Raw genomic sequence first — 137,005 nt, forward strand, 5'->3', positions numbered from 1 at the left:
GTTTTATTCCCTTTAGCCCATAAATAGCCTAAGGTCTTTCTCCCCTAACCCCCTCCTCACCTCCCCGAAAAAAAAATACCTCAAAACAACCCACCTTTTCTTTTAATCCAGACGGGAAATCCCTTAATCAACAATCAATCAACTTGCCCAAGGCTAGTCCAATTTAAAACCCTCCCTCAATCCTCCTAAAGTCTAGGACTTCCTTTTAAACCAATCTGTAGTTTGCTCTCTCTATATGTATATATATTTATTTGCATGTTGCCCCTCTACTAGATTGTGAGTTCCAGGAGAATGGAAATTGTCTTTTGTCTGATTACCCACCTGCCTGGCTCATAGTAGAAGCTTATTAAAGGTTTATTAATTGAGAAGCTGATCTTGAAACAATTTATGAAATAGTCTCTCTATTTACTGTTCCACCAGATGCCCTCAATTTTAAATAAAATAAAATAAAATTTAGACTTAGAATGTAGAATGGAATGAATTGTTTGGATATAGTCAATGAGGAATATTTGTTAAAAGAATTGTTGGGGGGGGGTTTCCTAATGAATGTAAAAATATTTATCAAGCGTTTGCTATGGGTCAGGTTCTGATAAAGATACAAATTCAAAAAACAAATCATACCCAAACATTAAAAAATAATAATAATAATTATAATGTTATTGTCTGACTTCACAACCCCATTTGGAGTTTTCTCGGCAAAGATGCTGGAATGGTTTGCCATTTCCCTCTCCAGTTCATTTTAAGTGACTTGCCCAGAGTCACACAGCTAGTAAATGTCTGAGACCAGAGTTGAAAACTCAGGAAAATGAGTCCTCCTGACTTCATTTTTGGAATTCTGTGCACTGAACCACCTAGCTATTCCTTATATTCTAATAGGGGAGGCTAAACAAAAAAAGTGGGAGCCTGTGGTCTTAAAAAAAAAATAGAAAGATATGGAAGTAGGGGAAAGGTTGCAAAGGCCATCTGCTAAGGACATAGAAGAGAAGGCTACCGGGTGGCCAGGTAAAATAAAGGGAAACATGGCCTAAGTTTTTCCTAAAATATGATCCAAAAGAAACAAGTCAAAAGTCAGAGGAGCTGCTCTTCCCTACTGTCCTCCCCATGGGGACAAACCAGGGAGTAGAAGGTAGAGAATATCAATTGTTAAAAACTTAAGAAAAAGAAAAAACTTAAAAGGAAAAAAAACACTTACATAGACCCTGCTACATACTCTATCTAGTATTTCTTTCCTTTTCTTCACTTCCATACTTTGTGAAAAAGTTATCTACATTTGCCTTTACTTCCTTACTACCCGGTCAACTTCTTAAAAAATAGCTTCTGCATTCACCACTCTCCTGACATTCAGTCAGAGATTCATCAGTGGATTCATCAGAGATTCATCATATTGTCCAAATGTTACAGCTAAGGCCCAAAGAAACAAGGTGACTTATCCTAACTCACATAAGGAACAATCCAATGCTTCTACTATACCACAACTCAGTCAGCCACCAAACATTTATTAAATACCTACTTCGAAGTACCACGCAGAGTACTAAGTGACTAGGGAAACAAAAAGAAGTAAAAGACTCTGCCCTTAGGGAACTCACAATCTAATAAGGGAGATCAGACTTCCTGTAGAAGGTGGGATTTTGGCTGGGACTTTTAAAAATCCAATACACTGCATATATTGAATTTAACATGTATTTCTAGCATGTTTATATTGGACTATTTGCCATCAAGGGGAAGGCGTGAGGGAAGGAGGGGAAAATTGGAACACAGGGTTTTACAAGGGCTAATGTTGAAGAATTGTCCACGCATATGTTTTAAAAATACATGTTGATGAAAGAAGAGACTATTCCAACTGCTATCTCAAATGTCACCCATACTAATGAGGGAAAGGAAAGGTGGAAACCCCATTTCTCGGCGGATAGATAACTCCATGTGGCGCAGTGTCCCCTGTAAAATGAATTTACAGGCCCGAAAACCTAGATTGATAAATAAAAGGTTTATTGTAGGAATTTGGAAGTAAAGTTCAGTTAGAAAGACACCAGGGCCAAAGGTGGCCGCTAGGCGGGCAGGAACCCCTACATGGCTGGAAGGATACCATGTGTTGGCTGGGAGGGCTCCTGCAATGAGGTCGTTCTGGCTCACCTCTTTTATACCCAAAAGATGATGGGCGTTACCCCTAAATTCTCGGCGGGCTTTTCAGTTAGCTCAGATCAGGTGAGGGCTGGGGGAAGCTGAGCTGAGGGTGGGGACTGGACCTGGATATTCAAAGGGTGCCTTTGACCGGGATTTGTGAATCAAGGTCAGTCATGGGTTGGGCAATTAGAAAGGAATCTTAAAGCGATCCCAGCCCTCATCAATAATATCCTAAATGACAATTTCTTTAGCTTTTCACTGCCTTCATTTTTTTACCCTTTCTGTACCATTTGATTCTGTAGACTTTCCTTCCTTCTTAGAATGTTCCCCTCTGGGCTTCATCCCACTTCTCTTCCTTTTTTTTTGACTATTACTTTTTATTTCTTCTCATTATTTTCTCCTAACCCTCTACTAAATGTTGTTATCCTCCAGAGTTCTGTTTTCAACCTCCTTCTCTTCTTGCTCTGTATTTTTTCCACTTCCCCATCCTATTTGTTCTTTACAACTATCTACTCTAGTCAAACAACTTTCAAATTTATAGGTCTGGCCTGATTCTTCTAAGAGGTAGCGGTTTGTTTGTTTTTTATTTTTATTTTTATTTTTAAAGCTTTTTATTTTCAAAACAGAAGAATGAATACTTTTTCAACATTGACCCTTGCATAGCTTTGTGTTTCAGATTTTCCCCTCCTTGCCCCCACTCCCTCCCCTAGATGGCAAGCAATCCAATATATGTTATATATGTTAAAATATATGTTAAATCCAATATGTGTATTTGCTGCACAAGAAAAATCAGATCAAAAAGGAAAGTCAATGAGTAAGAAAACAAAATGCAAGGGAACAGCAACAATAAGAATGAGAATGTTATGTTGTGATCCACACTCAGTTCCCACAATCTTCTCTCTGGGTATAGACGACTCTCTTCATCACAAGATCATTGGAACTAGCATCAGGTATCTCATTGTTGGAAAGAACCACGTCCATCAGAATTGATCATCATATAATATTGCTATTGCCATGTATAATCATCTCCTGGTTCTACTTACTTCACTTAGCATCAGTTTCTGTAAATCTCTCCAGGCCTCTCTGAAATATTCTATAACATTCATATACTATAACTTATTCAGCCATTCTCCAAATAATGGGCATCCACTCAGTTTCCAGTTTCTAGCCACTACAAAAAGGACTGCCACAAACATTTTTTCACTTACACGTGCCTTTCTTTCCTTTAAGATCTCTTTGGGATATAGGCCCAATAGAAACGCTGCTGAGTCAAAGAGTATGAACAGTTTGATAACTTTTTGAACATAGTTCCAAATTGCTCTCCAGAATGGCTGGATGTATTCACAACTCCACCAACAATGCATCAGTGTCCCAGTTTTCCCACATCCCCTCCAATATTCGTCATCTTTTCCTGTCATCTTAGCCAGTCTGAGAGATGTGTAGTAATATAAGAGGTAGTTTCTTAAAAGGTAGCTCCAAGTGTCTCTTGGACATCTCCAGTTGCATTTCCTACTTGAAAATCAAAGTTAACCCATCAATGAACTCATCACCTCCCCCACCCCAAATTTGTTTCACCTCTTAATTTACATTAATAGTTTCATTCTGGTCAGAACTATAGAATATAATTAGACATCTCAGTTCTTAGCTTTGGCCTAGAATATTGTCCACAATATTGTTTCTAAATGGTTTCCTAAAGAAAATGGCTAACTACTCCAGTGTCCTTGCCAAGAAAACCCCAAATAGGGTCACAAGGAGTCAAACATTGAGTGAAATGACTGAACAATGAACTGAAGCAAAAACTTCTAATCTCAATTCTTTACAATTTATTCTACATATTCATATCTAATAAATCTTCAAACATAAGTATGTTCTTGTCTCCCCTGCTGCTCATAAGCCACATAGCCTACTGAATAAAGTTCACCTTCTTGACCCTCACATTGAACTTCAGTTTATATTTTCAGACTTAAATTTCAGTCTTCCTCCTTTAACCATTCTAGGTTCTAACCAAGGTAAACTATTTGACTCTCTTCAAAAACTGTTTCTGCACTATCCCACTTCCTTGCCCTATATAAACTAATGGCACTCTTTTGCCTACCTTCATCTTGAATATGGGTCTGCCTGTCCAATTACTACCCATCTTTCAAGCTTCATTCAAATGCCATTCCTTTCATAAAGCCTTTCCAGACAACACATATATGCTTTGCTGAAGAAAAGGATTTGATGATAACCAAGAGGTACAGGAAATCTGGTTTTCGGGTAGAGTATTAAGCAGAGGAATTGGTATGAGGATGGGGATACATCATTTATCCAAAAATCACATCAAGCATTCACCAATCTGTAACCAATCCAGAAACTCAATCAGCAAATGTCTTCTTTCCCTGAACACTTTATAACTGCCTCATGACATTTATCTCATATATCCTATTGTAGTTATTTATATATGTCTTATTGCCCTTATCACACCCCAAGTTCCAAGGTAGGAACTAAGTTTCATCTCATTTGTCTTTGGGTATCCCATGATGCTCAATAAATATTTGTTGAATGAAGGAATAATTTAGGATTGTATATGATTTCATTGATATTAGAAACTCCTTAATGAAGAACATAGCAATACAGAACACTTTTTCTGCAACTTGTATAAAAAGATTCCTAGAGCACTGAGGGATTTAGGGACTAGTTGATATTATAGAGAGTGTAAATTAAACTTGGGCCTTCCAAGCTCTGAGGCCAGCTTGTTAATATATCATACTGTCTCTCAAGGTTTTTTGTAATTATAAACATGAATTGTTACTCTATGTAGTATGGGTATCAGAATATATAAGGAGGTCTGATTGTGTCTAGTTTTTGTAGCTTTTCTATCTCTTCTCTCATTTTTTTTCTGTTCCTTGTTTCTTAGATGCTCTGAGCTGTGAAATCAGAAAACCAATCTAGTTTGACTTTACGGCTACATTGAGTTAATGGATCTTAAACGAAGTCCAGGACCCAGAAGAATAAAATAAATTAGCTTTTAACTTATTTCCTTGTTCTTATCTGTACTCTGGATAGGTGTGTCTACCCTACATGACCTTTGATTAAGTAGAATCATACCCCATTCTCATCTTTGTTTTATAGTCAGTTCTTCCATGTCTCCTAGATACCATCCAGTTTTTCTTTATCCTCTCTCAGCATATTTGAATCCATCTTATCTGTCTCAAGGTCCACAAGAGTGAGAAGAATTTCCAGTCCTGGATTGACCTTCTATAATAGGAGTTCATATCAAACTCTTACCACACCTCTAGCAGATAACTCATTGAGGATTGAAGTAGGGACCAGTGGAAGTGGAAAAGAGGGAGAATGATATAACATTCAGTCCTCCCAACTACAGGAGAATTTGTTGGGATGTAAGGTAATTGGGCAAAAATTTGAGAGGAAAAGTTGAAATTCCTAGTCCTATCCTTTCAGAAGCACAAGCCTACAAATCAGTAGTCTTTTTGTATATAGTTGTTTCTTGGTCCTGGCCAATCCCTTAAACTCTGGAATTGTTTGGAATATATCTAAACCTGATGGAACTCAACCTGCAGCCCCAGCCCCAATATTCTTATCACTTAAGCTCTCTCATGAATCTCATTAGAAAAAAGGGCCTTTTATCTTTTCCCATATATATCTTAATCCATTCATAGTGACTTTTCTGAGTTTGTCCAAAGACGTACAAAATCTCCTCGGAGATCATCCAACTTTCCTGCTCTGCCCAATTCTGCTTTGTTGTTGTTTTGTAGGATTTTTTACTTTCCTTTAAGTAAAATCCTAGCCTCATTCTGGCAGGTTGCCCCTTCTCCCTTAAGGAGGAAGCCTGCAAGGTGCCCTTACTCCAAAAAAAGTGTCCTTGCTTCATTTGGAGATCTCATTTTGAGTAATTAGATGGGGCTAAGTACTGATTAAGATTATTAAGCAGGAAAGTGAATCTATTCAATCATATAATCCCTTCTTTGTGGAAGTTTTGGATAACCCCACGTTACTGTTTCCAAATCAGAAAGCCAAGTTAAGATGTCAAACTCCCCAAAGTTAAATTTCCTCTATAAATCTGCCCATGGCCTATGCTATCTTTGCTGAATCCCTTTTGGATTAGTTGTCCATAGCATCCTGCCTTGTGGTGTCTTTCCTCCCATTCCTCTTCCAGGCCTCATGATGTCTTTCTCACTCTTTTAGAGTACTAAACTTCTGTATGGATTTAGCCTGCCAGTCAATGGTGTACTCCCACCTCATGGAGTATTATTCCCTCTTTCCTGGTTGTGAGTTCTACTGGGAGACTTGTCTTTTCCATTGTTAATTGTTAAAACCACTTTCCTTGCTAACTATATGCTCTCCCAAATCTATTTCATATTTACCACTCCTGGTGTCTATTTTACCTCTTCATTTTGTCTGTTATCTTTTTAATAATAAATAAATAAATCTGCCTTTTGACACTGAAAAAGGCTTTTGTGAATTCCTCATGTGTGAACTGCTATGAATCCTAGAATTTGGTATCAGTTGTCCCAGCCTCATCAGTTTGAGCTTGAATTCTTTCAGAGACGACACCCAAACCCATGCCCCAGTACTCCAACATCTTTGGCTTACACCAAGAAACCTATTCTACTGGAGGTAGGATGGCTTGGGTGGCTTAGGAAACACTTTCTCAAAGAGTTGGTGGATTTCAGGGACTCCTAGGAAAGACCAGTCAATTCATAATTCAAAGTCTTTTCTTTTCACTTAGGGATTGGGAAAGGTGAACCAGAAAGAGAACTATGAAGACTGAATATAAATCAAAGTATCATAGTTTTTTTACTTTTTATTTGTTTATTTGTTTTTCATTGTTTTTTCCCTTTTGGTCTGATTTTTCTTGTACAACATAACAAATATGGAAATATGTTTAAAAGAACTGCACATATTTAACCTATATCAGATTATTTGCTATCTTGGGGAAGGGGTAGGTTAGGAAGGAAAGGAGAAAAATTTGGAACACAAAAACCTAGAAAAACAAGTGTTGAAAACTATCTTATTTGGAAAACACATTATTGAATTTTTTTTTCCCTGAGGCATTTGGGGTTAAGTGACTTGCCCAAGATCATTCAGCTAGGAAGTGTTAAGTGTCTGAGGCCAGATTTGAACTCAGGTCCTCCTGACTTCAGAGCTGGTGCTCTATCTACTGCGCCACTTAGTTGCCCCAATTATTGAAAAAATTTTTTAAAAAGGACAACAGCCTAGAGTGATAAGTAAGTAGATTGGAAACAATCTGGAAAGCAAGCTAATATATGCAAAGATTAAGGAGAAGTCAAAGACAGCTATTGAAGCTATCAAAAAACAGAAAAACAGAAGTCATGTAGTAGGGCAAACAGTAATGCCAAAGGTACACCAATATTGTATATCCAATCACAGCTTTTTCAAGAATAATCAATGAGAGCAAGAGTTATTTGGGCTTAAGGCTTTAAACTGTAAACCCCAGTGTTTCAGTAATCAAAATTTACATTCCTCTGGGCAGGGCACATACAAGTAAGGGTATGATACCCTATGTGCCAGAGGGAAGGGAAGGGCATGAAGAAAGAAAAGAAAAGTTTGTTGTCAAATTGGCCAGTTGCAATTGAGTCCCTAGTGGGGCAGCTCCTACTCCTACTCACAAAGGTTGCTGTTTGTCCTTCAATGACATTAGGGAGGTGATGCCATGATATGCAAGTGAGTTGGATTTAAGTGAAGGAGGATTATGGTAAAGTCACCAGTATCAATCACTTTCTCCTCCAGAGTCATCTGAGTCCAGTGACAAGATATAGATCAGGATATGGTCCTCTTCCAGAACAAAGGACAAACAACCACAATAACAGGTAATAGTAATGTATAAAATTTTACCCTAATTCAGGCCTTCTTTACTTCTCACTTAGAATATGGCAAAAGCCTTCTAACTGGTCTCCCTGCTTCAAGTATCTCTCCAATCCATTTCTTCTGCCATACTACTACTAAATAGATTTTCCTTAAGCTTAGATCAGACTATATTACTCTAGTATCAATCATTACAATTCAGTGGCTCCCCATTGCCTCTAGAATCAAATACAAATTCTTCTGTTTGATTTGTAAATTCCTTTACAACTATCTTTCCAGTTTCATTATATATTATTTCATTTTTCCCAGTCTATGATCCAGTCAGAAAATGGCTTTTTCTCTTTCTCCCAGCTTTATCCCAGACCTTGAATTAAGGAAGACTATAATTCTGTCCTGCCACACATATTATGTATAAAGACCTAGTCTAGGGCCACTTAACTCTTTTATTCAGGATTCCCTGCCTCCCTAGGGCCTTGATCTCCCCAGTGGTGAGTATCTACAGTGGTCTATTATATCTAGCTGGCCTCCTTTCACACCATTATTCTTGTCTCTGATAACACTTTTCTCTATCACCCTTCACCTCCTCATTTTGCATTGCTGTCTTGTTCAGAAATCAAATCAATATTGCCATTGCTACTACAAAGGGATCCCTTCACCTTGCCTGTGATATCTGAAACCAAAGTACCCCTACCTGGTTATCTTATGTAATATTACTTTTTCCTTATTAAAATATAAGTAGCAGGTGTTTTCATTTTTTGTGTTTGTATCTCAGCTCTTAAGCACAGTGCATGGAAAAATGTATATATGTTCAATAAATGTGTTTTCATTCATTCTAAAACTATGTTACAAATAATTTGCCAGATCTTCACTGGAACAGAGTTTCTAAATCAAGTAATGACAACTAACATTTATTAAGCAATACTATGTGCCAGGCATTTACTGCACTGTAGGAATACAAATCAAAGCAGAAAAAAAGACAGATCCTGTCCTCAAGAAGCTTACATTCTAATGAGGGAAGATACCACATAAAAGGAAGCTAAAAAGCTAGGGGTGAGAGCAGGTAGTAGTGTGAAGGTACACACCTAAAGCATGATAAAAAGAGGCCAGAGTGAAGCCTGGAGAGGTGTGGGTTGGGCATCTTTCTTAAAATGGAAGGAATTGGTTTATCTGAGGGAGAGGTTGTGAGATATTAGTATTTCCAGTGGGTTAAGATTGTGGATGGAATTAGCTTCAAGGGTGAAGAGGTTTTTTTTTACATGATAGAGAAAGATCTGACAGTCAGGAATACAGCCTAAAGCTTCCTGATCTAAAGAAACTAGATGCATTATACTTTTAACATATTTAACATGTATTGTACTACTTGCCATCTAGGAGAAGGGGAGTGGGGGGCGAAAAGGAGGGGAAAAGTTGGAACAGGTTTTTCAAGGGTCAGTGTTGAAAAATTACCTATGCATATGTCTTGTAAATAAAAAAGCTATAATAAAAAACGAATAAAGAAATAAAGGAAGAAACTCGATGTGTGAACTAGATTTTAACAACCATAACAGTTAACATATAATATCTTATTTGAAATCTCTTATGAACCTCATAACAACTCCATAAAGTAGGTGCCATTATTGTTATTCTCATTTTAGAGATGAAGAAACTAAGTTTGAGAGAGGCTAAATGACTTGCCCAGAATAATTTATCTAATAAATGTCTGAGGAGAAATTTAAACTCAGGTCTTCCTGATTCCAAGTCTACTCATCATGCCATCTACTATGCCATCTACAAATTTTTTGTTTGTTTTTGAAATCATCTATAAACATTCATTTAGCTGTTGGAACTCTGAACCCAAGAGCTGCATACATTGACCAGCAAGTTAATCCACAACTAGAGACATAACTATGTCGACATTTTCTCTGTTACTGAAATCCTGGAAAGCAAAAACAAATCTAAAGGGAAAGATAGTTTGTAAGCTTTCTTGAAAGAGGTAAATAAAGAATTGTTGGAACTTAATTCCAATGGGTACCTATTAACAAGAAGAAACATCATTTGATAGGACACTTGATTATTTTACCTTGTACTGTTCAGATGAAAATTCATAAGGGGTCCACCACTAGGATAATTGTAACTTTTACATCAACATTTGTTGCAGAGAGTAGAGTTGCAAAGAATTTAAGATCCTGCTCTACCCCCAAAATTAATTCAAACTCTGCCTTGATGTTCAATGATTTTAATACAAATATCAAATATAGACAGGGAGGTTGGCTCTTCCTATATATCATAAGTCTTCTATAGATATATAGCTACATATATACATAGATATATATATATGTTCATACTTTTATATATGTATAAACACATATTTATTTATAAATAAATATATATGTATATATATAAAATGAACATATGATTCAGGATTAAGAAATAGAAGAAGCCAAAAGTTTATGGATTACTCAGAAGTCATAACCTGTTTATCATTAATAAATTTTTTTCAAGAAGAGAATCAGGACCCAGAACATCCTTGAAATAGCATACATTGAACAAAAGTTTAATTTCAAATTTCATAATTCTTATCTTCACAGAAAGGAAGAACTTGCTAAAGAAGACATTTCATAATCAATTATTCGTGTTCAACTAGATCACTGGGCCATTTATACAGAAAATTTATGCAAAATTGTTTTAAAAAGAATAAGGTGGGGGCAACTAGGTGACAAAGTGGATAGAGCACCAGCCCTGAATTCAGGAGGATCCGAGTTCAAATCTGATTTCAGACACTTAACACTTCCTACCTGTGTGACCCTGGGCAAGTCACTTAACCCCAGGCTCAGAAAAAAGGGGGGAAAAAAAAGAATAAGGTGAAAGCAAAACATGGTGTGAAATCTTAGCAAGTCTAACTGGACAAATTTAAAGAGACTTTTTATTCTGAAATTGAGAAATGAATAAAAGCAAAGGTGTTGATTCTGATTATATTAAGTTCTTAGAGAAGTTTAAAGGATACCAGATAATGACCACAGCAAGGCCAAAAGAAGAACAACAAAAAAACATTTCAAACAGAAAACAGTCGATCTTCTTGTCAATCATAGTGGCTGCTGCTTATACAACCATGTCCAACTCTTCATGACCCCTTTTGGGGTTTTCTTGGTGAAGATACTAGAGTGGTTTGCTATTTCCTTCTCCAGCTCATTTTATAGATGAAAAAACTGAGGCAGACAGGGTTAAGAAATCACACAGCTAGTAAAATGTCTAAGGACAGACTTCAGAGCTGTATCCATTGAGCCATCTAGCTGATGTAATTATCCCAAAATAACATAGGTTTAGTATTACAAGCTTATTTGATAGCAAAATGACAGAATGACAGATGATAGATAGGATCCTTTCACAAAATAGCAAAAAAAACATTAAGAGGGAAAACAAGTTTGAAGCTTGATATGAGATCCAAAAAAACAAAGTCTCCTTGACAACAATTATAAACGAAACTAGAAGGACATAATTGTGAAATGAAACAGATCTTTTAACGTTTCCATAGCAATCTGTTACCATGATTGGCCACATGTGCAAGCAAAAATAACATATGAGCAAAGTCAGGAAAAGGGCCTGGATCTGGCCAAATGCATATGGAGAAAATCTGTATGTAGTGATGCAAAATTTTAAAGACCTTCAGGAATTAATTTTCAAGATAATCTAAAAACGAGGGAAATTCCAAGAGAATGAAAAGATCAGGGACAGTTTTAGTATAAAAAGGCAAAAGTGAAAACATCAGCAACTATGAAACCATATGTCCAGTTGTTTGCAACAGATATTACAGTTTCATGTCTATTAATTCTTTATGAGAATCATCTGTGCGCATGTAGGTATACTTGATAAAACTTTAACTAAGGGACAGGTTTTCTTAGGCAAATAGACTGTCTCTTGTTGGATACATAGTGAATCAACAATGCAACATGGTAACCCCCCCAAAAAAATGTTACTGTAAAATGAATTGCAAGAGGGGCAGGACGCAGCACACAGTAATAGTTGTGTTGTATAGTTGGTCAGCTAGTCAGATCCTATTTATCTGATGTTTTGTCTCTTTTTTAATAATAGCTTTTTATTTTCAAAACACTTGCAAAGACAGCATTCAACACTTATTCCAGCAAAACCCATGTTCTAAACTTTTCTCTCTCCCCTGTCCCCATCATCCTCTCTCAGACAGCAAGCAATCCAACATAGGTCAAACAGGCAATTCCTCCATATCACCACATCTACCATGCTGCATGAGAAAAATCAGACCAAAAAGAAAAAAAGAGAGCATACAAAAACCAAGCAAACAACAACAAAAAAGGTGAAAATACTATGTTGTGGTCCACATTCAGTCCCCATAGTTCTCTCTCTGGATGTAGATGGCTCTCTTCATCACAGATCTATTGAAAGTGATCTGAATCACCTCATTTGATATATTGTCTTTAATTTTGGGTGTCACAGTTTTAAAAGGATATTGACTAGATGACGAGTATCCAGAAGTATTCAACCAGGATGGTGAGGGAGCATCAAGATCATACCATATGAGGGTCCATGAAGCAATGAGGGACTTTTAGCACTGAAAGAAAAGACTTGAGAGAACATGATAACTTTCCTCAAGAATTTGAAGGCCTATCATATGAAAGATAGATTAGATTTGTCCTATTTAGCCCCAGAGGAGGGAAGTAAGCAATTTGTAGAAACTGCAAAGAGGAAAAGGAGCTCTATGAAAGGAGAGGATTCTTTTCTTTTCCTCAATAATATTTTATTTTTCCAAACACATATAAAGATAGTTTTCAATATTCATTTTTGTAAGACTTAATGTTCCAAATTTTTCTCCCTTCCTCTCCCACCTTCCCTCTCCCCAAGACAGCAAGCAATCTGATAGTTAAATGTATGCAATTCTTTTAAATATATTTCCATAATTGTCATGCTGTATTTTTTTAAAAATCAGACCAAAAGGGAAAAATCCTGAGAAAGAAAGAAGAAAAAAAAAAAAAAAAGAGCAAAACAAACAAAAAAGATGAAAATACAATCCTTTGATCACTTTCAGTTTCCATAGTTCTATTTCTGGATGTGGATGCCGTTTTCCATCTGAAATCTATTGGAATTGTCTTGAATCATTGCATTATTGAGAAGAGCCAAGATAAGGGGAGAATTTTTAACAAAGCTAGATCATGGATTCTTCCTCCCTGAGGTTCTTCAAGTAAAGGGTAGATAGATACTTTGAGGGCATGTTATAGAGAAGATTCTTCTTCAATTTAGAAGACTAAATGACTTGTAAAATTCTTTCCAGTTTTAAGATCTTACAATTCTGTGATAATTAACTGAGTGGTATAGAGAATGTAAGCTCCTAATTTGTTTGTTGATTCCACAACAGAAATTTTTTTAAAACAAATCTTTTTTTTTTTTTTTAAGACAATCAAGGTTAAGTGGTTAAGTGACTTGTTCAAGGTCACACAGCTATTAAGTATCTGACACTGCATTTGAACTCAGATGCTCCTGACTCCATGGCTGATGCTCTGTTCACTGTGCCACCTAGCTGCCCCTTCATAATAGAATTTGGGAACCTTCAGACAAAAATGGTGATTCATACAGAAGCAAGCAGCCTAACACCCCCATATACTTACTGATCCCAGCAAAAACCTAAAAGGAGCATCAGAACAAATCATTTAGAAAGTCAAAGAGAAATTATTTTAAGTGAATTCATCCAATTTAGAAATGCATAAAGAAGTGAGTCAGAATATCATAGGCAATAGGAAAGTGGGCCTTCCAGAAAAGCTAGCACCAGTACAAAGCAAACAAGGCAGAAACTTCCCAGTGTGACTAGAAATTGTCCACTGAGATTTGTAGTCTGCAATGCTCTTTATACAGGAGCAGCAAAAGCAAAGTCTCCCATGAGAGTATACCAAAAATATAGGACATTCAAAGCATTGGAAGCAAAAGGGAGTGGCAATAACCAGTGGAACTGAGGCATTCCAGGTCCAGAAGCTCCAAAGTCTCTTCCACTCTGTTCAGAGATGCTATGGAGGACTCAAGGATCCAGTGGTTGGAAGGATTCATTTTTTTTCCCTTTTGGGTTTTCTTTTGCAGAGCAAGTTATAGTTTGCCCCTTGGAATTCTGAATTTCCAAATTTCTTTTCATCTATGGTTAAAGCTGCCAAGTCTTATGTGATCCTTAATGTGATTTCTTGGTACTTAAAATGCTTCTTTTTGACTGTTAATAGTTTTCTTTGAATAAGGGAGCTATACTAGATGACTTGTAAGCTCCTTCTCCCTCTAAATTTATGTTCTCCTATGTCTGAGAATAAAGAAACTTCATTATCTCAGGAGAGTCAGAATCACAGAATTACAGAGCCAAAGAATAATAGAAAAAACACATGATAGGCATAAATAAAGTGTGTCATATTACCAATGATGACTTGTTCATATAAGGAGAAAAGGAGCTAACTGACATGGAAAGTGCTGGACTTGGAATCAAGAAGACCTGAGTTCAAATCCTGCTTCAAATCCTTACAGGCTATATGTTCCTGAATAAGTTGCTTGTCCTCTCAGTTTCAGTTTTCTCATCTGTAAAATAGGGAAATAATAGCACTTAATTCACAAGGTTGTTATGAGGATCAAATGAGATAACATACATAAAGTGCTTTGCCAGCCTTAAATTACTACATAAGTGCAAGCAATGATGATAATGATGATGAGCAATTCATATAAGGTCTCTAAATCTTAGTTTTCCCATTTGTAAAATTAGGCTCCTAACACCTATAGTACTTATCTCACAGGGTTTCCATGAGGAATAAATAAGTAATAAATATCAACTATTATTATGAAAGAAATTATCAAGGAAATGTATGGACTGGAAGAGGAAGGTCAGTCATGTTGTGAAATTAAGAGATAATAGATAAAGAGCTTTAATCTTGCAAGGAATACTAAAAGGCCAGGAGGAAGATATCCAGGGCATTAGATTGGTTCTCCATGAAGAAATTATGGAAAGGCATTGAAACAAATTGCATAATGTGGGCAGGTGCAGATAAATTGCAATGCACATTGCATGAAGAAGCACAATAGTATGAGATCTCTGTTCCAGGGAAATATAAAAATGTAAATCCACACAAGAATGGATTTCAATGACAAGGAAAATTTGCTTAGAGAAGGAACATGCTCGCTCCCCAACTCTGCTGGATAAGTGAGGCAATGCTGTAGCATTGTTATGAGAAAAGAGAGAGTACTCACCATTTGAAAGGCACATCAAGTTTTGTAAAGTCCTTTCCTCATAGCAAACCTGCAAGATTGGTATTGCAAAGGTTATTATTCCTACCTTACAGAAGAGACACAATGAATAAGTGACTTGTACATGGTCACATAGTAAGTGTCTGAATGAAGATTCAGTTCCAGATCTCCTGGTTCCCCAAGTCCAATATTCATGAAAACATAGATTTAGAACTGGAAGGGACCTTACAGGTCATCGAGTCCAACCCTCACAGATATTGCAAATAGATTTGGTACTGTGAGAGTTACTGGGATCAGAAAGAACTCCTTATTGTTGCTGTTTTGTCATTTTCACTTGTGTCTTACTCTTTGTGATTCTTTTGATGTTTTCTTGGCAAAGATATCGGTGTAATTTGCCATTTCCTTCTCCAGCTCATTTTACAGATGGAACTGATACAAACAAGGTTTGACTTGTCCGATCACATAGCTAGTAAATGTCTGAGGCCAGATTCAAATTCAGTTCTTCCTGACTCTAGGCTCAGCACTTTATCCACTAAGCCACCCAACCATCCAAAAAAGAATGCCTAAATGTTATTTCTTTGGTTTTCCTTGAGTCTGTAATTTAAAAGTTCTGGGTGGTATTCATACTAACTTCTTTTTTTTTTTTTATTAATAGTTTTTATTTACCAGATATATGCATGGGTAATTTTACAACATTGACAATTGCCGAACCTTTTGTTTTAATTTTTCCCCTCCTTCCCCCCTCCCCCTGTCCATGGCAGGTTGACTAATACATGTCAAAAATGTTAAAGTCATACTAACTTCTATATAAGCATTCAAAGTTCAAGAATCTACTCTCTGTTCTTTGTCCTTTGTTCTCAAAGAAGACCATGACATCAGGGAGATGATGCCATGACATGCAAGTGCATTGGATGTAAATAAAGGAAGGCTGTGCAAGATCACCTGCCTCACTTTCTCCTCTAAAGCCATCTGGGCCCAATGGCCAGAAATATGGATTGGAAAGATTAGAGATGTTGCTGGATGCAGTGGGAGACCTTGGCCTTTTTAAGCTAAGATCTTTAATAGGTCTCAATTTGCCTAATAATGCCAATCAATGATTAAGACTAGATAAGAAAGGAAACAGAGAATGGCCTCTTCTACCTAGTCAATAAATAAATAAATAAATAAATCTGAGAGGGGAAGATTCTTAGGTCTTCCCAACTGCAGGTTTGGCACTCTATCCACTGTGTACACAGCCGCACAAGAAAGAATTCTTAAGTGCTGCAATTTCTTTGGCTCTTCTTGAGTTTGTAATTAAAAGGTTCTGGATAGTATCCATAGTAATTTCTACCACAGGCAAAGTTCAAGAATCTAGATAATCTAACTTTGATCTACTATTGGCTCAATTAAATCTCTTAAAAAATGTGGCAAACTTTTCATTCCACCCAATAAGAAATGGAGAAAACCAAAAAACCAAAAAAAATCAGACCAATAAATGCCAACTCTGGCCAAGGTAAATTAATTTTTTTTTTATTTTTTTTTACAAAGGTGGAAGCCTTAGGAGCTAGTTCAGGAGAGGGAAAAACAGAGCAGATCCCATGAATTGGAGGCTTCTTTCCCTCCTTGGGCAAGGCCAAATTCTATAGCACTGAGAATGTTTGTTTCAGCATCCATGTTAATGAAATTGCTCTTTTTTGTTCTTTTTGTTCTTCAGCCTTCTGCTGAACAACTATAAGATCATAGGAGCATTAGAGATTGTAAATAGCCACTTGGATCATCCCCTTGCTGCCAGTCTAAATTGGTGTAGGGAAAAGAATACAAAATTTAGAGTCAGAGAACCTAGGTTCCAATTACAATTCTACTACAATCCTTAATTCTCATTGACCAACAGTTACTGATCAATGCAGGTCAACACCCACTTTGCAACTTTTGTTATTAGAAAGTTTCTTTAAAACAGAGAGAGGTTAGCTAACTTGCTCAGGATCTCATAGTAAATATCAGCAGAACTTGAACCCAGGTCTTCTTGGTTCTGAGGAAAGCTCTCTATCTACTGCTTCCTTAGGAGCATGCTAAGAATATGGCCCTTATCATGGATTAAGCTGAGAAGGAAGAAAGCTAATCCTTTCAGTTTTTCTGACCCGGAATTTCAGAGGCAATGAAGTGAGAGGCAACAGGATGTAGGGAATAGAAAATCAGTTTCCAAATGAGAAAGGCTTGGGTTTGACTTTTGCCTCTTACTGAGTGTGAGGACCTGGGAAAAATTACTAACCCTGCTCAAAGCAACTCTTCTAAGAACATAAATTGCAAAGAAGATAACAACTTCCATGTCCAAGAGCTCCTAATATCTATGAAATCATAGGTTCATTTCTTAACCTTTTTCCCATCAGTGGTATAAGGTAAAGAGCATTGGACTGGGAGTTAAGAGAACCTAGATTTTAGTCTTGGCTTTACCTTTGTAGCTGAGTGATCTCAGAAAACTCATTTCATCCCTTTCTTCTGATGTGATGCAGTCCTTGGGAATAATGTAGAAGAAAACTCAATAGTTGTAGTAACCCCAATACTTTTTATGTATTGGGCCACCTGTCCTTTGGGCATAGCTAAAAATGTAGCTATTGGGAGTAATGTGGCACAGCCTTGGAGAATGTGTCTGGAAAAAAAGGGAGTTGAACTGATGTCTTTATTACACTAAGCTATCCTTCAAGGATTGTCATGCAAAAGTCTGGATTGCTATCATGCACCTGGACTCAAACAATGAGCACTTGTTTCATGCAAGAAGAAAAGGGGTCATTGTTAACCCCCATTACCAAACTTCCCACTATTTAGTGAACCTCAATTCCATGATGTCATTTACCCTGCTCTGTTCTTTGTTTTGTACTCTCTAAATCTCTATAAAATTACCTGCTTGCTTTTTGATCTTTGCTATTTTCCTCTTTTGAAATTTAGCCTGCTTTAACTGTCATTACAATTATAATAAAAATTTGCCTCATGACTAGGAAATTATCTAAACCTCCAAACTCTTTTTTTTAAAGCCTTTTATTTTTGAAACAAATGCACGAATAACTTTTCAAAATTGATCCTTACATAGCCTTGTGTTCCAAATTTTCCCCTTCTTCCCCACATCTCCTCCCCTAGATGGCAAGCAATCCAATATATGTTATACATATTAAAATATATGTTACATTCAATATATGTAAACATAGTTATACAATTATCTTGCTACATAAGAAAAATCAGATCAAAAAGGAAAGAAAATGAGTGCAAGTGAACAACAACAAAAAGAGTGAGAATGTTATGTCATGATCCACACTCAGTTCCCACATTCCTCTCTCTGGATGTAGATGGCTCTCTTCATCATTGAACACTTGTAATTGGTCTGAATCATCTCATTGTTGATGAGAGCCACTATTGGGCATAATTCGAGATTGCTCTCCAGAATGGCTGGATGTATTCACAACTCCACCAACAATGCATCAGTGTCCCAATTTTCCCACATCCCCTCCAACATTCGTCTTTATCCTTTCCTGTCATCTTAGCCAATCTGAGAGGTGTGTAGTAGTATCTCAGAGTTCTCTTAATTTGCATTTCTCTGATCAATAGTGATTTGGAACACTCTTTCATATGAATGGAAATGGTTTGATCATTTGAAAATTGTCTGTTCATATCTTTTGACCATTTATTGATTGGAGAATGGCTTGAATTCTTATAAATTTGAGTCAATTCTCTATAGGTTTTAGAAATGAAAGCCTCCAATTCTTTTGCTAACCCTGCATCACTGGTCCAGAATACTAACATTCTGGAGTCTCTCTGAACTTCAAAGCTTCCACTTCAAAAGGGGTAATTCCATGACTAATATACCAGGAATTCAACTCCTGGATCAGAAACTGAGTAACTGAATATCAGATGATCTGAGAATCAGAACTGAGAATCAAAAAATAAGATGAAACTCAGCATTTCTAAAGCTGGGCCTATTGGAAGTTTCTTGATATATTTGTGCCTCAGAAGTTTCCTGCAATATTGGCATACTAAACCCAGAACTTTCCTCTTCTGCCAGATAATCAACTCAGACAGATTCATATCAACTCTTAGTTCTGAAAAAAACCTAAGAATGACCTGATAAGACCACCATGTGATTTAATATCACCCCCTATGTTTTTTGTCTTTATAACCCCTACTGCCTATGCCCACCCTGAACTCAGTTCTGTGTTCCCATGTATAAATGGGCCTTGTTAGGAAGAATAAACCTATGAATATACAACCTGCTTGTCTTTCTTAGACTAAAGTCTGAAAAAAAAAAAAAAAAGGTTGACAGATGAAGCTCAGAAATTGTCCTGTCTTTTTTTTTTTTTTTAATATGAGAAAAAAAAAAGAAAGGAAAAAGAAAATATGAGAAATTTCTACTGAAGGAATATTTAATTTGTAAAGAAAAAAATTTTCTTACTATTTATTTACTACATTTATTACTAGTTATTGTTTTTTATTGCTATTTTACTAAATTACTATTACTTTTGAACTAATGATTATTATAATAAAACTTTTATCTAGGTAGACTATATTTGTAAGTATAGAATAGACATTACAATATAGAGAGAAATATAGCGATATATATATATATATATATATATATATATATATATATATATATATGGTAGGGTCCTAAAAAATGTATGCGAATATATTGGATTTAACACATTTAAACATACTTAACATGTACTGGACTACCTGCCATTTAGGGGAGGGAGTGGGAAGAAGGAAGGGAAAATTTGGAACAGAAGGTTTTGCAAGGGTCAATGTTGAAAAATTACCCATGCATATGTTTTGTAAATAAAAAAGCTTTAATAAAATAAAAGAAAGAAAGAAAAAGAAAAAAGAAAATGCATGTGAAGAAACGGCAAATCATTCCAGTATCTTTGCCAAGAAAACCCCAAAGGGGGTCACAAAGAGTCAGACATGACCGAAAACAACTGAATAGCAATATCAGATGCTTGACAATGTACTTCAAAGCTTTTTAAACTGTTAATAATGAGCCTACACAGGGTTATGTAACTGAATGTAAAGGTTGTGAAAAATTTAGCAACTATAAAAGGTATCAAATATTCCATCAAGATTTAATTCTTTACATAAAAATAAGTAATTCATTCAACTTATTAGTATACAAATTTGCTTTCAACTTTAATAAATGGTAAAATAATATGTACATCAGAGAATTATTTTAAAATAAATTTGTTTATGATTTATTATCAGTAAATGTTTGATTCGTATACCCATTTTATATACCTATATGACCAGTATAGGTCATAATACAGTATAAAAACTTCTCAAGTGAAGAAGGATCTCAAGTAGAAAAAGTTGAAGAAACCCTAGTGATGTGGTCTTCAATATTGGGTATGGTTAGCAGAGAGAAAATGAAGAATTGATAAAAATTAATTCCTGAGGCAGGCAGAGAGAAGGCACTGATAGAGATCTGTTTAGTTCCATGGTTTTACCCTTTGGGGAGGTTGTCTAATCAGAAATTCAAGTTATATCATACCCCTGAGGTCCACCCTTTATAGGAGTCTTGGGCAGACTTACCTTGCCATAGCCTGTCAGAAAACCTGGAGGTTAAATTTTCTCTATAAAATCTACTTATGGGGCATGGCTTCTTGGCTGCCATCCTTTGGGTCAGTCCACCATGGCACTCTGTCTCATGGTGTCTTTCTCTTTATCCATCCCTCCAAGCCATGTGGTATCTCCTAATCCCAACATGCCTTATGGTATCTCTTCTGACCCCACTACTCCTCCTTGTAGGTAACTCTTTTAGGGTACTAAGTCTCTTTCATGATTTAGTCTGCCTGCTAAGGGCATGCCCCAATTTCATGGAGTGCTCCCTTTTTACTAGTTAATTATGAGTTCCACCAAGGAACTTGTCTTTTATATGTTCTCCCAATCTATTTCACATTTATCATTCCTGCCATCTATTGTATCCCTTCATTTTGTCTATAACCTTTTTCCCTAAATAAATCTATCTTTTGCCATACCATAGAGAATGACGATTGTGGATTTTTCATATGACCGAATCCCAACTTTTGGTGCCCACCATCATCTGGTGTCTACAGCATCCACATCACTAATATATTTGGGTTTGTTCGGGCTGGTCTTGATCATATGGCACACAGGGAGAAATCTAACCCCCTAAATGTTTAACTCCAACTTGATCTGACTTTCCATATCTCATCCACTAGTTTGAACCCTCCAATTCCCTGCATTTGGAGATGATACTTTTCTGACCTCTAGGTTTCTAGTCAGGTTGGAGGGCTGTGTTCATTTCCACTCATATTCCTATCAACCCTAGAACCTAGAAAAGTTTTTCTAATTCTTCAGAACTCCTTTATTCCCCTTTCTGCAGGAATACAGAGATAAAGTTTCTCTTGTGTTCACTTACTTCTGTGTCCTCTCTTACTTTCTTCTGATACTGAGACAAACATACAAACAAATAAACAAAAAAAAACCTTCAGTGCATCCTTTGTTTATTATCTAAGGTCCAAGTAAAGACTTTTCCTGTTTTTTTATTGTCCCCTTTCTGATTCAGCACTCTGTTAATGTTTTCAGAGATAGCCAGACAAGAAACCCTGTTGAGGAAAGTTTCAGAGTTGTTTTTCCCAAAGATCCAAGTGCAAAGACCTTTAATTAATTTCTCCAATTCTAATGGGTAAAGAACAAAGGTCACAGCTCTAGAACACCCTTATCTCTAAGATTGTCTTCCACTTTTTGTTCATTTGAATCTGTCAATAAAACTGACTGTGTGAGTGGATTGTTGATTTACAGAATCCTGGAACCTAAGATTTGGAAGGGCTCTCAGAAGTCATCCAACCCAATCTGTAATCAAAAAAGAAATCCTTTCCCTTATATCCATGGAAAATAAGTATCTACTTAAAGACCCCCTTCAGTGTTCAACAAGGAACTACATGTCTGGAAGCCCATTCCACTCATGGACAGCTCTAATATTTAGAAAACTTTCCCTTATATCAATCTAAAGTCTGCCTCTCTGGAAACTTTCACTCACTCCTAGCTATGCCTGCTATATTCAAACCAAATCATTTGAATCCTCCTTCCACATGAAAGATACTTAGGGTCAGTTTATGGCCTCTCTACTTTCCATTCATTCACTGATGAGATCAGGATAGCAATTCCTAGTTTAAAATAAACATGACAAATTCACCATGGCCATTTTCTTTGGCAAAAGGTAGGTTCGTTTAGGAGAAGTTACAGACAAATCAAGAGGCAAAACAGGTACCAGGAGTGATAAATATGAAATAGATTTGGGAGAGAAATAGGGTTACCAAGGAAAAGAGTTTAGAAAAATCCATTAAAGGAATATGACATGAGTGGGAGTAGGCTAATGACGCAAATCCATAGAAGAGTTTAGCAGACTAACCAGAGTTAGCTATAGTAAAGAAAAAGATACTATTAAAGGGAAGGCACAATGAGGGGGAAAGAAAGTACTGATGAGGTAATAGGGAACCTCATTAGGATTAAGTGAGGTTTAGTGGCAGGATTAGGGTACAGGAAGTCACATGGAGCTCCCCTGAAACCCCCTTAGGATTCGGGGCAAGGATACGAAGTCAAATCAGGTCTAGTGGCAGCGAGAGTGGCAGCGAGAGTCCCCTGTAAATGAATTTACAGGCCCGAAAACCTAGATGGGTAAAAGATGTTTATTGCCAGGTTTGGAAGCAAGGTTAAGGTCTGGTTAGTAAAAGGCATTAGATAGAGGAAGATATACGGCGAAAGCGGCGGGGACAGAGAATCTCTGATGCAAGCATCTTAGCTGGCATCTTTCAAATCTCTGAACCCAAGATGATTCTAGCTTTGATGTTTTTATCTGCTTGAAGAAGTAATGGGCAGAGGTCAGGTTAATTCCTTGAAGGCCAGATTTTTGGCGGACTTTATCCAAGCCAGCTCAGATCCAGTGGAGGGCTGGGTACAAGCCCAAACTAGTTCTGACCAGATCTTGTATCAAAGGGGGCTGAAAACCCAAACCAATTGGGGGCTGGGTACAGCCCAAACTGGATCAGATACAGATCTTTTCCCTTAGGAATATCTTGTCCCAAAAGTAGATCAGACAAGGAATCTTAAAGGGGCTACGCCCGCTACAGTACCTTATGGGCTTAGTCCTGAAAAGGATTTAGCAAAGTTCTTCCTGTGGGCACATCTTTTATAGGGGAAATACAATCTTGGGGTATCTCAGTGTTGGAGGGGAAGTTAGTTCCGAAAGAGGGATCAAGAAGAAACCAAATAGAAGTAACCTGGCAGACCAGATCCCAACCTATCTAAAGATGGGCTAATCATTATCTCAAAAGGATATTCATTCTAGGTGATCCCGTCTCCCTAAAAATTGGGAAGGTGAAGCTAAACTGATCTCAATCAGAGCCTTATTCCTGCTAGCCTCGGGGATCAATTCCTCTGCTAACCACACCTAACACTGAAGTCTATTATCAACTACATCACTTTAGTCCTCAAATCATGGGTTAAATAACTTATCTGGGGTCATACAGTTAAGATGTGTCTGAGGCCAGATATGAACTCAAGTTCTCCTGATTCCAGAACCAGTGCTCTACTTAGCTCCCTTGAATCACAGACCTTTGGGGGGAAATGTTTTGTACCAATCGTTCTTCCTCTTAAGGAATATAAGTATAAGTATATATATATATATATGTGTGTGTGTGTGTGTGTGTGTGTGTGTGTGTGTGTGAATATATATATATATAAGTATAAGTATAAGCAAAAGCCAGAACTTTTCTTGTTACAATAATTAAGGCTGGAAAAGTAATTTGAGAGTAGGCCATGAAGGTTTTGCCAAAGAGAAGAATTTGTCCTTGATCCAGAGATGATAGAAAACCTTTGTAGTTTATTAAATGGGGAAATAACAGGGTCAGAGCTATACTTTAGGCACTAGCAATAAGAGATACTGGGATAAGTTTCTTGTAGAGAGTGGAATTTTTAGCAAAAACCTGGAGAAATCCAGGGAGGCTAAGAGGTCTCCTGGGAAAGAGCATCATTACAAGAATGGGGAACAGGGATGGAAACGTACTGTGTCTTGTGCAAGGAACAGCAAGGAGGCTGATGTGAAGACTTGATACAGGTCAATTCACCAACCCACTAACTCACTCACAGAGCAGGAGTGGGGTGATGAAGGCCTGCAATAAGGTGGTGGCAATGTCAGAAAGGAGAATGAGGCACATACTAGAGGTGATATAAAGTTAGAACATACAGGACTTGCCAAGGAATTCTCTGTTCTAATCAAACTTGCCTGCTAACTGTTCTCTAAACACCACATCCTAACACCCATTTTTGTTTTTGCACAAGGGTGGAATTCATACTCCCTCATCTCTACCCCTTAGAATTTCTAGCTTTTTCCAAAGCTAAACTCAGGACATATCTTCTGTAGGAAATTACATGGTAATTTCAATTAAAAAAAAAAAAAAATTTCTGAGCACATGTTGTATTCCTTCAGCATAAGGTAGGTTCTTTGAGTACAGAGATCCTTAAGATCATAGATTTAAAGCTAAAAGAAACCTTGGGGGTCAGCTAATCCAATCCCTTCATTTTACAGAAGAGGAAAACAAAGTTTTTAGAGGTCACCTCACCTCTCTGAAGTCCCACTGATAGTAAATCGCAGTCAGGATTCTAACTCATGTCTGACTCCAAAATCATCTTTCCAACTTCACCTCATCTTTGTATTCTCATCTAGTACAGTGCTTTACACATATTAGGCACTTAATAAGTAAATGTTTCGTATTAAACTTGTTGAATTTTCCCATAAAAACATTATTTTCATAGTACCCCATTACCTTCTTTAGGTTTTGGAGGGAGGTTTTCTCCTGTAAAATTAATCAAATTCCTAATTTGAAGGACTTGAAGAAGTAAAATTTAAAAAATTAAAGAGTAAACCAACCAACCAAGGTTAAAACAGGTTGGAAATATATAAAACAAAACTTTCATTTTAGTTTTGTCAAGTTGAATTAAAAAATGAAGCAACATGCCTGTTAAAGCTAAATATAAGCTTTAATATAAATTGTACTTTCAGTCAGGAAAGAAATAAAATTTTCATTCTAAATGTAAAAGGATGATAATCCATTACAGGAAACTGCTATATTGTGTAGGAATACAGGGTTAAGATGTGCTTTCAACTTCATATTCTAACAGGAAGAATCCCACTGCAACCACAATTCCCCTAAGTAGCAATAGCAGAAGTAACTTGTGGTTAGCCAAGAGTATTTTCCATTAGGAAGTTCTGGGGCTTTCATCCTAGTCATAGAGCAGTAATTGCTTTGTCATCTCATGAGTGTCCTCATTAATCCCCTTAGTTTTTGGAACTCAGCCAGCTCACACAGATTGCCTCTTTTCTAAAACCTATATAGCAGCTTAGATATGTCTTGGAGTTAGCATGAACCACTAAATGATCTTAATATCTTATTTTGTTAGTACCCTTACTATTTACTAAGATTTTCTTTTCCACAGGAAATCTAAACTGGACTCTACTTTGTCCTGATGCTGTGATAATCAAACTGAAATGCATTTTATCAAAGGCAAGAAAGGCAGTAAAGAAAGGCAAGGGTTTACTTATGTATGAGAGTGTAACCTTAATGTAAAGAACACTTTTTTTTAAAAGTCTAAATCTTTTATTATTATTATTATTATTATAGCTTTTTATTTACAAGCTATGTGCATGGGTAATTTTTCAGCATTAACAACTGCAAAACCTTTTGTTACAATTTTTCCCCTCCCTCCCTCCACCCCCTCCCCCAGATAGCAGGTAGACCAATAAATGTTAAATATGTTAAAGTATGTTAAAGTATCTGTTAAATACAATATATGTATACATGTGCATACAGTTAAATTGCTGCACAAAAAGAATCGGACTTTGAAATAGTCTACAATTAACCTGTGAGGGAAATCAAGAACACAGGCAGACAAAAATAGAGGGATTGGGAATACTCATCTCCCAGAGTTCTTTCCCTGGGTGTAGCTAGTTCAGTTCATTATTGCTCTATTGGAACTGATCTGGTTCAGCTAATTGTTGAAGAGGGCCATGTCCATCAGAATTGATCATCATATAATATTGTTGTTGAAATATATAATGATCTCCTGGTCCTGCTCATTTCATTCATCAGTTTGTTGAGGGATTTCCAGGCTTTATGATGTGTGAGACAAGGGGCGGGTGAAGTAAAAGAATTTACTCAATTAAAAGTAAAAATAAAAGTTTATTTTAAATCATCAAGAGATCTCGAGTGGACCAGAACTCTCGGATGGAATTAGAGTTCTGTCTGTTCTGCCCATTCTGCCCACCCTCCTATAGTCAGAGTACATAGTTATATAATTTGAGACAATACAGAGGTTTTGGATTTGAATAGACTTCAGCAAGGCTATAGAAAGTTTGATTAGTGATAGTTCAAATTATATAGAGCTTAAGTGGTGGTACTTAACATTAATTCAGTTCTATTGAGAGTTAAGTAGGGGTACTTAGCTTTAGTTCAGCTCTATAGAAAACTTGGGTAGTGTCAGCTGAACTCTATGGAAAGGTAAATTAGTGGTACTTAACAGAGGTGTGATCAGGCTGACTTCTGGGTCAGGATAACATTGAAAGTTTCCCTAGTCTAGTTTTTGTGAGTCTCTTCAGGACTTTCTGAAATCATCCTGCTGGTCGTTTCTTACAATAATATTCCATAACATTCATATATCATAATTTATTTAGCTATTCTCCACGATGGGCATCCATGCAGTTTCCAGTTTCTGGCCACTACAAAAAGGGCTGCCACAAACATTTTGGCACATACAGGTCCCTTTCTCCTCAGTATTTCTTTGAGATATATATCTCAGAGTTGTTTTAATTTACATTTCTCTGATCAATAGTAATTTGGAACACTCATTTGAGAGGAAAGTTTCGATTTCATCATCCGAGAATTGTCTGTTCATATCCTTTGACCATTTATCAATTGGAGAATGGTTTGATTTCTTATAAATTAGAGACAATTCTCGCTATATTTTGGAAATGAGGCCTTTATCAGAACCTTTGACCGTAAAAATGTTTTCCCAATTTATTACTTCCCTCATGTGAAGAAATATATATAAATGAAAGTCTTCAATATATGGAGCCTGATTCCCCATTTGTAAACATACAGTACATAATCTTACTTTTTTTTAACATCATTAGTTTCTGAGAAGAATGAAAACAAAACTAAGTCCCTTGAGTGAGAAAGTATTTGTAAAAGAGAACTGGCCAGTACCCCATTACACAACTGGATCACATTACATTGGTCAGTCCCACAATATTCATTAATCCCAAAGTTGAATGTAAATCTCTGAAGTGAGAACTGCTCTGTGATACTATAGGTCTATGATCTGTAGCAAATGCTTTAATGATTGGATGAAGAATGAAGCATTCAATCAATTATAAAACAATAGCATTTCAAAGTAAGAAAGGGCTTCAAAGACCATCAAATTCAATCTGAATTTGACCAAGATTTTCCTCTATAATTTGCCAAACAAACACTGCAACAAATGTAGTAAATTCAAAACGGTTGAGGATTGGGATTAAAACAAACCAAAAAAAAAAAAAAAAATTGAATTTAGTCATTAGAAAATCATTGGTACTATAAAATGTTTTGTATAAATAGAATGTAAAGATAAAAGCTAGAGTGCAAGGAAATATGGAGAGAGTGAGTGTAACCAAAAAAATGCAGGCCTTGCACAATTTGGGACTAAAAGCTTGGGGATTTTGTAACTTTCATATAACAATCAATAACCCTTCTTGCTAACATAAATTCAAAGCAAAATTTGCCTAAAATTGGAAAGGTTCTTAAATACCATTAGTTTATAACCACTTTCATTTTACAGATAAGGAAATTGGTCAAGGAGAACAAATGTTCTCCTGACTATAATTCAACAATTTTTTCCATTTGTAACAAACTTCCTTTATAACTTAGCTCTCTATTTTAGCAAGAATCATCCAACCTTTTAATTTCTGAATGAATGTGAGAAGTAAAATAATATTGGAAATATGAAGTTCTCTCTGGTACTAACTAGATAATAAATTCTACTTGACTGAGAACACTGTCTTCAAAATTCAAACCAATAACAAAAAAAGACCAATAAAAGATGTTAAAACTTCAACTCCATAGTACAAACAGTTGAAATTCAGGAAATTCTATTTCACAAAGAAATCAAGGAAAATGTAGCACTAATTCAAAGTCTACCAAAATTATACCAAATCTCAAAATTGCAAGGTACATCAAAGATCATTTCAACCACTAGTTTTGTTTTTTTTTCAGTCTGTGGGCTATTAGCTTTCTGAGGACCAGAGTCATTACAAAAGTCCTGAAAATTCTTAATCCAACAAGCATTTTATTTTGTAGACTGAATGAATGTCTTTTGTATGTATTTGCTGTTTTTTCTTCTCCAGAAATACACAGATGTTACTGGGATGAACAAAGGACTCTATTCCAAAGCATTTTTTAATTCATAGTTGTTTTTGTCATTATGTATTTAATGAATCACACATATAAATATTATAGCTAGTACGTGGGGGTCTAGAAAATGTTTATATTTTTAAAAAGGAGTTCTTTAAAAAAAAAAAAAAGTTCATTCCTTTTCTGGTTCTGCTTCTTACTCTCTGGACTTTGCCATTCTCAGCTGTTTATTCAACCTGGAAGTTCTCTCTGGTCCTACAGCCTTCTTATTCTGGAACATCCCTTCAGCTTTGTGGTCCCTGTCTCCCACTGATGAATTCCATCCAGAAGGTCCTGGAAGGCACACGCCAGCCATCCTTTATTTCTTTCCTAGTTCTTCTTGTGACTCTCTGGACTTCATCATCATGCCTTAGTAGACACCTTTACCTTCCATTTTCTTATATGTTGTCTTCCCCTGTTAGAATATAAACTCTTTGAGGTCAGGGACTGTTTTGTTTTGCTTGTATTTTTATATTCTGAGCACTTAGAACAATGCTTGGCATCTAATAAAGTGATTAATAAATGTTGTTGACGACTTCAAAAGGCTGCCTAAATAGTAATCTCCCCTAAAACACAGTCCTACTAAGGGATCATATAATCCTTATTTGAAAGTCTGTACTGAAGCAAACTGAGGCAGCTTTCCACTTCTGAACCATTCTAATCAGGAGAGATTGACTCCCAACCAGGAGTCAGCTCTAGTTCAGGTTTTAGTTCTCAGTGTTTTGCCAAAAAAAAGAACATTTCTTTCCCGTGAAATCCACACATGCTGCCCAGGATTCCTGGAATTTCAATTAAGGACTCCAGATAATCCAGCAGAATGGTTCCAACCCTATAGCTCATCAAAACAGCTGTCAGACTGGAGCTAAGGAAAGGATACTTTGTTCTTAAATTAAAATGTCAGATAATCCAAATTTGACTCATGCATACTCATTTCTCTTCCCCACAATTCCCTTAAGACTCCTGTGTTTTTGTCCTTCACAAAGCATAGACTTCTATAAAGAATGGGGCTTTAGCCTAGTTTTCCCTCTGGTTTCTGAGTCCAACCCAAGCTGTGTAGTTTGTAGCCCAGGATGTCTTCCTTTTGTTAAAACGTGAGATGGAGTAGTAGAGTCTGATTTGGAGTCCTGAGAAGCTTGGGTTTGGGTTCTGGCTGTGCTACATTTAAAGGTTGTGTGACCATGAGAAAGGCATAGGATCGGAGATTTAGAGTTTTTTTTCAGAGTTCAGTCTAAGAAAGACAAAACACTCAGACTGTACCCATGGATGTACTCCTTCTAAGTAGGCAGACATGTATACATGGGAACACAATTAGAACTGAGCTAAGGGCTAATTGTACACTATTTCAAAGTCTGATTCTTTTTGTACAGCAAAACAACTGTTTGGACATGTATACATGTATTGTATTTAATTTATACTTTAACATATTTAACATGTATTGGTCAACCTGCCATCTGGGGAGGGGAAGGAGGGGAAAAATTAGAACAAAAGGTTTGGCAATTGTCAATGTTGTAAAATTATCCATGCAAATATCTGGGAAATAAAAACTATTAAAATTAAAAAAAAAAAAAAAAAGAACTGAGCTAAGGGAGGGCATAGGCAGCATGAGTTATATCACAGGGGCTGAAGGTATTATTGTATATAGTGGTCTTATCCAGTCATCCCCAGGTTGTTTTTCAAAACAGGGAATTGATATGAATCCATCTGAGTTGGTTATCTGACATAACAGGGGAATTTCTGGGTTCAGCAAGACAATAATACCCCAGGAAACTTCTAATGTACAAATACTGCAAGAAATTTCAGTTATCTCCAGTTAAGGAATCCTGACGTTTATCTCTTGATTGGTTGTGTTTGATTCCCAGGTCAGTCTGATCTCTTCTGAATAGTAGGGGAGCTGGAGAAAATCAAGGTGATTAGTAAAGTCATTAACCATTTATGAGCATATATGAATATCCTTTCCTTAGAAAGAATGGATGCTGAGAGAGGGCAAACAACTCTCCCAGGATTACACATGTGTGGTTCAGAAATTAGGGAGGGGTCACCATTTAATAAAAAAGCCTGAGAGATCTCTAGAAGTAAAGCAAAGTTTATTATACAGTCTCCCGAAAAGGGCATTCCACCTGTCCAGCAGGCTATTGAAGGGAGGAAGCACCTTCTGGGTCAGGGTTAACACTTTTAATAACTAACACAAACACCCCCTCCCACCACTGACCATCATCCTCATTGGCTGAGGGTCTCACATTCTAAACATGGGAACTACCCAAGAAATTGAACTTGACCAATAAGTACATAGTTGCCCATATTTTATTGAAATAGGAAAAAAATGATGTCATGGGAGGATAACAGAAAGTGGGTTTAGGTATGCCCTTGACTCAATCTTCAAAGTCCTTCAGGCCTACTCAAATTCTGAAGTAGATGAAGCCTTACTCGATTTTTACAACTGTCTTGAAAAACCCCACCTCATCTCATTCACACAGTAAGTAAGTGAATAAAGAAGTTTTTAAAATTAAATTCATTTTTGGTTTTTGGCCTGTGTTTTCTTTTGCAACATGGCTGATAAAAGGAAATGGGGCAGATATGTTACCAAATATAGAATGTGGCATCTAAGTCAGGAAGACTCATCTTCTTGACTTTTAAGCAGGCCTCAAACACTAGCAGCATGATCTCAGACAAGTCATTTAGCCCTGTTTACCTCTGTTCCTCATGTGTCACATGAGCTGGAGGAGGAAATGACAAACTACACCAGTATCTTTGCCAAGAAAACTCCAAATGGGGTCACAAAGAGTTGGACGTGATTGAAATGAATGAACAGCAAAATAGGGATTGTGTTTTGCATGACTTCATGTGTATAATCTAAATCAAATTGATTACCTTCTTCATTTAAAGAAGGGAGAAAGAAGGGAGAAAGGAAGGAGAAGATTTGGAGCTCAAAATTTTTAAAACTGAATGCTAAAATTTTTACATGTAATTAAAAATATCTAATTAAATAAATTAAATTAAATTAGTTCCAATCAGTGAAAATCTATTTTCTCTTCTTACTTAGCCACTTCTCCTATTGAAAAAGAAAGAAATGCAAAATCTTTGTAACAAATAACACATAATCAAACAAACAAATAAGAAATCTTATATTGGTCATGTCCAAAAATATATATATATATCTCAATCTGTCCAAGCCCATCACTTCTTTCAGGTTAGTAGCATGTTTTATTTGAATAGGGGTGTTCCTTACTTTAAATCCAACATTTTCTCCACTGTATTTCCCAATTCACCTAATATCTCTGAGCTTCACTTTATATAGCAAGATGGATAGATTTGAAAGATTCAGAAGCCCTCAGTTTGAATCACTTACTAATTAGACAGTTCAACCCTCTGAGTTTCAGTTTCTTCATCTGTAAAAATGAGAATAATAATAATTAATAATAATAATTAACACCTACCATACAGGGTATTGCTAAATCTCAAATGAGTTATAGTATACAGAGAGCTTTGCAAACCTTAAACTACATGTCAGCTATTATTATTATTACTCATTTGTATTATCATTACTTATTTATAATTTAAATAAGTTTTTATTTATATTAATATTTATATGTATATATTTGTATTAATATTTATTTATAAGATAAGGTTAATGAGGCTTTGTTTCCCTCATTGAGTTGTTGGGAGATTTGAAAGAGGCTTCATTAGAGACTTCACATATTATATAAATGCAAGATATCATTAATGCTGCCATCATTCTTCTATCTATATCCATACCCCAGCCTGGAAGAGAATAAGAAGGAGGGGTTTTTCCCTGATCTCCATTCTCATGTATCCAAATGACTATTGGACATCTTAAATAAGATATCTTATATATAAACAACAAGTATTTTTAAAATAACACATGTGCCAGACACTGTTCTAGTTATCAAAGTACAAAGACAAAACTTAAACTTCTTCATAAGCATGAGGAACCTGTGTTAGGGATACCAATTAAAAAGATGCTGCAAAAATCTAGTCAAGAATGATGAGAAAATGAACTATGGCGGCAGTTGTGTAAGTTGGAAGAAAAGGTCAGATATGAGAGATGTTGTGATAGAAATATAAGATCTGACAAATGATTGGATATATGAGGCAAGAGGGCAGAGTCCAAAATAGTACCCAGATTATGAATTTGAGACACTAGATTGATTGTGCCTTAGACAGAAGAAAGCAGGTTATAGGAAGAGAGATAATTTTGGACACGTTGTATCTCCAGGACCTCTAGTTTAAAATCTTCAATAAGTATTAATAATGTGAGACTAACGCTCAGAGAGAACAGCCTAGATATATAGATCTGGGAGACATCTTTATAATAATAATAATAGTTAAAGACTATCAAGTGAGTTTATTTAGAGGAAGAAGAGAAGGGGGTCCAAGAGTACTCTCAGGTAGGAGGCTTAAGGTGGATGCTTCGTCAGTAATGAGAGCAAAAAAGGGAGCAGTCATATACATAGGAAGTCAACAATGAGAAAGGAGTGTTGAAAAAATCCAGAGATGAAAAAAGGGATGCCCAACATGTAGCAGAAAGGTGAGAAGGATTGAGACTAAGGAAAGATACAAGAGGTCATGAGGATCTAAACCACTGTAACCTATATATAAATAGAAAAGTACAAGAAAGAGAGATGCAATAGAAGTAAAAAAAAACAAAAATTGTCAATTAATTAGATGCATGAGATGTGGGAAAAGTTAAGGTGAAATTAAGAACCTGGGTGACTGGAAGGATGATGCTCTAAGTGCAAAAATAAGAAAGTGAAGAATAGGAGTGAGTTTTGGGAAAAGAGAATTTTTCTGTATTGCATGTGTTGAATTTGAGATGCCTCTAGGAAAGGTAGTACAAAATGTCCATTAGGCAATTGATGATGTGGACTAGATATCAGGAGAAAAACTAGGGAGATAAATACCCACACACATACACACACACTTTTAAAATTGATATCTTTTGTTTCTTTACATTACCAAAATTATTCCCATTCTCTCTCTCTCTTCCTCCCAAAAAGCCATTCCACAAAACAAATAATATTGAATAGATCTATAGATAGATAAATCTATTTGCATAGAAATGATAATTAAACCACTAGAAATATTGAAGTCAACAGAAGGGGTATTGGATGGAGGTTTGGTTTCTACAGAATTAAGAAAATGTAATTGGAGAGGTGCAGAGAAATGAAACTTAAATTAGAAAAACGAGGTTAAAGCCTAGGAAATGGAGTCTGGGAGCTAGAACAAGGAAACAAAACTAATAAAAGGAAAATGTAATCAAAGTTAGGGGATTCCAGACTTGAAAATGGAGGGAGAATGTACTCAGGGGTAGGGATTTAAAATAAGAAAACATACTGAAACACATTGTAGGGACTTAGAATAAGAGATACAGTGTAATATATAATTAGAGATGAGGATATGGATGGAGAGATATGGTCAGAGGGGACAAACTCAAGTCAGGGAATTAAACTTGATAGGCCATAACCTTTGTAGTACTCAGCCAGTGGGGAATCAGGGGAAGGACTGAACTTCATCCAAATAAGATGAATGCCAAGGAAAGGTATAATGATGTGATCAGGGGTGGAAATTCACACTTATGTAGGGGGATAAAAACCTTTCAGTCTTTATTTAGTCAACAATTATTTGAAGGACTTGATTTTCGGGTCCCTCAAATTAAATAAAACATTAAAAAAAATACAAAACAAAACATATCTATTGATCCTGAATGTTCCTATTCTATAGAATATCCATATCTGCAATTGTATAATTAAAGACTTTTAACTTCATTCCAGTTCAATGAAATTATTTCTCACAACCAAATAAGAAGTTGTAAGTGGAGAAATAGGTCTGAAGTTCTTTCTCTCCTATCTTCACCTTTGAAAATATCAGACTTACTTCAACTAGTTCAGGTTCTTTCTTCTGCATGAAGCCTTTCTTGATCTCCTCCTCTCAGGTGCTAGAACCACCTGACTTCTGCTCCCTTTTTAAATGAAATTTCTTCCCATCTACTATGTATCTATTTTGCATTTACTTGTACCTAGACAGGCTATTTCTCCAAAATAATATAAATTCCTTGAGGGGGAAGGACTGTTTCAGTCTTCATGTTGATTGACTGGATGGTTGTTAGGTATAGAAAGGAGTTCTTGAACACTGTCTGAGATCATCTAGTCAGATTTCCTCATTTTGCAGGTGAAGAAACAGAGACCCAGAGAGGTAAAGTGATTTGTTTAATGTCACAGACATTAAACAAGAAATGGAGAGAACTTCCCAATTGCCAAATTCAGTAACTTTTTCTCAATCCTTATTCTCCTTAATTTATTTGTAGCTTTGTTTTGCTTAGGGCCATAACTGATAATTATGTCACCTTGTTTAAGTGGTGGAAAGTTGTTCTCAATAGATTCAGTTGGGGATGCCATTGGGGTGAAATAGAACTGTAAACATTGGTCTTGGATTAGATCAAAACCACTTGTATCTAGAGGAAAGCCCAGTATTGAAACTTCTATCATTTATTTCCAAGTCCTGGGTCTATTCCATTATACCATGATGTACCTCTGTGGCAATTTACCCATGATTGATTTCTGGAATTAACTTAATCTTATTTAACCTTACCACAATATTATTTTATTTGGAAGCATTTATTTTTAAGTGGAATAACCATAGTTTCTTCTCCATAATAATTTCTGACATTTAAATAGTACCTGAAAGCTTGTAAAACACCTTATAAAAGTCTTATTTAAGTCTCATAATAACTCTATGAAGTAGGTACCATAGGTATTATTATCCCCATTTTATAAATAAAAAACTGAGAATTTAAATTGTAATGGAAATTTTAAAAAATTTTCTTTTATTGTTTTTGTACAAATAAAACCAATGCATACAAGATTAGAAGGGAAGCAGTAAAGTGGGAAAATTTTTTTACATGCAAGGGTTCTGATAAAGGCCTCATTTCTAAAATATATGGAGCATTGACTCAAATTTATAAGAAAATAACTCATTCTCTGATTGATAAATGGTCAAAGTATATGATCAGATAATTTTCAAATGAAGAAATTAAAACCATTTCTACTCATGAAAAAAAGCTTTAAATCACTATTGATTAGAGAAATGCAAATTAGGATAACTCTTAGATATCACTATACACTTCTCAGATTGGCTGACAAGAAAAGATAATGATGAATTTCGGAGAGATGTGGGAAAACTAAACTGGGACACTAATATATTTTTGTGAACTGATCTAACCATTCTGGAGAGTAATATGGAATTGTATCCAAAGGGCTATCGAACAGTACATACCCTTTGATCCAGCAGTGTCTCTAATGGGCCTGTATCCCAAAGAGATCATAAAAAAAGGAAAAAGACCCACATGTGTAAAAATGTTTGAGGCAGTCCTTTTTGTACTAGCAAGAAACTGGAAACTGAGTGGATGCCCACCCGTTGGAGAATGGCTGAATAAGTTATGGGATATGAATGTTATGGAATATTATTGTTCTCTAAAAAACGATCAGCAGGATAATTTCAGAGAAGCCTAGAGAAACTTACATGAACTGATACTAAGTGAAGTGAATAGAACTAAGAGAACATTATACACAGCAACAACAATATTATATAATGATCAATTTTGATGGATGGGCCTCTTTTTAATGATGAAGTGATTCAAGTTAGTTCCAATGGTCTTGTATTGGAGAGAGCCATCTGCACCCAGAGACAGGACTGTGGGAAACTGAATGAGGATCACACAACATAGTATTTTCACTTTTTTTGTTGTTTGCTTACATTTTGTTTTCTTTCTCAATTTTTCCCTTTTTGATTTTTTTTGTGCAGTATGATAATTGTAAAAATATGTGGAGAAGAATTACACATGTTTAACAAATATTGGATCACTTGTTGTCTAGCAGAGGGAGTGCAGGGAAGGGAAGGAGGAAAAAAAATTGGAACACAAGGTTTTGCAAAGATGAATGTTGAAAATGTTGAAAACTATCTATGCATATGTTTTGAAAATAAAAAGCTTTATATAAAAAATAAATTTCTTTTATTAATTTTTATTATTTGGGGCTCAAGGTCATTCCTCCAACACCTTTTGGTTAACTGAAAGTCTGTCTTCTGGTAACAACCTGTCCGGACCAAAACCTGTCCCAAGAAAATTTACTTAAGATCTTGAACATTCTTTAGATAAGATGCTAGAGGAAGAATTTCAAATGTTCCTAACTATTTGGAGACATGTAAATATCTTCTCCCTCAAGCAGCTTATTTGTGAATCCTCTAAATGTAGTTTAATCTGTCACCAGATTTTGTTTCCTTATTGCCTTTTTAAGGTAATTTTGTTTACATATGAGATTATGGCTCTACTTACTTTGTTCAGTTTTTATAACATTTAAGAAAGCAAGGAATTATAAATCTATATTTGCTTTAATTTTTATGGGCTAAGAGTATAATCTAAATGCACACTATTATAAAAAAATTATTTCTGTTACTCTGACATAATTGTCTATTAAGAGGCTTTGTTAGAATTCTAATGATTGTTCAAATTTACTGTTTTCTCTGAGACTTGAACCTATGCTTAAGCATAACAAAACCTAGATTTTCACCTCTATGATTTCTGTGTTGTGGTAAGTATATTTCAATAACAGTTGTCTACCCCATGAATTCAGAGAGGAGATATTTCTTTCATAAACTATGGTCTTTCTGATCCTCAGTCTAGCATATCATCATGAGGCATGATGAGGTCTTCACTATTAAATGTAGCTAATAGAGGAATTGATTTCTGGGGCAAGAAAGCAAAAGGTCCTGGTAGAGATCAGTTTAGTTCCATGGTCCCACCCTCTGGAGGGGTGATCCAGTATGAAATCTAAGTTATGTCTTGGATTTAACTCTTGAGACCCACTCTCTGTACCGGTCTCCAGCAGTCTCACCTTGCCATGCCCTGTCAGAAATTCCCTGAAGTTAAATTTTCCCTGTAAAATATACTTATGGGCTATCCCATAACTGCTGCCTTCCTTTGGGTCAGTCCACCATGGCATTCTGCCCCCCTTTACCCCCTCCTCGCTGCCATGTGGTATCGCCCCTAATGTCACGCTGCTTTCCAATCCCATTTCTCCTTACAGCTAACTAACTCTTTTAGGGTGCTGGGTCCCTTTTAGGATTTAGCCTGACAGTTAAGGGCATCCCCAGCCTCATGGGGTGCTCCCTTTCTACTGGGTAATTGTGATTTCCACTGAGGAACTTGTCTTTCACATGCTTTCCCATTTTATTTCGTATTTACCACTTCTGGTAACTACTCTATATCTTCATTTTGTCTGCAACCTCTTCCCTAACTACCTTTTTCCAAAGAGAATGGCCATTGTGAATTCTTCACATGACCAAACCCCAGCTTTTGGTGCCTTGCCATCATCTGGTGACAAACCCCACATCATCGATTACATCACTGCACACTGTCTCATATCTAATTTTAGAGAACTATTGGGGAACCTCATGCCAACCCTCCTTTTCTTCATGGCTTCTGGCCTCCACTTCCTTCCAAACAGCAAAAACAATAGTCTCCCACTTTATACAATCCCAACTTTTGGGTAAGAGGGGGTATGCAGTGGGGCCTGCTGTACTGCTAAACTAGCGATGCCTGGTGTAGTAGCATTGCCCCCAATCTTTTCCTATAGTTTTTAACCCAGTTTCCTTCAAACTGTGATTCCTGAAAGAAAACAAAATCTCTTTTAAGAATCAAAGATATCTTCTCTCAATCCCAAGGGCCCAAATTAGTAATTTTGCATAGGTCACATAATACTAACATCTAATCTAGCCCAAATAGGAATTATTCAGAAAGTTCTGATAAGCAAAATACCACAGATAGTTCACAGTTTTAATTATACTAATAAGAGGCAGCTAGGTAGCACAGCAGTGGGTAGAGCGCCAGCCTTGAATTCAGGAGGACCTGAGTTCAAATCTGGTCTCAGCTGCTCAAGACCTCCTAGCTGTGTGACCCCTGGCAAGTCACTTAACCCCAACCTCAGGTGAAAAAAAAATTATACTAATTTAGAGGTTTTGCAATTCCCTAAGACTAAAGCCATTTAATATTAATTTTAACTGTTTTCTTGTCCAGTTAGTATGCATCCCTTTCATTTTGTCTGGCAGCTCAAGAATGTGGTCACCAAATCATTTGCCCCAGGTCTCTTGAGATAGCAGAGGCAATAGAGTTTAATATATATATATATATATATATATATACAAAATTCAAAAAACTCAAGTGTTTACCCAGCCGAGTGCCTCAGAGCAAAGGCGGTGACTCTGGGTTCCTGCATTGAGATAACCTTCCACCTCTGGAATTTGGTTCTGCCTCCAAGATCCCCAGCCAACTATTAAGATTTAAGCAGCCCTAAACATAAGGCTTTTAGCCTCTGCAAGTCTCCTTAAGTCCCTCTCAACACTCTGGTACTGAAGAACTAAAATAATAAAATAAACAAAATAATCTTGAGAAAAGGGACAAAAGGGAAAGCAGAAAAAAAAATTAATATTTAATAATAAATAAAATAAAACTCATAAAAGCTCCTTTAGTCTCAGGTTCCTATGGTCAAGAAATGCTGCAAAGTAGTCGCTAAAGTGACCCTCTAAAGATGTGTTTCTTCCTTGAAATTATTGCTTCAATTTGTTCAGTACATTCCCATAGTTTCACAGAGTCCTTAGTGCTCCTAGAGGGTAGGGAAGGAAATAGTGTCAGAACTAGGAATTCAGCCCAAGGGAAAAACTTCTTTCCTTAATGGTAGACCTGATGCCTTTTGCCTTTCACCTTCTTTCATATAGAACCTTTCATTAAGGACTGCTAATTTTACTTCAAAATGTTTCTCTTATCTACCCCTTCTTTTTATTGCCACCACACCAACTTAGACTCTCTGCCTTAGTGGAAATAAAAGAACTCTGAACTTGGAACCAGAAGATTTGGATCCTGGATGGAATCTTATCATTCCCATTCAACCAAAATTATTCTTTATAAGGATGATAATGGGCTCTTTATTTTGAAACTTTATTTTTACTCACATTGGATTTTGCTAAATTCAGTGGCCTTTTCTCAGTTCTCACCCTTTCTGACCTTTTTGTAGCTATGTGGAGCATGGATTAGAGAGGAGAGACATGCCGTAGAGAAATCAGTTTGTAAACTATTGAAATAATCCAGGCAGGGGCAAGTAGATGGTGCAGCCTTGGAATCAGAAGGACCCATGTTCAAATCTAACCTCAGACTTCATATTTACTTAAACTTAATATTTACTAGCTAGGCAAGTCACTTAACCCCAATTGCCTTGCCAAAAAAAAACCCCAAACAAAACAAATAGTCCAGGTAAGGAATGATGAGGGCCTAAACAAAGGTGGCTTTGATAAAAGTAAAGAGAAGGGGATAGATAAGGGAATGTTGAGGACACAGAATCAAAAGATGGGGCAACTGAATGGTAATAGGTGTGTATTATGTGTGTGTATAACAGTAAAGAGTTAAGTCTGACTCACAAGCTGCCAACTGGGATGCCCTCAGTGTTATCTTTCTCCACTGGGTAAACATGATTATTGCCTTCTCTCAATCTGATTTACATTATCATTATTTGCATCCCTTAAAAGACTTCAAATTCCTCAACCCAAAGTCCTGTCTTGTTTATCTAGTATATCTTTCATTATACTGGGTACTTTGTCTTATATGCAATAGAAACTGAATAAATATTTATTGACTTGAATGGAATTGACTTAAACAAAGCACACTGAATTGGAGTCCTCCATCGCAGGGAAATAAATGACCAAAGAGGGCCATTGTTTGTGCTAGATGTTAGCAGACCTGGGTCTTGCTTTTCTAATTCTCTTTTGCAACTATTCTAGAAGAAATTCATATTATAAGAAGTAGAGTTCATCAGGCATTTGCTGAGTGTCTACTACAGACTCAGCACTATCCTAAGACCTTAGAACAACAATGATAAGAAATTTCAGTCCTTCAGAGATATGTGATCTTGCCTGTTCAGGAAATTCCTACATTGACTCTTTCTTGACTTTATCTCAAGAAGTGTTAACTTAGTGAAGAGATTTTTCCAAATTTAGTAGGCTAGGTCTCAGATAATGGACAAGCCAGTCCTATGATCCATCCATCAAATGACTCAAGTATTTCCAGCTTAATAGGTAGGACGTGACAGATTTTGTTGATATAACCCTGAAGAATTTAGGTTCCCCTCCACAGCATCAGAACAGGACTTTTGTGAAGAATGTTGTTATTGTAAAAATAGCAGTTATGGTCATTATTGTTCCTCTAGAAATATCTATAAGTGTCTCATCATGGCATGGAGGTGGTCTTGGCTTGTCAAAGTCTTTATTAGTGGAACATTAGCTAAGATCAGAGATGCACATTTTCAAGAGGCTGACCACCAGCCCACCATAGTGATGCTAGCTGGGTAGCTAGGGGGGGCATTAGCAGAAAAAACTTGAATTATTATATACAATCTGGAAGCCTAGCTACTCCCTGAGGCAAGCAGGAATGAGCACTGATAGGATTATAAATGGACCTTTTGATTTTCATTAGGCTTTTAAGTAAATGAACTTTACTACAGTTCTATCTCAGGTAAAGGTACCTGGTAGAATTCTTATTCAAATACCTTCAATTAACAAAACCATCCTAACCCCACAGTTACTGTATCCATTTAGAAAGCCAAGATATGATGATGTCAAATCCCCAAGGTTATATTTACTCTATAAAAGATCTGCTCATCATACCCTTTGATCCAGCATTGCTGCTATTGGGCTTATGTCCCAAAGAAATACTAAAGAGTGGAAAGGGACCCGTATGTGCCAAAATGTTTGTGGCAGCTCTTTTCGTCATGGCTAGAAACTGGAAGATGACTGGATGTCCATCAATTGGAGAATGGTTGGGTAAATTGTGGTATATGAATGTTATGGAATATTATTGCTCTGTAAAAAATGACCAGCAGGACGAATACAGAGAGGCTTGGAGAGACTTACATCAACTGAGGCTGAGTGAAATGAGCAGAACCAGAAGATCACTGTACACTTCAATGTTGTATGAGGATGTATTCTGATGGAAGTGGAAATCTTCAACATAAAGAAGATCCAACTCACTTCCAGTTGATCAATGATGGACAGAAACAACTACACCCAGAGAAGGAACACTGGGAAGTGAATGTAAATTGTTAGCACTACTGTCTATCTACCCAGGTTACTTATACCTTCGGAATCTAATACTTAACATGCAACAAGAAAATTGGATTTACACACATGTATTGTACTTAGGTTATATTGTAACAAACACATGTAATATGTATGGAATTGCCTGTCATCTAGGGGAGGGAGTAGAGGGACGGAGGGGATAATTTGGAAAAATGATTACAAGGGATAATGTTATAAAAAAAAATTGCTCATGCATATATAATATATATATGTCAAAACATTTTATAATAAAGTGACTTTGTTTTCAATTAAAAAAAATCTGCTCATATTGTAGATCCCCATTTTAGAATTAGTTTACCAGTCAATGGTACAATCCTCCCCTCCCCCACACACACACTGCCTCCTTTCTGAGGTTAAAGTGATTCCTTAAGGATTTAGACTGCTTCTAGCAGCATAAAAAAAAAAAAAAAAAAAAAAAAAAAATTTGCCCCTTATTTTGGAGGATGCCTAAACCTAAATTCTTTTGAGACAACTTATAATAACACTGGTCTGTAACCCCAATATACTTTTGGGTAACAGCCTGTGTACCACATCATCTCTGGCCAAACCCCATCATTTTGGTGACATGGTATGGGAAAGAGTCCAATTGTACCCAGTAACTTCAACAACAGTGTTTCACAAAGACAATCTCTAAAGGACTGAAAATTTATATAATCTGCTTAAAGGGAGGATCCTTTGAAGTATTATAATACTCTACAAGCAATGATTCCTACCCTCAGAAAGTTTAATTGAATGTCTAGTTGAAGAAACAAGGCATAGTTATTAGAAATAAAAATGTGCCAGTCACTCAGCCAGTCTGTTGGAGATACAAGGACAAAAACATAACAGTCCTGCCTCAAACAATTTTCATTTATTCTGGGGAGAAATATGTATACAGATAAGTACAAAAAAATTTGAATAGGTAGAGTATCATATATAAAAACAGGTAGACCATTAAATAAACAGAAAAAAAAAAATTGAGCATGGGGAGAGAGTGGGGAAAGATCTCTCTTAGAACGTGATAACAGTTGTCTGGAAGAAAGGGTTTAAAGACAGAGCACATGTAAAGGTGCCAAAAGTAAAAAAGGAAGCAAAGTAGGAAAGTTAAGGCAAAGTGAGTTGCTAGCAATAAATACTACAGAAGTTGGGTGAAGAAATCATATGCCTTGTTGAAAACTCCACAGAGAAGAGGATTTGCGTTTTGGATTTGGAAAAATGAAAAAGGCATTTTACGTTTTGAAGAAGCACAATCACTGGAATGTTCAATGAGAACTTCACCCTATTCTGAGGTGAGTTATGAGAGATTAAATAGGTTGGAGCAGATTGTAGTAGTACTTGAAAGGTAGTCTCCAATCCAAACTTTATTTTGAAGGCAATGAGAAAGCACTACAAATTTCCAGGCTAAAGAGTGAATATGAAATTTCTCTTATGTGTAGGGTGGGATGTTAGGGAATGGGGTCTCATAGGATGTTAGGGAATGGTTAGTCTCATAGAAGAATGCAAAATGGACTGGGAGTGAGATAAACTAAGACACATAAAAGCTAGTTAGGAAACTATTACAAGTTTCCTCAGTCCCCTGTGGCTTTCTTTCATTAATGAGTTTCTCCCAGAACCTCTATTTTGGAGAATGAGAGCCAAACTTCATTCCTTTCCTAACTTTGATTTTGACTCTCAAGACTTTACCACCATGACCCCATATTCCCTACAATTTCCTTATATATTGTCTTTCCTAACTAGAATGTAAGCTCCTTGAGGGAAGGAACTATATTTCTTTCTTTCTTTTTTTTTTTTTTTTTTTTTTTTTTTTTGCTTATATTTGTATTCCCATAACTCAGCATATATGTGCTTAATAAATGCTGGTTGACCATAATACAGGTGTGAGGTAATGAGATTCTCTCTCTACAAGGTTAATGGGCAGTGGGAATGGAAAGAGATGAAAAAACATTTCTAAATAGAAACAAAATACTTGATATGGGGGGGATAATAGAAAGGTATCAAAAAAGTCTTTGTTCACTCACTTTCATCTCTTGAACATGTAATCCTATTTCGAGTTTTTCTTGGCAAAGATACTATAGTAATTTCCCTTTTCTTCCTCTAGCTAATTTTACAGATAAAGAAACAGAGGTAGAGAGTCTAAAGCCAGATTTGAACTCACACAAATGACTGAGTCTGCCTTCAGGCTCAGCACTCTACCTAGATGGCTTATTAATGTTTTTAGAATTTTTATCATCTGTTGTAAGTATACAAAAGCACCTTGAAAGTAGTTCATTGCAATCTGGTTTCAGTTAAATATTATCATTTCACTAGTAATCATGACTCTGACAGAAGCTTTTCACCTGAGGTTTAAGCTTATTTAATGCAAGAGTTTACTGGGAATTAAGAAACACTTGGGGGGAAGGACAAAGAGGGCAGAAGAGAAAGAATCTATAACTTTTGGAATGGGATCAGAGGCTGGAAAATATTTATTCTGATGTCCCAATTTAATATCAGATGTCCCAATAAAGAAGCTGGGTAGAAATCTTCAATTTTATTGTTCTGGTTAAAAAGAAACAAAAAATACTACCAACAAAAACCAAGCAGCAATCTCATATACCAAGCAGCTCATTATTTCATCTGAATAATATATTCATCTATTACTATTATAAAATGTGTTAAATATATAGTGCAGGGGAATTCAGGAAGACCCAAATTCAAATCTGGTCTCAAACACTTCCTAGTTATCTGACCTTGGAGAAGTCAATTAACTTCCATTTGCCTCAGTTTCCTTTGCTAAATGGGAAGAGTAATAGCATCTACTTCCCAGAATTGTTGTGAAGATCAAGTGAAGTAATTTTTAAAGCACTTACCACAGTTCCTGGCATCTAATAGTGCCAAATAAATGTTAGCTATTATTAGCTTCTTTCTCTATTAAAACAAGTTTTTATATTTGTGGAAATCATTTTTCACTACCAAAAATTACATTTGTTTAACTCTTCTATAATAAAGGTACTGATTTCCTGTTGAAGTTGGTTCATGACAAATCCCTCTTTAAAGTCAACAAGTAGCCAGGAAGTATAATTGTTTTCTTTTCCTGATGTGGTTTTTCCATTAAGATTCTTAATGAAAGTGTTTTTCATGTCATGAGGTGAATACCTAGTTTTTCCAGAAAGTTCAATTGTAAATCTAAAAAAACAGATATTGAGAAATATGTTATATCATCTAACTTGATAGGCTTTGGAAAGATCTTTGATACTTTTCCAGTAATTGTTAGGTTATGACTTATAAAACTTTTGGTCACTTAAAAAAGCCCACAAATTTCATGCAGCTTCTTTAACTTCATACAACTCTTCTTCAAAATGTTCATCTTTCATCATCTGCCTTAAGGATTCACTTCTCTTTGACTTTAGCATGATTCTTGGAAATTCTTTGTTCAGGTAAATAAAACCTTTATTATTTTGATCCATCACTTTGACAAAAATTTATTAAATTCAATGGTAGTTAAGAAAGCCTTTCTTTTTTGCCTTAAATTTGTTTATTATGAGAACAAGAGATTAGAAAGAGGGAAGGAGGGAGAAAAAGAGAAGAGGGTGGGGTAAGAGAGAGGGAAGGGAGAGAAAGAGAGAGGGAGGGAGAAAAAGAGACGCAGAGAGAGGGAAGAGAGAGAGAGAAAGAGAGAGAGAGAGAGAGAGAGAGAGGCAGGCAAAAGGGGGCAAGAGAAAGAGAGGCAGGGGGAAAGAGAAAAAGAGGGGGTAAAGAAAGGGAGGGAGGGAAGAGAATTTGAACTAGGAGTCCATCAATTTTTTCTCTGGAGGTGGGCAGCCTGTTTTATGAGTCCTCTGGAATTGTGGCTAATTAATGTGTTAGAGTTGTTTGTTTTTACAATATTGTAATTGTATACATTGTTTTCCTGGTTTCACTGTACTTCGCATTAGTTCATACAAGTCTTCCTGGGTTTTTCTGAAACCAATCCTTTTAAGCATTTCTTATAGCACAATAATATTCCATCTCCTTCATATGGCATAACTTGTGATACTACTTCCCATTTGATGGGCACCAAATGTTTTCAATTCTCTATCATCTTCATTCCAAATTCCTAGTGGTTTTGATACAAGTTTTCACTATGTAAAACACATATAAGTGACAACAGGTTGGGATATTGTATAGTACAGTATGACATAAGAGGAAATCCCTGATGTATGTTAAGCAAAAACAGCATCAATTCAATGTTCTTTTTGTTATCTCCAAAGTCATGACTTTGGACAGAAAAGTCATGACTAAATCTTTGTCTACTACAGTAGAATGAATCAGAACAAGTGAAGATTCAAAGAATAATAGTCATCTCCAAGGTGCAAAGCTCCTACATTCCAGCCTTCACCTCCAACCTGGCAATCAAGCTCCCACTCTAAGACTGTGTACTTTTCATTGGTGAGATTCAAATTATCTTGCTCAGACCCAGACCCAATATGTCACATCCTGGACATCTACATGCCATGCTATTTTGTATCTATATCCCTTTTCTAACTAACTCCAAATCTCAAAATAAATCAAAACAACATTACTATTCCTAGAAAGAACATATCAATAAATTCCCTATGATTCTATTTGACTTCTCTGTATAAAACACTCCCCTAATTTGAGCTGTTTTTCAATGTTAAAATGTAAGCTGGTTTGCTTGCTTGTACTCATATTCCCAATGTTTAGTGCAAAGTCTAGCACATAGTAAATGCTTCTTTCTTCTTCCTTTCATTCATTTATTCTCAAGCCTTACATAACATGTAAAAAATAGTTCATATTCTTAACTCCTGAAATAAATTTTAATGTCTGTGACTTTTAAAAGGTAACTGCACATAGTTAACTAAAAATCACTTAAATAGATGCCATGCTTTTGTGAAATACTAAGAAATTAAGTGATAACATTTACAAAGTACAAAACCTTGATTAAAAAGAATTAGAGATGTTTATCAAATGATACTCAGCATACAATTGAGAAAAGTTAGTTGAGTCACTGAGTTTTATGTAACCATTGAGATTCATTGCATGACTGAACATATATGAATTATGTCCCTGTCATGAATGTAGCACATAAACTAAGACTTCACATGGCTTGGAAAAACAAGCCAACTACTGAACTCAACTATCCTCACCCACTTCTCCACTTCTCCATCCCTGCCCTCAACTATTAACCTATTATTACAACCTAATAATCTCTATCAAAATTCACATCCCTCAATGTTTCTGCTTAAATTTTTAAAATCCATGATTCACCAAGAAATTTCCCTGACATAATATATGTCCAAAAGAGTTACTTGCCTTTATCTCCAGCAGATTTGCTACACTGTAAGAGATGAGTGATATTGATGTCTGCAGTAGAAAGAGCTCTGACTTTCCAGTCTAAATCAAAAGAACTGAGTTCAATGAAACCCTACCTCTAACAACACTACCTGTATATTCTTGAGACCCTCAGTTTCCTCAGTGAAATTGAATCAGATGACATCTAAAGAGCTTTTCAGTCCTAATTCTATATGTTAACAGCACCCAACAATGCAAATATCTGTTAACTTCAATTTGTCCTTTGAGGAAGACTAAGGTTATTTCAGGGATAACCTGCTATATAGAAGCCTAAGTTGTTTTGAGGTCTGAAGTTAAGGTTTGCTCCTGGAGGCATAAGGCATAGACAGTAGGGATGGAAGGAAGCCCACATTTTTTTATACACAGGCAATGTGTGGATCTATTACACATAATATCTACTTATTACGAGGGAGTTTTGTGGAGGGCTTAGGGAAAGTCAATGCAAAATGACAGAGATTTTCTTTCAAAGAAAAATGTGTTAGGGTGAAAAGACCAAGTATGAGTTGCATAATTCAAATATGGGAAAAAATATTCTTCAATCATGGTTCTATGATTCAAGTAAATTTACCTTCCCAGGAAGCTTAAGAATCAAAATGATAGCTCAGTTCCCCACACCCTCCCCTGGAGGAGAAGAGAACAGCATGCAAAATTTTATACAAAACGGAAGTTCCTCTTAAGATTTATTACAAGATGAAAGGAAGTGTTTGACAACACAGTTAAGATAGTATGCTGTTAAAATAACTAGGTTACAGCCTCTGAGCAGGTCCATTGAAAAGGCAATTGGGAGGGATAGGAATTTGAATTTGGACATTACTATGAACAGTTTAACTGTAAATTTATTACAAAAAAAGAGATATACTAGTTATGAAGGAGTATTTATTACCAGAAAGGAAAGGGACACACCCTGTCCTGAAGCTCAGGAAGGGCCTCTTTAAACTCATTAATAGATTATCCTCAACTTAGGATTCAGCTGACACTGACACTCTTCACCACAGTCCTTGAACAACTCCACTCCTCACTCTGATCCCTGCCACAAACACATAGCTCCTTTACTTCTACCTGATCCCTGATTCTTTTATATGGAAGTACAATGGTTTTTATGATATAGAAGAGGTAGAAGCAACATTCAGTCCTGAATTCCCAAATGAAGGTTAACCAAGGGAAGACTTCACAAAAGACCACAAGAGAACTATAAACCAAAATAATCCAAATTATCATTTCACATTAACTGCTATAAAAATAAGGCTCCCAACTCCCAAAGTACTCCTTTTAGCTAAGACCATTCCAAAGGCAGGAACTTGTTAAATTTGTCATCTGTTGAGAAGTTAGGTGGTTATAAATCCATTGTCAATCCATGGACAAGCCGTGAACAATGGATAAGCTGCTGTCATGTTTCTGACCATATACTTTTCATAAAACACTAAAAACAGATCTTGGATTCTTGCCAGATAAGAAGATATTTTCTTGGAAGGAAAATGTTATTTACTATAAAAAGATATAGCTAGACAGAAGAATATTGGCTATACCTTAATCCAGCCAGCAGGTGATTCAGAAATCTATGAAACTATAAAAATTAGTTCCCCCACCCCTACCATTTCCTGATAGACTTCAGAGGAAAGCCAGCTTTCCTGAATCTGAATCTAAAGAGCCAATCCTTGGCACCTAGCAGAAAGGTATAATAACCACAAGAATATTGGGCACTGAGAATAATGAGCTTTAGACATTTGCCCCACCAGAATCTGAGGGGACTAACTCAAACTACCACCACCCTTAAGGAGATTCAGCATGCAAAAGAAAATAGGGCAGGAGATTTGAGAATGCTAGCTGACTTAGGAAGGATATGCATCCCTTATATGAATGTTGTACTTAATAGGCAATGAAGAACTTCATGTTGGATACATGCACAGAGATTGTGATATAATGACACTGACTTTTCCCTAATCCCTCACCCATAAGTCTGACCAAACAAAAAGAGACCACGTAGTAGGTCTTAATACTCCTAAAAGCTCAAATTTTGCTCAGATCCATGATCAGTCTGGCCTTGGGCTTTTAAAGAGATTCAGTTCTGCTTGATCCATCTAATGCTCCTTCAGTCCTCAGACAAACTGTGAGAGGTTGGGAACTTTGATGTTGATATCCCCAATATTGATGTTCCGAGGAATCTCAGGGAGATTAATATTCTTCACTGCAGACACAGCTCGAGCAGGGGCTGCTGAAAGGCCACCCTAGTAGGAGAGAAGAGATACAAACATGAGACAAATGGATTATATCATCATAGGTTCTTGAGTGCTTGTTTAATGCCAAGACAAATAAATGTTGTTGGTCAATGCTAAACAAATGGTAGAGCTAAGGATTGATGATGAAACTGAAGCCCAAAGAGTCTAACTGAAGTGACTGAAATCACAGAAGTATTAAGTGGTAGGGTCAGAATTCAAACCCCAATTTTTGATTTCAAATCCAAAACTCTTCCCATAGCACCATCATACCTCCCATTTATGATTTTCTCTATCTCATCCTTCAAGTATAACAAGCAATTCTTCATTTAATAGTCTCAAAGATCAGTTTAGGACACTAAATTTTGCATTTTATTTGATTTAGTTTCTCCATGCTTTAAGGCCAAGACAGATGTGTTATTATATTAGGAGAAAGATTACATACTTTCTTCTAGGCCAGATATCTTAGCAACTAGACTTTCACAGAAAACTAAGTCACAGAAAAACCTTTTTTGGAAGGAAAATGAAACTATTGCTTTATTTTCAGTCATTTGCCAACAGGATTGCAAGAAACAGGAAAGCGTTGGCTTTTGGAAACTTCACGTGGTTATAATGTGGGAACCAATGACACGCATGTGAAGTTGGAGAGCCCCAAAGTACAATATAACTGGCAGGACTTGTAATGAAAAGCAGATGAAGGCAGCTGGTAGCCAAAAATTCCCCATCATCTACAATAGACGTGGGAGAGGAGGAAAGAGGAGATCAAGAGGACAAGGAAAGAAGCTGTCAAAGATGTTTCTCAAGATCTTCTTTTTCTAACTATCCTGTATATGAACATAGAGTCTACCCTCACCTAGCAAGTCTGATTTCCATCAGCTAGAAAACCCCTTGATCCTGATTCATTTGGTATTTCTAGCAGCACGCTAACTAATACTCCTAAAGAAGCCACTGCCACTATGACAGTAATCTAGAAAGACTTCCACATCATAAAACTTCCAGGCCTTGTGGAAAAGGGAATTTCTTGTAGCTCAGCCAAAATAGAGTAATTTAATTGCTTCAGGATAATAGGAAAAGTTGAAAGGAAATTTATTATTTTAGTTTCAAACATTAACATTAACCCAGGGGCAGCTAGATGCTATAGTGGATGGAGCAACAGCCCTGAAGTCAGGAGGACCTGTGTTCAAATCCATCTCAGACACTTAACATTTTTTAGTTATATGACCCTGGGCAGGGCACTTAACTAATCCCAATTGCCTCAGGGATAGAGGGGGAAAAATCCATTAACCCAAATCTAGTTTCTTACAAGAAATTTTCTGTTTCAGAAAAAGAAGCAATTCTGATTTCTCAATGCCATTTAGCAAAGCAGCAGAAGTAGCCAACTAACTACCCAGGCAGGAGACAGTATGTACCAGACAGGTCAAACCACTGCCCTAATCCTGACCACCTTTTCCTTTTGTCCCCAGTGGAAGCAATCCAAGACACTGCTCAAGAGTTCCAGAAATAAAAAAAAACAGGTCCCTTCAAACCCCAGTCCTGCTTCCAGTCTAATCCACAACCACTCAGGGGTGCAACCCCAGTGGAAAAAATCCAACTATTCTAAAAGAAGCAATGCCAGCTATCACTGAAGGTCAGATAAGCCCAAGTGTTTTCCAGACAATGTCTTGCTCCCAGTCCCTACTATGGAGATGTCAATGGTCTTCTGCCCTTTAGGAGCTCTAGCTACTAATGACCCAGAAAAATTCTCCCCATCCAACTCCTGAGCACTTTTAAATACCTCAACAGCAGAAAGAATTATGGTTTTACCACTGAACATGGCTCAAAAACTAAAAAGAGGCACTACCATCTGCCTTGTCACTCTACCCAAAGGGGCACTGAACCTTTCACTGGACCTCTAGCTGAAGCCCACTATGTATGCTGGGGTTTCTGGAGACCAGGAATTCCATTTCTTTTCCATTTGTATCCTCAGCACTTAGGACAACAATTGTACAGTTAACAATGAATAAATACTTGTCCATTCATCAGTGGAACTGTTTTAACTCTAAGTGTATGCTCCGTTAGAGACAGAAGATATGCAAACCAGAAAATTTGGCCAGCATCTGAGAAGCTGATAGAGGACTCCTTCAGATACCCTGTGGCTTGGAACAATGACACAAGGAACCAAAGCATGGATAAAACACCAATAGTTGGGGCTGGCACTTTCCTTGACATTGGCTTTCCCACCCATACTACAAGTATGCAAAGCCTGCCATTTCCAGTTTCACTCCTATCTTTTTAGTGTGTAGGTTTGGCCACTGGTATAAGTAGTTTAGGAAGCAGCTAGATGACTCAATGGGCCTGGAGCCAGGAAGACCTGAATTGAAATCTGACCTCAAAAACTTAACCCGGTTTATCTTAATCCAATGGAGAAGGAAATAGCAAACCATTCCAGTATCTTTACCAAGAAAACTCCATAGACAATACTTGTGTGCTATGGTCCACATGATCATGAAGACACATGGATATGTATAAACAAGTGAACAACAAATAAGTAGCTTACCGGAGTTATTGTATACTGCTTTATGATTAAAGAATGCTTTGTATACATTATATCCCATAAAGCCTTATAAAATCTTATGAGGAAAATAACATAAGCTATCCATTTTATAAATTAGGAAACTGAGGCTCAGGGAAGCTAAGTGACTTTGGAAATAAATCTTTGTCACAAAACTAGGAAATTGCCCCAAATGTCTACATAGACTCATACAATGTATAGCTAATAAACAAAATTAACTAACCACTTTAATGAAGGGGGCAAATTTGGGCTTTTCAGGGTTGAATAACTGAGAATTAATAGGATAAGTCAGGTAAATGGAATTAAAAAGAACAGAACACATAAAAGAGGTACAGAGTGACACTAGAAATTATGAACATGTTCATGTAAGGAAATCCAGGAATTAGAAAAGGAAATAATGTTAGCAAGAATGATAATTTTATTTTATTTTATTTTTTATTTTATTTTTTTAGCCTTCTTACCTTTTAATTTTATTGATTACATAATACTTTAGTCTCTTTAGTCTTTATGGCTCCATTAGACACCCATATATATGTAAAACAATTTTTAAAATCACATTACCATATATTTTTTAAAAGTACTAAATAAATGAATAGCCATGCTCCTGCCAAAGAAGTGAACAGATGAAGGTCAGAATAATTGTGGTGCAGTTAGTACGACAAGAATGATAATTTTAACAAGAAAAGGAGCTATACTATGGTAGGATCACCTAGCCAAGAAGAAATAGACAAATTTGCAAAACAGATCATAAATCTGGCATGGAGACAGGATATAACAGTAATGAAGGACTACTGAAACCCACCTAACTGCTAGAACCCTGTTTCAAAAACAAGGCATCTGAAAAATTCCTGTCTTGCTTTAGTGAGAATTTCATTCTTCAAAAAATAGGAATTGCTATTCTGGACCTGATTCTGAAAAATATTAATGAACTGGTTGCCACAGTAGAAATAAGAACCCATGATGAAATTGAAATTATATCCACTCATATGAAAGAGTGTTCCAAATCACTACTGATCAGAGAAATGCAAATTAAGACAACTCTGAGATACCACTACACACCTGGCAGATTGGCTAAGATGACAGGATCAAATAATGATGAATGTTGGAGGGGATGTGGGAAAACTGGGACACTGATGCATTGTTGGTGGAGTTGTGAAAGAATCCAACCATTCTGGAGAGCAATCTGGAATTATGCCCAAAAAGTTATCAAAATATGCATACCCTTTGACCCAGCCATACTACTACTGGGCTTATATCCCAAGGAAATACTAAAGAAGGGAAAGGGACCTGTATGTGCCAAAATGTTTGTGGCAGCCCTTTTCATAGTGGCTAGAAGCTGGAAGATGAATGGATATCCATCAATTGGAGAATGGTTGGGTAAATTATGGTATATGAAGGTTATGGAATATTATTGTTCTGTAAGAAATGACCAGCAGGAGGAATACAGAGAGGCTTGGAGAGACTTACATCAACTGATGCTGAGTGAAATGAATAGAACCAGAAGATCGCTGTACATTTCAATGCTGTATGAAGATGTATTCTGATGGAAGTGGATATCTTCAACATAAAGAAGATCCAACTCACTTCAGTTGATCAATGATGGACAGAAACAACTACACCCAGAGAAGGAACACTGGGAAGTGAATGTAAATTGTTCGCACTACTGTCTATCTACCCAGGTTACTTATACCTTCAGAATCTAATACTTAATGTGCAACAAGAAAATGGTATTTACACACATATATTGTATCTAGGTTATATTGTAACATATGTAAAATGTATGGGATTGCCTGTCATCTAGGGGAGGGAGTAGAGGGAGGGAGGGGATAATTTGGAAAAATGAATACAAGAGATAATATTATTTAAAAAAAAATTTACTCATGCATATATACTGTCAAAAAATTATAAATAAATAAAATTAAAAAAAAAAAAAGAAATAAGAACCCAGAAAGGAAATTATCATTTCATATTAGAATTTATGGGAAAAAAAGAGGGAAGATGGGTCTGACAAGTACCCTAGATATATATACTGAAAGGTGACTTCAGAGAATAGGACCCTAAGGCCAAAAATTCTACAGGGGTCAAAGAGAGAGAGAATATTTTAAGAATTAAATTCTGAAAGTAAAACATACAATCTTAATAAGGAAGAAAAAAGAAATTATCTAAAGAGACTGACATGAATGAAGAAAGAACTTAATATTATAGATTACTAAAATACAGATGAATAGCAGCAAGAGCTAATAAATGAAAATGAATACAAAAGCAACCAATTAACAAGCATTTATTAAGCACTTCCTCTATATCAGGCAGAGTACCAGGTACTGGGGACACACACACACACACACACACACACACACACACACACACACACACACAAGAATTCCAGCTAAAACCAAACTCTCAAGGAGTTTGTATTCAATAAGGAAAAGAATCGTTCTGAAAGAACCAGGGCAGTAAAGCTTTTTCAAAATGAGCAGAGGGTAAGGCTGATACTATTGATTTTTTGATTTGTCTTGAGGAGTAATCTCCTCTCCCAATATTTATTTATTTGTGGGGTATTCACTTTTTTGAGTTCCATTCTCTTCCCCTAATCCTCCAACCCATTGAAAAGTCAATACATATGAAATCATGTAAAATACATTTCCATATTAGCTATGTGTTCTACATGTTGCCAAAGAAAAAAGAAAAAGCAATATGAATATCCAGTTCTTTCTCTTGTAGTAGATGGCATTTTTCATCATGAGTTCTTTGTCATGGATCATTGTCTTGATCACAGTAGACTGAGATAATCCTAAGATAATTGCTTTTATTGTGTACAGTGTTCTCTTGATTCTGCTCATTTCACTTTGCATTAGTTCATGTCCTCCCAGGTTTCTCTTAAATCCTCCTTCATCATTTCTTATAACACAATAGTATTTCATCACAATCATGTACCACAACTTGTTTAGTCATCTTCTAATTGATGAGTAAACCCTTAATTTCTAATTCCTTGCCAATTTCTTTTCTTCTAATTTTGGCTGCATTGGTTTTGTTTGTGCAAAACTTTTTAATTTCATCTAATCAAAATTATCCATTTTACTTCCCATGAGACTATCTTTTATTTGGTCATAATTCCTTCTTTATCCAATAATCTGACAAGTAAAACTTTTCATGTGCCCTAAATTGCTTATATCATCCTGTAAACCTAAATCATGTACCCATTTTATCTCATAATGTGAGATGTTGATCTGCTTTATTTCTTCCAGAATGCTTTCCAGTTTTCCTAGCAGTTTTTGTCAAATAGTTTGAGTTTTTGCCCCAAAAGCTTGATCTTTGGGTTTATCAAACACTGAATGAATATGCTTATTTATTTCTGTGTATTATGTACCTAATCTAGTCCACTGATCCACTATTCCAATTCTTAGTATCAAACTGTTTTGATTTATAAACTTTGAAATCTGATGGGGATAAACATTAATGATTACAAAAGAGTTTTCTTTCTTTTCTTTTTTTTTTTTTAAAGCTATGTTAAAAGGCAAAAGAAGGCAGCTAGATGGCACAACTAATATAGTGCTAAGCCTGAAGCCATGAAAATTCATCTTTCTGAATTCAAATGTGGCCCCAAGCACTGACTAGCTATATGACTCTGGGCAACTTTATTAACCCTGTTTTCCTTTATATCCTCAACTGACAAATGAGCAGAGAACTAAACAGAGAGAGAGAGAAAAAAAAAATTTAAAAAAAGAAAGATGGCTGCTAGGAAAATGGGGAGAATGAGATAATAGCTTCCACAAAGAAAGAACTATTCGAATCTAATTTTGCTTTTATTTTTCCCTAGCAAGAAAAATGATCTTCAGACTAGGAAGAATCCCCCAAAAAAAGGTTTAACTGGGAGTTATTTTTTATCCAAGGAGAATGTGGAAAGAAAAGAGAGTAAGCTCTGAGCCTCTTTCAATAAATAAAAGAACAAAAATTGTTCAAAGACCTAGAGTTCCTGCCTAAATTCTCTCTTCAGATTCTTTACCTGCCACTTTGCTACCCTAGAGAAATATCAACCCTCAGGCTTCCTCCTCAATTCCCCAATCCTTTCACCTTCTAGGGCCCTTTTTTTGTGTTGTTCTCCTCCAACAGAATAGAACCCTGTATTTATATTCTCACACTTCACACAGAGCCTGGCATACATTACTAAAAGGACTTACCAAATGCTCTATCTATCAATACTGAAAGGGGCCTCAGAGGCCACCTACTCCAACCCCCTTTTTGCATATGAGAAGACCTAAAGGTCAAGTGACTTCCCTATGATGATACAGGTAGTGTCACAAAAAAGACATGAACCCACTACCTCTGAGCCAGGGCCAGAGTTATTCCCTCTGACATCTGTCTCCTCACATGCCACCATTACAAGAAACGATAGCTGTGACTGCTGAGCTGTTTTCAGTGACCTTTGATAGATCACAGAGAACAGAAGAGGTACTACAGAACTGAGAGGAGCAATTTAAAGTTAAATTTCCAAAGAAGAGAAAAAGACAGTGTTTCAATGATAAGCCATGAGCTGGACTTTAATTCCTGGCAAAACTCAGTACCATAGGATTACTTTGGTATCTTACAGTACAGATGAAAACTGGGTTTTTGAGAATTCTACCAACAAGGCTACCAGGCTGAAAAGACTTAGACTACAGTCCAGTCCCAGTGATGGACTGCATGGAGGTTACTTCCAGGTATCAACCAACCCTGCTATGTTTATAGAGGTAAATCAGCAATTTGGCTGCAAGGGGATTCATTTTTCAGCCAGAGAGACTCTTGAAAATGGTCTACTAAATTGGTAGGGGGATTACAATCTGCATCTGTGAAAGTAGTATCCAAACAAAAAAAAAAAATCATATTGATAACATAATGATGTATCAAAAGGAAAATCTGCAAATTTAGATAGGAAAGTGATGACTGGTAAGAGTCACCATGGCTTCACCAAGAACAGGCCATGTAAAATTAACCTCATTTCCTTTTATGAAAGGCTATTATGGGTTCATTAGGAAAATAATTTTAACATGATATTTGATAGTCTCACATTTTTTCTGGACAAAATAGATGCAAGCTAAATGATAATTAAGTGTGTCTGGTAGTGGCTGAATGACTGGATTCAAAGGATAGTTGTAAATGGACTGCTGCTAAGGTGGAAGGAGATCTCTGGTGGGGTACCACAATAATCTGTCCATGACAGTGCTGTAAAATACTTTTATTACTGATTTGAATAGTTCTATAGGCTATATATATGTATATGTATATATATGTATGTATATATATAAACATATGTATGTATGTATGTATAATACATAGCCCAGAAAGTTTTGGGCTTACAAGGATAATTTTCAAATTGGGAGTTTCTCATTAAAATTTCTATTTAATTTATACACCTATCCAAGATTTCCCTGGAACATCAGAATTGGGCTTGTAGCTAGTTCTTTACAAAAAAGTATCTTGCCTTTATGGGGTAAATATCTATGCAAGTACCCAGACTAACAAGACACAATAAATTTCACTTGATTAAAAAAATTCAAAGCACAAAGGATTCACCTCCAAACCTCCGCCTCTAGTCAAAGCAACTTTCTGTCTTTCCTTAGGATTTGCCCCAGGATTTAAGTCTTCTTAAAAAGGATAAGCCCTGAGGATTGTTGGAGAGATGACCCTTCTCCTTCTAATAACCTCCTCTGTCCTTGCTAATACTCAGAGGAGAAGAAAGAGGACTATAAAAAGATATATAAAAAGAAGCTAGTCTTTTGTGTATACATATTTATGTACATATGTGTGTGTGCATATATACATATAAATTGTTTTCATGGTTAGAAAAAGTTTACATTTTAAAAAATCTTATAATAGAGATACTAAATAAAATTCTAAACTTGGTTCAAAAACAACTTCACCAGTCTAAGATATGCAAAGTGTGATGAAATGATTTCTATGGAAAAAAATTTAAGGGTTCTGTTGAATTGTAAGCTCAATAGCAATACAAAACTAATGCAACTTTAGGTTGCTTTAAGAGAGGGATAGTGGAGAAGGGAGACAATAGTCCCATCTGAATCAATCAGATGACCTTGGAAGTATCATATGTAATTCTGTGTGCCACATTTTAATAAGGTCACTGCAAACCCTGCACATCATCAGAAGGCAGAGAGGACTCCACACCATACTTCCCAAGGGTAAAGAAGAGGACATTTTAGGGTCACATGATGATTCTCTTTAAGCATATGAAGGGCTACCATGGAGAAGAGTTTTCACTTAAGCTCATAGCACAGAATTAGGCATGAGAAGGAAGCTGCAGAGAGACAGATTTGACAAAGGGGAGAAAAAAAAAACAATTCAAACCATTCCCAAATGGTATGGATTGCCTAAAGAGATAGGCCTAGCATGCTCCATGACTGGACATTTTTAAGCAGACAATGGATGACCACAATCAAGGTTGTGATGTAAAAGGAATTCTTCAAGTACAGATTAAATTGGACAGACTCTGAATTTCTTTCCAACTCTGAGATTCAATGATCTGAGTGAGGCAAGACTTCAATCGAGGGCACCTTCTTCTTTTGGTGCTTTTCCTACCACACCTTGCCCATACCCATGGAAGAAGAAAAGGACAGTAGTAGGAAGGCAAAGTGAAATAACAAATCTACATATCCCTTCTGCTGGCTGTCTTTTAACAAAACTATGTTCAACTCCATGGAAATGGAATCTCAGGGGTTTACTCACCTCTGATTTCTCCAATTTGTTTTGAGCTTCAATCTGAGCCACAATTTCATTCATGTTTGTTTCCAGCACCATACCACCCATCACTACCTCTTGCAGGATGTAATGTACCTAAAAGAGAGTCAAAGATAAGAATTAGAGCTCCTGGGTCTGAGCTGAGCACCTCCAAAAAGAAAAAGGAGGGAGTTTCCTGCAAATTGAGTGAATACAACAACAAGATTGTGATGATTGGTTGTGATCATCTTGTTGCTGTGTACAACATTCTCTTGGTTCTACTTATTTCACTCAGCATCAGTTCATATAAGTCTCTCCAGGCCTCTCTGAAATCACCCTGCTGATTATTTCTTATAGAATAATAACATTCCATTTCATTCATATACCATAATTTATTCAGTCATTCTCCAACTGATGGACATCCACTCATTTTCCATTTCTTTGCTACTACAAAAAGAGCTGCTACAAACATTTTTGCATATGTGGGTCCTTTTCTCTTTTTTATGATCATAAAGAGTTTTCAATATTTATTTCTGTAAGATTTTGAGTTTCAAGTTTTTTCTCCCTCCCTCTTTTTCTTTTTCTTTCCTCCCTCCCAAGCAATCTCCAGCAATCAACTGATATGTTATATGTGAGCAATCATTTTAAACAAAATTAGAACAAAAGAGAAAACCACAAAAAAGAAAAAGCAAACAAAAATAAAGGTGAAAATAGTATGCTTCAATCTGCATTCAGTCTTCACAGTTCTTTCTTTGGATGCGGATGACACTTTTTATCCCAGGTCTATTGGAACTGTCTTGGATCATTATATTGCTAAGAGGAGCTAAGTCTATCATAATTGACTGATTGTATGATGATTTAAAAAAAATTTTTTTTAAATCAGCTCAAAGGGGGGAAAAATGAGAAAAAAAAATATACAGTGTTCTCTTGGTTCTGATTACTTTAGTCAGTATCAGTTCATGTAATCTTTTCAGGCTTTTCTGAAATCAGCCTGCTAATCATTTCTTATACAACAATAATATTTCATTACATTCAAAAACTTGTCATGTGATGATCAACTGTGATGAAGTTGGCTCTTTTCAACAATAAGGTGATTTAGCCAATTTTAATAGACTTGTGATGAAGAGAAACATCTGCATCCAGAGAGAAGACATAGGGAGTGAATGTGGAGCACAACATAGTATTTTACCCTTTTTGTTATTTGCTTGCTTGGTTTTTTTTTCTCATTTTTCCCTCCTTTGAGCTGATTTTTCTTGTGTAGCATGACAAATCTGGAAATATGTTTTAGAAGAACTGCATATGTTTAACCTATATTGTATTATTTGCTATTTAGGGGAAGGGGGAAATGGGGAAGAAAAGAGAAAAATTTGGAACACAAGATTTTACAAGGGTCAATGTTGAAAATTATCTTTGCATGTATTTTGAAAAATAAAAAGCAACTATTAAAAAAGTAGAAAAAAGGGGGCAGCTAGGTGGCGCAGTGGATAGAGCACCAGCCTTGGATTCAGGAGGACCCGAGTTCAAATCTATCTCAGACATTTAATACTTCCTAGCTGTGTGACTGGGCAAGTCACTTAACCCCAGCCTCAGGAAAAAAAAAAAAAAAGTAGAAAAAAGAAAACAATCTTTACATGTAATTAGAAAAAAAAAAAAAATACTAGTAAGAAAAAAAAAAAAAAAAAACCAAATATCATTTCGTTTTATCCTCATTGCAATCCTGGGGGAATAGATGCTATTATCATCACCATTTTGCAGATGAGGAAACTAAAACAGAGAGCAGTTAAGTGACTTGGTCCAGGATTATATAACTAGTCAGGTCCTGAAGCTACATTTGAACTCAAATCTTCCTGGTTTAAGGTATAGTACTCTAACTACTATACTACTTAGCTCTGTATGTGTTTGTGACATGCATACATGTGGATACATACATATGGAAAATAGAAATGTGTGTGTGTATATATACACAAACATATACATATATATGTATGTGCATGCTTGTTGATGTGTACGCACTTATGGTCTTGTAGGTATATATATATGTATGTGTATGTATGTATACATGTAAATATTTATGTAGAACACATGCTATAACAAACAATAAACTGGGCAAGAATGAATAAAGAATAAATGAAGCTGGGATCACATCTGGATAATTGGAATATGCTTTCAAAGGTCCTGCCTACTTGCTGTAGCAAATGCCTATCTTTATAACCAATATTCTCCTGGTCATTTTATATAGCATAGAACACCAGGATATATATAATTAGAAAAAGAGACGAACCTGTCACATACTGGATATATTGGGTAGATTCTCTATGGAAGATTTATACAAACACATACACAAGAATTATACAAAGTAGGATTTGTAAAGGAATTTGCACTAAATCTGCACTAAAATTTATGATTCAACCAAACTCAACCTGCCCTCTTGCCTCTACAAAAGGCTTACGTAAACAAGCCATGTCCTTTTCCTTGCTCCCTTAAGCAACGATATAGAAACAACCAAGTGGCTGCCTCTACTCCTTTGGCCCTAGCACCTGGCTCTGAGCCATTATCCCTAAGGACATATCAATGTCATCTGCCCCCTCCTGGAAATTGTCTTCCTCTACTTCAGTACTCTCAATCTACTATCTTTTCTTCAGTTTCTTAGGGATTAGAAAGGTCAAGGATCAGGAGTTACTGTTATGCCACAAGAAATAGTATACCACAGTTATCTGGATCACAAATCACTCCTTTCTGAATATGTCTATTTTGTGCTGCTACATGGCCTGCAGGTCCATGCCTTTCACATAAGACATGGGGGAATGCAATGACTCAAGAGAGTATTTTGAAGTCTTCCCATATCTTGAATAAGCATCTTCCCCAACTCCAATCCAACTTGACCTGGGAACTGTATTGTCTATTTGTATCTTTGGTCAGAAGGAGGATTGAACATAGTCACTCTCCATTGCTACTGCTAAACCATTCAAGTACTAATATCCCTCAATGACATCTCTTCTTTTAAGGGATATTTAATCTTCAAAATTTATCATCATTACCATTAACTCCTACGCTCTCTGGATACAAGTATACGCCTCACAAAATGGAGTAGATTTCTAATCTACATTCTTGATCCCACAGCTCTCTTACCTCCTTCAGGATCTTGTTGCAATAGTCATCAACTTCCTCTGATGTGTTAATTTGTTCAAAACTATTGTGCAATGAACTCCAGTCAACCACAAAACCAAACATATATTTAGAATTATTTACACTGCAGCACAATTTTCTATACAAAGTGTATCCAAGGTTTTTTCTGGTCTTCTCTATTTGTTCATTTATGACTTTATTTGTATTTCAATTTCTCTCTCTACAGTGGCTCCTACAAATCCCTCAGGCCTTCAAAACTATTAAAAAAGTCCTTTCTTTGACCTTTCTCTCCTCCTTTCTTATTTATTAGTAAACTTCTTGAAAAAGTTTCCTAAATCAATTTCCATTCCGAGGATTGATGAGAAATCAATACATAAATCATTATTAAACTCTTTATGTGTCAGGCTCTGGGGATACAAATACAATACAAAAAAGAAAGACAGTTTCTACCCTCAAAAACTTATATTACACTAAAAGAAAACAACATGTTCACAGGTGAATAAATGTAGGTTATAAACAAAATAAGTATACAGATATTTGGCAGAGAAATGATAGTACTAATGATGGGGGGAACCCTGAAACTGTCCTCTGACTTTGGAGGAGAAGCAATGGGTGAACTCTTGAAACTCTCCTTGAATTCTTGAGAAACTTTTTGGGAGAGACACACTTCAGGAAATCAAGATAAAGTAGCTTCATTCTGTTATCTTGATGGGACTAGCTGCACCCTCTAGTGAGTTGAAAATTAGTCCAGGACCACTTCTACTTAGCTTGAACTTAAGTGGTCTCATTCTACTGGAAATCTAGGCCTGGGGGCAGTGATCTCAGTCAATTGATCCCTTATAAAAAAGGTAATATCAAACTCATAATTTGCAGAGGCCCAATGCAGGACCATGCCTTGTCAAGGAACCTCTCTCAACTTGGCATAGCTGCCTTCCAGGACTCCTACCTGCTGTGAAGACATTCTCTTCTCAGTGTCAAGACCTGTTTATCTCTGCCAGGATTTCTCTGCTAGGACCTTTGTCTCTCTGCCAGGACTGACTTCTCAGTGCCAATATAAAACTTCCCTTTAGCCAGTCAAACTTTTCGGGCTCGTGAATTCTTTCATGTTGAACCTGCATCGACCAGAAGGGGATTCTCACAACTCAACCTGTATTGCCATTAACTGCATCATTTGGTTCTCTAATCGCATCCTAACAAGTGAGGAAACAGAAAAAAAGCTTTTTGAAGGAGGTAGTACTTGAGCTGAGCTAAGAGCATCTCTAGGATGAGAGATAAGAGATTTCAAACAATAAAAACAATGCCTCAAACAGAGTAAAAGCCCTCAGTAATCTTGTTCACTGGCTCCTTGCGGCATAGAGGTGGCAGACTATGAAGTGTGAAATGACCCATAAGTATTGTCAGTATATGCATTTGTTTTCTGTTGTATCTCTGTATTAGAATGGAGAGAAAGAAAGAGAGAGAGAGAGAGAGAAAGAGAAAGCGAGTATGTGTGAGTAGTGACAGCAATATTTTATATTTTTTTAAAAGCATCAATAAAATATTTTTAAAAGATATCTATATCTGACACCACTGCTTCTTTATTACCTACTCTCTCCATCAACTTTTTTCCAACAATCATTTGCAATCATCACTTCACTGAAACTACTCTCTCTCTATGATCAAAATGACTTCATAATCCCAAAATTCAAAAGCCTTTTTCTTTTTCTTCATCATACTCATTGATTATTATCTACTTCTATCTTTTCCTTCCCATGTCTTTAGAAACACACTGTTTAAATATAATTTCCTATTGTAGAAACCATGTTGTCTTTCTCCTAAAAAACTGTGTTTTCAAAGCTTCAACCCTTTACCATATATATTCTACAAACCTGCCTGGTATAATGGACTATAACTCCCATGGTCTTTCTTGTAATCTTTATCACACATAGTCTGCCATTCTCACTGGCACATGGCTAACAAGAAATTATGTATTTTGGCCAATTGCGTGTTGCCAGTCAGTACAGCTCACAACTTTGACAAATTGCCCTGGCCATAATGGCCAAGAGAAGAACTTAATTGGGCTAGGGCTGCTGCTTGGTAGAAACCAACCTTTGCTCACTCACATTTGACCATAAATTTATTGCTGATTCTTTTATTTGATGTTGAAGAATGTGATTATGTACACAGTTTCTTTTCTTTCTCTGAAATATTTCACTGTCTCTTATCACATTCTCTTCTCTTTCTCATATCTTCTGTTCCTCAACAAAAGCAAGGATTTCAATTGTCTATATAAGAAAGGCCATCATATACTCTGTATAAGTAACCTCTCTTTTCTGAAAGCAGAGAAATGTGACAAGAAGACCAACTACTCTATCAATTTTGCCCCGCTGTTGTTTTGACTATTGGCCATCCTTTTTCATTCTTGGAATTTTAAAACAATTTCAGGGATATGTCACTTAGTCCTGCTGATACTATGATCTCTAATTTGTTGATCTGATTTAAACTATGCAAAACAATGACCACAGTTTGATCTAATACATCCAACTTTTCCCAAAAGAAATCTGAAAATACAAATCTCCTTAACTTCTCATTCAGTAAAGACCAAGGAACTCTATTTATGTATCTGTTTTTACCACTTCAGTAGATTTTAAGTTTCTTGAAGGCAAGGACTGTTCTCTTCTTTCACTACATTCTTACTGTAATATTAGGACAGTACCTTTTTTGCATTTTTGTTGTTGAATCAATTTTCAGTTAATCCAACTCTTCATGACCACAACTGGAGTTTTCTTGGCAAAGATACTAGAGTGGTTTGCAATTTTCTTCTTCAGATGATTGTATAAGTTGAGGAATTGAGGCAAACAGAGTTAAATCATTTGCCCAGGCTAGGAAGTATCTGAGGTGAAATTTGAATTCAGGTCATCCTGATTCTAAACCTGGTGTTCCATACATTGCATTGCCTAGCTGCCCAATATTTAATATAAATTTGTTGAACTCATTCATTCATTCAGCAAATGTATATTAATCACCTATTACATGCAAGAAACTATAGAGAATACAAATATGAATGCTAAATGATCTCTGCCATGACGGGGATCATTTTCTGACTATTTAAAGGGGGAAAGATGACATGGAGATAAACAACTATAAAACAAAGCTGTCATATAAAACTGTCATAAAAAATAAATAAATTCTAAGGAGGGAGAAATCACTTTGGAAAAAAATATTTAGGGAGGGAATACGAATTTGTGGATCAGGTGGCATATAGTTTGATCTTGAAAATATATAGAACTTCAAATGAAGAAGTTGAGACAATCTGGTCAAGGCATGTAAGGGATAACAATTAAGGACAATAGCAGAAAAAATGGCAGAAGGCATTTCATGAATACAGGGAGAAGAACATATCAGAGTGACTGAATTTGAATTGGGAAAATTACATCACAAAAAGATCTAGAAAACAGATTTCTTTGAGATTAGTGATTTTGCAACACAAATATTTTGAGCACTTAAATTTAACATAAAGTGACAATCCCTAATTAGACAATTTACTAACTTAAAATTTCAAATGGCAGAAATTCATTTAGAAATTTGTTCTTAACTGAGTTTAGACAAAAATGTTATTAATTTAAAACTGAGAAAGTCCAATGGTAACTTGGTCTAATAGTGATCTTAATCAGAAAGATTTATATCTAAGTGCAAAAATTATTCTTCCAACCTCCATAAACTAATAAGCTCTTATGACAATAATAAAGAAAAAAGTACCCTGAATGACTAAGCCTATTCTAGCACAAGTATGACACTAGAAGAAAAACAGAGAAAGAAAAGAAACTGTGTACATAATCACATTCTTCAACATCAAATAAAAGAATCAGCAATAAATTTATGGTCAAATGTAAGTGAGCAAAGGTTGGTTTCTACCAAGCAGCAGCCCCAGCCCAATTAAGTTCTTCTCTTGGCCATTATGGCCAGGGCAACTTGTCAAAGTTGTCAGCTGTACTGACTGGCAACACGCAATTGAAAGACTTATTCCTACCTGAAATATTTCACTGTCTCTTATCACATTCTCTTCTCTTTCTCATATCTTCTATTCTATTGCTCAACAAAAGCAAGGATTTCAATTGTCTATACAAGAAAGGCCATCATATACTCTGTGTAAGTAACCTCTCTTTTCTGAAAGCAGAGAAATGTGACAAGAAGACCAACTACTCTATCAATTTTGCCCTGCTGTTGTTGGTTTTTTTTTTTCCTGAGTCACTATTTGAACATTTCCCACAGCAACACAGTTTCATGGGAAGAATATAGATTTAAAAGTGTGTATCCTCGTTCCAACACTTTTACTTTTAGTACTCACTTTAAAAGAAAGAACAAGTATGACATACAATAACACTGAAATCTTCTCATCAGTTTTATAATATTCACAGGATATTCTTTTAGAATTTAGGGTGTCAAATACCTAAAAATGATAATCTATCATTTGTGTTTAAAATTCTCATCCTGAGGAAGGAAAACGTTTTTGAAATGGTTGCTACAAACAATGACTGGCATATTGGTGCTTTAGAAAAACTTATTGTTAAAAAAAAAAAAAAAAAAAATGTAAAAAGGGGGCAGCTAGGTGGCACAGTGGATAGAGCTCCAGCCTTGAATTCAGGAGGACCTGAGTTCAAATCTGATCTCAGACATTTAGCACTTCCTACCTGTGTGACCCTGGGCAAGTCACTTACCTCCAGCCTCAGTTTAAAAAAAAAAAAAAGAAAAAAGAAAAGATATTGTTGGCTATAACAAGACATTTCCATTAAGCATGCTGAATTGATATTATGCTCCCATATTAAAACTAATCAATGACTAGATGATGAATAGGCAGATTTCAGAAAAACCTGGAAAGATTTAAACTGATGCAAAGTGAAGTGAGCAGAAGCAAGAAATCATCTTACACAGAAACAGCAATACTGTATGAGGATTAACTGTGAATGACTTAGCTATTTTCACAATACAATGATCTAAAATAATTCCAAAGGATTCATGATGAAATATGCTCTCCACCTCCAGAGAAAGGACTGATGAAATCTAAATCTGAATGAAGGTTATTATTTTTCACTTTCTGTGTTTTTTTTTCCATGTTTTTCTTCCCTTTGGGTCTATCTTCTTTCATAATATGACTAATATAGTAACATGCTTTGCATGATTGAAAATTTATAACTCATCAAATTGCTTACCATCTTAAAGAAGAGGGAGGTAAGGGTAGGGTTTTTTAAATGAATGTTAAAAATTGTCTTTCCATGTAACAAGAGAAAAAAATAAAATATTTTTAAAAACCTAATCAATTGAAGGACAAAGAAAAGCAAGTATAAGAATATAGAAACTCTGCTCTAGATCTAAGGAAGGAGATGGAAAGGTGCCCAGATCAACCACACCTCTTTATCAGAAGGCTGATAGGTTGTAGATTTGGCTTTCTTTCCTACTTCTGGAACCTAGGTGAGGTCCTAAATATTTTCTAGAGCAAAATAAAACTACTATAACAAAAAAGTAATAAACATATCCCAAGTGAAGTTAAACCCACACCGTAGAGGAATGTCTATTCCCTAACTTTCCATCCTTGCTCCAACTTCAATAACAGAAACAGTGAAACCAACTCAAAAGAATTAAGTAAGGGAAGTACAAATCCAGGTATTTTTATTGATGCAGTAAACATAGCATCACCCAGTTTATGGGCATATTATGTTCTAAAAGTTAATGTATAACTCAATGGCTTAGAAATTTGAATACATTTTCCCTTAAATACCATGTTTAAAATAGTAAATAGATCTCTAGATCAGCCTACAAATTTATTTAACTCATAACATAATTTAAATATAGAATTAATGGTTATTACTTCATATGCACTTAACAATTATTTTATAACCATATGGGAAATTCTAAGTTTCAACATGAGACATCATAAACACATCCCATGGGGCAGCTAGGTGGCGCAGTGGATAGAGCACCAGCCTTGAATTCAGGAGGACCCGAGTTCAAATCTGGTCTCAGACACTTAACACTTCCTAGCTGTGTGATCCTGGGCAAGTCACTTAACCCCAGCCTCAAAAATAAATAAATAATTAATTAAATGAACACATCCCATGCAGCATCAATAAGGACTCCCAAGACAGGGAATGGGTTTGAAAGGAGGAAAAAAAAAAATACTATGAAGTTTCACTATGTCAATCATTACAGAATGCTCTAAATTAAGAAACAAAGGGCATTAGAAATAATTCAGAATTTTGGCAAAGTTGCAGGATACAAAATAAATCCACATAAATCCTCAGCATTTTTATACATTACCAACACAATCCAACAGCAAGAGATACAAAGAGAAATTCCATTCAAAATAACGGTCAATAGTATAAAATATTTGGGAATATATCTACCAAAGGAGAGTCAGGAATTACATGAGCAAAATTACAAAACACTTGCCACAAAAATAAAGTCAGATTTAAATAACTGGAAAGACATTCAGTGCTCTTGGATAGGCCAAGCAAATATAATTAAGATGACAATACTCCCTAAACTAATCTATTTATTTAGTGCTATACCAATCAGACTTCCAAGAAACTATTTTAATAACCTAGAAAAAATAACAACAGAATTCATATGGAACAACAAAAGGTCAAGAATTTCAAGGGAAGTAATGAAAAAAAAATTAAGTGAAGGTGGTCTAGCTGTACCTGATCTAGAACTGTATTATAAAGCAACAGTCACCAAAACCATTTGGTATTGGCTAAGAAATAGACTAGTTGATCAGTGGCATAGGTTAGGTTAACAGGGCAAGATAGTGAATAAAAATAGCAATCTAGTGTTTGACAAACCCAAAGATCCCAAATTTTGGGATAAGAATTCATTATTTGACAAAAACTGCTGGGAAAACTGGAAATTAGTATGGCAGAGACTAGGCATGGACCCACATTTTTTTTTAAATTTAATTTTTATTTTATTTTATAATTATAACTTTTTTTTTGACAGTACATACGCATGGGTAATTTTTTATAACATTATCCCTTGCACTTACTTCTGTTCAGATTTTTTCCCTTCCTCCCCCAACCCCCTCCCCCAGATGGCAGGCAGTCTTATACATGTTAAATATATTACAATATATTCTAAATACAAATTGGAGGAACAGGGGATGGTTTACCTCTCAGACTTGTGGAGGAGGAAGGAGTTTGTGTCCAAGGGAGAACTAGAGACCATTATTGATCACAAAATAGAAAATTTTGATTACACCAAATTAAAAAGTTTCTGCACAAACAAAACTAATGCAAACAAGATTAGAAGGGAAGTAACAAATTGAGAAAACATTTTTACAGTTAAAGGTTCTGATAAAGGCCTCATCTCCAAAATATACAGAGAATTGACTTTAATTTATAAGAAATCAAGCCATTCTCAATTGATAAATGGTCAAAGGATATGAACAGACAATTTTCAGATGATGAAATTAAAACTATTTCCATTCATATGAAAGAGTGTTCCAAATCACTACTGATCAGAGAAATGCAAATTAAGACAACGCTGAGATATCATTACACACCTGGCAGATTGGCTAAGATGACAGGAACAAATAATGATGAATGTTGGAGGGGCTGTGGGAAAACTGGGACACTGATGCATTGTTGGTGGAGTTGTGAAAGAATCCAACCATTCTGGAGAGCAATCTGGAATTATGCCCAAAAAGTTATCAAAATGTGCATACCCTTTAACCCAGCCATACTACTACTGGGCTTATATCCCAAGGAAATACTAAAGAAGGGAAAGGGACCTGTATGTGCCAAAATGTTTGTGGCAGCCCTTTTCATAGTGGCTAGAAGCTGGAAGATGAATGGATGTCCATCAATTGGAGAATGGTTGGGTAAATTGTGGTATATGAAGGTTATGGAATATTATTGTTCTGTAAGAAATGACCAACAGGAGAAATACAGACAGGCTTGGAGAGACTTACATCAACTGATGCTAAGTGAAACGAGCAGAACCAGAAGATCATTATACACTCCAACAATGATACTGTACGAGGATGTATTCTGATGGAAGTGGATATCTTCAACATAGAGAAGAGCTAATCCAATTCCAATTGATCAATGATGGACAGAATCAGCTACATCCAGAAAAGGAACGCTGGGAAATGAGTGTAAACTGTTATTTTTACCTTCTGAATCCAATTCTTCCTGTGCAACAAGAAATTCGGTTCTACACACATATATTGTATCTAGAATATACTGTAATATATTTAACATGTATAAGACTGCCTGCCATCTGGGGGAGGGGGTTGGGGGAGGAATGGAAAAAATCTGAACAGAAGTAAGTGCAAGGGATAATGTTGTAAAAAATTACCCATGCATATGTACTGTCAAAAAAAAAAAGTTATAATTATAAAATAAAATAAAAATTAAATTTAAAAAAAAGAGAAAAAAAGAAACAAAGGGCAGTTATTTTCAAACATAAGGCTATGACTACCCCTGCCTCTACCTTTTATGTGTGGACATTTATTGAGTATAGTGTTCTACTAGGAACTTCGAAGTAATAGATAACATTTCACATAGCACTATGTTCTAAATCAAATGTGTCAAACTTGTTGATGGAAAGCCATGAGATTAAAATGTAATTCAGAAATGTTTAACAAAATAAATAAAAATATAATATAATTATAGATAATGTTAATTTTTGGTTTTCTAAGCCAAAATGTGGTCTAAATGGAATGTCTTTCTATTTGAGTTTGATATCACTTTTTAAATTAACTGGCAGAAAGCTGGATTCCTGAGAGAGTGGTCTTAAATATAATAAAGTATCATTTTCATGTTATTTAATAAAGTAAATGATAAAAACTGTAATACCAATTAAAACTGCAACATGCTAGTTAACTATGTTTACTAAATCAAGAGAACTACAATATTACAGCATATAAACTTCAAAAAAGCCAGCGATAAAAGGTAACTGTGGGTTTCTTTCTATCATTCAGCACTGACTCCAGTGATATATGACAAAACTAAAACATAAAGCATTTAACATTTTAAAAAGGAATCTTTACCAAGGAGCCTATTTTCCTGATTCCTTTATGGTTTTTAATAGGTTTTAATGGTCAAATGACATATTTATAATGGACTTAGCCCAAAGCTTTAGTACAAAGAAGATGCTTAAGAAATGCTTATTTCTTTCCCTTCCTCTTTCCCCTTTGGCTTCTTCCTTTTCCTTTTCCCCTTTTAAAAATTCCAAGTAACTGCCTTCTGGGAGGACAGTTAATGTTCTATGCTTGAATTTGTGTTAAATTTCAGTTCCTCTGGAAAGCTCTGCCATTCTGGAAAAAGCTTTAGAGGGCACTCAAAGCAGAATCAGGAGAAGGGCTTACAGTGCTAATCAACAAAAACTAGTGTTGTCTCCAGAGAGAGAAGAGTTATCATAATTACCTAAATTCCTTAATTAGTAATTCCTATATTTTCACAGAAGACCAATTATATATTTTTAATATGAAGTGAAAAAAGGAAAGGACACAGAAATATTATATGATCCTCCCAGAGCCCCTTGGACCCCTTCCTACTCTATAATCTATCCAAGCAAGAATTACTTTTTTTTATAGAGCATTTTATAGCTTTCTTTCTGTCTTTTCTCTATGTTATTACATTTTTTGGGGGGGAATAAAATGAGCATCAACAATATACAACAAGCTGGGGAGTGAGAAGGGGGATATCCCACACAAGAAGTTAGAAGAGAAGGGGACCACGAAAGACTACTATAGACGTGTAATTTGAGCAGAGTTTTAGAAGGGAAAAAAAGAATCAGACACAGTAGTGGAGTGAGAATATACTCAGCAAGAGGGATAGATAGTGTAAAGGTACAGAGATAGGATTTGGAGCTTCATTTGTTAAAAAAACATGAAGAAAGTTATTTTGGCTGGGAATGATGTAGCATTTACATGGCATGCATGGAAAATGAAGAGGAAACTGGTTTGATTGGCACAGAGATTGTGCTTGAGAATTATAAATGATATACTGAAATGATTGTTAGGTCCAGATTATGGAGGACTCTAAACACGGGCAGAATTGAATCTTGATACAAAAGGTATTGGAAGGCACTACCAGAATTTAGCCCAAGAAGGATACAATTACAGGGAATTCAGTTTGGCAACAGTGTTCCACATGGTTTAGAGAAAAGAAAGATGGAAGGAAGATGTTGCAGTAATCTACAAATGAAGTGTCTAAATTACAATTATATGATAGAAGAACAAGTGAAAAAAAAATATATCAGTATAATTTGGTTAATTTTAACAAAGAAGACACAAAAAGAGTAAACATCAAATATTATTCAAGGGTTTCTAAGAAAAAGACAGTATATCCCTGACAGTTATAGGAATATTAGGAAAAGGAAATGGTTTTTCAAGATATCTTTATTTAATCTTTTTTTCAATTTCCTTAGCTCTAAAACAGAGTAGTATTATCACTTCACCTCTGAAGGCTGTAAAGAACTACTTTAAAATGATTATAAAACTACTGATGAGTAGAATATGCTGTGGAAATAGGAAATATTCTGAAGATCCATAGGGAAGCTAGGTACCCAGTGGATAAAACGTTAGCCCTGGAGTTAGGAGGATCTAGACACAGAAGAGTAGCCTCAGACACTTATTAGCTGTGTGATTCTGAGTACATCACTTAACTGGTTGCCTCAGTTTCCTTATTTGTAAAATGAATTGGAGAAGGAAAATGCAAACCTCTCTAGGATCTTTGCCAAGAAAACCCCAAACAAGGTCATGGAGAATTAGACAAAACTGAAATGACTCAAGAAGAAATACAGATCCATGTTGAGAAGTGATGCTTCAAAAACTATTCATTACAACAAAAGGAGGGTCATAATGGGAGTAAAGGGAAGAGGTAGAAGGAAGAGCAAGAGGAGTTTTCATACACCCACCCACAAAATTGAAATACTTAAAAGTCCCAAGTAGTCAGTGTCAATGGATAGCAAAGACTTTCCACTATTTTCAATGAGTCATTTAGAATTAACTAACAATTGTGAGTCTTTTTGCCTTTCAACAGAGATAAGGCCCCACCAAGTTTTATGAGTACTCATTTTCCTATCTAAGATGTAAATAAAGCATATACATCATTTGATCCCAGTTCTACAAGATATATAAAAATAGAGAGTCTAGCTATGTATTCTCAGGTTCATTAAAGTATCCCAGGTAGGACTGTAAACTGATTAATCTTTTTAAATGGGTTCTGTGAGCCTTGTTATACACACTTTCCATTGCAAGCAACTCAGGAAAGTGCAATTAGGTAACCAAGGTTCTCTATATTAGGCTACAGATAAATAGGCAACTCATATATTAATTTACTTTAAAAATATATATTTTTTATTTTTTGTTATTTATATAACCAATAAAATATATATATATATATGATATCTAATATATATTAACATCCTAGCAACTGAAGGAGTACTGTTTAAAAACCATGAATCTTCCTTATATACAGCTTGCTTTTTAAAGTCCATATATTTATTTTTATTTAAAATCTATATTTTGCATGTTAGTTCCAAAGCTGTTCTGTGTTTTCTTTTATACTTCCTTCTGTTCTATCCTCTGATCTCATCATTCACTTTTTCCCCTTTCTTCTTCAATAGAAACCGGGGTTCAGACCTTTAGCCTTAGAGCAGCAGGCACTAGAACTTACTATATCCTCCAAATAATCTTGTAATGTAGGTCCCATAAATATTATCATCTCCATTTTATAATTCCAGAAACTAAAGCTCAGAGATGTTACTTATCTTGCCCCTGACCATACTTCCAGTAAGTGTCTGAGGTGGAATGCTAACCAAGTTAGAATGATAATAAATTAAAATAAAACAAATAAAGTAATTTTGGGTTTCAGGAAATGGAACACTTGTTAGTAATAAAATCAAGACCATTCTATTTCTATATATAGATGAGGTGAACTAGGGGAGTGGGAATTTAGATGAATTGGGTAAACTAAGGAACTAAGAAATTAAGATTATTTGGGAGAACATTAGTATGTATACCTAAAGATGCCTTGCAATGAGGGTAGGGGTTGAGGTGAAGAAAAAGACTGTAAGCCTGATGTAGGTACTCCTCTCTAACAACTCAAAACATAATCCTCAGATACCTTAAAGTTGATGGTCTTTGGGAGGTGCGCTGGGGCAAAATAACTCATCACCATAGTCAATCTGATGAAGTCTTTCCTAACTTACCTAGGAAGTTTCTCAGATGACAAAGTCCATCCCTAGATCTATATGAGAAGATTTTCCAGGTTAGCAGGACTTTCAACCCTATAGCAGGTATAATAAAAGGTTAAAGCCTTGCCCCAAACGTTTTTATCTAAATAAATAGCTCTTTAAGAATTAATTTATTCACATAATTTCAACTATCACTTTTAAAAAAATATTCCCAAATATGTATGTTATCTTAACCTATTAAGCATCTCTAACTTTTCCTCCTGAATGTCTTACCTTCATCTCAAATTTAGCATGTCTAGAGTCAAACACATTAAAAATAACATTAATGAAATCACAAATATAAGAGATCTTCATGGAATAATATAACTTGAGAATGAGAAAGGACCTTAAACAATTATCTAATTCAATCCACACACAAACAACAAATACCCACTCTAACAAATCCAATAAATGGTTATCCAGCCTCTGCTTGAAGACCTACAAAGAAAGGGCAAAGCCATAGTCTCTCTAAGCCTTCCAATCCACTTTTGGTAGCTCTAAGTGTGAGGAAATTTTTCTTGACATTGAACATAAATTTGCTTCTTCACCACTTTCACCATTTGTTCTACGTTCTACCCTCTGTGACTACACTGAAAAAATTTAGTCCCTCCTTCACATGACAATCCTTTAAATACTTGAAAACAGCTATCAAGTTTCCCTAAATTTTCTCATCTTCAGACAAAACATTTTTGGTTCCTTCAACTGACAACAATGGAAGTCATCTAGGCCTTGGTACTTTATAGATATTGAAATTAACACCTGAGATGAAATAACTTGTCCAAATTTACACAACTAGTAAGTGGTGATTCTGAGAGAAGATTCAAGTTCTCCTGTCATTTTTCCCCCAAATTACCTCATCTTTTGGACATCTCCATTTTTATCTATCAAGAGTATAATTAATTATTCTTTTAGGTTCCTAAGCTCAAAATATCATAATTCGTTTACCACCTTCCATCTTCTTATCCAAATCCATTCAGTACTCAGATTCTTTCTACACCTTTCTTTCTCCTAATATTTCCCTTATCTTCCCATTCCATTTTATTTTCATTGTTAAAAACATTAGATCAGGCCTTTATCCTTCAAACTAAGACTACTTCAATAGTCCTCTAAGTTTTCTTGATGCCAATCTCCCCTTCTACTAATCCAAATGCAACAATAAATTTAATTAATGGAAGCATCAACTATATATAGCTCACTATGCCACACAATAGAAAAGAGCAAGATGAATTTTAGTCATGGTTCTTCAAAGGCAGAGTTTGGTCTGAAGAGAAATACAAAAAAAATTAAAATAGACCATAATGAAGATAAAAAGTGCTGATGAGCCAGTTTCAATGGTCTTGTGATGAAGAGAACCATCTGCACCCACAGAGGACTGTGGGGACTAGGTGTGGATCACAACATAGTATTTTCATCTTTTTTATTGTTGTTTGCTTGCATTTTGTTTTCGTTCTCATTTTTTTCCTTTCTGCTCTGATTTTTCATGTGCAGTATGATAACTGTGGAAATATGTATAGAAGAATTGACACGTTTAACATATCGGATGACTTGCCATCTGGGGGAGGGAGTGGGCAAAGGGAAGGAAAACAAATTTGGAACACAAGGTTTTGCAAAGGTGAATGGTGAAAATTATGCATACGTTTTGAAACTTTCAATTTATTTTAATTAAAAAATGTTAATGAAGGAAAGATCATTTCCAAGTGAAGGAATAAAGAAAGGCTTCATGGAAGAGGTAGCATTTGAGCTGGGTTTAAAGGCTGAATAGAACTTCAACAAGTTGGGGGGCTTTTGGAAGGAATATGAGATTAAGTAATAAATTTAAGTTAAATTAGTATGAGATGGGGCAACTAGGTGGTGCAGTGGATAGAGCACCACACCTGAATTCAGGAGGACCTGAGTTCAAATCTGACCTCAGATACTTAACACTTCCTAGCTGTATGACCCTGGGCAAGTCACTTAACCTCAGGCTCAGGAAAACAAATAAACAAACAAATAAATAAATAAATTAGTATGAGATTATAGAAGACTTAAATGCCAAAAAATTAGTTCTTCGTCCTTTAGGAAATGAGAAGCCACTACGCAATAATCAATAAGAACATATTAAGTGCCAGCTGTGTGACATGCTCTATATTAGGCAAAAGAATAACATCAGATTTGCCCCTAAGAATGATTAATCTGGTAGTGATATAAACAATGTGCTAGAAAGATGGAGCCTGGGAATGGGGAGTCTGATTAAGGTACTGTAATGAAATCAAGAGATGATGAGAAAAAGTAGTATCAACAGGAATGAGAAGGAAGTTATGATATCAAAGAGGGAGAACTAAATAAATGTGGATGGTATGGGAAAGGAAGAGGTCAAAGATGATAACAGATTTCCAAGCAAAGATAAGTCAGATGATTAGTTAACAGAAAAAAGGAAATCAAAGGAATAACAAATTAAAGGAAAAGACAGAGCATAAATTCAGTTTTGAGCATACTGAATTTGAAATGACAGTGGGACATCTGGGTAGAGATGTCCAGAAAATAAATGGTAAAGGAAGGTGGGGTTTAAAGAGATAGAAATGGTTTAAATGGTTGCTGTAGAGAATGTGATAAGGAACTTAAAAAGAGGTGAATAAAAGAACATAGAAATGGAAATGAGAGTATCTGAAGTTAAGAAACATAAATTTATAATGGATAGAAATAAACATTTTGTAATTTTCTTTAGCAATACTGAGTAGTTTAGGACATAGAAGGGAAGTTGGTAAAAAGTTAACCAGTTATATGAAGGTTATGGAATATTATTGCTCTGTAAGAAATGGCCAGCAGGACGAATACAGAGAGGCCTGGAGAGACTTACATCAACTGATGCTGAGTGAAATGAGCAGAACCAGAAGATCACTGTACACTTCAACAACAATACTGTATGAGGATGTATTCTGATGGAAGTGGAAATCTTCAACATAAAGAAGAGCCAACTCACTTCCAGTTGATCAATGATGGACAGAGGTAGCTACACCCAGAGAAGAAACACTAGGAAGTGAATGTAAATTGTTAGCACTAATATCTGTCTGCCCAGGTTACATGTACCTTCGGAATCTAATGCTTATTGTGCAACAAGAAAATGGTATTTACACACATGTATTGTATCTAGGTTATATTGTAACCCATGTAAAATGTATGGGATTGCCTGTCATCGGGGGGGAGGGAGTAGAGGGAGGGGAGGGATAATTTGGAAAAATGAATACAAGGGATAATATTATAAAAAAATATATAATAATAAAAAAAAGAAAGGTTAGCATAATACAAATATGAATTATTAAATTACAATGCCCAAATATATTTTTACATTTTATTAAATTACTATTGTTATTTTAACCTAACACAGACTAAATTTCTGAATGTTATAAAGAAATGATCTAACACAAATGCTCTGCTTTTATATCATCAAAAAAAAAAAAAAAAAGTTAACCAGTTACAGATTAACAGGACAAGAAAGGCAGAAAATAATTTCCCTAAAATAATGCTTCAAATTAGCAATTCTGATAAAAAACAAAACAAAAAAAAGCAACTAGATAATAAAACAAACTTCCCCCTTCTTGCTAAAGAAATAGGGAACTATGAAAAAGGAATAGTGTATATACTCTTAGTCATAGCCATTTTTTGGTCAGTTCTGCTTAACCTGTTTGATTATAATGATTGTAACTTATTGCTTGTGATGGAAAATGCTATCTATTCACATCCAGAGAAAGAACTATAGGATCTGAATGAAGATCAAAGCTTTTCCTTTTGGTCCTGATTCTTTTTTTTTTTTTTTTAACAACATGACTAATATAGAAATATGTTTAACATAATTGCACATGTATAGCCTATATGGGACTGTGAACTTGGGGAGGGGTAGGAAACAGAGGGAGGGAAAAAAATTTCCAACTCAAAAATCTAACAAAAATTAATGCTAAAAACTCTCTTTGCATGTAAAAAAAAATAAAATAAAATACTATAAAATGCAAAAAATTGTAACTCATTGTTACAAAGTAAAGGAGAGAAAATAAATGTATAAAGAAATAGAAAAAAATCAATGAAAAAATTAGACATAGCTTTAACACATGTCATTTCCTTATTCAACTAGCTCTCTCAAATGGATTTAACATCTTATAGATGTGGATGTTTCCTCCAATAACCCAAGCTGCAGTCCATTCACAGCTGCCCTGGAAGATTTTTGTCACTCTTTTTGTAAATTCAACACAATCCTCTCAACATGCTGGAGGATGTCCTGATGTTTTGAGGAGAGCTCAAGCTATCTCCTTGCCATCCTTCACCCTTATCATATAACCAGGACATTTTTTCTTCCTATCATACAATGTCTTGATGATATCTTTGTTCTTCTGTTCTTCAAAATATCTGATTGGTTATACATTGTAAACTGCTCACTCCTACTGTGTAGCTATCCACTGGCCTCTGTGCAACATTCTTTTCCAATCCTTCAGACTGTTATGTTCCATGTCTCACAGTCCTACAATAGCACTAGTAGATTAGTTTTAAAAAGATGGGTATTATTTTGTCCTTGGGAGAAGCTAAGCATCATTAAATGAACTTTGCAATTCCTGAAAACAAATAATCCTGTTCTTTGCCTTTTGTTTAATTCTGGACCCAACTCTAGTCACTTGTACCATCAGTTCTATATACACATAATGATAGACAACCTCTATAGGTTTTCCATCCAAATATCTGAACAAAATATTCTTCACCTACTTGATGTTTCCTACATAGAGGATTAGGACTTACAGATCACTTCCAGGAAGCTGTGAGATATTTTAGAGTCTGAGGCCACCAACACAATGTCATCTGAAAAGTGAGAGTATGTAAAGGACTTTATGCTCCACAGGATATAGCTAACTATTACAATATAAAGAAAATCCAAATTCTTGGTACATAAGGCCCTCCAGAATCTGGTCCTAAATTATCTATATCTCATGATATATAACTCATCTGGACCCCCTCATTGCTGATAGGCAATGTTTTTTATACCTACCTAATTGATTTGTTATCCTATTCCCCGGTGACTTCCAGACTTTTTCATCTCTCTTCAAACCTTCCATGGTTAAGCTTTTCCCTACCCTCTTAGATGAGAACCCTGCCTCATATTTCACTGAAAAAACTGAGGCCATTCATTGAGAGAGCTCCTTCTCCTCTCTCCATATCACACCATATTATCTAAATGTCTTCCCCTACTACCTCCTCCACACAAGGAAATAGCACTTCTTGCCAAGGCAAACCCCTTTACATGCACAAGTGATTCTATTTCATCCCATGTTCCCCAACATATTCCCCTCTGTCTTACTTTTCTTCACACTCCCTAACTGCTGCTTCCCCATTGACAAAAACACTCATGTCTACTCCCTCTTCAAAAAATTCTCCATGCTCTGTTTGTTAGATATTGTGCTCTACAATCTGGAATTATGCCCAAAAAGTTATCAAACTGTGCATACCCTTTGACCCAGCAGCGCTACTACTGGGATTATATCCCAAAGAAATACTAAAGAGCGGAAAGAGACATATATGTGCCAAAATGTTTGTGGCAGCTCTTTTTGTTGTAGCTAGAAACTGGAAGATGAATGGATGTCCATCAGTTGGAGAATGGTTGGGTAAATTGTGGTATATGAAAGTTATGGAATATTATTGCTCAGTAAGAAATGACCAGCAGGAGGAATACAGAGAGGCCTGGAGAGACTTAAATCAACTGATGCTGAGTGAAATGAGCAGAACCAGAAGATCACTGTATACTTCAACAACGATACTGTATGAGGATGTATTCTGATGGAAGTGGAAATCTTCAACATAAAGAAGATCCAACTCACTTCCAGTTGATCAATGATGGACAGAGGTAGATACACCCAGAGAAGAAACACTGGGAGGGGAATGTAAATTGTTAGCACTAATATCTGTCTGCCCAGGTTGCATGTACCTTCGGATCTAATGTTTATTGTGCAACAAGAAAATGATATTCACACACATGTATTGTACTTAGACTATATTGTAACATGTAAAATGTATGGTATTGCCTGTCGTCGGGGGGAGGGAATAAGGGAGGGGGGGTAATTTGGAAAAATGAATACAAGGGATAATATTATAAAATATATATATATATATATAATAAAAAAAATTAAAAAAAAAAAAAAAAAAAAAAAAAGATATTGTGCTCTATTTCTGTTCCCTCTCATAGCATCCTTCTCTTTGGAAAAAATTATTTGTAGTCAGTGCTTCACTCCTACCCTATGTAACAACCTTCCTAGACTATGTTAAAAGAAAATTAAGGGGAATTTTATGGAATGGGTTACTCTGTGATCTATTTTATTCATTTGTATTCACATCAGAAAACTTTTTCTTTTCCTGAGGCTGGGGTTAAGTGCCCAGGGTTACACAGCTAGGAAGTGTTAAGTGTCTGAGACCACATTTGAACTCGGGTCCTCCTGAATTCAAGGCTGGTGCTCTATCCACTGCGCCACCTAGCTGCCCCCATTAGAAAACTTTTATAGTGAAAACATTATCCAAGTACTTTTGTTTAAAACAAGTTATAGAATATATATTTCTACCATGTTTAACATACACTGGACTACTTGCCATTTAAGGGAGGGAGTGCGGGAAGAGGAGAAAATTGGAACACATGGTTTTGCAAGGGCTAATGTTGAAGAATTGTCAATTGCTCTGAAAAAAAAAAAAACTTTAATAAATACTAATAATAAATAAATAAAATGAGTTATGGAAGATCCCACTATAGTCTGACAAAGAACCCAAATGGACACCAGATCAAAAAGAAACAAAAATAAATTTCTTCATACAACAACTCCAGACTAAAAACAAAAACTAAATAAATTAAATGGCTTGAAGCCTGGAGGTTTTTAAAAGGAGTCCTACTAGGGAAGCTAGACTCAATGATAAACAAGCCAGAAACTTGCCAGTGTTCTGAATAGAGAAACTCTAGGGGTCCCTGAAGCCTTCAGTGCTGGAAGAGAGAATCTGCAATGTTTGAAAGGAGAAGCTGTTGAGGAAGAAAGGTGATGAAAACTATAGTGCTTCATGGAAAAAAAAAAACAGACATCTGCATTTAGTCTGACCTCATTTGTTCCCAAGGACTCTGGAGACCACAGATGATCCCGTGGATAATCCAGGAGGTCTTGCCAGCACTATCTGTGTAGATAGGTAAGAGGAAGTAGAAGCCAGACGCAGGAGCTCAAGAAATTGAGGGTCAGGATTAAACATGGCATAATTGTGTGGAGGGGAAGAAGAAGAGTCTCATTGGCACTAAATCACAAATAAGAAACTGAGGTAGGAAAAATGATTAAATAGAAGAACTAAACATTATAAAGAAATATTATGGACTAAAATATACTCAAGATTAGAAAAGAATTATAGTTATTCCACAATACCTATAAGTAGTATCTCAAAAAAAAAGACAAAAACAACTTGGCCACCAGGACAACATAAGTATATGGAAATGAAGCAAGAGATAAAAGATAAAATTAACTGGTAGAAAGAATCAGAAAGAGAAAAAAAAAACAACAGAAGGTGGACAATACTATCTAAATAACAACTCTGAAAATTAAAATAAAGCAAAGAGAACTCAATGACTCCATGAAACAAAAAGAAATAATCAAAGATTAAAAGATTTATTAAAAAGTAATCAAAAACCTTTCCAATAAGATGAGAAAAACAAGAATGTTTGTACCATAATTATTACATGACATTGTGACAAAACACTAGTTATAACAATAAGGAAATGAAATTGAGGGAATAAGCACAGGCAAAGGAAAAACAAAATTATTAGAATTTGCAGATGATATGATAGTTTATATAGTGAACCCTAGGGAAAAAGCTAGAAATATAATAGAAATAACAATACTTTCTAAACTAATTTACTTATTCAGGGTCATAATCATCAACTACCAAAAGATTACGTTACAGAGGAGAAAAAAAAAACAAAATTCATTTGGAGGAACAAAATGTCAAAATTTTCAAGGAAAATAATGATGCCCTTTAGTACAAGGACTCAAAAATCTGACTGGACCTTTACAGGGATCACTTAAGATAGCAAGATCTCTGTAAAAATCTGTTGTGTTATGTACAAAGGAACACTTAGAAATTTTGTCTTGACCATAGGCAGAGAAAATCATGCAAGTTTTATCTAGAATGGTTTAGTTTCTCACCTAATTGTGCAGGGATAACTTCTAATCAACTCCAAGTATCTAATCTCTGTGGGCAGAGGCCTCTTGGACCCAATTTTGGTTTTGTCGTAGCACTTGGGAATTGAACTAACAGAGTACACAGGCCTCTCCATAGGAGAGAAAGAATGAGGATCCAGTCCCCCAGAACCAATGATCCCAGTGTTACTACACAAACACCAAGTCAAATTCATTTGGTTTCTCAACAAAAGGGTAAAAGGCTGACTTGTAGAGAACCCAATCCCTGTGGAAAGAAGCCCATAATTCTCAGAGAACATGAAAAAGGTAGTTTAATAGTCTCTTTATTATTTTTAGGTTAGGTAAGGACCATCAAAGTACCAACATAAGAATCAGTCTATTATAACTTTAAATCATTTGTACTATGTATTTATAAGTATGAAAGAATGTTAATAATCAGCTTATGAACTATGCTATGTAGATTTTTCCAGAGGCACTCAGCAAGGCATTCAAAAAGGAAATGAAGAACATTCCCAAACACTAAAAGAGCTGTCCAGGATTTGGATTTACAGATTTTGCCAAATACACTCCAATAGATTTTTCGGGGAAAAGCAGATATCAAAACTGGGGAAAGAGTATAAGAGTAGAGTTTATTGCACTCGATCCCACTTAAAGTGATGCCTTAATACTTTTAAGAGAGAACAAATCTCAGTTAATCAATTTCAGCTATAAGCTTTCATTTCAATTAGTCAAGACTTAAAAGTAAATAGGAAAAGTTCTTGGAAATGAATGACAGTGATGTTGCACAGCAGTCATGTTTGAATTAGCTGAAGAAACTTGGTCACACAATAGGATCATTTATAAAACATATAGCCACTTTAGAACCAGGGTTATTCCAGAGATTGAAGAAATACAACATTCCAGTAAAACTCTAAAGAGGAAAGGCCCCAAAGGGCTTAGACAAACCTAGGAATGGAGCCATTACCCTGTGTCTCTAAATTTAAAGCAATAAAATACTTAAATCAAGAATGAGAGTGATACCTCTAGCATCTTTTTCCCCCTTTATTTTCTGTATCTGAAGAGGTTAAATCTGTCTCAGAAACAGAAATAAAATCAAAGATGAATTTGAAGTCTTACCTAACTAAAAAAATGTCTTAGGCAAGATATCTTTTTGACACTCAAAGTAGATGTGGTTTCTAATTTACTTTCTGCATTATTTGTTGCCCAACAATCTCAGGGGGGACAATCTTTTCTGATGACACATGAGTAAAATACAGTGAAGTATCTAATAAGTTATAAAAATAACTTGTGACATCAGCAATATCCTTTATGAGACTATATGAAGATAAGCACTTTAAGGAAGAACTACAACAGCTTTTCTGTGTCTACTTACAGCATTTCAAGATCAAGTTTTATAATATACCAATGCATTTGAACTGTTTTATTATTTTATGAGAATTAGTACAAATGTTCAAAAAATTACATTAGAAAAAGATCAATAAGCACAGAAGAAAGGAACCATTATGTCCTGTGACATTTTAAAAACCATTTATTCTTGGCTTTGTCCATTCAATAATGCAACAGGGAAGTAGATTTTTATTTTAGATCTCCTTGTTAGTTATATGATAGGAAAAAAAGAAGCTTTAACAACTAACTTATTCAGTACACAATTCAAATGACTTAAATACATATACTAGTAGCCCTTTGAGGCTTTTAGGATTTTTTTCCCATAATTAAAGCAGAATGACTGCTTAAAATCTTCCCAAAAGGCTTTGAAAGCTGGTATAACTATCCAAGAATCCAAAGTAAAGTAAAGAAAGAGGAAGCAGAAAGTTATGATTTTCCTTTACATGTTCTAGGCTCTCTTCTAGAGCTACAGGAATCATATTTCATAGGATCCAAGAATAAAAATAATTTAGTTTCTTTCTTTCTTTTTTTTTTTTCTTTTCTGAGGCTGGGGTTAAGTGACTTGCTCAGGGTCACACAGCTGGGAAGTGTTAAGTGTCTGAGACCAGATTTGAACTCGGGTCCTCCTGAATTCAGGGCTGCTGCTCTATCCACTGTATCACGTAGCTGCCCCCTAAGAACAAAAATAATTAAAAGTACCTAATTTCATTCCAAAATTCTTCCCTAAGTTTAATGACAATGCAGACCAATAATATTGAGATAAAGGAACTTATTCAGAAATGAAAAATAATTTCTCCTAAAAAAAATTACTATCAATGATTTGCCTTAGAAACATTTAATCTAACAATTAAAGTCTTGTAGTGGACTCTAACTTATCTCAAAAACAAACTTCTAATGGGGACAATAGATCCTACTGATGGATCTTACTAAAGGGAACATAACTAAACATGAGTCATCTTCTATAAATAGATTTTCTAATGAGCAAGCTCATACTGGAGATAACAGTGTGGACATATATTGTACTAGTACAATAATACAGGCTCCAAGTTCTTCCTTTTCATGTTCAATCTCTGAAAAGTTCATTTACATCAGTTAGCCTACCTTCACAACAGTGAAGGGATAGACTAAATCCCACAGTTATACTTGAAGATGGATCTAAGAACACATTCTCTGGTCCACTCATACCTTCTTCCTATTCCAAACCTGATTTTGGTGGTCACCTACTTATTGGAATACAGCATAACCCTGAATTATGTCACCTTCATTTTAGTAACTACACACTCCAAGACAAATTCATACTTTGAAAACTACAGCAAAAGTCCTCCATGGATCCTGGCCAAAGCATGAAATAACATTTTATAATCTCCTAAATCTCAATCTGGTATCCAATTACTCTGAGTTCAATGAATGCCCAATTCTCTCTGCACAAATGAATAGAGGCTATGCAGAGTTTGAAAACAAAACACAAACTAAATATATTAAAGGTAGTTTTGGGACATTCCTAAGGTGGAAGATGGACAAAAGAATAATGAGGGAAAGAGGGTAGAAATAGCCTGGAGCTCCTAACTTGCTGGGAACCTTGTTCTGAGACAAGATGTACCTTATCCATGTGGAAGATCAAATCCAACTCACAGACATTTTCAAAACATTTGTCCAATGTCTCCACAAAAACCTACAGAAAGAAGAGAAATAAATTTAGACCAAAATGGAAGAAAAATTAGTTCATATATTTTTAAAAGTAAAATAGCTGGGGGGTTGGACAGCTATATCTTAGGCTTACCCCTATGTCTCAAAAGAATTCCAGCAAACAATCTTATGTATTAGTTTTTATTATTAAGTGTTAACTGAACACTACTGTAACCCAGTACAGGGAATGCAAAAAGCTTCTGGAGAAAAAAAACCTCATATTTTAATATGGTTCCATAGCTTACAGAGACAGATGGAATACTTTCTCCTTTCATGAGGTGCCCAAAAGTTTTTAAATAGCAAGAGGTTTCCTTTTTATTTGACCAAAAGTTAATCTAAGCTTTGGTTTGCCTGCCTCCCACATTTTACTCAGTTATTCAGGACTTGATTCAGAGCACCACCTGCTGGTAAAACACTAGTAAAAGAACCCATGAGACCAGTAAGTGATTTGGTGATCCAAGGCAAACCAACTACAGAGCTTTCCACAGAGCCTCCAAGAGATCAAAGAGACAAAGGAGATGAGCGAAGATAATGTAAAGCAGGCAGTTTACAAGATTAATCACCACTGACTAAAGTTTGGAACTATTTTACTATCACCTCACCCTGGGATTCTAGAATCATAGATCTAGAGCTGGGAGGGAGCTCAATATGCCAGCATTTACCTATAAGAAAATTAGGCCCCAGGAAGTTAAGTACCTGTTTTGCTTCTCAACCAGTACACCATACATACCTGAATGAGGTCCAAGATCCCCAGTTCACTTTCTGAAGAATCCACACAAAACACAAAATATAAAGTGGCATAGTGCCGGTAAATCAACTTGTAGTCAGAACCGCCAATCAAACTGCAGAAACAAAAGACAACCCCACAATATTACTCTAATATTGTGTTAGAATAAATATGATTTCCACTATAAAACATTGCCTAAAAATCCACAGGAAAATCCATCAGATTCATATTGAAATCGCACAAGTGACATATAGCCCTTCCTCACAATGAGAAAAAAAGAGAAACACACAAGAGAGCTGAATTTATAAGTACAGGGTCTCTTCATAAATATCTCCATCAAGGCTAAAGCCTAGGAGTGTTCTAGATCCAGTTTTATACTTAAAGAGCACCAGCCTGAAGTTACAGGACTCATCAATTGATCAGACCCTGAAATAAGTGAAGAAAAAGTAAATTGCTGATTTACCTTCCCCCCTCTAGGAAGTTGCAGATGTTGTCATCCCGCTTAAGGACAAGGTGGAAAGTCTCCCTGACAATCTGCTGTTGAATCTCTTCTGGCTACAGAGAAAAAAAAAGTCAGACAAATCAGTGAAAATGAGAAGAGTGAATCATTATCCAAATTTCTAAGGCACATCATATTCCATAACATTGGAAACCGGAAGTTTCCAGTCTTTACCATACTCCTTCTCTACCATGTTCTTTCCCATTCCCCTTTACTATTGTCAGGAACTCACATGATTTGTCCTAGACCAAGCAGTTATCAAACTTTTTGGTATCAGAACTCATTTACATTCTTAAAAACTGAGGATTCCAAAGAACTTTGATATAGATTATATTTATTGATATTTACCCTAGTAGAAATTATAGCTAATAACTTTTAAAATATTTAACTATTACTTCACTTAAAAATGTAAATCGATTACATGTTAATATAAACTTTTTTTAAGGAAAAAATAACTATATGTTCCCAAACAAAAAAAATTTAGTGAGAAGACTGGCATTATTTTTACAAATTTTTGCAAATCTTTTAAACGTCTAGCTTAACAGAGGATGGCTGAATTCTCAAATAAATCAATGCTCTGTGAAATGTTGTTTCGGTTAATGTGTATGATGAAAATCTCACCTCACACAGATATGTAGTTGAAAGAGGGAGGAGTACTTTGATAGACAAATAAGGTATTGTTAATGTTATGAAAAAAGCTTTGACTTTGAAGATCTTGGAAACCTTCAAGACTGATAATCACTTTCAGAATTATTTCCCTGAAGCATCAAGTATTTGATGGTCAACTAACATCAAGTGGTTGCCAATCAAGTCTTCATTTCTAACGCGATGATGAATTATAAAGTAAATGAGACAGGTCTTGCAACACAAATATTTCCAGCTCTATTTCTTGATTAATCTTTTCTGAGAACTTCCCATTCATAGTTATAATAGTGCTTCATTGTCCAGATCATGTAAGCTCAAAGTTATAACATTAATCCAAGGAGAAAGTTAGGGAGGACACAACATTCTATACTAGGAATCCAAGAAAAAGCTCTTTAAGTATTGCCATTGTTTCTGGTTAAAAGTAATTTATTAGATCAAGTCACTCTTCCCTTAATCAAAATTCCTAGGATAAACATGGACTTTTGCCAATATCCCAAAATTATTCTTATAACAACTCGATACATTTTGACCTACCAAAAATACTTTCCTAAGGCTTAAAACTGTTCTCCTATAATGCTCATCAGCAACAAGTTTATGGTAAATATACAATCAGAGACTTAATTCCTCAAATATTTCCTCAGAAGAATTGCTGATGAGCAAAATTATATGTGTTCCTGTCACTCTGTCCCCATCTTCTATAGTCAAAAATCCAGATCTCACTAGGATATTTCAGAAAAATCCAGTGTTAGGAAACAACTGTCCCCTCCGACCTCACCCTGTCTCTCTGCTCTATCCATCACATGAGTAATTTTGTCATATCGTTAAGGTTAGACTTTGCTATCTTTCAGAACAATGTGTACTCCTAGATAAGCTACACAGAGTTCAAGTTATGATTTAACCTTTTAAGACTTTTCTATGAAAATAAATCTATGTGCTTGAACTCTTAAGTTAACAATCCCTTCTGTTCAAATAAAGTCTCTTGGATTGCTATCATTCTTTTTAGCAGTACAGCTAAAGCAATAAATGAAACCTTGAGATCTAATGAGAAAAACCTCAAAGTAGCATTTACTTTCAGTAAGAGCTTAGTGGATAGATAGTTAAACCTCAATTCCAAGAGTTATCACCATGTGAACTGACCAAAGTGTCAAAATAGTTAAATGTTTTGGGGGTTTTTTTCCCCTAGGTACTCAGATTTGTTCTGAATTTACCTTGAAGATGTACTTACTTTGGTGTATATTTCTTTCTTATATAACAAATTCACATCTATGCAACACTTTAAGGATTACATTTAACAATTATGTAACTAATACAGATATATCAAAAAATATTATCCCCATTTTATAGACGGGAAAACTTAGGCTCACAGATATTGTCCAAGGTCACATATCTAAGAAGTGTCAGACTTGGGATCTGAACCCTGACTCCTTCTGACTCTAAGTTCACCTGGCTGCTCTTGAACAGTTTTAGTTACAAAAGCAGAGTAAATATTCTTCTGGTAATGGTACACCCTTTTACTTATTCCCACCTTTCCACTGATTCTGGATGATTTTTATTCTATACTAGCAAATGAGGATATAAGGGTCCTAAGTTAGTGATAAATAAGTGAGGAATATGAGAAAATATCCAGAGCAGCACCCAGTTTATCCATCTATTGCCATTCCTTGATTAAACCATATGATTGGCTAATCTTTCTGTTATCTTTAACCTCAATAGCATATTTTTCTCCCATTTTTCTTTGAAGTTCTTCATTGCTTATAGTTGCAGCCTGCTCACACCCACCATATTCCTCACCACTTAACCCTGCTTTAAGGAAATTGCAAAGCCACTCTAATGATCTTAAGCTTCTCCCCCAAATAAAGGCATATTTTCAAAATACCAATATCCTACCAGTGTTTTTGTATGGAGTTATTGTAAGACTATGAAACATGGAACCCTGCAGTCTCTGAAGAAATAAAAGTAATTATCAAATAGAGGTCAATGGAGAGACATATGTTGGTTTTGAGCCTATAGGCAACAGATATAATTTACATATTTCCCCAGAAGCGTAAAATATACACACACATTTCTTTGTGAACCAACAATTAACTGACTTTACTGAGGCAAATAGCTTTTCATTTGGCACACAACCCATCCCAGAAATTAGGAGATGCTCTAAGCATATGGGCCCAAACTCAGTCTCTTCTATATCCCAGTACAATTATCTGACCCTGGCTTGGTAACAGAACAGGAAGTCTAATGCTTTAAATCTCTCATTTACCCTTCTCCTAATTGGACTATAACAGGAAACTACTTGCCTACTCATATCTAACTAATAAATTTTTTTCTTTTCTGAGGCTGGGGTTAAGTGACTTGCCCAGAGTCACACAGCTAGGAAGGGTTAAGTATCTGAGACCAGATTTGAACTTGGGTCCTCCTGAATTCAGGGCTGGTGTTCTACCCACTGCCCCACCTAGCTACCCTTAATAAAAAAATTTAAAAGAATTCAAAAGAAAAGATGGCATACAAAATGTTTGTGGCAGCTCTTTTTGTTGTAGCTAGAAACTGGAAGATGAATGGATGTCCATCAATTGGAGAATGGCTGGGTAAATTATGGTATATGAAGGTTATGGAATATTATTGTTCTGTAAGAAATGACCAGCAGGAGGAATACAGAGAGGCTTGGAGAGACTTACATCAACTGATGCTGAGTGAAATGAATAGAACCAGAAGATCGCTGTACACTTCAACAACAATGCTGTATGAAGATGTATTCTGATGGAAGTGGAAATCTTCAATATAAAGAAGATCCAACTTACTTCCAGTTGATCAATGATGGACAGAAATAACTACACCCAGAGAAGGAACACTGGGAAGTGAATGTAAACTGTTAGAACTACTGTCTATCTACCCAGGTTACTTATACCTTCGGAATCTAATACTTAATGTGCAACAAAAAAATGGTATTTACACACATATATTGTATCTAGGTTATACTGTAACACATGTAAAATGTATGGGATTGCCTGTCATCTAGGGGAGGGAGTAGAGGGAAGGAGGGGAAAATTTGGAAAAATGAATACAAGGGATAATGTTATAAAAAAAATTACTCATGCATATATACTGTCAAAAAATTTATAATTATAAAATAAAATAAAAAGTAAAGAGCAATAAAAGGCACACTTAAGTCAAAAAAAAAAAAAGAAAGAAAGAAAGAAAAGAAAAGCTTGGCATAAATTAATTTTATCAGTGATGAGGATTTTTTCCCAACAACTGCTACCCAATTTTGATACAAAATTGCTAAAGTATTACTGTAGGTATTGATTCACCCCTTGACAAAACATATACAATATGTTAATTACAAATTATTTTTCTTTAAGTGGCTAAAAACTACCCCAAACTAAATCCGTTTTATAAAATGACAGATGGGGAGATAGATATCTAAATTCCTAATCAAGAAAAAGCCAAATAACAATTGCTTATATCACCTCAATCACCTAAACTTTATGAGACTAAGAGAATGTTCAACTTGGATTTCTGTGGAACTTAAAAGTAATGAATGTTGCCTTCTTCCCTCTTCATTTTTCAAGGGTCCTCTACTACACTGGCTTCCCATTGGTTTGTGAAACCTAGTAGCTTAGAAACCAAGGGGACATGTAAGGAACAAACTCTAGTCTGTTATGCTTTCCAGCTGTTACTGTTATAAAGCATTTTGGAAATTAATTCATAGGGTAGCTAAGTGGTATAGTAGATAGAAAATTGAGTGTGCAATCAGTAAAACATCTTCCCAAGTTAAAATTTAGCTTCAGACACTTACTAGCTCTATGACCCTAGGCAAGTCATTTCATCTGTTGCTCAGTTTCTTCATCTGTAAAATTAGGCAGAGGCCTTGGCAAACCACTCCAATATCTTTGCCAAGAAAAGCCAAAGAGAATCAGGAAGTTGAACACAATTGAAAAAAACGACTTAACAATATCATATCTTTAATGTATAAAGCAACTGTAATCTCTAAGACATTTAAATACTTAAGGCACATACAGAACTTCTATTTAAAACGAAACTTAAAATAATTCCTATAATGAAATAGGGAACGCATATGAGAATAAATTCTGTCCCATTTATTTCCATTTGAATTTTGAAACTATAATATTTCCCTTTGGTCTATAGGAACAGCATTAAATGAGGGAAGGCTTGGTTGGCTTCATAAGCCTATTATTTGGGAAGAGAATAGAAATGGATTGTGATGATGCTGAATAGTAAAGGGTGAATTCTGTATTTTGGCTGCAACACTGAACAACATGGCTTAACAGTATTTGAGAGAAAGGTAATGGGAAAAGTTTGCAGTACTTAACATGCATTTAAATGCATGAAATAAAGCAATTTGTTCATCTTAAAGAGAAATCAAATTACTGTCTGATTTAGTATATTCATACTGCAATGTTCTTAGTTTCTGAACATTTATGATACAATATAATCTCCAACATACCAGGACTGTCAGAACTGACATTTTTGTTACTGTTCAGTTATTTTTGTCCCATCTATCTCTTCATGATCTTACTTGGGAGTATTCTTGATAAAGATACTAAAAGTGTTTTGCCACTTCCTTCTCCAGCTCATTTTAAAGATGAGGAAACTGAGGCAAACAACTTTGATTTGCCCAGGTCACCCAGCTAGTGTCTGAGGCCACATTTGAACTAGGGTCTGCCTGACTCTGCACCTGGTACTTTATCCACTTCACTACCTACCTGCCCTGAACTGACATTTGCCTACACAAAATTTAAATAATTGAACCTGTCGAATTCTAAGGGCTAAAGTATTTTTCAATCTTTTTTTAATTTTGGAATTCAAATTATGTCTCTCCCCCAGCCCCTTCTCATCTAGTGAGAAGGAAAACAATATATCATTTTACACATGCAGTCATGCAAATCATATTTTCATGTGGTTAAGATATTTTTTAAAAGTAGTGTTTGGGATTTTAAAATTATATTAAAAAAAAATCTAAGTAATGCTGAATCGCACCTCTATTTCAAAAGCTCATCTCAAATGTTACTTTTCCTATGCAGCCATATCTAATCTTGCTCTAAGTGGAAAATGATGGTGCTAATCAATTTTGTTTATAATTCTTTTACATATTTCATTAAGCAAAATATTCTATTTTCTATTATTTATGCATATCTTATATCCTTCATTCAAATGTCCACTGCCGGAGCCAGAAAGTCATCTTACTTATCTTGTGTATTTTCAACGTATTTTTGCACATCTGCTATCTTACACTTGGCAAATACTTAATACATGTGGAATTAAATAGGCAAATCAAATTCTCAAAAGACTCTCTTCTCTGCCTCTCTGGAAGACGGATTCTGGGACCCATCCCTAAGTGTGAGGCAATGGAAAGCGGTTCGAAGGATCTTTGGAAAGGATCTAAGAGCGAAATTTTAGTAATGATAATGGCAAAGATTCGGGTAGGAAAGCATTTCAAATCAATAAAAATAACTGGACAATTGCTGACGTTTATGGCCCACATTTGCGCAGTTATAGTTTCCATCACAGCCCTGAGCCGAGGATTACCGTATGGCCCAATGTTACATGTTCGTTAAATGGCTCCCGCATAACTTTAGACAGCTGTGTCAGAGAAAGGACTTGGAGCACGTTCTCCGGACGCCCATGCGCCACCAGAAGGAGCGTCCCTAAGGGGTTCTCCTGGTGGTGAGCCATGTAATTGATTTGGGGGAAACTAGCCATCGTTACCCTAAGGTCCTCCTTTTCCAGATAAGGAAACCGGACGGACTTGCCGGCTCACATCAGTAGGAAGAGCAGAGCCCCGACTAGGGACTAAATTCTTTGGCTCTGAGCTCTGCGTCTAGGTCGGGACCTGTGGAAGGCGCGCCCAGGAGGCAGTGTTCGGCCCAGAGCACCTTTATCCCTTGGAAACACCTTCATCCCCCTTCCTTATTTTTCTCCAATGATGGCTAATCAGGGTAATGCAGGTGGGCATCTAACAGGGCAGGGCGAAGGGTCACTGACTAACAAGGTGAAAGCGCGGGACCTGAGGGGTCTAGGACAGACCAGAAATAAGGAACCCGCGGCCGGGCCGTCGGTTAGCCGGCTCCGATTCAACTCAATGCACACGTATTAAGCACAGCAGAGTTAAACGCTGGAGACTAAAAAAAAGTGGGGGGGAGGGGGGCCAAACGGCAATGCCGGGCCTAATGGAAGGGGGAACAAGCAAACAAAAGCGTGCCAACCTCCGCCAGCCGGGATTAGCCGAGAGGCCCCGGCAACTTGTAATACTGGTGGCTGCGGTCTATGGCATCGATGCCCGCTGAAAACCTGAAAGGATTTTTATCCTCCATTACGTCCAATCCCGTCCCCCCCATGCCTATTTTTTACAGAAAAGGAAACTGAGGGATTCGAAAGGCGAAGTTTCCAGTCCAAGGCTGCCCTGATAGCGTCGGGGTGAAACCTGAACTCCGGCCATTAAGTGCCCTGCGTTCGAATCCTGACTCAGCTAATGCCCGCCAGCGCGTCTCTCTACCGGCCTCAGTTTCCGCCTCGGGAGGGGGACTGAGGCCAAGATAATCTCACTATTCCGGGAATATAAGACTCCAAACCCTGCCCCGTTTCCGTCCCACCGCTGCCTTTCAGGATCACACGAGGACGCAGACGGCAGGTGTACACGCCCGGGCCGCTGCACATTCGCGCCCGGCGGAAAGGGTCAAAGGTCGAGTGGCAAGGCGTAGGAGGAGGTCCTGCTGCAGCGCGAAGAGGGTGGCACTCACGAAGCGCTGGTAGAAGCGGACAAGCCGCGGCTTCCCGTGGTTGTTAAACACCAGAATCGCCTGGATCATCTTTCCGGGGGCCGACGCCGTCACCGACTCTCAGGCACCGCTTCCAGCTCCTTCCGCCAGGACTGACGCCTACTTCCGGCCTGTCCCCCTGCCAATAATGTCCCCTCGGAAACCTAGAGGTGGTGCTTGAGACCCGTCTCCTTAGGGTGTCCTTCTTGCCTGGGACTCAATTTTCCCACCAGTTCTTTTGTAATCCTGGGAGCCCATCACTGACCTTTACAACATCAGAATAATAAATAAAAATTTGGGGGGGGGGGGGGAAAGCCGTGTGTGTATGACCTATATCTATGTATGATATATAGATATATATATCTCACACATGCACACGTGAAAATGAATAAACAAACATTTAATGGGGGGAAGCCATGTTATATATGTGTGTGTGTATATAAATGGCTCCCCATACTGATGCAGACCATTATTCTTCCTGGTCCGGTTATCTCCCTTCCCTGTCCCAAATAAACAGGAAGATTGGGCCTGAGGGATAAATGATAGATCCTGGCTTTGTGCAGGAGCTGGAGGCTGTCCTGAGTTCAAATCCAACTTCAGGCCCTCTTGCAAGGGACTCTACTTTTGCTTCAGTTTCTCTCCTACAGTTGTAAGGATTGAATGAGATACCATACTTATAAATTGCTCAGCACATAATCTAGCACATAGTAGCTGCTATATAAATGCAAGTTATTATTACATTAATAACTATAATGCTAGTTATTATGTCATTGCAGTAGATAGAATGTAGGGGAGGTGGTTAAAAGGACCTGAGGTCAAAGTCAGCTTCACTTAACCTCTACATGCCTCAGTTTCTTATCTATAAAATGGGGATAATAATAGCACCTTCAGGGTTATTGTGAGGATCACATGAGATAAATGTTACTGGTACATGGTTAATATTACTAAATGCTATCTATTATTATAATATAATGTACTCTTTGCTCTCAAAAGTTTATCCACAAAATAATCTTGTGAGAAAGTACAGCAAGGAATTAAATTACTTAAAGGCACCTATTTAATCAGTATCAAAACCAAGTGGTGTATAGAGCATACTGGACTTGAGAGCACATAAAATCTCCACTCAAATCACACCTCAGGTAGGCCCTAGCGGTCTGACCTTAGGCAAATTAGTCAATCACTCTGGACCTCAGTTTCCTCATCTGTAAAAGTGAAAGTTAACAGTTCTAATTTTATGACCCTCATCTTCATGCATGATTCCACCAGTCTAGAGGCCTTGTAAGGCAGTTTATTTATACTCAAAGCCCAATCAGGCCCTCCTCAAAGATAGGTAGGGTATCTAACTATCATAATGTGAGGATAGTTTCTAACTACCCTTTAACCCTAACCCTATAGAATTTTTATAAATTTCTTTCATCTATTGTACACAAGTTTCATAAGAATTCATAAGAATAAAATGCATGTTTTTGCATTTTGTACAGAATATTGCATACACTGTGAGACATAGCAAACTTGTTACTTTTGTTCCTCTACTTCTATTTTCTTTCCTAATCTTTGTTACAAAGAATTGCTCCCAGTGATGAACAGAACCAGCTACACCCAGTGAAAGAACTTTGGGAGATGATGATGATTATGAACCACTACATAGAATTCCCAATCCTTCTATTTTTGCTGCATTTTTGATTTCCTTCACAGGCTAATTGTACACTATTTCAAAGTCCGATTCTTTTTGTACAGCAAAAAAACTGTTTGGACAAGTATACATATATTGTATTTAATTTATACTTTACCATATTTAACATGTATTGGTCAACTTGCCATGGGGGGGGGGAGGAAAGGAGGGGAAAAATCGGAACAAAAGGTTTGGCAATTGTCAATGCTATAAAATTACCCATACATATATCTTGTAAATAAAAACTATAATTAAATTTTTTTTTAAAAGGGAGGCAGACTGGGAGGGGAATGTAAATTGTTAGCACTAATATCTGTCTGCCCAGGTTGCATATACCTTCGGATTCTAATGTTTATTGTGCAACAAGAAAATGATATTCACACAAAAAAAAAAAAAAAAAAAAGGGAGGCAGCTAGGTGGAGCAGTGGATAGAGTACCAGCCTTGAAATCAGGAGGACCCGAGTTCAAATCTAGTCTCAGACACTTAACACTTCCTAGCTGTGTGAGCCTGGACAAGTCACTTAACCCCAGTTAAGTTAAAAAAAAAAAAAAAGAATTGCTCCCTGGGAGAGAGATTTAGAAATCAAAGTGACATAAAAACAAATCAATAAAAAACACATCTTTTAGGCTATGGATAGGGCACTAAAGTGGGAACCTGCAATCAGGAAGACTCAGCTTCAGACACTAGCTTTGTGACACTGGGCTAGTCACCTGTTTGCCTCAGTTTCTTCAACTGTTAAATGAGGATATTAACAGCACCAAGCTTACAGGGTTGTTGTAAGGATCAAACATGATAATTATAAAATACTCAGCACAGTGTTTGACACATAGCAGGAACTTTATAATGTTTATTTCCTTCCCCTCTGGAAGAAAATAATATTAGAAGGTTTAATCCACCAGTGATGCTATTTCAAGGTCCCTGGAATATGGAAAAATAGGCTTCCTTCATGAGCAACTAGAAGTTTTCTAAGTGTCCATCTGACAAATGATAATGACCAGGAAATCTTCAAGATACATTATTTTAAAACTCTTTTCCTTTAGGACTTGCCTTTCTTTGTACTGCCAGTACTTAACACAGTTCCTGACATATAGTAAGTGCTTAATAAATGCTTACTGACAGAACCAAGCTATGAAATAAAAGGTCAGTTAGCATCCAATCCAATCTAGGGAAGGATCACGGACTCACCAGCAATCCCAAAGTTTGTCCTTTTATCTTTCTACCTAATATAACGCCTAACACACAAAGTGGTATTCAATAAATGCTTGCTGACTGCCTGGTATTCTCAGATTGTTCAGTTTAGAGGTTAAGTCAGAGAGGTCTCCAAGGCCCCACCTGGACCCATTCCTTTTTCAGGAAGAGTAGATTTCAACCTAGTTCAGATTCTGTTTTTCCTTGCATATTACCAATGCTTAGAAATAACTTTCAATGAAGAGCATCCTGAAATTTGGAAAGATTAATAATAAAGTTCTTGGCACACAGAAGCACTTAATGAAAATTTGCTGACCAGATTCAAACTAGGAATCACACATTTAAATCAAAGTTGTTTTATGTTCTTCTACCTCCAGAAATTTAATAATTGACAAAAACTACTGATAAAATTAGCTGGTATAAAAGGTATAAATTACATTAAAAAACAAAACATCCTAGACTGGTAGGATTAGTTTTAGAGTAATAGAACAATTAGATACATCAGCAGAGGTGTACAACTCCACCCCTTTGTTTCTTCCAATCAATTACTCAATTAGTGCTGGTCAATCCAAGACTTCTTGGAATCAGATGAAGATTGAAATATGGCTCCAATGCCAAGACAGGTTAAAAAGGGGGTGGAGCTGTGAAAGAGTATATGAATCTGTTCAAGGCCATAAGGAAGGGACACAAAAAGGGACAGAAGAACTGATATCCCATTTCAGTTTTTCAGAAGCTCATGCAAGAAGTTAAAACCAAAATGATCAACAGGGAATTCACCAACTTCTTTCTATGAGCCACTGACTCAGCTGAGTGAATCACTTTTCTTTCCTCTAAGTGTAGTTATATATAATTCCAATTCATTTCAAAGGTTACATCCCAAGAAGGTTTTTAAATCACCCAAATGAGGAAATGGAGCCCTTTTCCTGGATAAGATCTAAACATGGGAAAATTCCAAGAACAGGTCTTGAGTCTAGGTCCTTCAGGAGCCACAATGGGATGTTAGCAGAGATGAGCCAGTCTGAAGGGCCGGTCTGAAGTATATTCCAACTCTGGCTAAGTGATGGTGATGACATCTTTCCTTTCTAAGCATCAAATATGAAATTAGAGTGAAGATATTCAAAAGAAGCTGCATCTTGAGAGCGGCCACCATGGAGATGCTCCTTTCCTGCTATTTTCAGTCATCCTGGAGAAACATTTAAAAAAAAAAAAAATTTTTTTAACAGAGAACATTATTTAAAATTCTCAAATTGGTAAAAAAAAAATAAATTCTATAATGTAGTCAGAAGAATTTCCAGGGCAATCTGATGAGAAGAAATATATTCTGGGAAAGTTGTTTAACTTTCCACAAAATGGAAAAATGATAATAATAAATAATATTTATTAATAATATAATAAATTATGTCTGTAATATAAAATACAAAATAATAATATTATATAATATAACAAATAACAGTAGCTAACATTTATATAGCACCTACTATATGACAGACATTGTGCTAAGCACTTTGTAATTATTATCTCATTTGATCCTCACAGCAATCCTAAAGAAGATATTATCATCATTATCCTCATTTTACAGATGAAGTATCTCAGGGCACCTAGATGGTCCAGTAGATAGAGCACCGGCCCTGAAGTCAGAAGGACCTGAATTCAAACAGCTTCAGACACTTAATGCTTCCTAGATGGGTGATCCTTGACCTAGGCAAATCACTTAACCCCAATTGCCTCATTAAAAAAAAAAAAAAAAAAAAAAAATAGATGGGGAAACTGAGGCAAAGAGACATTAAGAGTCACAAAAGAATAAGTATCTGAGGTTGGATTTGAATTCAGATCTCCCTGACTCCACTAAGCCATCTATCTGCCCCACCACTCTACATCCCTTCTCTCTTTATTCTGTACTTGTCTATTTCTATATAACTACTACAATATATACTAAAAGGGGGGGGGGCAGCTGGGTGGCACAGTGAATAGAATACCAGCCCTGAAGTCAGAAGGACCTGAGTTCAAATCTGACCTCAGATACTTAACACTTCCTAGCTATGGGACTCTGGGCAAGTCACTTAACTCCAATTGCCTCAGGGGAAAAAAATTAATAAAAAGGGGGGAGGAGTAGAACTGCTTATTGGGTAATTACCATTGTTATTAAACACAGAGACTTCAGCCTAGTTAGAATTGCCCAGTTCACTTGAGGGAATGTTTTCCCTTCTGTTATGGGATTCTGTATTTGCCACCTTGATCGATAAAGGTTGGGACTGAGTGAAAGATGTGTCAAGAGAGGGCCAGTGACCTCATCATTGAAGATGCTTATTAGAGCTTCCTGGGAAAGGAAGGAGAATGGCAGCCATTCCTCCCTAGACAAGGTTCAAACAGATTCAATTCAATAAACATTTATTCCCCATCAATCATGTGCCAGCCAGTGTGCTAAATTAAGTACATGAGGCAAAAAAGAGGTAAAAGCTAGTCTCTGCCTTCAAGGAGTTTACAATCTCATAGGGAAGACAACATACAAATATATGCAAAGCAAGCCACATACAAGATAAACAACAGTTACTTGGCTCTTTTCAACAAAGAGGTGATTCAAGGCAATTCCAATAGACAAGACAATAGATAAGAGCCACTGACATCCAGAAAGAGAACTAAGGAGACTGAAGGTGGATCAAAGCATAACATGACCTTTTTTGTTGTAAGAATTAAGGGGGGGGGGGGTCCTTGTAAGAGGTGGAGTGATCTCTCATGTCCCTTCCAAATCATAGCATCTATGATTCTGTAAAATATTTTAGTCAGTTTTTCTTGTTATTGCTACTCATCTAAACCCTAGCACTTAGCAGATTGCCTAACTATTTTTGTTTTGTTTTGTTTTTGCTGAAGCATTTGGGGTTAAGTGACTTACCCAGGGTCACATAGCTAGAAGTGTTAAATGTCTGAGGCCAGATTTGAACTCAAGATCTCCTGACTTCAGGGTTGATGCTCTATCCACTGTGACACCTAACAGCTCCATGACTATTTTTTTTTAATTTTCATTTTCAAAACATATGCAAGTATAATTTTTTACAATTGACCCTTGCAAAACCTTGTGTTCCAATTTCCCTCTCTTCCCCCCACTCCCTCTCCTAGATGGCAAGTAATCTAATATATGTTAAACATAATAAAAACATATATAAATCTAATATAGCCTAACTTTTAATGGATGTCTAATAAATGCTTGCTTTTTTGCCTGACTAACCAATTAAACAACATGCAACAAACAAACTTTCAAGAATAAGAAAATATCTGATAAATATCTTTATATCAGATATCAGATAGATATATAAAATTTGCAAACTCTGGTTCTACTTCCAAATCTATGGGCTCTGGGTAAGCTGTGGAATTGAGAGGAGGGAGAAAAGAGGACCAACCAAAGATGTTAGAGTAGCACCTGGTATTTAAGGGTTCTTGTTTTGGTTTCCTCTATAAAAAGCTGATGCAGAGTTGTTCATCACATTATTCAATGAGTTGCATATACTAGCAAGACTATGTGTCTGTATTAATTTCTTTGGTGCAGAGGGTTCCCGATAAGTCTTTCCACCATTAAAGATCAACACTGTTGTGCAACTTGTAGTCTAAAAAATTAGTCAAGCTACTAACAAGTCATGGGACTTGTCCAGAGTCACAAAACCCAAGCCCTAGCCATTCTGACTGCAAAAACTGCCCTCTATCCACTATCAGACATTGCCTCTCCTGGTAGGGATCACCACAGAGTGATCAACACTGTAACTACAATGCAAACTGAAAATGAGGAAAGTTCTCTATTCACCAATCTTGCTCTCCCCGGAAGAAATTAGAGATGCTTTGTACATCATGATGGGATTAATAGTTTGTTAAATTCAGTGTGGATTCTGTCTATTGCTAACTCTCTCCAAAACTGCCTGAAGAGCTAAAAAAGTTGGGATTTAAATGGATAGCATTCCTCCTGTCTCCTGGTGCCATTTCTCACCCTCAATTTTAAGACTACCTCAAGTCACTCCCAACGTACCCACTCTTCATCTTCGGCACCATCTCCTTGGCCTCGGAGTTCTGAGGCTACTCCTTCTGAGGATTTCTGTGCCATGATATTATCTGTCCAGGATGCTCCTGTCTGCTCATCACCAGCAAAATTACACTTGGTCACTGTTCCAGCCTCAAATTTTGCTAGAGAACCTAAAAAAGAAGAGCATTATAATGACTATCAAAATAGAGTCAAGCAGGCCCCCAAGCCCACAACTTACTACCAAGGGTATGTTCAGCACACATTTACCAACTTGGATACCTGATGGTGGTTCTTAGATCCATGACAAAAATCCCATAATATTATGTCACCCCTCACCCAAAAGGAGCCTGTAAGAACCTACTGGGAATTAAGAATTCCCAAGGGATTTGTCCCATATATACACACACATACATATGTCCCACAGTGAAATTACCTATGCACGGAAAAAAATCTGATGAATTCTCATGAATACTAAGGAAAGATGGAGTAACCTAAGAAGTAAGGCCCATGAGAGCACCTCCATTCATATAACCAAGGAGACATGAGCAGAGAGAAAATTGGTAAGCTAAGGAGGCTTTGAAAAAAGGAATTACAAGGGGAAAGATATTGTGTAAATATCTGTGTAAAAATTGTGTAAAAATATTTATAGCTGCTCTTTTGGTGGTGTTAAGGAATTGGAAATTGAGATGCCCATCAACTGGGGAATGGCTGAATCAGTTATGGTATAAAATGTTACAGAATATTATTGTTGTATAAGAAATGACCAGCAGGCTGGTTTCAGAAAGGCCTGGAGAGATGTTCATGAACATCATGATGCTGAGTAAAGCAAACAGAACCAGGAAAACATTGTACATAGCAACAACAAGATTATGTGATCATCTTGTAATGGAGAAAGCCAACTGTATCCAGAGAGAGGACTGTAGGGATTGAGTGTAGACCACAGCACTGTATTTTTACCTTTTTTGTTGTGTTTGTCTGTTTTTTTCTTTCTCATTCTTTTTCCCTTTTGATTTAATTTTTCTTACACAGCATGATAAATGTGGAAATATATTTAGAAGAATTGCACATGTTTAACCTATATTGGATTACATGCTGCCCAGGAGGAGGCAAAGGGGAAAAGAGGGAGAAAAATTGGGAACATAAGGGAGAAAAATTGGGAACACAAGGTTCTGCAAAAGTTAATGTTGAAAACTATCTTTGTATTTTGAAAAATAAAAAGCTATTATTATTTAAGAAAAAAAATTACGAGCAGGCTGGTTTCAGAAAAGCCTGGAAAGACTTATGAACTGATGTGAAGAAACCAGAATCAGAACAATGTACACAGTAACAGCAAGATTATGTGATGACCAATTAGCCCTTCTCAGCAATACAGTGATCTAAGATAACTGCAACAGACTTGTGATAGAAATTCAGAGAAAGAATTATGGAAACTGAATGTAAATCAAAGTATACTATTTTTTACTTTTTTTGTTTTGTTTTTTCTTTCTCATGATTTTTTCCTTTTGTTCTGATTTTTCTTTCACAACATGACTAATATGGAAAAATGTTTAATATGATTGTATTTGTACAAACTATATCAGATTGCTTACTGTCTTGGGGAGAGGAAGGGGAAAAAAAAACAAGGGAGAAAAATCTAGAACTCAAAATCTTACAAAAATGAATGTCAAATTGTGATATGTGAATCAAAGTTTAAAATTATTTCCTTAATTTTACTCTTTTTGGGGGCAGCTAGGTAGAGCAGTGGATAGAGCACCAGTCTTGAATTCAGGAGAATCTGAGTTCAAATCTGGTCTCAGACACTTGACACTTCCTAGCTGTGTGACCCTGGGCAAGTCACTTAACCCCAGCCGGGGTGGGGGGGGGGGTGAGGGGGTGGAGATTTACTCTTTTTTTGAATAAATTCTGGAATTCTTTCTGAAACCTGATTCTTTGTTGTACTCCATCCTGGAAACAGTCAGTAATAAAAAGGCCTGATAAAAAAAATTTACAACCAAACATTTTTTTAAAAAAGCTCTTCATTGTCAGCACCATAGGAAAGCCCATGATTTCTTAAAATATATGTTCATCCAGAGCAGGACCAGGAAATCGTTGTATATTTCAACAACAATACTATATGATGATAAATTCTGATGGATGTGGCTATTTTCAACAATGAGATGAACAAATAAGTTCCAATAGAGCAGTAATATACTGAACCAGCTACACCCAGCAAAAGAACTCTAGGAAATGATTATGAACCACTACATAGAATTCCCAATCCCTCTAATTTTGTCCACCTGCATTTTGGATTTCCTTCACAGGCTAATTGTACACTATTTCAAAGTCCGATTCTTTTTGTACAGCAAAACAACTGTTTGGACATGTATACACATATTGTATTTAATTTATACTCTAAAATATTTAACATATATTGCTCCACATATATTGTATCTAGGTTATATAGTAACACATGTAAAATGTATGGGATTGCCTGTCATCTAGGGGAGGGAGTAGAGGGAGGGAGGGGATAATTTGGAAAAATGAATACAAGGGATAATATTATAAAAAAAAAATTACTCATGCATATATACTGTCAAAAAAATTTATAATTATAAAATAAAAAATAAATTTAAAAAAAAAACATGTATCCGTCAACCTGCCATCTTGGGGGGGGAGGGGAGGGAGAGGGAGCCAAGGAGGGGAAAAATTAGAACAAAAAGTTTGGCAATTGTCAATGTTGTAAAATTAGCCATGCATATATCTGGTAAATAAAAACTATTAAAATATTAAAATATATATATGTTCATTCAAATCAGTTCCATTTGTTCAATAATGAAGAGAACCAGCTACACTCAGTGAAAGAACTCTGGCAAATGAGTGTGAAACACAACATAGCATTTCCAATCCCTCTGTTTTTTCTGCTTGCATTTTTTATTTCCTTTTCAGGTTAATTTTACCTTATTTCTGAGTCTGATTTTTCTTGTGCAGCAAAATAACTATATGTATATGTATAAATATATTGTATTTAACGTATACTTTAACATATTTATCATGTATTGGTCTACCTGCCATCTGGGGGAGGGGATGGGGGAAGGAGGGGAAAAGTTGGAACAGAAGGTTTTGCAAGGATCAATGTCGAATAATTACCCATGCATATATCTTGTAAATAAAAAGCTATAATTTTTAAAAAATAAATAAATATATATATATGTGTTCATTATTAATATCTGCTTTTTTTTTTCCAAAGCACATAATTTATTTTAAAAGTTTAACAGATATTTTTCTATAGGTAAAAAAAAAAATGTTGAAAACTACCTTTATATGTAATTGGAAAAAAACAAAATTATCAAGTGGAAAAATAAAAGAAAGAAAGGAAATTGCCACTCACTTATAAAAGGACCATCACCCCAGGTTTTCAGACGAAGTTCTGCACCTAGCTCTAATTCAATCTTCTCCATCTCCATCTCTGGAATCCAAAAGGCTAGTGCTTGGTCTGGAGTATGGCATTTTGTCACCTCCACCAGCTCTGGCTTTTCCACCAATCCCTTCAGCTCCGTAGGTGATAGCCTGTCCGTGTCACCTTTGGCTTCCACCTCTGACCACAAAACCAAACAATTATTCTATTAGAGGCCTGGCACTCCTAGGCAAAGCATCTTTCTGGCTTCTCAGGGTCTCCTGGATAAGAATGAGATTCCTGGGCAATCCAGGAGCAAACAGAAGCTCTTCCAGCTCACCTAACAGTCTAACCTGATCCTGTTTTCTGCTCAGAGGTCTTTCCAGGACATCTGGACAGCTTCTAATCATTAGAATCTTAAACTCTCAACTCCCAGGGATTATATCTTACCTGTTCTATCAGAAATTCTCAAGTGTCTGAGGAGAAAACACCTATTCTGACAGTGAAAGTATTTTTTGAGGCAGCTGGACTCCACTGATACTAAATACAGCTATAGTCCCAAACATGGCATTTCTCTCTCAACTTCAGGTGCTCCTTGTTTTGGGTGCTGATATCAAAGAGCCATTCCCAAAGCCAAAATGGAAAACCTTTCACAAGCTGGTTTCTCCCCACCTTTCCATTCTTCTTACACTTGTCTCACCTCCACATACTCTACAATCCATTTACAAATATAAACATACCTATGAATAGATACACATACATGTATGTATACATACATGGGATATCACCATATTTTCAATTATTCCAGTTGTCTCAGTGATACAAAAGCCCATCCCTTGAGTCAACATAATTCTTCTGGTGATGGGGATGGGGTCAGGAAGACCCAAGAATTCAAATCCAGCCTCAGACATTTCCTAGCTATCCTTACTAGTATCCTTACTAGACTCTGGAAAAATCACTTAATTTCTGTTTGCCTCACTTTTCTCACCTGCAAAATGGAGATAATATTAGCATCCACCTCCTAGGATTGTAGTGAGGATCAAATGACATATTTATAAATACTTAATACAATATATTATATACATAAGGGTATATAAATGTTAGAATGATGATGATAATGGTGATCATGTCAAAATGGCAGTCAATCATGGAATACCATGATTTCAGAAGAATCAAAAACAGCAGGTGACCCCTTGAACACATCAAAATGGAAAAGATTGAAATATTCAAGGCTGACAGGCCTATGGAAAAATAGCTATGCTAATCCACTGAAAATGGGAGCATGAATTGATCTCTTTTCAAAATCAATAGGAAATCATGTAATAAAAGTTACAAAATTGTTTATATCTTTCAACCCAGTTATTCATTAAGAGGATTCTACTCCAGAAAGGTCAATGACAACAAGGAAAGATATTATCTTTACACAAGTTTCCAAAGAAGCACTATTCATAAGAGCAGAAAGCTGGAAAGAAACTGTACATCCAGTGCCTAGAGTAAATGAATAAACTGTAGTACATGAATGAAATGGAATATTCTTGGAATGACAAATATGAAAAATTCAGAGAAATGTGGGAACACTTCTATGAAATGATGCAGAAAGTTGATGCAAAGGACACGATTCATGTGCCCTACAACTACATAAACTACAACAGCAACAAAATTCAGGCAACAACAATGGACAGTGTTATAATGCTGTGTATGAGTTAAAGGATATGAGCATTTTTCTCTTTTAACAAATGGTCATTACAAAAGCAAGTGGTAGTTTACACTACTCAGTCACAATTCCTCTCTTGTGCTATTCTGCTTAATTTTTGGTGAAGCTATACTTTGGTTCTGGTTTATTTGTGCTTTGGGTCAAAACAAAATTTATCAATTAATTTTTTTTTAATCTATCCCAAAGTCCAATGGATAGACACACAAGCAGCCTGCAGAATATTATCAGTGATGATTTTCAAGTGAAGATGAATGTGTTATCCAGATCTGGCAAGAGATGGGTTAGTCACATAGCAGAAAAATGGCTAAAGAATCAGAAGAGCAGCTCCAGTGCACTGATTAGATTCTTTTTGGAATCTTTCCAGAAATATGTTTAAAATGATTGCACATATATAACCTATATCAGAGTGCTTGCTGTCCTGGAGAGGGATGAGCTGAGGGAGGGAGAAAAAATTTGAAACTCAAAGGCTTACAAAAATGAACGCTGAAAATTTTCTTTACATGTATTTGGAAAAAATAAAATACATTGGGGGGGGGAAGAATATTTACAGAAAGACACGGGCAAGAATCTCATAAAATAAAATAGTGTGGTTGGGTCAGCATCCATACAAGGGTAGAAATTAGAAATCATACTGAGATCATAGACCCATCAAGATATCAAAAATCTTAAGTGATAAATTGTCTGTTGCATACTATGCTTGCCATAATTTAAGCAAAGATAACATCAAGAAGGACCTAGAGTAGAAAGGTTTCCTGGATGAGCTAGGACTGGATGTAAACCATGAAGGATGGACAAGATTTTAATGTGAATGAAACATGGAGACAGGAATGAGAGGCTCCATGATTAAAGCTAACAGTAGAAGCTAGAAACACTTAGAAATATTATAAAGTTGGATCCTTAAGGCAGCAGTATGTTTCATTTTCTTTTCTTTTCAATCAACCTTGATGTCTCTCTCCATTGTGTTACTTACATTTGTTAGTATTAACCCTGATATAGTATTATGACCACATCTTAGCCTCGAAGGGATGATCAAATGAGATCATTGTAAAGTGCTTAGCATAGTAGCTGGCATACAGCAAGTCATCATCGTTATGATCATTATTATGAGGACAGTCCATGATTCAGGGGCTAATCCTAGAATGGAGTCTAGTTTATTGCTGCTCATATCTATGCTAATCCAACGAGCCACACTCCTCATTCCCCTATTCTTTATTGTTAGAAAGTAAAATTAATCCAACTGGGTCTATATTTTTATCATTAATAGAAATCCCTGGAAGGCTAGGGTCAGGAGAACTAAAGATTAATTGGCTGACCTATCCCATTCAACTTCTTGGAGGGAAAACCAGAAAAAAATCAGGGGAAGCAATAACAACAGAAAAGGTGAGGAGCCTAAGCAAATCAGCTGCCATGTCTAACATCACATCAGATGGTCCTTGTATTGACAGGTTATTCCTGCCTCAGAAACAGAAGCTCTAGCTGTTCTAAGGAAGAGGAGAGGTAGAAGACAGCAAAAGGGAGATAAATCATCCTCCTCTCAATGATTCCCTCTTGAGGACTTGGCTGGGCTCCTTCACAAACTACAATGGTCTTCCACCTGATTGAATTGGCTTGTTTTTGTTTTTGTTTTTTCCCAGACCCAAAGGTGTATCTTTTTTCTCTTAGCTAGTCACAATTATTTCCTCTATATTATCTATTTTTAATCCAATGATCAAAGCACTTTATTACTCTCAATTTACACTACTCAGTCACAATTCCTCTCATGCTCTTCTGCTGAATTTTTGGTGGGAGCTATACTTTGGTTTTGGTTTATTTGTGTTTTAGATTAAAAAGTTGACACTTTTAATTGATTCAACTAAACTAGCAGGGCTTTCTTTGATTGTTATTCAGTCCTGTAGGACTCTTCTTCACCCCATTTGGGATTTTCTTAGCAAAGATTCTGGAGTGATTTGCCATTTCTTTCTCCAGGTCATTTTACAAATGAAAAAACCAAGGTAAACAAATAAACTGCCCAGGGTCACACAGCTAGTAAGTGTCTGAGGCCAGATCTGACTTCAGGCCTTGCATTCTATCCACTTTGTCACTTGGCTGTCCATATTAATTGGATTAATATAGTCAACCCCCATCCTTAAAATATATTTTCCCTTCTTCAAATAACTAATACACTTCCACATTTACACATACTGACATACAAACACATATATTCACATGAACATTTTGAGGGAAAAGATCTGTGATTTCATCACTGTATGAGGTTTCTAAGAAATTTTCCCTACCACTGCAGGTCAGCATTGGTTCTGTAATCTTTAAGAGTTGCCTCTTAGAGGTTAAATGATGGCCTCAGGATCACGTACAATCCATGTATGCTTGAGAGAGACTTAAAGTCCTAAATACCTGACTCTGAGGCTTGTTGTTTATCTACTATACCATATTGCCTCATATTTTGAGAAGAAATGGAAAGAAAAAAACAAACCTATTTCCCCCACTTAATTTTGGTCTTCTCTTTTATTCCCCATGAAAAGCACTGACTGAAGAATTTTCTCTAAATGGAACTCATTTTGCCCCTGCCAACATGGATATAGGACCATATTACAGAATTGGCCAGCCTGCTCAATGGTGCCCAGAGCAGAAAAAAAAGGGACAGGTAGTATTTTCTCCTCTCTGCTACTCATCTATCTGTTTTTCTTATCTTTCCCTCTTATTTATCTCTTTGGACTGGGAGGAGAGGACTGGCAGGTAACTCCCACCCTACAGAACTCCCTTAACCAAGTTACATATTAGGCTGCAAAAGTTTTCAGTGTATTTAGTCATGTACAACTCCTGATTTGGGGTTTTTCTTGGCAAAGATACCAGAGCAATTAGTTATTTCTTTCTCCAATTCCTTTTCCACATGAGGAGGCAAACAGACTTAAGTGACTTGCCCAGGGACCACAGCAGAGCTAGTAAGGGTCAAGTCCTCCTGACTCCAGGCCCGATGCTCTTTCGTCTGAACTCATTTTATCAGAGGAAAACATCCAAGGTGTGAAGGAATCTGGAAGCAAGGGAACAGAGACCTGGGGCCAGCAGAAGCAGGGGGAGGGGAAGAGCAGGAAAGCTCCGGAAGATAAGGTAGAAGGACCAGAGATACCTACTATATGAGGACATGAGGAAGCCTGTGTTCACCTTCCTGGTGTTGCTGAAGTTGGGTTCTATCTCATTCCCCTTGCAATCGAATTTGCGGCGATGGATGCGGCCAGGTCTGATGTACAGCACGTAATAACGCTCCTGGAGTCAAGCAGGGAAAAAGTAAAAGGGCTTTCCCACCTTGTCCTTCCTGCTTCTGGGCCCCCCATCCACATTTTCCACCTTCTGTCTATTGAAACTGCCCACTCTCTGTCTTGGGCTACACCTTGTACTAATGATTAGAGCCAGGAGGAAACAGTCCCTTACATCTCTGAAACTCTGATCCTACAAGTTCTGATTCTCTTGCTGCTGTAATTCAGATAAGCAGTGTTAGACTAGTAGGAGCCAGCCATGGAACAAAGCGGGGGTGACCAGGACAATGCCGCAAATAGTGACATGAGAAAGGGGACTGTTTACTCCCACCTGTGGAACAGCTGCTGTCAACAGGTCCCTTGCCCCACCCAGGATGTGGTCCTCCCACCTCCCAAATCTATGACCTTCACGCACCCTCTCCTTGGGCTGCCTCCTCAAGTTTTATGTGCCATCTGGCCTGGGGACTGCCCTACTTTTCCCAGGCACTACAACACTGAATACCAGCACTGAATCACAGTTAATCACAGTTAGGAGAGGGATCATCAAACTGAGGGTCAGAAAAAACTGGAACCTGGCATATAATATATGCTTAATAGACATTTATTCACTGTGTGACAGGTTGGCTAATATTATTCTGGACCCCCTATCTGACCACATAGTAAACTATTATACCTTGACAAAATGGTAACAATGCAAAAATATTTCATGCAAAAAAAAAAAAAAAAAAAAAAAAGCAACTTTTAAAATTGTTGAACTGGAAATATAATGGATGCCTGTTTATTGGGCAACAGCTAGAAAAATGGTGGTATATAAATGTAATAGATTATTATTGTATCAAAAGGACAGATTCACAGAAAACCTGAAAACTTTTATGAACTGATACAACATAAGATAGATAGAATCAGAAGAATAAATTTGACCATGAGTATACAACATAAAGGGAAACAGCTTTGATTTCCAAACGCTGATTAAGGAAATGACCAATCATGACTCCAGAAAGTTGAAAGCATGAAGTATGCTTTTCTCCTCTTAATAACAACAGCTAACATTTATATAGCACTTACCACCTGCCAGGCCCTGGGCTAAGCACATTACCATCTCTATCATATTTAGTCTTCACAACAACTCTGTGAGGTAGGTGCTTTTATTATGCCCATTTTACAGATGAGGAAACTGAGGCAAACAGAGATTTTTTTTTTTAAGTGATCTGCTCAACATCCTACAGCTAATTAGTATCTGAAGCCATATTAGTACTCTAATTTTGTTGACTTCATGCTCAGCACACTACCCATTGTACCAGTTAACACACTGGAGGGGTGGTGAAATGGAATATCTCTTTTTAGAAACATGAAAAAAATTGAGATAACAATATTTATACTACCTACCTCAAAGGGTAGTTGGAAGGAAAAAGCTTTGCAACTTGCAAAACATTACAGAATGCAAGGTTAATGTGTAATCCCCTCAGTGGGCACCCAAAGCAACATTACAGTCACAGAGAACAAAACCAGGAAAAAAGATATACAATCTGTAGGTTACTAAAAAAGGAATTCCCACTTTCATCAACAACAATAACTGTCCCTGTAGTTTATATAAGGAACTTAGAGACTGTTATCTATCTTCATTTGTGCATGTGCATGTTATAGCACCTGGAGTCAGGAAGTCCTGAGTTTATATAAATTTTTAAATTATTTCAGATCCATTCTCAGACACTAGCTGTGTGATCCTGAGCAAGTAACTTCACTTCTTTCTGCCTCAATTTCTCAACTACAAAATGAAGATAGTAAAAGCACCTACCTCACGGTGTAGGTTTATTGTGAGAATAAAACAAGATATTTATAAAGCATGCAGCACAATGCCTGACATACAGTAGGTGCTTATTAACTGTTTATTCCCCCTTTTCTAAATATCTCAGTATAAATATTGGCCCAATCACATGTTGTCCCCAAATGGCATATTATATTCTCTACCTCCCTGTTCCACATTGCCTGAATCTCCCCAAAGCTGTTCTAGTTTATGTTGTACAGACTCCCCAAACTCAAGAATACAACATGTTCACCTTTTTGCCACTGGCATCTGAGATGTTATGACGAGAGACATCAACCAGTTCTCCCTCCAGAAGAATGCCATTTCCCCTGATAAAAAGAAGAAAAGGGAGATCAGTCTAGCTAGACATCTTTAAGAAGGAAGCATAAGGCATAAGGCTAAGACTCTAAGTCACAAGCCACATTAACACAAACTGTGACCCATGTTATCCATATCCCCTGTTACCCAGGACTAAAGCAATATCAGATTGCTTGCTGTCTTGGTGAGGGGGAAAAATTTGGAACAGGTTTTGCAAAGGTAAATGTTGAAATCTATCTTTGCATGTATTTGGGGAAAAACACCATTTAAACTATACAGAATGAAAAATACCCTCTCTATTGACACAGTGCATGCATTCTTCTAAAGATTTCACAAGCAAATGATATGATAGCTGATATTATATATTGCTTTAAAGTAAAAAAAAAAAAAAAAATTGATGTACCTTATGGCATTAGATCAAATGAGAAACAGACTCTAAGGAAGGAGAAAAAAGAAGGTAGACAGAGCCTAATCAATCACTTGTCCATTTGTAAATCTCCAGCAGACAGATGGTGATGGGAACTAGAGCTCAGGAGAGGGAGGAGGTCATTATGAAGATCTGGGAATTATCTTTATATAGATGGGGGGGGGGGGTTTAAAACCATCCCACAGAAACACACAAGGGATAGAATGATGGGAGAGCACAGGCTTGTTGTTAGTCATATAGTCAAGTCTGATTTTGGTGACCCCATTCGGGGTTTTCTTGGCCAGTAGCCCCTCTGCCATAATTCTCCTTTTCTACTTGATTATCAGAATTGTTTTCCATTTCCTTCTCACTCTACAGAGGAGGAAACTGAGGCAAACAGGACAGCTAGTAAATGTTTGTTCCATTTTACTGCCCTGTGGAAAAGGTGGAGTCCTACTTCTTAGGCCTGTAAAATAGTGAAAAGCTTATTCCAGGGCTCAACCAACTTGGAGCGGCTGATCACCATGGCAGTGCCTGCCATTTTGAGGAAAGTGTTCCCCTTAAACTACAGAATTGTACTGCACTCTTCCCACTTACATTTCTTCTTAGTCATGCATGTTTTAATTGTATCAATGATGTAAAATGAAAAGATTCTTCTGCCTGATGAAAGCCCGGAACAATGTGAGCTCTGGTTTGACTTCGATTACAAGTAGCTCCAACACAGGCTTCCATTAAGTTCTGTACTCCCAGAAAAGGAGATTTATGGCAGAGGGGTTGCTGGCCACTAGGGTTTGAAAATGACCCTATCAGAAACTGTGAGTGTCTGAAGAAGGGGGCCAATTATTCAGCCCCAACTGTGGTGTCAACAAGTACCTAGAGGAAAAGTTGTAACATACTCCATCGATAAGAGCTTCAAGATGAATCAAATGAACTACCTTAAAAACTTCCACAGGGGCAGACAGGAGCACAGTGGATAGAACCCTAGCCCTGGAGTCAGGAGGACCTGCAAGTCACTTAACCCCAAATGCTTAAAAACAAAAATTCCACAAAATCTTTCCCCAGTTTTCCTTCCCGGTCACACCTTTAACAAGATTTTGCTTTCCCTTTATCTTTTTATGTTGTCATCTCAAGCAGAAAAGCAGTGGATTATGGTAAAGGCTCTCCACCACCACTACCACTTTTTATTTTTATCTATTTTTCCCTTAAAACAATACAGTTCCCAAGTTTTAGGGCTAGCCCCTAGATCTGAGACAAGTCTGTCGAGTCCTGGTTTAGTCAATGACACTGTCTACATTCCCTATGAGACTAAAACTCCTTGAGAAAGACATGTTCTCTAGTTTAACCACGTAAGATCTAGGACCAAATTGTACAAACTCAGCACTCCATACAAAATCAGGAGAATACAATGCTAATACTGTTACAGTACTTAGTATCTTGGCAGCGATTAACAGGCCATTCACCATCCCAGTGGGAAGCTGGCACAAGCTGGTAGAGGAGGCACGGTCTGCACTTGGGAAGTATTAAGCAATTAATAGGGTGTTAGACTGAGAGTCGGGCATCGCTTTGGAGCTCCCCTCCTAAGTCTTGCTGAGAGATGTACGGCAAGTTATTTTGCTTTTCTGTAATTTGGCTTCCCCATCTGTCAAAAACAGAAAATAATTCAGGCCCAGCTTATAGGGGAGGGTCACCTGGTGCTGCTTTGTTTTCTTCTGTTCTCTTAAATACTTAAGTCAGCCTTCTCACTGCCATAATGATGCAAAGCAGAATAAACAGTTCCACTGGAGCTCATACTGTTACAGCGGATATGAACTTTAATCAAAGCAGGGGGATCACACCAAAAAGATAGTGCAGGGTCTTGAGTGACAAGACTTTTCACTTTTAAATAATTCCTCTTAGTTGCCATAAATTTCCCCTTTCTTTCTTTTTTTTTTTTTTTTTAATACTTTTTTCTCTTTTTTTGTTTTTACAAAAATTTTATGCATAGGTAATTTTTTAGCATTGACAATTGCAAAACCTTTTGTTCCAACTTTTCCCCTCCTTACCCCCTCTTTCCCCTGATGGCAGGCATCCCCATACATGTTAAATACATGTATAAATACAAAATAAAATACAAAATAAATACAGGTATAAGTTAAATACAATATATGTCCAAACAGTTATTTTGCTGCACAAGAAGAATCGGACTTTAAATTTCCCCTCTTTCTCGCAAAGTCTAGTTAGAAGGGGAAGGACACAGTAGGGGAGGAGGAGTTGTTCTGAATAAAAAAAATCATACAGGGTCAAATTTTCCTTAAATTTGATCTTGCATGGGAAAAAAAGCAAATAGCAAATAAATAAATAAAGCAAGTTAAAATTGCAAGGGCTTTAAAAGCCCCAAACAACTGAATTTTTAGAGCCAGAGCTAGAAATCTGCTTAGTGTGAAAGTAAGAGGCAATTTAATGGTGTGCAGTTGGAAGAACTGGGTTCAAATCATACCAGAGACATTGTCAGTAGTGTATTTTCACTATTAACGAGGCAGTGTGAAAGTAAGAGGCAATTTAATGGTGTGCAGTTGGAAGAACTGGGTTCAAATCATACCAGAGACATTGTCAGTAGTGTATTTTCACTATTAACGAGGCAGTCACATGGGGAGATCAGAAAATTGATATTTATCATGAATCAACAAATTTCCCTAATATTACTCTATGGCTACTAGCAAAATACTGAGCTTCAGTCGAATGTAAATGTTGAGGGCAGAATGTTTCCTATTGCCTTGGAAGCCCAGGCCACAGATAGAATTTCGTTTTAGTAACTGTCTGAGGCACCCAGAGGTTAGTCAGTCAGTCAGTATTTAACCTGTGGGTCCGGGCCGAGGAACAGGAGAAGAAATGGTCTCTGCTCCTCCGCACTAGAGGCTTTCGCAGCCGGGGTTGGTCTGGGGCAGAGCGCCAGGGACACTTCCAAGGCCAGCGCGGGAAGGTTGTGGAGCTGCTGTGTCCGTCTGGAGGCCTGTGTACCCAACTTTGGAACTACGATAGGAGGTGGCTATAACAAGGAGCCGCTGGGGTTATCGGGTAGGGCAGTGAGTGGTCGGACTTAGACCTTGGGAACATCACTGGGTAACTCTGGTGATGTGAAGCAGTCAGATGGGGGCCGAAGCGCAGGGAAAAGAAGTAAGGGCCAGGGTCACGCCTCCAATCGGAAGAATGGAGCAATAGGAACGTTCAGAGGGGATAAAGGAAAAAAGAATCCCATTAGGCCCCGCTGAGGTTGGCGCCCGGCTGGGGATCTGCAGGACTCGAATCCAGCTCTCCGGCCCTGAGCTCAGTACGCACTTAATAAACGTTTACAAAACGACTCCTAACAGACACAAAGTCCGGCCGCGCCCTCGCCGAAACGGCCCTTTTGCCCCTCGGGTTCTCCCTGGCACACAGTGCTGTGTAACGGCCCGAACAGCTTGGCGAATATGGGATACGGTCAGGGTTGCAGGGCCGAGTCTGGAAGAGCTTTGGGACTGGACGTCTGGCCGCCGCGGTTCTCTAGGGGCAGAGGCAAAGGCGGCGCAGTGCCCGGAGCCCGGCCTGGGGCACCGCAGCCCCGGACACCAGTTGTGTGACCTGGGACTTTCTCCTCAGTACGGGAGGTGACACCCGCGCCGCTCCGCCCGCTCGGACTGCCGCGCGGACAGCCGCAGTTCCTTCAGGGCCGGCAAATGTGGCGGGGAGCCGGGGGCCTGGGCGGCGCGAGGCGCCCGGATTTCCCATTTGGCGGGTACATCCCAGCGCGCTTGGGAGTGAGTTCTTAGCCCGGACGGACCCGAGTGGTCTGGGGGCTCTAACCATTAAAGCCATTTGTTCCGCCTCAGTGACCCCTCCTCCCAAGTCCCTTCTTCCCCCGGGCCCAACTCCAGACTAGAAAGGAGATGGAAGGGGCCCCGCCCCGCGCAGTGACCGGGCCCAGGAGTCAGGGCGCCCAGGTGCCGGAGAGCAGCTAAGCCCGAGCGCACGACCGAGCCCAGACGGGAGCCCTACCGCTGGTACGCAGCCGGGTCCCAGGAACCGGGCAGCCGCGTGCCGTGCACTGGCTTGTTCCGGAGGGCGCCGTCGTGATAGATGCGGCTCATCGGGATAGAGATGGAATTTAGTTGGAACGATTTGGCAACTACTTCCTCCCCGGGACGGGACGACGGGATGCTGGGGGTGGGGGGTGAAGACGTGGGGAGCTGCCGAAGGATAAGAGCAGACGAGCCTTAACTTTCAGAACACGTGCAGATCAAGCTCCCGTCCGCTTAGCGCGGCCTAGTCCTCGAGGCCAGCTCTGAGACACCAAGGCCGCTCCTAGGTCCCCAAACTCTTCCCCCGTCCGTACGGAATGGTACGGTCCAGGCCGCCCCTTTCCAAGACTTGGCTTTAAAGGAAAAGAGCGCATCCTAAGGGAACCCTTGCAATGTGCCCTCCTCCCTGAAGGGGCGCCAGACTCGCCCCGGGATAGCGTCTCTGACTAAAGAGCTGGGAGCGCGGACTGGTTACTTAGGAGTAAAAAAGTAACAGTGATTAAAAAAAATCTCGAACAGGACCCGAAACCAGCTCCGTGCTCTCCCTTCTCGGAGTGCTAAAGAGCGGGAGAGCACAGGCCCCGTGTGGTTCTGCGTGGTGTGGGGTCAGAATGCGTACAGCGCCGAAGAGGAACCGGGAAATTAGAGACCCTAAGTGCTATGGCCAAAAAGAATTACCGGCTCTGACCAAAAGTTACCCCGGTCCTCCAACATCTAGCACACCGACAGCTGCTCGGCCCATCTTTCCCCAAAATTTTAAGGCCGGGCTTTAACCCAGGTGTATACCTTTACACTAGGAAAAGATACCGGAGGACTTTAGAGGGGGGAATTAAATTTACTGATGAAGAAATACAAGGGAATGCCACCCAGTAAGTAGAATCGGAACCAAATAGTTTATTCTATAATATACTAGTGTCATACAGCCTCCCACAAACCCCTACTTGTAGAGGCAATAATATTTGAATGTGTGTGTCATGTACAAAAATTCTAAAATAAAGTTAAACTGGGATAGACAAAAAAAAAAAAAAAAAAAAAAAAGGAAAAAAAAAACCTATCCTGTGGCTTTATCCCATCCACAATAGTTCATTCCTTACTATTCCTCCTTATTCACCATGAGCAGGCAGATACCATCAGAAAGTGATTTTCATAATATTAATGAAGCCCTGAGTAACTAGACAAGATTGGCAGAGAAAGCCTTAAGTACTGATAAAATAATACTTTCCCTAGTCAAGCAGGGAAGGGCACTGATGGGATCAGCTCAGCCTTGCAGCCTCACCCCTGGGGAAGTCAACCAGAAAGCCAAAATATGGTGTCAAACCCTCAGCGTTAAATTTCCCCGTTAAATCTGTCCCTGGCCAACACCATCTTTGCAGAATCCCTTTTTGGGACTAGCCCACCAATCAATAGTGTAATCCCTTTACCTTTCCTGCTAAGGAGCTTGTCTTTCCCCTTGCTAATTGTTTTTTTTTTAATCAATTTTATAATTATAACATTTTTGACAGTACATATGCATGGGTAATTTTTTACAACATTATCCCTTGCACTCCCTTCTGTTCCAAATTTTCCCCTCCTTCCCTCCACCTCCTCCCCTAGATGGCAGGCATTCCCATACATATTAAATATCTTACAGTATTTCCTAGGTACAATATATATATATGTGCAGAACCGAATTTTGTTGTTGTTGTTGTTGTTGTTGTTGCAAAGGAAGAATTGTATTCGGAAGGTAAAAATAACCTGGGAAGAAAAACAAAAAATGCTCACAGTTTCACTCATTTCCCAGTGTTCCTTTTCTGGGTATAGCTGATTCTGTCCATCATTGATCAATTGGAATTGGATCAGCTCTTCTCCATGTTGAAGAAACCACTTCCATCAGAATACATCCTCATACAGTATTGTTGTTGAAGTGTACAGTGATCTTCTGGTTCTGCTCATTTCACTCAGCCTCAGTTGATATAAGTCTCTCCAGGCCTCTCTGTATTCCTCCTGCTGGTCATTTCTTACAGAGCAATAATATTCCATAACCTTCATATACCACAATTTACCCAACCATTCTCCAATTGATGGGCATCCATTCAACTTCCAGTTTCTAACCACTACGAAAAGAGCTGCTACAAACATTTTGGCACATACAGGTCCCTTTCCCCTCTTTAGTATTTCCTTGGGATATAAGCCCAGGAGTAGCACTGCTGGATCAAAGGGTATGCACAGTTTGAGAACTTTTTGGGCATAGTTCCAGATTGCTCTCCAGAATGGCCGGATTCTTTCACAACTCCACCAACAATGCATCAGTGTCCCAGTTTTCCCACAGCCCCTCCAACATTCATCATTATTTGTTCCTGTCATCTTAGCCAATCTGACAGGTGTGTAATGATATCTCAGAGTTGTCTTAATTTCCCCTTTCTAATTGTTAAAACTCCTTTCCTTGCTAACTATAATCTTTCAATTGCTCTCCCAAATTTATTTCACATTTTCCACTTTGTCCATAACCTTTTCTTGTACCTGTGCCGTGTACCCTTGTACCTCATTTTGAGCTAAAAATTGCTACCCAAACCTCATCATTTAGTATTCAACCTCATTAGTGTCAATTAACTGTCCATTTTTCCATATTAAGATCCCATCTTTTCCTGAAACATAAATAACACATTCTAGTCTTTTAAAATCTGTAGATTTTAGTAAAGGGAAAGAGGAACAGAAGCTATAATATGGCAACATCTTAGCTATTCGATGAGCAGTTTATGCTTGAACAATATAACTAAAAGGATGACAGCATCCTGAACAAAGAAAGAAAGAAGGAGGAAGAGAAGAAAACAATTTAGCGAAGTGCTCAATCTTATCATTGTGTTTCTGTGACACTCTATCACCATGATATAATTTCTCCTTGGCATCACTGCTGAGACATGAGACATTTACTTGCCTGTGTTCCTACACATCCTACAATGAAACAAATCCTTTAAGTTAAGAGCTTATACTTCAAAGTCTAGAAGAAACCCAAGAGTTGGAACTGAATCATGGTTAAGTGAGTCAAGACTTATTTCCGGTCAATGTGTCTTTCAGCAGAGTACCCACTGATTAGGCTTCATAGGCATCCATGGTACTTCTTCATTGGCAGGGTCAGGCAATAGAAGATGAGGCAATAGGAACAGTCCTATTGTAACCTCTCCAGGTAATTTCATCCATTCCTACATATCTGATTCCTAAATCATGTCTATATTGTACAGCTTAGTTTCTATCCCCCATTTATTATTTTCCTGCTGTATATTTCTCCCCAGATATCTTTCCATCAACTCAAACTCAAGATGTCTAAAATTAAAATTATCTTCTTAAAATAAGTTTGTTTCTATTTTATACAGTCCTAAAATGTTGGTCCTGGGAGGGGCATTAGAAATCAACTTGTACAACCTCTTCCATTTTACATGCAGCATCCTCTGTATACTTACCCCAACTGACACTGGCACATTAGGTTCCTAGAAGGGCTTCTGCTAGCAATGGTTCTTAGAGGTTTTTCTTCTAACATAACTCATGGAGCCCCACTATTATGCTTCTGCTTAACATTCAGCCAGTAGATTCTGTTGGCTTTTATAAAATGCAATATTTTATTTATTTATTTATTAAAGCTTTTTATTTTCAAAACATGTGCATGGATCATTTTTCAACATTAACCCTTGCAAAACCTTGTGTTCCAAATTTTCCCCTCCTAACCCTCATCTTCTCCCCTAGATGGCAGTTAATCCAATGTATGTTAAGCATGTTAAAATATATGTTAAATTCAATATATGTATACATAAAATGCATTATTTAAATGGCATAAAAAGATGTAGAATCTATGAAGGAAAAATATGGAACCAGACTTAAGTACAACTGTAACAGTAAGGCACATACATGGGGAATACATGTGGCCAAGGCAACTCACAACTCTAAAACAGCTAGGTCTCAGTGTCTTTTCTTTTTCTGGAGAGGACTTATAAAGTTCAATATGGGGTGAAGCATTGATGTTGCTGATGAATAAATTGTTCCACTGGTAGGCTGGGTTGATTCTTCACGAGGCAGCTCACTTGAATTTATAATATCTCAGCCAGACAGTTCAATCTACTGCTGGGTTGGGTCAAGGAGATTGCTCCACTGGTGGATTGGACTAAAAAGGCTAGATGGAACCAGCAAAGCAGAGAGGTTTGTATTTTGTCTTACAGGCAATAGGGAATGACTGATGGTTCTTGAAGAGGGGAGGGACATACTGATATTTATACTTTAGGAAGATTATTTTAACAAATACATGGAGGATGGATTAGAACAACAGCAGAATGGAAGGTGGAAATCCAATGAGAAAAATGTAGCAATAGTCCAGAAGACAAGTTATAAGTTCCTAAACTAGGATGGCACTTACCCATATTTTACCTTTCCTATGAAATCTTTAGTTCTTGAGCATATTTCATAAAAATGTTCCCTATAGAGGAATACAGAGAGGCTTGGAGAGACTTAAATCAACTGTTGCTGAGTGAAATGAGCAGAACCAAAAGATCACTATACACTTCAACAACAATACTGTATGAGGATGTATTCTGATGGAAGTGGAAATCTTCAACATAAAGAAGATCCAACTCACTTCCAGTTGATCAATGATGGACAGAAATAACTACACCCAGAGAAGGAACACTGGGAAGTGAATGTAAATTGTTAGCACTACTGTCTATCTACCCAGGTTACTTATACCTTCGGAAGCTAATAATTAATGTGCAACAAGAAAAAGATATTTACACACATATATTGTATCTAGGTTATATTGTAACACATGTAAAATGTATGGGATTACATGCAATCGGGGGGAGGGAGTGGAGGGAGGGAGGGGATAATTTGGAAAAATGAATAAAAATAAATAAATATAAATATAAATGTAAAAAAAAAATGTTCCCTATAGTCCTATAAAATTTTTTTATGTTTTTATCATGTATTGCTTATACATATATTTATGTATATACACATATAATTATGTCTATAAATAAAATGATAAAATCATAAAATAGGATTACAAGGGATCCCAGAAGCCATCTAGCCCTCATTTTACAGTTGAAGAAACTGAGGACCAAAGAAGGTAAGTGATTTGCTATACCTCATTACCTCCTATCTCCCCTGATAGATTTTAAGTGCCTTGAGAGCAGGACTAGTTTCTAATGCACAATTCTCTTTCTCACAGTATCTTATATGTAATGAATACTCAACAAATATGTTTAAATGGTTAAGGTGCATTAATTCAAAAATTTAAGCAAGCCTTTTCTCTCTTTATCATGCCTAATTTGGACAACCCATGCTGAGTACATCCCACTGTTTGGAGGCTCTCTCTTCCCCCTCATTGTACCAAATTCCTGAGGCATGCTGAGATGATGTCAAAAGATAGAAAGATCTGCATTGCTATGGGGAGACCTCAATGTGGGGGAGGGGCGTCCATTATAGATAGAAGAATGGGATTCTGCAAGCACAGAATAGCACATTCTGGATATCTTTTGTGCAAGGATCACTATGTAGCTTGACCTGTCCTGTGAGGCTATAATGTGTTTTCATCAGCAAAGTCACTGGCAGGATTGCAGTATATCTCTCTCCCTCCAGTTTGCCTTATCTTTCCCTCATCCTTCATCTTCCCCCCTCAAACTAGACTATAGCTATGGTATGAACTTCATCCGAAATTCAAAGAAGTCCAAATATGTCCTTCGAACTTCACAGTTCAAAAAACTATCATTCATCTCTTACACTCACTGATCTTGAATGGTTGTGCTATGCTCTCTTAAATTGGTACTATTTTAAATGGTTAGATTCTTGGTCATTGTCATTGTGAGGATGAATTTCTTTCATAAGTCAGTAATACCCTTTTCCCTTTGAGTTAATTTTTGGGCAGTTTGCCTATCCCAGACTAACATTTCAATTAAAAACTGCCATAGAATTTGTTATCCCAAAGAATGTCTCCTACTTTTATACACTTACAGAATTAAATCTACTTGAATATCACCTTAAGATATAGCCTCCTTCATTGCTAAATAGTTCTGTTTGTTACTTTATTTTGTGTGTTGAATTCTAATTCAAGTTCTTCCTTCTAATATAAAGCCAAGATCTGCCTTCTTACCCAGGAGCCCCTTCAAAGGAAGGAGATAAACAGAGAGTTGTGAATAAGAAGCATCTCTTAGACAAATTTTGTTGGAAAGGAGAGTAATGTGAAATAAGCTAGAACATAGGTGGGAACTATATTTTGGAGGATTTTAAATGCCAAGCAGAAGAGTTTATGTCTTATTTAAGAGATAACAAAGAATAACTGAAGATTTTTGAGCAAGGAAGAGAGTTATATGGTCAGATTTATGTTTTAGAAGTATGATAGGAAGCTTTATAGAAAATGTATGAGGGAAAGGAAAGCAATTAGAAGACTAGTTCAAGAATCCAGACAAGACGTGATAAGGAGCTAAGCTAAGTTTAAGGTTTTCTGACTAGAAGGAAGAAGATTAATAGAAGAACTATTGTAGAGATAGCATCAATAAAACTTAGTTGATTAAATGGGAGGTGATATTAGGATGAGAACAAGGAGAGAAGAGTCAATAATGACCTTGAGATTAAGAACCATGATGTCTAGACTCTAGACTCTAGAGGATTTCTCAACAGAAGTAGGGAAATTTGGGAGAAGAATGGATTTTACACTGAGTTTGTGATACCTGTGGAACACCTAGTACATTTGTGAAGCAGACAGAGATGGGGGACTGGAGTTCAGGAAAGGGATGAAGACTTCATATATAAATCTGGTGGTTATTTTACTAGAGATGATAATTTAATTTATGAGAAGTGATAAGATTTCAAAGGAGGGGAGTATAAAAAAGGAAGAGGTACCAGTTTAAAACCTCTAGGGAATTCCACATCTGAATTAGAGCAGTTTGGGTCAGTAGAGGAGACTGAGAATCAATCAACAAGTAGTATTAACTTCTTTGTGCCAGGCCCTACACAAGGCATGGGGAGACAGATGCAAAGAATAAAACAATCCCTATTTGCAAGAAGTTTATATTCTAATGGGGAAATAAGTACATATATAAGTATTTGGAGAATACATATAAAGAGAATAAATACAAAAAACTACAAATAACAAGGTACTTAGAGAAGGAAGGTACTAACAATTGGTGGTGTGTATCAAGAAATAGTTTTTGTAGAAGTTGGTACTTGAGTTATCTTGGAGAGAAATTCTCTTAGGCAGAGTTGAGGAGAAATTATACTCCATGCTTGGAGGATATTGAAGAAAGGCAAAAGCATGGAGTGGGAGATGATGAAGTATCATGCATAAAAACAGAGAGGCCAGTTTGATTGGACCTCAGAATAGTGGAAGGGGAGTAAAATAAAATGAGGCTGGAGATGAATTAGGGCCAGATTTTTAAGTTCTATAAAAGCTAAAAGTAAGTTTTATCTATCTTATTCTAATCAATAGGGAGCTATTGGAACTTATTTTTATTCTATTCAGGCATACCTTGTTTTATTATTCTTCACAGATAATGCTTTTTTTCTTTTTTTTTTTTTTTTTAATAATTTGAAGGTTTGTGGCAATCCTGCCTCAAGCAAATCGATTGTTGCCATTTTCCCAAAAGCATTTTCTCATATTATGTCTTTATGTCACATTTTGGTAATTCCTGCAATATTTCAAACTTTTTTTTATAATTATTATATCTCATACTGATCTTTGACCAGTAAACTTTGATGTTAATGTCATAATTGTTTTGGGGAGCTACAGACCGTGCCCAGATAAGACAGCAAACTTAATCAATAAATATTTTATGTGTTCTGACTGCTCCACTGACAAACCATTCTTATCTCTCTCCCTTTCTTCCAACCTCTTTATTTCTTGAGACACAACAATATTGAAATTGGGCCAATTCAAAATCCTAATTGCTCAAGCGAAAGGAAGAATCAACTAATGAGGCAAACTCATTGCTGTCTTATTTTAAGAAATTGCTGCAGCCACCTTGACCTTCAGCAACCTGATCAACCCTGATCAGTCAGTACTATCAACTTCAAGGCAAGACCAGCAAAAAGATTATGATTTGTTGAAGACTCAGATGATAACTGAAAATATTTTTGAATTTAGGGTTTTTAAAGTAAAGGATATACATTGTTGTTGTTTTAGAAATAATACATTGCATAACATTCATATATTATAACATGAAGCCATTCTCCAACTGACAGGAATTCACTCAGTTTTCTAGTGGCGGCCCATCAGTTGAAGAATGGCTGAATAAGTTATGATGTATTAATGTTGTGGAATATTATTGTTCTATAAGAAACAATCAGCAGGATGAATTCAGAGAGCCCTGAATGATACTAAGTGCAACGAGCAGAACCAGGAAATCATTATATACAGCAACAGCAATATTATATGATGATTAATTCTGATGGACATGGCCCTCTTCAACAATGAGATGATTCAGGCCAGTTCCAATGATCTTATGATGAAGAGAACTAGAGCAAGGACTGGGAACTGAGCATTTTCACTTTCTGTTGCTGTTCGTTTGCATTTTGTTTCCTTATTCATTTTCTTTCCTTTTTGATCTGATTGTTCTTATGCAGAAAGATAATTGTATAAATATGTTTACATATATTGAATTTAACATATATTTTAACATTTATAAAATATATCAGATTACCTGCCATCTAGGGGAGGGGGTAAGGGGAAGGAGGGAAAAATTTGGAACACAAGACTATGTAAGGGCCAATGTTGAAAAATTATCCATGCATGTTTTGAAAACATGTTAAAAAAAAAAAAAAGAATACATTGTATACTTAGTAGAACTTAATAGACTATAATATAGTGTAAACAAAACTTCTATCTGCACTGGAAAACCAAAAAAATTTATGTGACTTACTTTATATTGATATTTTTTTAAATTGTGGTGATCTTGAACAGAACTCACATTATTTCTGATAATATACCTATAGAGTAGTTACATGATCAGATCCAATCTAAAAGGAAAATATAAAGATATACTGGAAAGACTTGAGACTATTGCAATAATCTACATAAAAAGTGATACAGGTTTAACCCAATGTAATGGAATATTTATTGGAAGAAGAGATCAGATTGTAAAGATATTCTGGAGGTAGAACTGGAAACTGAAAATGTTACATAAGTGAAAGTGAATGGTAGAGGCTCATTAACCCAAGAGATTAGAAGATTGGTGATATACCTTCTGCACCTTTTACACAAAGAACCAAGAGAGAGTTATCCATATTACACAGCCACGTATATATCACCCCACTAAGTGACTCATACTCCTTGGGAGAACAGGACTGCACAGGTCACAAAATCACTCCACACTATATATAGATTGCACTAAATCTAGTTTAGCTTCTTTTTTGTTTTCTATGATGTACAGCCTTTCAGAGATTTCTTTCAATATGATGCTTTATTAAGGCATATCGGGGATGACTACAGGAATCCTGGATCTGTTGCTCTGGACACAGCCTTTGGAGCTAGCCAAGTATATGAATGTCCTTGGTTTCTATAAAGATGGATGTGCGGTCAGTGTCAGTGCTGCAAGACTTGCACCTTCATTTTACACTGTATTTCTCATGTATATTCCTATTTAAGTATCTCTTGTCTCCCCCACTACCATGTAGATTTTTGAGGATTTGTGTCTCTGTGTGTGCATGTATTTTTCTTTTTTTTCTCATTCCTCAGTGCTTAACACAGTATCTAACACATAGTAATTAATAAATGCTTGTTGATTGACTGATTGTGCTTGGGAATGGTACAACAATACTTATTAGTGCATTAGGGAATTTTGCCAAAGATAATTAGCAATTAAGCCATGAAGAGCTACCCATTTAATAGCCTGAGAAGACAAGAAAGGCCCAACCAAACTATTCCTCCTTTGGACTTCTAAAAAGTGGGAGTTTTCTCTCTGCCTTTCCTGTAGCCATAATGTCTAGGTATATAGACATTATATAGACAGGTATTTACATACCTGTATGTATATTTCATACCTAGACAATCCTGAGACTATACTTCAACCCTTGCAAGGGTCTTATTCTTTACATAGATTTACCCTTAGCACAAATCACTAAATAGTGATCCCAAGAAAAGGCTATTTCTAGCCTTTGTGATTAACTCCATGATTTTGAAAGGCCCAGAAAGTTAGTACTGGTCCACTATAAATACCTACAAAAGGACCTCCATTTTCTGGATGAGATGACAATCACTTAAAACAGGATTGTACAGCTGAAAAAACTAAGGAAGCTCAAATCAAACCTAGTCAGAACATCTAGATTTTTCCAGCCATTTGGACAGAATAGATTCTAGGTGAGATATGATATGTCCATTACAATATGAGATTATGGGTATGAGCTAATCATATCTATTATGAGATATCTATTCAGCAGTTCTACAGAATTATCCTTACGTATTGAGAAAATAGAATTGATATGATGGGTTATTGTTTTAGGTTTTATTTATTTCTTAATGTACACTTTGAGTAATTTGCACTTTAAGCAGTTCTTTTGTAGTGTAAGGAATAAATAGCTATCTATGTCTGATATTTGCTTCATACATTGAATTCTCTTTCTATAAGGGACACTTAATTCCTTTCCAGGACAACTCTAAATAAGAGCCACACTTAAGATTTACTGGTTTTGACTTCCCTTATTTTCCCAGTACTCAGTACAGTGTTTAGTACATAATAGGTATTTAATAAATATTTGCTGACTTGACAACTTTTATGGTCAGACAAGGGGCAGTAGATAGAGTACTAGACTAGAAGTCAAAAACACTTTCCAGCTACATGAATCTAAGCAAGTCATTTAACACAACATTTGTGGCTGAATTATCCCAAAGTCACTTCACTTAGGTTTGGCGAAGCATTTCCTGTAAAATTTAAGGGATAAGAGCTAAAATTAAAGGTTTCTTTCCTTTTCTTCTCTAATTCCACAATGCTATGTGTCTAAAGGTAAGTTATGATTACTAATAACAATATATATCATAACCATTTAACTTTTCAAAAAGGAGAATCTACCATCTTTCCAGAGACTTTTTGCTCTCCTACTTAAGAAGCAGGTAGTTGGCGCAATGGACAGAGCAATGGACTTGAGTCAGGAAGATCAGAGTTCAAACTGGACTTCAGACTCTTACTAACAGTATGACCCTGGACAGCCTCTGTTTTCTTCTCTGTAAAATGAGAATAAATGAATACAAGGGATAATGTTATAAAAAAAAAATTACTCCTGCATATATACTGTCAAAAAAATGTATAATTATAAAATTAATAAAAGAAAAGAAAATAAATAAATAAATAAATGAAATGAGAATAATGATAATTCCTTTTTTCCAGGGCTGGTTCTTGTGAGGATCAAATGACATAATATTTGTAAAATGTTCCACAAACCTTAGTGAGCTTTAGGCAAGGTTAGTTATAGCTACTGTTAATCACCAAACACATACTGGAAACAATTGTAGTGGGATAAGAACAAACATTATTCAGATTGGGGAGATTTTCTTGGTTCAAAAGTAAGGAGATCAATGGAATATGTTGCTGGAACCTGAGGTCATTCAAGGCTGACAAAGTAAATCTAGGAGACAATTGTCAAATTAATAAAGTTATTTAGTTAAATTTCTGAGTGGCTCTAAGGGAATAGGAGTTGTCTTCCTCAATAGACTGAAAGCAAGGCTGTTTCAAATTTTTATAATTTCTTCATATGTTGGTGATATCTTTTGTTTTTACATCTCCTACATTTCTTAATCTGCCCCTTTCCCCTCATCAAACTGTGTCTGATTTAATCTTTAAATCTCTGCCAATTCTAGATCAGCATGCTGCACCCAGCAGGTGCTTTAATAAATGTTTGTTAAATTGAATTTTGGTTGAAAGGATCAAACATGCATTGCAGAATTATTCCAATGTTAGATCACTTAGGGGTTTATCAAGTATCCTCACATCCCCCACCTCTGTTTCAGTCACTATTTAACAGCATTTAAGTTAATGAGTGGTCTCAGCCTTACTCTGCCTCCCCAAACCCCTTCTTCCAGAACCTATCTGATAAGAAAGTCTTTCTTCAATGTTCTCTTAATTCTTCTGAACACACAACTTCTCCTTCATCCTACTAAAGAAATAATATTATAAATAACAGTACTAAATAACTATTAGCCATTATTACTAGGTGTAAAGTGCTCTGCAAATCTGACAATGCTATATGAATGCTTGCTATTATTACTATATGCAGGTTTGTCTGCAAATCTTAAAATGCTTCTATAGCTAGCTATTGTTACTACTAGCTACTGGAGCAGTCAGGTTTACAGTGGATAGAGTGCCTGGTCTGGAATCAGGGCTCAGGAAGGCCTGAATTCAAATGTGACCTCAGACACATAGTAGTTGTGTGATCCTTAACTGTTTGCCCTAGTTATTCATCTGTAAAATGAGCTGGAGAAGGAAATGGCAAACCACTCTAGAGTCTTTGCCAAGAAAACCCCAAATAGCGTCATGAAGAATCAAACACAATAAGAAAATTATTATACTATACGTAAAGCATTCTACAAACCTATATAAGCAAGAATTTATATAAATTCTAGCTATTTTTATAATTATATGTAAAGTACTCTGTAAAACTTAAAGTACTTAAATACTAGCTGTTATCATTTGATAATAGCGTTGATAGTGTTGTTTTGCTTTAGGAATTGAGGAAGAAATTTAGGTTTTTCATTTAAATACATTTTTATTAATAAATTTTAACTGGTATCCATCGTTACAAACATTCACACATATAAACAATTTTAAAAGAGGGTAAATACTAACAAAAATAAAACATAACTAAATAATTCCACCAGTATTTTCCTTTTTATAGGAAAATTCAATCTTTTTTCATTTAGGAGTTGCTTGCTTTTCAGATTGAACTTGTAATTTCATTCTTACAGGGAATTCCAATTAAGAAAGAGTCCTCCAAATATGGAAATATGCTTATAAGAATCACACATATTTAACCTATATAAATTGCTTACTTTCTTGAAGAGGGAGAGAGAAAAATCTGGAACACAAAGTTTTACAAAAATGAATGTTGAAAATTATCACTATATGAATTTGAAAAAAAAGAAAGAGTTCTCTACCAATGCAGACTGACATTTCAACAGTTTATAGTTCTATAGGGGTTGCTTGAAGTATTGACAGGTTGAATGACCTAAATAAGGCTCCACTGCAAGTATTTGTAACAGATAGGGCTTGAAGCCATATTGTTCTTCCTGTATCAGCAACTCTTTACCAGCTATATTACATTGCCTCTCATCTTTAAAAAAAAAAAAAACACCCTATAATTATAGCTTTTTATTTACAAAATATATGTATGGGTAATTTTTCAACACTGATCCTTGCAAAACCTTCTGTTCTAACTTTTCCTCCCTGTCCTCCCATCCCCTCCCCTAGATGGCAGGTAGTCCAATACATGTTAAATATGTTCAAGTATATATTAAATCCAATATATGTATATATATTTATACAGTTATCTTGCTGCACAAGAAAAATCAAGTCTAGAAAGAAAGAAAAAAACCTGAGAAGTAAAACAAAAATGCAAGCAAACAATAATAGAATGGAAATATTGCCTCGTCTTTAGGATTATAATTGTTGATTTTTTTTCCTCTCCCATCACCTATTTCATTATTTTATTCATGACATACAATCCACTAAATTTTTACTAGAATCAATCCAGATATAGTTTTATACACATACAAACACATGCCTCCCTTCCAAGATAAAATGCAGTATTTGATATTGCTACTATAGGATTTTCATCACTCCTTCCCTACTCTAGATAGGTTATTTTATTTAGAAAAAAAAGAAAAAGGAAAAAAAAATTGTCATGTGCCTAGCAGAATATCAGGGAGGAGTCAAAATATGTAACAATAAATTTCCATTTCAAGAAAGCACGTATAATAATAGAAGAGAATTTTATATTCATGACTATCCATCTTTTCTTTGATTCCTTGTTGGTTATTCCTTTGTTCTCTGCTATGCACATTTTACTTTTTTCTTTTTTTTCCCTTTCAACCTTCCCACCTCTCCCAAGCAGACTATAGTTAAGCACAGATACACACACACACACATAATCACATATATCTTTATACACATATACATATACTTATTTATGCACTTACATATATGTAGACATGAATAAAAAACCAATATTAATATGGCTGACATAATGTCGATTTCTCTCTTGATTGATTCTTTAAGTTTGACTTTGTCTGAGATCAGTGATTACTAGTACTACTTTTTTTTCTCCAAATGAATTCTACTTTTGATCCTTGTTATAGTGTTTGTATATATTTATTATTTCCTATTCCTGATAACTCTTCTACTTTAATTCTACTTACTTTTTCTTGCTAATACTTAACCTCCTCTTAAAGAATCCCTCCCACATCTTCTCCCCCACCCTTATCTTCTCCCCCCACCTTTTCCCTCCCTCTTTATCCCATTCCCTTACTATGGGAATTATCCCATTCTCCTTCATCTAAATACCCTTCTATGCCCTACCTTATCCTGTTAATCTTTTTCTTCCCTCTTTATCTCTTTCCCATGAATCTACCCACCTTGTCTCACTACCTTAAATCTATAGATCTTTCTATACCCTATTCCCTCCCCCTTTTATTTCTTTATAGATTCTGGAGAGTGCTAACCATTACTTCATGGCATATATATGTATAACAATACATATTTAACCCATTCTCAATGTAAGCAAATTTTCAGAACTACCTTTCACCTCATTTGTAAAGAATAATTATTATTTTTACCTTTTCCTAGATAGTTTTGTTTTTTATAGATAGGGAATTTTGAAAATGCTGTTTATGTTGTTACTGACCTATCCCAGTCTCCAGTAGTCTTTAGTACAAGTCCAAGTATGTTTATTTTGTGTTTGCAAATCACTTTATAATTGTTTACATGAGTTTTCTCTTGTAAAATGAGAGATCTAGGAAACAGCTAACTTATAAACAAAAAAATCTGCAGTCAAATTATTTCTCCATTGTTTTAAAGATACTTTAACTTAGTAAAGAAAAAACTTCTTAGTTTCTTAAAAGCTATGAATGTATTATATCATAGATTTAGACATGAAGGAATGTTAAAGGATATCACTTCTCACTGAGGTCCTGAAGAGAGAAGAGATGGAGATCATTATATAAATCCTCTAGCTTCAAATGCAGTATAATTTATCACCACACTCACTAACCTAGGTCCTCTTCAGCTTTGGTTCTTCTATAGAAATACCAAGAATTTAAAAAAAAAAAAGAAAAAGAAATACCAAGAATTAATCTGTTTAAAAAAAAACAAAACAAAAAAAAAAACTTTCTTCCCAAAAATTGTTCAGTTTGGTTAAACACATAATTTGGGGATATAGTACATTTTCTTTTATTTTCCCACATATCGTATTCATATGATTTTCTTTCATTTATCTTCCTGTACAAAAAATCTTTTACAATTTCAATGATTGTTTTTAGTATATGACATGTTTCTTCTCTGTCACTGACATTTTGGCATTCTTTGTGATTTTATTCATGCTAAAATGTTTTGTGATAGAATAAGCTTCATTTCTAGAGCCATTGCTGATTTTAATTTTTCCTTCTGGTATCTTCTTTTCAGTTTCTTTTAAGCCATAATATTTCTTCATCATGCTACAACCTTTTTTCCTTCCTTCCTTCGTTCCTTCCTTCTTTCCTTCCTTCCTTCCTTCCTTCCTTCCTTCCTTCCTTTCTTTTTTTCTTTCTTTTTTGCTTACTTATTCCTTTTTTCTATTTTTAAAAATAAGGCAATTTTCCTTGTGAAAATAGTTTTAGACATTTTGCAAGTGATAAATGGTCAAAGGATACAAACAATTTTGAATGAGGAAATTAAAGTCATTTATAGTCATGTGAAAAAAAATGCTCCAAATTACTATTGATTAGAGAAATGCAAAATAAGACAACTCTGAGATATCACTACACACCTGTCAGATTGGCTAAGATGGCAGAAAAAGATAATGATAAATGTTGGAGGGGATGTGGGAAAACTGGAACATTAGTGCATTGTGATGGAGTTGTAAATGATCCAACCATTTTGGAAAGTAATTTGGAATTATGTCCAGTTTGGAATGTGCCTACCCTCTGAACCAGTAGTCTCACTACTGGGTCTGTATCCCAAAGTGATCATAAAAAAGAGAAAAGGATCCACATGGCAAAGAACTGGAATTAATGAATGCTCATCAGTTAGGAAATGGCAGAATAAGTTATGGTACATGGATGTAATGGAATAAATATTATACTATAAGAAATGGTCAGCAGGATAGTTTCAGAGAGGCCTGGAGAGACTTAGATGAACTGATGCTGAGTGAAATGAGCCAGAACCAAGGTGAACATTGTACTCAGCAACACGATTATGTGATGATCAACTGTGATGGACTTAGCTCTTTTCAACAATGAGGTCATTCAAGGCAGTTCCAATAGACTTATGATGGAAAGAGCCACCCACATTCAAAGAGAGGACTTTGAAGACTGAATATAGATCAAAGCATAATCACTTTTTGTTCTGATTTGTTTTCATGTTGTGTTTTCTCATTTTTTTTCTTTCCCTTCTTATCTTACTTTTTTTGTGCAACATGAAGAATATGGAAATATGTTTAGAAAAAGTGCACATGTTTAACCTATATGGATTGTTTGCTGTCTGTGGTAGGGGGAAGGAAAGGAGGGAGAAAAATTTGGAATACAGGATTTTGCTGATGTAATTGTTGAAAACTATCTTTCCATTTATTTGAAAAAATAAAAAGCTATTAAAATTTTTTTAAATAAAAAAAAAGAATTAAAAGGGGAAAAAAAATGAGTAGGAACACAACAGACATTAGGAATAGTGTATTATGGACATAAGACCAAAAATGAACAAGGTCATGGAGGTATGAAAGTGTAGGACACCATGAGGGTCAGGAAGGAGTTATTTGGCTAAAATATAACAAATCAAAGAAAATAATTGGAGATAAGGCCAGAAAAGCAAGCTAGTATTGCATTATAGAAAGCCCTGCTTGCTAAGCTAAGCAGACTATTGAGGAATTTTGGTATGCATAAAGAAGATAATCATATGGTTTATAGTAGGAAGACTTAAGAGTTTATGATGAAAAGCCTGGAAAAGTTTATATGAACTGATGCTGAGTAAAGTGAACAAAACCAGAACATTGTATATAGTATCAGGATTATGTGATGATTAACTATGACAGACTTAGCTCTTGTCAGCAATATAATGATCCAAAAACCCAAAGTGTTTTCATACTGTTCATACCCTTAGATCTAGCAGTGTTACTACTGGGCTTATATACCATAACATTCTCACTCTCTGTTGTTGTTTGTTTGCATTTTATTTTTTCTCATTTTTTTCCTTTTTGATTTGATTTTTCTTGTGCAGCAAGATAATTGTATAAATATGTATGTATATATTAGATTTAAAATTTATTTTTACCATGTTTATCATATATTGGATTACTTGCTATCTAGAAGAAGGGTTGGGTGAGGGAGGGATAAAATTGGAATACAAGGTTTTGCAAGAATTAATGTTGAAAATATTCATAAATATTTGAAAATTAAAGTCGTTAATAAATTTTTTTAAAAAATATATGTAGTGATCCAAGACAATTCCAAAAGATTTGTGATGGAAAATGCCATCCACATCTAGAGAGAGAACTATGAAACCTGAATGCAGACTAAAGTATACTATTTTCACTTTTTTTGTTGTTTTTAGCTTTTTCTTTTAGTGGTTTTTCTCTTTAGTTTTTATTTTTCTTTCACAATATGACAATATGGAAAATATTTAAAATGATTGTACAGCATGAACTGATGCTAAGTGAAACGAACAGGGCCAGGGCATTGTTGTACATGGCAATTGGTCAATTCTGATGGACATGGCTCTCTTCAATAATGAGATGATTCAAACTGATTTCAATTGTTCAATGATGAAGAGAGCCATCTACACCCAGAGAGAGGACTGTGGGATCTGTGTGGACTATAACATAGCATTCTTACTCTCTCTGTTGTTGTTTGCTTGCATTTTGTTTTCTTTCTCAGTTCTTTTTTCCTTCTTGATCTGATTTTTCTTATGCAGCAAGATAACATATATTGCATTTAGCATATATTTTAACATATTTAACATGTATTGAACTACTTGCCATCTAGAGGAGGGGGGAGGGGGAAGGAGGGGAAAATTTGGAACAAGGTTTTGCAACTGTCAATGCTGAAAAATACCCATGCCTATGTTTAACAAATAAAAAACTTTAAAAAAAAATGATTGCATAGGTATAACCTATATCAGATTGCTTCCAGTCTTGGGGAAGGAGAAAGTAAGGAAACAGAAAATTTAGAACTTAAAATCTTTTTTTTTAAGCTTTTTTTTCAAAACATAAGCATAGGTAGTTTTCAACATTCACCTGTGCAAAAACTTGTGTTGTATATGAACAACAACAAAAAGAGAGAGAATTTTATGTTGTGGTCTATCCTCAGTTCCCACAGTCCTCTCTCTGGGTGCATATGGCTCTCTTTCACACAAGACCATTGGAATTGGCCTGAATCACTTCATTGTTGAAAAGAGCCATGTTGTAGTGGTCAGAAACTGGAAACTGAGTGCATGCCCATCAATTGGAAATGACCAACAGGATGAATACAGAGAGGCTTGGAGAGAATTACATGAACTGATGCTGAGTGAAATGAGCAGAATCAGGAGATCATTATACACTTCAACAATAATGTATGAGGATGTATTCTGATGGATGTGGCCCTCTCCAACAACAGTTGCCAATTGACCATCTTCTCTTCCTGGATTGAGGTTACGAAAGTCCCTGGGTGGGATTGAACCACTAACCTTTAGGTTAACAGCCAAATGAACTAGCTGATTACACCACCAATAGGTCCTAGCCAAGTTCCCTTTGGTCATTGTTTCGGTCCAGAGTGAGTCAGATTGAATGTAAACAGCAGTTATTTCTGCTTTGGTCTTCCCCTCCCAGCTTTATTTAGTTAGATTTTTTTTTTTTGACTAAGTGTAAGAGGAGCTTCTTTGCCTCAGTTGCTACTTAGCCTTAATCACTGAATGGGTGCTGCATCAATCAAACTGAGACCTGTTGAGGACCTTAGTTCAGAAAAGACCAAGGCCTCCCTCTGCATCCAGGGCCATCTCCAGTGCTCCTCATCTCTATCTGGCCCCTCAGCTGGCTCTGGACATTTCCTCCCCTCCACACATTCGCTGGTTCAATTTCATACAAAACGTTCAGTCTCCGCCTCCATGTATTTGCCCTGGCTGTCCCCACAATGACTGGAATCCTCTTCTTTCCAACCTCTGTCTCTCAAAATCTCTGTCTTCCTTCAAGACTGGGCTCAGGCCCACTGTGGTGGTACAAGTCTTAATCCCTGTTACAGGAGGGCTGAGGTTAGCAGATTTCTTGAGCTCAGGAGTTCTGAGCTACAGCAGGCTAAGCTGATTAAGTGTCAGCATTAATTATGTTCAGCATTAAGATGGTGAACCCCTGGGGGGAGTACCAAGTTGCCTAAGGAGGGGCTTAAACTGGTTCAGGTCATAAACTGAGCAATCCAAAGCCTCTGTAGTGAATAGAGTGGACCTGGGGTCATGAGTAGCCCCTGCATTTCTAGCCAGGGAAAAATAGGAAGACCCAATTTAAAAAAAAAAAAAAAAAAAAAAAAAAAACTGCTCTATTTTCACCTGCGGTTGGATATTTTTTCTACTCTTTCCCACCTGCTGGAGCCTTCTCTTCTAAAGTGATTTTTTATTTACTCTGTATCTATTTATATCTATGTTATTTCTCTTATTAGAATGTAAACTCCTTGCAGGTAGAAACTGGTGAGGTTTTTTCCTTTTCTTTGTATTACAATCTCTTAACCCAGTGTCTGGCACATAGTAAATGCTTCATAAATGCTTGTTGACTGAATGATTGACTCTCTTGAGGCCAAAGACTATTATTATGCTTTTTTCCTTGTTTTTGCAGTACTTAGAGTACATATATCTATACATGTATGCATATGTTATATGTATACATATATATGTTCTGTGTATATACAATACACATATATGAGTGCTTGATAAATGTTTCTTGCTTGATTAAATTCTCTTTTAAAAATATTTTTAATTAAAGTTTTTTATTTTCAAAACATATGCATGGATAATTTTTCAACATTGATGCTTGAAAAACATTGTGTTCCAAATTTTCCCCTCCTTCCCCTCACCCCCTACCCTATAATCCAATATATGTTATACATGTTAAAATACATGTTAAATCCAATATATATAAACATATTTATAAACTTGTCTTGCTGCACAAGAAAAATCAGATCAAAAAGGAAAAAAATAAGAAAGAAAACAAAATGCAAGCAAACAACAACAGAAAGACTGAAAATTCTATGTCAGATCCCACAGTCCTCTCTGGGTGTAAATGGCGATCGCTGGAAATGGCCTCAAGATGGATTAAATTCTCAAGTTGGGACAGAACAAGTAGAATCAGTGTTAGTTCCATTGCTCCCCATTTGGAGTTTTCCTGCCAGAGATCCTGGAGTGCTTTGTCATTTCCTTCTCCAGCCCACTTTACAGATGAGGAAACTGAGACAAACAGGCTTGAGCAATTTGCCCAGCTAATCAGTGTGCAAGGCCAGATTTCAGCCTCCCTGATTTCAGGCCCAGCATTCTAGCCACTGTGTCATCTCATTGTCCCATCCACCAGAACTGATAAGACTACAAAAGTCCAGAACATAAATACATCTCTCTCTCTCTCTCACACACACACACACACACACACACACACACACACACACACAGGTCGACTACTCAGGTAGCCAAGGGAGCTAGACCAAAATAGCTTTTCCATAAAGAGGTCTCACCTGGCTTTCTTTCTCTTATTTCTTTCCAAAACCCACAGCTCAGCTACCGCAGGTAGTTGGAAAGGACCTCAGGAGAGAGATTAGGGCTGAATATATAGATCTTGGAATCATTATAAAGAAGATAAATGAATCCTCAGGAGGTGATGAGGTCGCCAAGTGAGGTACTAGAGAGAGAAAAGAGGATCCAGGAAAAAACCTTAGGGGATGCTCACTGTGAGGAGAGTGGAAAGAAAGCAATTCGAAGAGTGATTTCCGAATGACTGGAAAGTAAATTAGAGTGGCAGCTGTCAGGAGGAAAAAGATAAAATTAACTGATCCCATAATTCTAAATGGAATGTAAGTGTGCTTTAAAAAATCAGTGCAGTTGCTGCAATTATTTCCTGCCTTATCATGCTGGTGAATAGGGGATCAAGTTTTGTAGTATTTCATAGTTTACAAATGTGTTATCAGTCATATATGTCTGGTCAGTAATAGGGAGTCCCACCTTGGCTGATGCAAGGGTGTACAGAGACTTCCATGTCAGGTATTTTCCAATCTATATGGAG

General features: G+C 36.4%; 2 protein-coding genes and 1 long non-coding RNA gene across 3 annotated transcripts; 1 reads left to right on the forward strand and 2 right to left on the reverse strand.

Annotated features, from left to right (window-relative positions):
* Positions 1-47,787: 47,787 nt before the first annotated feature.
* On the reverse strand, positions 47,788-93,957 carry AP3S2 (adaptor related protein complex 3 subunit sigma 2). Its single transcript, XM_074295156.1, has 6 exons — positions 93,807-93,957; positions 86,371-86,462; positions 85,911-86,022; positions 85,095-85,166; positions 58,602-58,709; positions 47,788-49,345 (listed from the first exon to the last, which is right to left on the reverse strand). Exons 1-6 carry the CDS (start codon positions 93,873-93,875, stop codon positions 49,217-49,219), a joined length of 582 nt encoding a protein of 193 aa, XP_074151257.1. The 5' UTR covers positions 93,876-93,957; the 3' UTR covers positions 47,788-49,216.
* Positions 93,958-95,683: 1,726 nt separating this feature from the next.
* On the forward strand, positions 95,684-96,052 carry LOC141558248 (uncharacterized). The gene is made up of 2 exons (XR_012487019.1): positions 95,684-95,770; positions 95,905-96,052. It is a non-coding gene; the product is annotated as an uncharacterized LOC141558248 (long non-coding RNA).
* A 264-nt stretch (positions 96,053-96,316) lies between these two features.
* Positions 96,317-115,843, reverse strand: ARPIN (actin related protein 2/3 complex inhibitor). Its single transcript, XM_074295154.1, has 6 exons — positions 115,569-115,843; positions 111,087-111,162; positions 108,907-109,039; positions 104,059-104,265; positions 100,698-100,861; positions 96,317-97,868 (listed from the first exon to the last, which is right to left on the reverse strand). The coding sequence occupies exons 1-6, from the start codon at positions 115,658-115,660 to the stop codon at positions 97,860-97,862; spliced, it is 681 nt and encodes a 226-aa protein (XP_074151255.1). The 5' UTR covers positions 115,661-115,843; the 3' UTR covers positions 96,317-97,859.
* Between the last annotated feature and the right edge of the window lie 21,162 nt (positions 115,844-137,005).

This window comes from Sminthopsis crassicaudata, chromosome 2 (genome assembly GCF_048593235.1).
Source record: "Sminthopsis crassicaudata isolate SCR6 chromosome 2, ASM4859323v1, whole genome shotgun sequence".
Lineage (NCBI taxonomy): Eukaryota > Metazoa > Chordata > Mammalia > Dasyuromorphia > Dasyuridae > Sminthopsis > Sminthopsis crassicaudata.

Coding starts and splice junctions, on each gene's coding strand:
- AP3S2 (XM_074295156.1), bottom strand. CDS start 93,875: ATGATCCAGGCGATTCTGGTGTTTAACAACCACGGGAAGCCGCGGCTT. Junction 86,023..86,370: donor AACTTCCTAGAGGGGGGAAG/GTAAATCAGCAA, acceptor TTGTTTCTGCAG/TTTGATTGGCGGTTCTGACT. Junction 58,710..85,094: donor TGATCTTCCACATGGATAAG/GTACATCTTGTC, acceptor ACTCTCTTTTAG/GTACATTACATCCTGCAAGA.
- ARPIN (XM_074295154.1), bottom strand. CDS start 115,660: ATGAGCCGCATCTATCACGACGGCGCCCTCCGGAACAAGCCAGTGCAC. Junction 109,040..111,086: donor CAGATGCCAGTGGCAAAAAG/GTGAACATGTTG, acceptor GCTTGACTCCAG/GAGCGTTATTACGTGCTGTA. Junction 104,266..108,906: donor CTTCCTCATGTCCTCATATA/GTAGGTATCTCT, acceptor TTTTGTGGTCAG/AGGTGGAAGCCAAAGGTGAC.